The sequence below is a fragment of the Sylvia atricapilla genome, chromosome 3, assembly GCF_009819655.1.
Source record: "Sylvia atricapilla isolate bSylAtr1 chromosome 3, bSylAtr1.pri, whole genome shotgun sequence".
Classification (NCBI taxonomy): domain Eukaryota; kingdom Metazoa; phylum Chordata; class Aves; order Passeriformes; family Sylviidae; genus Sylvia; species Sylvia atricapilla.
The window spans coordinates 856,698-995,600 of NC_089142.1; the positions used below are offsets into that span (position 1 = coordinate 856,698).

The 138,903-nt window shown below is 51.6% G+C and overlaps 7 protein-coding genes across 10 annotated transcripts; 6 read left to right on the top strand and 1 right to left on the bottom strand.

The window, feature by feature from the left end:
• Positions 1-2,864: 2,864 nt before the first annotated feature.
• GAREM2 (GRB2 associated regulator of MAPK1 subtype 2) lies at positions 2,865-9,472 on the top strand. Its single transcript, XM_066314270.1, has 6 exons — positions 2,865-2,987; positions 4,185-4,325; positions 6,087-6,217; positions 6,813-7,919; positions 8,302-8,465; positions 8,597-9,472. Exons 1-6 carry the CDS (start codon positions 2,876-2,878, stop codon positions 9,453-9,455), a joined length of 2,514 nt encoding a protein of 837 aa, XP_066170367.1. The 5' UTR covers positions 2,865-2,875; the 3' UTR covers positions 9,456-9,472.
• Positions 9,473-10,435: 963 nt separating this feature from the next.
• HADHA (hydroxyacyl-CoA dehydrogenase trifunctional multienzyme complex subunit alpha) lies at positions 10,436-37,186 on the bottom strand. Its single transcript, XM_066314568.1, has 20 exons — positions 37,072-37,186; positions 31,424-31,465; positions 31,264-31,334; positions 30,086-30,219; positions 28,064-28,202; positions 27,013-27,132; positions 26,829-26,931; positions 22,640-22,762; positions 21,938-22,056; positions 21,135-21,191; positions 18,777-18,886; positions 18,439-18,573; positions 17,707-17,878; positions 16,610-16,696; positions 15,005-15,145; positions 13,890-13,958; positions 13,487-13,682; positions 12,905-13,019; positions 11,943-12,088; positions 10,436-10,961 (listed from the first exon to the last, which is right to left on the bottom strand). The coding sequence occupies exons 1-20, from the start codon at positions 37,157-37,159 to the stop codon at positions 10,816-10,818; spliced, it is 2,313 nt and encodes a 770-aa protein (XP_066170665.1). The 5' UTR covers positions 37,160-37,186; the 3' UTR covers positions 10,436-10,815.
• A 286-nt stretch (positions 37,187-37,472) lies between these two features.
• On the top strand, positions 37,473-55,627 carry HADHB (hydroxyacyl-CoA dehydrogenase trifunctional multienzyme complex subunit beta). 2 transcript variants are annotated; one of them, XM_066314569.1, is made up of 16 exons: positions 37,473-37,535; positions 39,093-39,167; positions 39,522-39,563; positions 40,433-40,529; positions 41,564-41,608; positions 42,703-42,802; positions 43,938-44,025; positions 47,389-47,576; positions 49,743-49,923; positions 51,189-51,310; positions 52,929-53,008; positions 53,089-53,136; positions 53,423-53,510; positions 53,592-53,666; positions 54,306-54,470; positions 55,068-55,627. In XM_066314569.1, exons 2-16 carry the CDS (start codon positions 39,101-39,103, stop codon positions 55,101-55,103), a joined length of 1,422 nt encoding a protein of 473 aa, XP_066170666.1. In that variant the 5' UTR covers positions 37,473-37,535; positions 39,093-39,100; the 3' UTR covers positions 55,104-55,627. The 2 variants fall into 2 exon arrangements, with proteins under 2 accessions (XP_066170666.1, XP_066170667.1); XM_066314570.1 differs by having other exon boundaries at positions 37,480-37,500.
• A 2,546-nt stretch (positions 55,628-58,173) lies between these two features.
• On the top strand, positions 58,174-81,393 carry LOC136358655 (protein aveugle-like). Its single transcript, XM_066314573.1, has 2 exons — positions 58,174-58,471; positions 78,989-81,393. Exons 1-2 carry the CDS (start codon positions 58,174-58,176, stop codon positions 78,991-78,993), a joined length of 303 nt encoding a protein of 100 aa, XP_066170670.1. The 3' UTR covers positions 78,994-81,393.
• On the top strand, positions 60,211-72,312 carry LOC136358650 (interferon-induced very large GTPase 1-like). 2 transcript variants are annotated; one of them, XM_066314567.1, is made up of 2 exons: positions 60,211-60,242; positions 66,089-72,312. In XM_066314567.1, the coding sequence occupies exon 2, from the start codon at positions 66,091-66,093 to the stop codon at positions 71,722-71,724; it is 5,634 nt and encodes a 1,877-aa protein (XP_066170664.1). In that variant the 5' UTR covers positions 60,211-60,242; positions 66,089-66,090; the 3' UTR covers positions 71,725-72,312. The 2 variants fall into 2 exon arrangements, with proteins under 2 accessions (XP_066170664.1, XP_066170663.1); XM_066314566.1 differs by lacking the exon at positions 60,211-60,242 and adding an exon at positions 61,525-61,675.
• A 7,190-nt stretch (positions 81,394-88,583) lies between the features above and the next one.
• LOC136358648 (interferon-induced very large GTPase 1-like) lies at positions 88,584-105,389 on the top strand. Of its 2 annotated transcripts, none has more exons than XM_066314562.1 (2): positions 88,584-88,659; positions 96,621-105,389. In XM_066314562.1, the coding sequence occupies exon 2, from the start codon at positions 96,623-96,625 to the stop codon at positions 103,928-103,930; it is 7,308 nt and encodes a 2,435-aa protein (XP_066170659.1). In that variant the 5' UTR covers positions 88,584-88,659; positions 96,621-96,622; the 3' UTR covers positions 103,931-105,389. The 2 variants fall into 2 exon arrangements, with proteins under 2 accessions (XP_066170659.1, XP_066170660.1); XM_066314563.1 differs by lacking the exon at positions 88,584-88,659 and adding an exon at positions 91,255-91,283.
• A 24,217-nt stretch (positions 105,390-129,606) lies between these two features.
• On the top strand, positions 129,607-138,718 carry LOC136358649 (interferon-induced very large GTPase 1-like). Its single transcript, XM_066314565.1, has one exon. The coding sequence runs from the start codon at positions 129,611-129,613 to the stop codon at positions 136,913-136,915; it is 7,305 nt and encodes a 2,434-aa protein (XP_066170662.1). The 5' UTR covers positions 129,607-129,610; the 3' UTR covers positions 136,916-138,718.
• The last annotated feature ends 185 nt before the right edge of the window (positions 138,719-138,903 follow it).

The following is a 138,903-nucleotide window of genomic DNA, read 5'->3' on the forward strand; positions in this document are numbered from 1 at the left end:
GCTGCTGGAGATGTTTTCCAGGAGCAGGATGGTGGCTCCATCCCTCCTGGAGTCCCCTGGGGCGGTTTGAGGTGTCCTTTGAGCCTTTGCCAGTGTTTTTTTGGGAAGCAGCTGTCCCCATGTCGTGCACCCGCGGGCCCTGCGGTGGCTGTGTCATTGTCCTTCCCCACCCGGCCTCGGGGCTGTCCCCTCTGTCCCTTCTCCAGGAGCTGCGAGTTCCCGGCTCTCCTCAGCCGCTGGGGACCGGGATGTCCCCTCCCACAGAGCCCAGAGGGGGACGGTGACAGCAGAGGACACATTGCAGCTGCTGCCCTCCCGCTGCCACGGAGTGCCTGTCCTTCAGTGTCCCTGTCCCACGGTGTCCCCACTGCCACAGTGTCCCTGCTACCACAGTGTCCCCACTGCCATGGTGTCCCTGTCACACAATGTCCCCACTGCCACAGTGTCCCCACTGCCATGGGCTGCCACAGTGTCCCCACTGCCATGGTGTCCCTGTCACACAATGTCCCCAATGCCATGGGCTGCCACAGTGTCCCCACTGCCATGGTGTCCCTGTCCCACAGTGTCCCCACTGCCACAGTGTCCCTGCTACCACAGTGTCCCCACTGCCATGGTGTCCCTGTCACACAATGTCCCCAATGCCATGGGCTACCACAGTGTCCTCACTGCCATGGTGTCCCTGTCACACAATGTACCCACTGCCGCAGTGTCCCCAGTGCCATGGGCTGCCACAGTGTCCCCACTGCCATGGTGTCCCTGTCCCTCGGTGTCCCTGGTGTCACTGTGTCCCCACTACTGTGGTGTCCCCAGTGCCATGGTGTCCCTGTCCCACAATGTCCCCACTGCCACAGTGTCCCTGCTATCACAGTGTCCCCAATGCCATGGGCTGCCACAGTGTCCCCAGTACCATGGTGTCCCTGTCCCACAGTGTCCTTGTCACACAATGTCCCCACTACCACAGTGTCCCCAATGCCATGGGCTGCCACAGTGTCCCCAGTGCCATGGTGTCCCTGTCCCACAGTGTCCTTGTCACACAATGTCCCCACTACCACAGTGTCCCCAATGCCATGGGCTGCCACAGTGTCCCCAGTGCCATGGTGTCCCTGTCCCACAGTGTCCTAATGCCACTGTGTCCCCACTGCTGCAATGTCCCTGTCCCACAGTGTCCCTGTCCCTCGGTGTCCCTGGTGACACAGTGTCCCCACTACCGTGGTGTCCCCAGTGCCACGGTGTCCCTGTTCCACGGTGTCCCTGTCCCTCAGTGTCCCCAGTGCTACAATGTCCCCACTGCCATGGTGTCCCTGTCCCGCAGTGTCCCTGTCCCACAGTGTCTGTGTCCCACAGTGTCCCCAAAGCCGTGGCGTCCCCAAAGCCGCGGTGTCCCTGTTCCCGCGGTGTCCCCGTTCCCATGGCTCCGGTATCCGGCTGTTCCTGTGCCCTGGTGGGAATAAAGCTGCGGCTGTGTCACGGCCGGTCCCAAACCCTCCCCATCCCGGTCACCCCACAGAGCCACCCACGGCTGGGGCGTTTTGGGGGGAGCTGTCCCCACGCGGACCCCCTCCAGCAGCCCCCAGTGTCCTGCTGGGATGTGTCACCGCCGGCAGGGACACTTGGGCTTTTCCCCACCATCATCATCCTCCTCCTGCATCCTCCCGCTGTCCCCAGCCCGCCTCCCCTTGTGCCTGGCTTGGGGACAGTGACGGAGCAGGGGACAGCACACGGTGACACGTCCCCAGGGCCGGGCAGTGACCCTGCAGACACTTGCTGCTTCCTCCCCTCCTTCATCCTCCTCAGGCCGGTCTCCGGCGGCTCGGGGAGTGGGGATGCAGCCAGCCAAGGGCTGAGTGACACTGGGTCCCGTGTCCCAGCTCAGGGTGGCCGCGAGTCCCCAGGGTGCGGAGTCCCCGCTCGGGGTGACGGCGATGTCCCTGTCCCCGCTCGGGGTGACGGCGATGTCCCTGTCCCCGCTGTCCCGGTGCCGTTTGCGCTCCGCGGCTGTGCGGCAGCTCCAGAGGATTCCGGCCGGGACATCGGGCTGTGGGGCAGCATCGGGGTGTCCCGGTCCCGCTCGGGTCCCTTGTGTCCCCCGCAGCCCCCGTTTGGGACCCCCGGCAGCCCCCGGCCACCCCGAGCCTCCAGCGGGGACGGGATGGGGGAGAGAGATCCGGAGCCCCGGGACAGCCCCGGAGCGGCCCCGCGGGGGATAACCGGTCCCGGGGAGGGATAATCGGCCCTGGGGGGGGATAAACGGGCAGGAGGGGATTCCAGATCCCGGGGAGGGATGCCCGGTCCTGGAGAGGATGCTCGGTTCTGGGAGGATGCCCGGTCCCGGAGAGGATGCTCGGTTCTGGGAGGATGCCCGGTCCCGGAGAGGGTGCCCGGTCCCTGGGGGGATGCCCGGTCCCGGGGAAGGATAACCGGTCCCGGAGAGGATGCCCGGTCCTGGAGTGGATGCTCGGTTCTGGGAGGATGCCCGGTCCCGGGGAGGATGGCCGGTCCCGGGGGGGGGAGAACAGGTCCCGAAGGGGATGCCCGGTCCCGGGGGAGGGATGCCCGGTCTCGGGGAGGGGGATGCTCGGTCCCGAAGGGGATGCCCGGTCCCGGAGAGGATGCCCGGTCCCGAAGGGGATGCCCGGTCCCGGGGGGCGATAACCGGTCGCGAAGGAGATGCCCGGTCCCGCACGGGGGTCCCGCCCGCCGCCGCCTCCATCGCCGCCCCCGCCGGGGGGGTTCCGCCTGCCGGGGCGGGCGGGCAGGAGGGGCCGGGGGCGGGCGGGGGGCGGCTCCTCCTGCCCCGCTCCCGCCGCCCCCCGGCCCCGGCCCCGGCGGCGGCGGCGATGGAGCCCGGCCCGGGGCCGGCCTGAGCCGCGATGCGATGGAGAAGCTGGCGGCCGGGCTGGCCCGGCTCCGCTGGAGCCCCGCGGCGCTGCCCCTCGACGCCATCGTCAGCCAGTGCCGCCTGCCCACCCTCGTCTGCCTCGGGCAGGGTGAGCCCGGCCCGGGAGGGCGAGAGCGGGGAATGAAGTCTGCAGGGACCAGAAGGAGGAGGAGGGAGGTTGGAGTGATGGGGAGGAGGAGGAGGAGGAGGAGGAGGGTGGAGGAAGGCTGGAGGGAGCAGGGAGTGAGGCTGGAGTGATGAGGAGGAGGAGGAGGAGGGAGAAAGGCTGGAGTGATGAGGAGGAGGGAGGGGTGGAAGGCGGAGGGATGGGGAGGGAGGGAGGAAGGCTGGAGAGTGAGGACGAGGAGCGAGGGAGGTTGGAGTGAGGAGGGAAAGGGAGAGAAGAAGGACGAAGGGACCGGGAAGAGGCAGGGAGGAAGGCTGCGGGGACGAAGAGGAGGGAGAGAGGCTGGAGCCATGAGGAGCAGGGAGCGGTGGAGGGATGGGGAAGGGAGGAAGGCTCCAGAGTGAGGAGGAGGAAGGGAGGAAAGCTTGGAGGGAGGGTTGGAGAGTGGAGGGATGAAGAGGAAGAGAGGAAAGATGGAGAGGTGAGGAGAATGGGGACTGGAGAAGTGAGGAGGAGGTGGAAGGAGAGGCTGAAGGGATGGGGAGGAGAAAGCCCGGAGGCACCAGGAGTCTGGAGTGCTGAAGAGGAGGAGGAGGGAGGGAGGAAGGCTGAGCCCAAGCTGCTGTCCCGGCTCCGGGGCTGCTCTGCTCGGATCCTCCCGGGTGCAGAGGCCGGGGGCTGCCCCTCGGGGGGGATGTGATGGGGGGAAGTTTTGGCTGCTCCCACTGCCCCCAGCCACTGCCCAGCGCTTCTCCCCACCGCCACCAGCCCCGGGGGTGCCCTGGGGAGGTGCTGGCACCAGGCTGGAGCTGCTGGGAGCCACCGTGTCCCCTCCCCAGCCTCGCTGGGACACGGCCTGGCCGGGGGGAGTGGGGTGCAGGGGACCCCCGCCCGGCCGTGTCCCCTCTCAGAGCCCATCCCTGGCACAGGGGGGTGCAGGGGGGACTCGGGTGCCGCTGCTCTGGAGGGTTCCCGGGGGGGAGCTGCGCCGGCCCCGACTCAATAAACTTCTTGTTTGCGGCGGCTGCAGCTTTTCAGGGGGGACAAAGAAATTGTTTCCTGGGCAACTGGAGGCTCTTGGCAGCGGCACCTGCTCATCCCTCGCTCCGGCCGGGGCGGGCAGCGGCGCCGGGCCCGGGCCCGGGGGGTGGCGGCGGTGACAGTCCTGTCCCCCCGCAGGGGAGCGCGTGGAGGGGGTGACAGCCCAGGACGTGCTGCTGGTGCACTCGTGCCGGCAGTGGACCACGGTGACAGCGCACAGCCTGGAGGAGGGACACTACGTCATCGGGCCCAAAATCGACATCCCGCTCCAGTACCCAGGTGGGGGGCTGGGGACGGAAGGGAAAGAGGGGACCGAGGGGACAGAGGGGACAGCGGGGACAGCAGGGACAGTGGGAATGGTGTCCTTGGGCCAGCAGAGCCAGGACCTGCCCGCCCCCGTCAACTGGGGCTGCTCCAGTAAATCCAGTCGGGGATAGGAGAGGCTCTGGTTTGGGGACTGTCCCCACCCCTGGCAGAGCCACAGAGGGATGGGATGGGATGGGATGGGATGGATGGGATGGGATGGGATGGGATGGGGTGGGATCCATGGGATGGGATGGGATGGATGGGATGGGATGGGATGGGATGGGATGGGATGGATGGATGGGATGGGATGGGATGGGATGGATGGATGGATGGGATGGGATGGGATGGGATGGATGGGATGGGATGGGATGGGATGGGATGGATGGGATGGGATGGGATGGATGGGATGGGATGGGATGGGATGGGATGGGATGGATGGATGGGATGGGATGGGATGGGATGGATGGATGGATGGGATGGGATGGGATGGGATGGGATGGGATGGATGGGATGGGATGGGATGGGATGGGATGGGATGGGATGGGATGGGATGGGATGGGATGGGATGGATGGGATGGGATGGGATGGATGGGATGGGATGGGATGGGATGGGATGGGATGGGATGGGATGGATGGGGATGGATGGATGGGATGGGATGGGATGGATGGGGATGGATGGATGGGATGGGATGGGATGGGATGGGATGGGATGGGATGGGATGGGATGGGATGGATGGGATGGGATGGGATGGGATGGGATGGGATGGGATGAGATGGGATGGATGGGATGCAGACAAGGACAGCGATGAGGATGGGACAGGATGGGATAGAGCTGGAAATGGGAGAGAGATGAGAATGGGATGGGAAAAAGGGACAGGGATGAGCTGGGATGGGATGAGGAAGGGGTGGGGACAGGGAGAGTGATGAGAATGGACTGGGCTGGGGAGGAGCTGGGGCTGGGATGAGGATGAGGAAGGGGCTGGGCAGTGCAGATGAAGGTGCTGAGCTGCCTCTGCCGGCAGCCGCCAGAGCCTTAATGACCCCTCTAAGTGCTCCATGGCGGTAATGAGTCCTGCTAATAAATAAATCATGGGAAATGGAGTGGGGGAGGGGCTAATCACCCCTCCCACGGGGGCTGGAGGGGGGCTGGGCACTGTGTTAACAGCGTCCGGGGGCTCGGCCGTGCCCAGCGGTGCCCGGGGACGTGGAGCTGAGCCTGCTCCAGCCTCGGGTGTCCCCGGAGCCAAGCGAGCAGCTCTGGTGTCCCAGGGATTAATATTCCCCTCAGGTCCGTGCCCGGCAGCCGCTGGCGGCTCTGCTGCTGCTCCCGCTCCCTGCCCAGCTCCTGTCCCACCCGGCGTGGGCTCACTGAGCCCTGGCAGGGCTGCGAGGGGATTTTGGGGGGTAATGGGCAATTTGGGCTGCTCTGGCCACCTCCATCCATTCACAGGAGCGGTTTTGGGGGGTCCCTGCAGCTCTGGGGGTGCCGAGGGGTGTTGCTGAGACACCCCCTGTGCCCTGTGCCACCCAGAGACCCCCAGGCGCTGCTGGGGAGAGGCTCTGGGCTCCCCTTGCAGCCCTCGGACACTGGCAAAGCCCAGGGGAGTGTCCCCAAAGATGTGGGGGACACTCAGAGGTGGCTGTCCCCGGGAAGGGCTGTGCTGGCCCTAAGGGGGGTGACAGCAGGTCCCTGTGAGGGGTCGGGCTCCTCTCACCTCGGTGGGCTCCCCGCAGGGAAATTCAAGCTGCTGGACCAGGACCGGGACCTCCGTGAGCCCGTGCAGTATTTCAACAGCGTGGAGGAAGTGGCCAGCATCTTCCCAGACCGCATCTTCGTCATGGAGGCCATCACCTTCAGCGTGAAGGTCCTGGGGGACAGCAGGGGACACCGCGGGGACAGCAGGGATGGTGGTGGTGGGATGTCAGGGGACGCCGAGGACAGGGGTGAGGCGACAGGGACGTGGTGGGACATGAGGAGAGGACGGTGGGACAGCAAAGGTTGGTGGTGGGACAGCAAAGGTTGGTGGTGGGACGCCAGGGCTGAGTGGTGGGATGTCTGGGGGTGTTGGTAGGACACCACTGCGGGGTGATGGGAGTGTGGGAAAGCAAGGATTAGTGCTGGGACATCAGGAGGGGACAGTGGGACAGCAGGAGAGGGTGGTGGAGCATCAGGGATGGTGGTGGGATGTCAGGGATGGTGGTGGGATGACAGGGATGGTGGTGGGACCTCAGGGGATGGTGGTGGGACCTCAGGGGATGGTGGTGGGACATCAGAAACAGTGTTGGGGTGTCGGTGGCCCAGGGGATGTCAGGGATTGTGGTGGAATTTCAGGGACGGTGATGGGATGTCAGGGACGGTGATGGGATGTCAGGGACGGTGATGGGACATCAGGGATGCTGTCGCGGTGCCGGTGGCCCAGGGCACGGCAGCGGGTGCCACCTCGGGGCTGTCGCGGGCAGGTGGTGTCGGGGGAATTCAGCGAGGACAGCGAGGTTTACAACTTCACGCTGAACGCCGGGGACGAGCTGACGCTGATGGGACAAGCGGAGATCCTGTGCGCCAAGACGGTGAAGGAGAAGTCGCGCTTCAACACCCTCCTGCGCAAACTGGGCAAAGCGGCGCCGGCGGCGGGGGCGCGGCAGGTCAAGGGCAAGATGCCGTGCCTGATCTGCATGAACCACCGCACCAACGAGAGCCTGAGCCTGCCCTTCCAGTGCAAGGGCCGCTTCAGCACGCGGAGCCCGCTGGAGCTGCGGCTGCAGGAAGGCGAGCACACCATCCGCAGCATCATCGAGAAGGTGCGGCTGCCCGTGAACGTGGCCGTGCCCAGCCGGCCCGCCCGCAACCCCTACGACCTGCACGCCATCCGCGAGGGTCACTGCTACAAGCTGGTCAGCATCATCTCCAAGACGGTGGTGCTGTGCTGCATCCTGCGCCGGGAGGAGCTGGTGCCTTTCCATTTCTTGCTGCTCACCGACATGCCGCGCTTCCAGCTGCCCGAGGGGCTGCTGGCCGGAGACCCGCAGCTGGAGAAGCTGCTGCGGGACAGCGCGGCGTATTGTCACGATCGCTTCAACCCCGACGAGTACTCGCGGGCAGTGCGGGAAGCCAAGCCGGACTTTCTGGAGGAATGTGCGAGCCCGAGGCGCCTGCGGCTCTGTCTGCCCGCCTGCGGCCGAGACGAGCTCAGCCAGCCCCTGCAGCGCCTGTCGCTGTGTGCCTGCGGCTCCGGGGGTCCCCGGGAGCCCCCCGGCCGCTGCCAGGGACCGCGGGGCTTCGGCGGGGCCACGCAGCGCCCGCCGCTGCCCGACTTCCCCGACCCCGAGCGGGAATACATGACGCCCGACTGGGCCGAGCCCGAGTTCAGGACTCAGGAGCCGCTGGAGATTCCCTACGAGGAGCTGTGGAGCAATCCCAGCCCGGAGGGATGCTGCGAGCCGGGCAGTACCGGCGGCCGGCCCGACCTCGTGTCTTTCGGAGCTGGCACGCCGCTGGGGTCACCGCAGCGCCCCGGGGATGAGCCCCGAGGGGACACCCCGCCCCCGGTGCCACCCAAATCGGAGGCGGTAAGAGCCCGGTGGTGTCCCCAGGGGGATGGCATCGCTGGGCCACGGCGGGACAGCCCGACCCCTTCCCTGTCCCCCGGCCCTGGGGTCCTTCCCCAGCTCCGCTTGGGCACTCAGACCTCCAGACCTCAGTTCCCCAGGGCTGCCCTTCACCAGGGACACCCTCGTATCTCCGGTTCCCCAGGGCTCTGCACCATGGAGCACCCGAAACTCTTGGGCTGCTCGCAACCGCGGGGTCCCCAAAATGTCAAGCCCCCCTTCACCACGGGGCACCCCGATATTTCGGTTTCCTCTCACCACGGGGTAGGAGGGTCCCGAGTCTCCCCGCTCGCACGCAGGGTTTCGTGGCTCCGCGGCCCTGACGGCGCTGTCCCCGTTGCAGGTGAAGGAGGAATGCCGGCTGCTGAACGCGCCGCCGGTGCCGCCCCGGGGCAGCCGCCCCCCGGTTCCCTGCAGCCCCCCGGCCTCTCTGCGCTGCCCCAAGCTGGCGCCAGCTCCCTCGCCTAGCCCCAGCCTCTCCTACTACTCCTCGGGGCTCCACGACGGGTGAGTGGCTCCGGGGAACAGCGGGCTGGGTGGAGGGGATCCACCCCTGGAGCCCGAGGGTGGGGACACCCGGCCGGGGGTGATGGTGTCACCTCGCCGCGGTGACGGTGACCTCGCTCTGCTCCCGGCAGGTCGGTCCCGCGGAGCGGCAGCGCCTCGCCTTCTCCCGACGCCTACTCGCTGTATTGCTACCCCTGCACGTGGGCCGACTGCAAGGCTGCCGAGCCCCCGGGGCGGCCGCTGCCGCCCGCCCAGCCCGTGGCCAGCTCCTGGGCCGAGCCCTGGGCGTTCCCCGAGCCGGGAGCCGGGATGGGCAGCGGCAGCTCCACGCCGCTGTTGGGGTCCGAACCCCCGCTGAAGCCTTTTCGCAGCTGCCCCCGCCTCAAGCCTCCTCACCCCCAAAAGCGCTTTGCACCCTTCGGGGCGCTCAACCCGTTCGCCGGGCCGGCAGAGTGGCCGGAGAATCCCGAGTGGTCCAAAGCGCCTTCTGCCCCGGCCGCTCCTTCCTCCTCCTCCTCCTCCTCGCCGGAGTCCTTCATCCCCGCCGAGGAGCCGGCGGCTCCTCCTCGGCCTCCCAAGGGTTTGGACGGGGATGGCATCGTCATCCGCGGGGCGGCCCCGCTGTCCCCCGCCGTCCTGCGCGGGGCCGAGGGTGTCACCCGCCTGTACCTGGCGCAGGGGGTCATCGAGGTGCCGCCGGCGGCGCGGGGCGATGTCGCGGTCCCCCCGGCCACCCCCCGGCCCAGCGGGGACGGTCCGGCCTGGCTGCCGCCCGCCGACCTCTCGGCGCTGTCGCTGGAGGAGGTGTCCAAGTGCCTGCGGTTCATCGGCCTCTCCGAGGACGTGGTGAGCTTCTTCGCCCGCGAGCGCATCGACGGCAGCATCTTCGTGCAGCTCAGCGAGGAGATCCTGGCCGACGATTTCCGTCTCACCAAGCTCCAGGTGAAGAAGATCATGCAGTTCATCAAGGGCTGGCGCCCCAAGATCTAAGTGCCACGCCGGGGGACGCCCCCGAGTCGCCCGGAGCACGGCTCGGGGTGACCCCGCTCCCGTCCCTCTCTGATGCTGCAGGTTCTCCTCCCTCATTTCCCAGCTCTGCCCCTTTCCCGTTTTAACACTGGACAGTAATTTTGGCCCCAGCGGGCTGGAAAACACTGGATTTTGCGTCGGCTGGTTTAACTTAATCCTTGTGGATTAGCATAATAAATGTACGGGAGAGTAATGAGCCCCCGGAGAAAGGCCTTGCTCGGGGAGGAGGGGAAAGGAGGAGGATGGAGGCTCTGAGGGGTCTCTCCCCTCCTTGCAGACCCTTCCCAAGAGATGGATTCCTGTCCCCCTCCATGGGCAAGATGCTGCTGTCAGAGCTGTTCCTGGGGGATCCCAGGGCCTGCAGTGAAGCTCCCTTGGCCTGAGGGATCCCCAGGCACACCCCTGCAGCAGCAGCACCTCAGGCTGAACTCCCCAGGAGGGCTGAAGGAATATCACCAACCCCCAGCACTCGGCACAGGCAGAGGAGATGATGTCTTGGCCCAATTTTGGTCTGGGAGCTTTGAAAGACAGCGAGAGGTGACATGAAGGGCAGCAGCATTCAGCCCCTGGCCCAAGGCCTGCCAGGGAGCAGGAAAGGAAGGGAGGGGAGGCCAGGCCAGTGACAGGTGCCCGGAGATTTAAAGCCTTTTAGTTTAACTTGATCTCTCCCCACGGGGGGGGGGTCCTTCTGGCCCTTTGGCTGCTCGATCTGCAATTCCAGGCCGGTCCATCTGCCAGGATCACCTGCCAGGATCACCCCGAGGCAGAGGGAGGCTCCTCACAACCCCTGAGTGATGGCACAGGCTCCTCACACCCGAGTGAGGGCAGAGGTGACAGTGCTTTGTGGGACCCAGCACACTAAGGACAGGACCCCAGGGCTCTGCCTGAACCGGTCAATCCCGACTGGAGCCGTTCCCTCAGGGAAATGGGAGAAGCAGGAGTCCAAACCCAGGAGATGGGGCTTTATTTTTGGTGGATGTTCATGGAAAGGCAAGGCCTCGGCTCCAGCCACAAGCTGGATGCTACTGGCCAGACTGGGAGCTCTGGAGGCCACGGCAGCAGGAATTCCCTGCCCCAGCACGGAGCCCCCAGGCCCAGGCTGGCACGGGACGGATGTGCCCAACACACAGTGGCTGATAAGGCACTTGAAATGACTACAAGCCATGAGGCAACCTGCTGCCCCCTGTCTTTCCTTCTTTTCTTCTTTTCCTTCCTTCCCTCCCTCCCCCGGGAGCTGTGGAGATTAACCTAAGGGAGAACGGGGTGTTGCGGGGAGCCGGGGCCCGGCTGGAGGAGCTGTCGGGGTGTCACCAGGGCCACCTCACTGGTGGAATTTCCTGCTGGGGCTGTTGGCATGGTCCAGCAGGAGCTGGCAGGGTGTGAACTGGCTGCCGTACACGGCCTCGTACTTGCGCAGTTTGTCCACCAGCTGCCGGGCGCCGTAGGAGTCTGCGAACCTGAAGGGACCTGTGGGGACAGGGACACAGTAGGGACACAGCAGGGACACAGCAGGGACAGGGAAGGAGAAGCACCAAGCTGCCTGGAAGGGTCCCAGCATCCAGAAGCAATGGTTCTGTCCCATTTGTGTTTCTTCACAAGAGACCTCCCCAGTCTCTGAGCAGGGTGAGGCAGGATTCTGCTCCCTGCTCACCTGAGCAGGGCAGAGGCACTCGAGTGCTGGGGACAAGCTGGGACATGGATAATCACAGAATCATGGATGGTTTGGGTGGGAAGGGATCTCAAAACTCATCCAGTCTCACCCCTGCCATGGGCAGGGACACCTTTCACTATCCCAGGGTGCTCCAAACCCTGTCCAGCCTGGGCCTGGACACTTCCCGGGGTCCAGAGGCATCCACAGCTTCTCTGGGCACCCTGTGCCAGGGCCTGCCCACTCTCACAGCCAAGAATTCCTTCCCAATATCCTGTCTAACCATGGGAAGCCATTCCCCATTGTCCTGTTCCTCCATGCCTTTGTAAGGAAGTCCTTTGGGTGCTCCCTCAGTCTGAATTTGGCTCAAGGAAGGAAAGCACCAGACACGTGCCAGAAGCACAACCTTGGGTCCAAGAGCCCTTGGTGAACTCCAGCAGCAGTTCCATGGAATGCATCAGAACATCATGGTTCTGAGCATCAGAACCATGGAATTATTTAGGGTGGAAAAACCCTTTGAGACTATTGAGTCCAAACATTCCCCAGCAGCGCCGAGACTACCACCAACCCACGTGTCCAAGTGCCGCATGCAGAGGGCTTTTCAACACCTCCAGGCATGGAAATTCAAAACCACAGCTGTGCTAGGGCTGGACAGCTCTTTCCACAAAGGAATTATTCCCAATAACCAACCTACACCCTCTCTGATGCAGCCTGATTTCCTCAGGCCCAAACCTTCACTCCTGCCTTGCCACAGGGCTGCAGGGGAGCTTTGGAACCCTGAGGGCAGTGAGAACACTCACCTCCCAGGCAGGGTGGGAAGCCCAGGCCGAAGACAGCCCCGATGTCCCCCTCCACGGGGTTGCTGAGGATGCCCTCCTGCAGGCACATGGCGGCCTCGTTGACAAACCGCGTCACCAGCCGCATCTGGATGTCCTCGTCGGAGCAGCTGCAGGACACAGCCTGTGTGTGAGGGCTGGGCAGGGACAGCACACAGAGCCAGGCCAGGGCTGGGAGTGGCCCAATCCACGTGAGGATCGGGGCTAAGCTCTGTGATGTATCCTGAAGCAGGCATTAAGAACCGGGGAATGGTGGAGTTTGGAAGGGACCTCTGGGGTTCCTCTAGTCCCCATGCCCAAGCAGGGTTTTCTGGAGTATGGCACTCAGGATTGTGTCCAGATGGATTTGGAATAAAAGCAAGGGTTTGATCAGCCTCTGTGTTCAGCAATGTCATGGAATCACAGAATGGTTTGGGTGGGAAGGGACCTCATAGTTCATCCAGTTCTACCTCCTGCTACAGGTAGGGACACCTCCCACTGTCCCAGGTGCTCCAACCCCAGTGTCCAGCCTGGCCTTGGGCACTGCCAGGGATCCAGGGGCAGCCCCAGCTGCTCTGGGCACCCTGTGCCAGCCCTGCCCACCCTGCCAGGGAACAATTCCTGCCCCAGAGCCCATCCAGCCCTGCCCTGGGCACTGGGAAGCCATTCCTTGTGTCCTGTCCCTGCAGCCCTTGTCCCCAGTCCCTCTGCAGCTCTCCTGGAGCCCCTTTAGGCCCTGGAAGATGCTCTGAGCTCTCCCTGGAGCCTTCTCCTGTCCAGGTGAGCACCCCCAGCTCTCCCAGCCTGGCTTTATGCAGAGGGACTGCAGCCCTTGAAGCTCCATGTCCCTCAACACCACCCACTGCACCTCGTGCTGCTGCTCAGAGCACAGTGAGCTGGGCAGGGCCTGAGCCAGCCCCAGCCTTCCCTCACACACAGGTACTCACACATCAGGATTCGCTGGCACCCTGAACTTTTCCAAGATCTCATCCATGCCAGAATTCACACTCCTGTTCTTCACTCCCTCCTGGTACACATAGAAACCTTTCCCTGCCTTGCGACCTGTGGGGATCAAAGCAGACGAGTCAGCTCCTGCCACGTATCCCGTTTCCTCCTGACACCTTGGATCTTGTTTTGTGCCTGCTGTTCATGCTCAGGGAGCAGATCCTTCCAGCACTGTGCACCTCAAGCAGCACAGATCTGCTGCCTCAGCAGGGGCAGAGGGAAGGGATCCAGCTTCACCTGACTGACCCCTTGGCAAGATGCTGCCACCGAATGCCTTCTCAGATCCAAAGGACCAACAGCACCACTGCTGCTGTGGGAGGGAATCCAGCCCCATTCCCAGGGCTGTTCTCCCACTGCCTGGGGTAGGAGAGGCTGATGGATCCTGGTGCTTACCCCAAGAGTAGAGGAAAGCTCAAAACACCTTTGCTGAAAACCCCTTAGCTGAAAACCCTCAAGCTGGAAATCCCTTTGCTGAAAACCCCTTAGCTGAAAACCCTCAAGCTGGAAACACCTCAGCAGCTCACCTAAGAAGCCTTTCTGCACCATGAGCTTGAAGAGGTCGATGCTGCCCCCTCCGAAGCGAGGGCCAAAAGCCTTGCCCAGGTCCTCGGCCACGTGTGTGGCCACGTCCACGCCCACCTCATCAATCAGCGTGGCCGCTCCCACCGGGAAGCCGAAGGCTGTGGAGATGGCATCCACTTTCTTCGGGTCAACGCCCTCCTGCGGGAAAGGAGGGGAAGCGATTGGATCTCAGCGTGGGGCAGAGAGCCCAGCTCCATGAACTGACTGCAAACACGAGCCAAGAGCTGGCTGGGGACAACCACAAGACCCAGGGCTGGTGACCCACATCCTCTCCTGTTCACACCCAAAGCAGAAGGGATTTTTGAGACTGTTTGGGGGATGCTCAGGAGCTGATGGGACACTCACCTGGAGGACTCGGACCACCTCGGACAGCATTGGCCCCAAGCACCTGGTGGTGTAGAATCCAGGCCCATCCTGGGGAAAAGCAGAGCAGCAGGGAGGCAGGTGAGCTCTTGGCAGCACCACAACTGTGGTTCATAGCCCAGGCTGCAGTTCAGACACCCCAAGCCTCATCTCCTGCACTATGGTACTGACTGCTAGAACAGGTTTGGGTTTTTTTTTTTTTTTCCCTGTAGAGCTCAGCAGTGTTTGCAGGCTTCCATGAACTTACTCCTTGGAAGCTCCCATGCCAGTGTTTTTATTTGAACTAGTGCCTGCAGGCCCAGAGCTGGCTGCTGCTTCACCAAGCCCAACAGGCTGGTGAGGAAAAGGGTGCTCAGCACAAGGGAAATCAGCATAAGCCAGTTGTTCCACCTCTGCTGCACCCCACAAAGTCAGAAAGCCACAGATGAGCTGCAAACTGCCCTTCAGGGAGGCAGCTGAGGTGGGATGAGGCTCAGGGAAGCAGCACTGTGTCCCCACGGGTGTTTGGAGATGCCCAGAGCACTTTCTGACAAGCCAGTTTTCCCAGCACTACAGGAGAGACGTGCTCAGCATTTCTGGCAACCTCAGGAATCAAGAAAAAGACAGAGACACCTTCCTCTGTTTCAGATTGCTCCAAGCCCTTTCCACAGTGGCCTTGGACAATTCCAGGAATGGGGCAGCCATGGCAACCTGTGCCAGGGCCTCCCCACCCTCACAGGGAAGAATTTATCCCTAAAATCCAATCGAAATCTACTTTTCCATGTATTCCTGCCTTTCTCCCACAAGATTTAACCCAGGCAGAGGAGAGCACCTGCTCAGTGACCCTCTGTCCTTGCAGCCTGCCAGGGAGCTGACGTGGTGACAGTCCTGCCCAGACTGCTCTGTCTGTCTGGGATGCCCTGGAAGCTGTGTGGGGCAGGAATGCCAGCTCCTCATGCTGGCCCTGTGCCTGCTGGCTTTCCATGGCTGCTCTGTGGGACATGTGAGGATCATCTGGGCACTTGCCCCTTTCTGACCTTCCTTTTCACTTCTCAGAGGAGCAGCCAATGCTCTTTTTATTTAGCACCCAGCCCCTGCTGTGTGCTGTGTCCCCTCACCTTCACCACGATGACCACTTTGCCCTGTTTGAGGCCAACAGCAACAGCAGAAGCCGCCGTGTCCTGGGAGGTTTTGTCTGTGGTGATGATTTCCAGCAGCTGCATCTTGTCAACAGGGGAGAAGTAGTGCATCCCAATCACCTGGCAGAGAGAAGAGCTGGCTTCAGATGGATTCTGGCTCCCAGAGGAATCAGCTGGGCAAGCTGAGTGCAGAGGGAAGGCCAGCCTGGGCTGCAGGGCCCTGAGCACACTCTGTTCCTCTGTGACAGGAGTGCTCTCCAATTCCCTTCTCCCCTTGGTTTTTCCACGTGCCCAGGAGCTCCTGCCTTTGAGGATTAAGGTGTAATTTTTACAGGACCACTTCATAGTCTGGGAGTCAAACCTGCCTTGGGAATCCCTGAGCTCATCCCCAGGGAAATGATGGGCATGGTGTGACCTGGAGGGGGATCTGAGCTGCTCAAAAGGCAGCCCCACCCAGCTGCTGTGTCTGCTGGGCTCAGACTGGAGCAGCACTCAGGGAGTCCCTGCGTGCTGCCTGTGAATGCCTTTGCTGAGGAAGTGAATTTAAGGATGAAAAGGCTTCTATCCAGAAAGTCATTACAGGGGGAAGTGCAGCCTTCCCCCGGGAGCAGCGTTTAAGTGGAGATTATCCGGCTGTGAGCCTCACTTTCTGAATGTCACCATGCCATCAGCGTGTCACCTTCATGCCTCCTGGCAGCCACACTTGGCACCAAGCCCTGTGTTAAGTCACAGGCACCTTGCTGAGTTGCAGGCTGCAAAACTAATTAAAGAAAATGTGCTAATTAGTTAACTGACTTCCTATGAGTTTCCCCTTAAGAGTCATTGCACAGGCAATTTAAACAGCGAGAGGATGTTATTTGCAAGGATGAACAAATGAGGCTCAGTTGGCAATCTGGGTGCACCAGAGGTCTCACAGCAAATGAGGAAGAGGCTCAGCAGGGTGACAGGAACCTCCAGCAGGTCACCTCACACTCACAGGCACCACAGGTACCCCTGGCAGGGCAGTCCACTGCTGCCTCAGGGCTGTAGGAATGAGTGCTCCTGCTCACACGGACTGAGGCTGGAAAAGCCCTGCAAGATCATGGAGTCCAAGCTGTGCCTCATTCCTCCCTTTTCACCAGCCTAGAACACTGAGAGCCACACCCAGGAATTCCCTGGACACCTCCAGGGATGGGGACTCCCATGGGCAGCCCCTTCCAATGCCTGACTACACTTTCCAGGAAGAAACTCCTCCTGATATCCAAGCTGAATCTGCCCTGGAACAGCTTGAGGCCATTTCTTCTCATCCTGTTCCCTGGGAGCAGAGCCCAAGCCCCACCTGGCTCCAACCTTCTACAGCTTCTCTGCCCCCATGTGCACCAACACTTTCTGATGTGTGCTGACCTGCCCCACCAACACCACCCTTGGCATGAATTCACCTTCCCTACCTTCCCACCTGTCCCCAGATCAGCTCTTTGTTCAAAGCTTGCACTGGGAGCAGAGGATGAGCTGTGCCATGTCCTGAGGAGGGAGCAGAAGGTCTCCAGAGCAAAGCCACCTCACCATGGACAGCTCTGTGCAGGGCACGTGGCCCTGGGGACTCACCTTCTCAGGCCTCTTGCTGGCAGCAGCAATCTGGCTGATGGGGAGGGCAGAGGTGTTACTGGCAAAGATACAGTGAGCAGGGATCACCTGGAGGGGACAAGGGACAGCACACAGTGAGCAGGGATCACCTGGAGGGGACAAGGGACAGGACACAGTGAGCAGAGATCACCTGGAGGGGACAAGGGACAGCACACAGTGAGCAGGGATCACCTGGAGGGGACAAGGGACAGCACACAGTGAGCAGGGATCACCTGGAGGGGACAAGGGATAGGACACACTGAGCAGGGATCACCTGGAGGGGACAAGGGATAGGACACAGTGAGCAAAGATCACTTGGAGGGGACAAGGGATAGGACACAGTGAGCAAAGATCACTTGGAGGGGACAAGGGACAGCACACAGTGAGCAGGGATCAGCTGGAGGGGACAAGGGATAGGACACAGTGAATAGGGATCACCTGGAGGGGACAAGGGACAGCACACAGTGAGCAGGGATCACCTGGAGGGGTGGAAGGGGCTGTGTCAGCACACAGGATCTGCAGTGGGATCCAGAGTGTGACATACAGAGCCCTGGGAGATCAGGGAACCCTGGCAAACAAGGCAAACTGGGTTTGCTCATTAGAAGCTGATTGGGAAGCAGTAGTTCAAGTCAGACATGCCCTGAACTCTCCCCAGGGCTGCAGTATCAATCCCAGAGCTTCCATGTTTCTGCCAGGCCTCTGCAGCCACAGGAGACACTGCAGGGAACACCCCTTCCCCCAGTGTGCCCTTGAACAGAACACAGGGACAGAAGGACTGCAAGGTGTGGAGATGCCACAGCACATCACTGTCACATCAACGTCCTCAGACGAATGGAAACTTTCTCTGGAGCACTCCCAGGAATCAGGGAATGTCAGAATGTCTGTGCATTCAGCTACCAATTCCTAATGGAGCAGGGAATGTCCCCAGTGAACAGAAAGGCTGTCCCTTGATGTCACCCATGTCCTGGTGTAACTGATTTGTACCAAGAACCCAACTGCAGCACAAAGGGGAGGGGACAACCCAGCAGCAGAGCCCAGGACCCTCCACCACCCAGGGGCTGCTCAGGACTGATACTCACAGCCTCCACCTCCTTCAGCACTTTGTGTTTGATGTTGATGTCCTCAAACACGGCCTCAATGACCATGTCTGCCTTCTCAAAGCCCTTGTAGTCCAGCTGGCCCATCAGGTTGCTGAGGATGGAGTCCCTCTCAAAGGATGTCAGGCTCTTCTTTTTCACCTTGCCGTTCAGCCTAGGGAGGGACAGCTCTGTCACAGCTCCTGAGTGGACCAGCCAGGCTGCTGGAGGTGCACTAGAGGAATCCCTCCTCTCTCCCTCCCTGAGCTGGGACCCAAAACTCCATCTCCAACCCTGCAGGACTGTCACTCTGTGCTCTGAACCCTCCCTCCATGTGGAATCAGCAGAGTCCTGCTCCCACAGCTCAGCTGAGGGTCAGCTACTGACATTCCTGATGACACATAGCTGAGTACTATTACTGCAGAGCCAAGAGAACAGGGAAAGAAACCCAGGAAGAAAACCCTGGAATGCCTTCCCTGACATGGGCCTTTAGGCAGCCAGAATCACTCTTTCCTTAGCTCTAGAAGTTACTGCTGAATCTTAGGTCTCTGCCTATCCAAGGAGCTAAGGCTGTGCTACTGGGTCTATCCCACAGCAATATCCCAAAATAAAGCTTTTCCAGTGGCTCCTCCAGCAGAACAGCAGTGTGAGGAGTTCCTGATGCTGACAGCAGAGGAGAACTGTGACTAAAACCAGCCCAGTACCACCAGAACAAACCCCCCTGAACTCACATACCCCTTGTAGACCTGCTGCTGGCCTCTGTCCAGACCCTTCTGTGCAGTGTCCTTCAGAATGGTCTTGATGCCCTTGTCCACGGAAACCTGGGCGATCCCGGCTCCCATGAGCCCTGCTCCCAGCACAGCCAGAGTCCTGCAGGGGACACACAGGGGACACACTCAAAGCTGGACATGGCTGCTCCTGTCACCACCTGGGAGAGGCCTCCAGGATGCAGGGGTCAGCCTCTGGAGGCTGGAAACCTCTGCTCTGATGCACAACTCTCCAGCCCACTCGATCCCAGGAGCCTTCCGGAGGTTCTCCAACTGCTCCTTCAGGCATCCCACACTGGCACTTACTTGACTTCTTTCTGAGGTGTCCCAAACTTGTTCTTCTTGCAGTGCACCTGCCCGTGGTAGAGCCCCATCAGTGCCTTGGATTCCTTGGTCACTGCAAGTTGGCCAAAGCTCTGGAGGAAAGGGAAGAGGGAAGCAGAGTTTGGCATTAAAGAGCTGCCCCAGAGGCAGCGCATCAAAAACAGGGCAAGTGGGGAGACAGGCACCGTGTGACTGCACAGGGGAGCAACCTGGAGAGAAAAGGACAAGGGACCAGGTCACCTCTGAGGGGAGGCACCTTCTGGGCTCAGCACAGCCCACCCTGCACCACCTCCTCCTCCCCAACAGCACAAAGAGCTGGAGGTGCTGCAGAGAGTCCAGAGGAGGCACTGAGGTGATCAGAGGGATGGAGCAGCTCTGCTCTAAGGAAAGGCTGGGAGAGACTTGGGATTGTTCAGCCTGTTCAGCTCTGGGGTGACCTCACTGTGGCCTTGCAGTGCCTGGAGGAGCTGACAGGAAAGATGGAGAGAGACCTGGGACAAGGGCTGGAGGGACAGGACACAGGGAATGGCTTCTGGGATGGGATCTGGGGCAGGAATTGTTCCCTGGCAGGGTGGGCAGGGCTGGCACAGGGTGCCCAGAGCAGCTGGGGCTGCCCCTGGATCCCTGGCAGTGCCCAAGGCCAGGCTGGACACTGGGGTTGGAGCCCCTGGGACAGTGGGAGGTGACCCTGGGACACTGGGAGGTGACCCTGGGACAGTGGGAGGTGTCCCTGCCATGGCAGGAGTGGGATGGGATGAGCTTTGAGGTCCCTTCCAGCCCAAACCACTCTGGGATTTGATGATTCCAGTTCCTCAGTGACAGAGCTGGTTTCCCTGACACGAGAGCCTTCCTCCCCATCACACACCCCACAATAACTGGGGCACTCTTCCCACAGGTCCAGGTGGAAGCACTGTGTCCTCAGGTTTTGACAAAAATCCTTACAAACAGGTCAGTTCTCCCTGACAGCAGCAGCTTGATCCTATTTTTAGAGAATCACAGGCAACAAAATCTAAGGCCTGCATTACCTCCCAGCACTCAGCACGAATGTTCTGAGGAACACAAAGCATAAGCACACACTAAATAAATGTTGTTGGAGCCAAGTCTGCCAAGGAAAAGCAGGGAATGAGGTTTGGAGCAGGTTGTACCTTCCTTCACCACTGCCCTGTGAGTTAAAATACCCAAAACAAAGCCTAGAAAAGAATCTGCAAACTCCTGTCTCCTAGGGGGAAGAGAGGGAGGCAGTAAAATAGCCACAACACTGACACTTATTATTCTTCAGGGGTTCTGGGAAGATCTCCATCCTGCTGCTGTTCTGGGGGAAAAAAAAAAATCCATTCATTCTTTGCTGTAAGGAACAGAGTATCCCAAGGCTTTTATTCAGCACCAGACCAAACGTGGGTGGAATGCACAACCAGCAGGGATGGGGCACAGCCAGGAGGGCACTGGTAAGGTGACAGCTACAGCTACAGGCCTTGGCACCAGAAAGGAACAAAGAGAGTTACAAAGCACATCAGGGAAGCAGGAGATGGATGGATTTCATCAGCATTTAAGGGGCAACGACCTTGGGGATGACCCAAATACAGAGATAATCAGTTGGAAATGTGAGGCTGCTGGGGACTCAATCTTGCAGAGCTGGCAGTGCCCAGGTAACCCCACCTGTGACTCTGTGCACAGCCAGAACTGCCTGTGTGGCACCAGAAAGAACAAATTTGAGCAAAACTGTGGCAAAAACAGGATCAGTGAGGAAAAAGTCATTTGGGGATAGGTTGTTTATTATGGCAGAGAAATGGAGGGATGAGGATGGCTGAGGAGAACAAAGACTCTGTGTGTGTGTGTGTGTGTGTAATAAACAGGTCACACACAAGCTGCTGGGAAGGACACTTGCCTGCTCCAGCCCTGAACCTGCCCACCACGGCTGTTCTACACCCTCAATTAAACTCTATTCCAGTTTCTCCTGTGCCCCAGCAAAGCTCAGGCAGGATTGGATGTGTTTAGGACATGAGGCCAATGTGCCAGCACGGTCAGATGAGTGACAGATGAAACATGGCCAGCCAGCTCCTAGAGGAGGGTGTGGAACCTCAGCTCTGCTCCCTCATCCAGGAGGAGCAGCACCAATCACCCACAGTGGCTCTGCCCGTCAGTGCTTTGTGTTGAGGCTGGAAGTGCCCAAGGCCAGCCTGGATGGGGCTTGGAGCAGCCTGGGGTAGGGGAAGGTGTCCTGCCCGTGACAGGGGGAGGAATGGGATAAGCAGCAGGTTGTGATGAACCCTTTGTGTGGGTAAACACAGATCCCCTGACCACAGCAGTGCCTGATCCCTGCCAGGAATCTCCTCTCCTTACCTGGGATTCAATGAGGTATCCAGCATCATTCCCCTGATCCAGCCCAGTTTTTACGACCTAATCCAAAAGAGTAGATACACACCACAGTTCAGTCATGCTGCAAACACACACTTTAACAGATTCCCTGTTGTTTCCAGTGAGCCCTCCCCAACATTCAAGGCACATTTCAGACTCCCTGAGGCCTGTTCCTGCTGCTCTTAGCAGAGCTGCATCACCCTGTCCTTCTAGTACAGGACAGGTGAGGAGTTTTCCACCAGGTACACTTTTACCATTCCTGATTTTAGGAACTGTGCTCCTGCAATATCACTGCTCTCCGAATCCTGCACAAATTTTAGAGCAGCCTTGGCAACAACTTCAGTACTGAAGTCATTTTACAATAAGGATTCATTCAGAGTGTCTGTAACAGGATGTCTGTGTGACAGAAGGGACTAGCGTAGTTAGTACATTATGTATTTAGTGCTGTGAAAATTAATAGCAATTTCTATTTTTATGGTGTTGAACAGGTTTCCTGATCTCGTCAGAGACTGCACAGAAAACCTGGGAAAGCTGAAGCTGAAAGTCTCATGGGCAAAATATTCCAGCTAAGCCTTCCCTCAGTTGGGAGTCCCTCACTGGTACCAGTACCCATAAACTGGTGATGATATTTTGGGCAGTGATTCTGAATTCTGTCCCACAGCCAGCACTCCTCAGGACTGATCTCTGTGAGGATCAGGATGCTGGCTTGACTCAGAGGAAGGATCACCTTCCCTCTGCCTGTCCCACATTATCCCACAGACCCAGCAGCCCTGCAGCAGGAGGGTTACCTCGATGATCTTCAGAGGAGCAGGGTAGAGACCTTTGGTTTGCTTTTGGACTTTGCTCTCCACTGTCTTGTAAACTTGCTGCCTCACGAAGGGAAGAGCCATGGCATAGTCTGTTAGCCCTGCAAGGTGAGACAGAACAGGGATCAGGGAACACAAATGTGAATATCTGCACTGGAAACGTGCACCTGAAAACCCAGGCACAGGCAGCAGGGGCTGCTCCAAGGGTTTCCATGGATTATCCCATGGATAAGCTTCATTGAGGGCTGAAGTGTGCTCTTAACACAACTGGTGACAGACTGAGCCCCAGGAAGCAGAACTCCCACAGAGATGTTCCCATTTCTGGGCTGTGCTGTGGAGGATCAGCGTGGAGCAGCCCCATGTACCTCTTGCCACTCAAGTCCACAAAACTCGCCACTAAAACTTTGCAGATGGACAGTCCCTGGAGGTACCAGCTCCCTCTCACTCCTTAGGGCCTGGCCCCCTTCCAGCAACCTCAGGAGCCACCACATCCAGCTCTGCCAAAGCCTGGATCTGCAGGGCAATGCTTTCCTCTACCACCACCCCACACTGCTCAAAAGATGATTCCAACATGAAATAACTTGGTTTTGAAACGGAATTAAGTAGGAGCACAAAGACATCCTGGAGAAGCCAAGCTGGATTTCACTCACTGCTGTCCCTTGGGATTTGTCCATGCTGACTTACTCTGCATGAGCCCTCTGGATCTCTTGGCAGACACAGTCTTGTTGGCCAGTCCCCTGGCAAAGCCAATGGCCACCTCCTCCAGGTACTCGATTGTTCTTGCTTCAGGAGTCTTCACTCCTGGCCCTGGCGAGAGCAAAGAGCACAGCACAAGTTATCCCTGAGGAATGAGGCTGCAGGGAAACCAGGACAAGACACAACATGATGGGCCTTTGAACTGCTCCCACTCCATTCCCCACTCCTGTTGGGATTTTCTTGCTTATGACCAAGAGTGGAAAGGCTCAGCAGGGACCACACGAAGGCCCCAAGGGATTTATATCAAGGGCATTGTGCAGAAATGCTGGAAATCCAGCTCCCTCCCTACTCTGCAATCAGATCAGGTGGCTCAGGGATCTTCTACCAGCCTCTGGACATCTCCAAGGACAGAGGTTACATGACCTCTCTGGAGGTATCTTCAGCTCCTGGCCATCTTTTTGTCACTTGTGCTTGTATCCTTCAAACCTTCCACTTCACATAACTGCAGGCACCCAAAATCCTGAGGGAACTGAGGTGTTCTGCCTGCCCTCCCTCTTGCTCCTCTCCTCTCCTACTGTGCCAACAAAGAGCTGTTAAATACACAGAGTGCAGAATCCCTGGAAATCCCTGTACTGGAGCCAATGTCCAACCAAGCCCAACCTTTGAACTCAGTGCAGGAAACCTCTCAATTGATTTGGCTGCTGCAACACCCTGTAACACCTGGCCCAACTTTAAGCTGTCCCACAATGAAGCAAGTCACCACAAAACCAGTTTTAGCAGCCTCTGAGGGGAGTTGCATCATTTCCAAGCACAGGAATCCTCATTTCCAGACAATTGTATCATCAGGACAGGAGGACACAGCACAGGGCTGATCAAGAAGCTGTGAGATGCTGCCAGAGGCAAACTCTGAGTCATTAATGACAGAGCAGTGCCTGGTGAAGCTGCACAGGGCCACAGAGTAGAGCCTGGAGCTAAATGTGCAACTTTGGGCTGAACAAACCTGGTGACATTACAACCCTGCAGCTGGGCAGGACCATTCACCATAGAGCCTGCTCCAAACACACCCACATACTGCAGTCCTCAGAGCTAAGGAAACATCCCCAGACACCCTGACAGAAGAGACAGGTAAAATCCAGTATCAGAAACTCCCTCCTGTTTCATCTCCCATTATTCTCCTCCTCCAAAAGGTCCTTGGCTGCAAGGTTTTATTCACAGAAACTCAGAATTGTTTGGTTGGGAAGGGAATGTTAGAGGTCATATAATTCTCTCCCAGCCATGGCAGGGACAACTCCCACTGTCCCAGGGTCACCTGCCACTGTCCCAGGAGCTCCAACCCCAGTGTCCAGCCTGGCCTTGGGCACTGCCAGGGATCCAGGGGCAGCCCCAGCTGCTCTGGGCACCCTGTGCCAGCCCTGCCCACCCTGCCAGGGAACAATTCCTGCCCAAAATCCCACCCAAATCTTTGAAGCCATTTCCACTTTGAAGCCATTCCCTGTGTCCTGTCCCTGCAGCCCTTGTCCCCAGTCCCTCTGCAGCTCTCCTGGAGCCCCTTTAGGCCCTGGAAGATGCTCTGAGCTCTCCCTGGAGCCTTCTCCTGTCCAGGTGAGCACCCCCAGCCTGGCTCTGTGGCAGAGGGGCTCCAGCCCTTGCAGCATCTCTGTGGCCCCTTTGTTTCACCTCTCTGTTTAACAGCTTGAAGGTTTTCACCCAGCAGACCCCAGAAAGCTGCTCCCTGCTGAGGGAGCCTCTCAGCAAGAAGGAGATAAAGCAGCACAAACACCCTCTGACAGCTCAGGGAAGCTCCCTGTGGAAGTCTTCCTCCTGCCCTGGCAGAATGTCAGCCAGTGCAAGGAAAATGAGGCCAAACACAACAACATAGCTGATTTTACAAGCAGCAGACAAAATACAGCTCAGAGCTGCTGCATAATCTACATTTCAGCAATGCCCAGTGGGTTTTAGAGAATTCACTGGAAACTTGAGAGCATCTGGGAGTTGAGAGCTCAGACTTCACCAGCTTCCAAATTTTCTTCTCACCATACAAGGCTGAGACCTTCAGCCTTATAACTTGATGTGCTACAAGATGTCAATCCCTCATTCCAGCAGCTTGGATATATTACTAAGTGCTGGATTCTGACACTCCAGCTGACAAAACCTGCTTTGTTTCAAACTCTGAGCTGTGAGAACCATCCACAGGAAGTGACTGACCCCACGTGTGTGGGTTGACTTTACCTGCAGTTAATTCCCTGCAGGTTTAATTGACCTGCAGTGTTTTGTTGTGTCCTAACCCAGGAGCTCTGAGCTGTCCATTCCCATCTGCTTTCTTTTATAAATGGCACATGCCAGAACTGGATTCAGGGAATGCTGCAGAGCTCCCTGCTGAGGGAGAACTGACTGCATGCCCTGAAATTGCCTCCTGATTGATGGTGTCTGTCTCCTTCCAAGCTTTCTGTCATTAGTTAAAGCATCACCCCAGGTAGAGCTGCTTTCCCCAGACACAGAGTGAACAGGAGCCCTCCTGGCACTGGCTGCTGTTTGGGTAACAAGGAACACATCCAATGTTTGCATATAATTTGTATTTCTGTGTTCCTCCTACGTGCTTCTCTGGGCTGAGCCAGGATTCCCAGCAGCTCCTCAGAAAGCTCATGTTTCCTTTCAGCAGCTTGGGGTAATTGTGGATAGAAACAGCCACGTTTGCTAGCTCTTAAAAACCAATTCGCTTCTAAACAAGTATCCAGTGGGGAAAGTTTTTCCAAGCAATTTTAACTCCAGCTGAGAACCACAGATCTGTTTTATAGGAGTGACTACAGGTAAAGATAAGCTAAGGGTATCTGTGTATCCTGGGCTGATCACCCCAGTGTGGGCAGCAGGGAAGGGGAGATTCTGCCCCTGTGTTCAGGTGAGAGCCCACCTGCAGAGCTGTCCCAGCCCTGGGGACAGCAGCACAAGGAGCTGGAGCTGCTGGAGAGAGAACAGAGGAGGCACTGAGGTGATCAGAGGGATGGAGCAGCTCTGCTCTAAGGAAAGGCTGGGAGAGACTTGGGATTGTTCAGCCTGTTCAGCTCTGGGGTGACCTCACTGTGGCCTTGCAGTGCCTGGAGGAGCTGACAGGAAAGATGGAGAGAGACCTGGGACAAGGGCTGCAGGGACAGGACACAGGGAATGGCTTCTGGGATGGGCTCTGGGGCAGGAATTGTTCCCTGGCAGGGTGGGCAGGGCTGGCACAGGGTGCCCAGAGCAGCTGGGGCTGCCCCTGGATCCCTGGCAGTGCCCAAGGCCAGGCTGGACACTGGGGTTGGAGCCCCTGGGACAGTGGGAGGTGTCCCTGGGACAGTGGGAGGTGTCCCATAGGAAGGGACTGGATGAGCTTTAAGGTCCCTTCCAACCCAGCCATTCCATGATCCTGTGATCCATGGGACACACTGTGGGACAGCACGGACACCAGGGCTTCCCTGGCACTGCTCAGGGTGGGGAGCAGCAGCTTTTTATTAATTTTATTTTCTTCAGCACCCCTAGTGTGTCCTGCCTGTGCTCTGCCTGGGGAAACCATGCTCAGCACCCTCCAGCTCCATGGCAGTGCCAGCTGGAGCAGTGGCTTCCATTCCAGCTCCTGAGTGAGGCTGATGACACCTCTCAGGAAGCTCTGGAGGGTTTAATCCTCAAACTCCTCATTTAGTCACCTCCCAAGAAAGCTTTCCTAGTGAAAGAACTTTAGGAGCAAGACATGATTCAGCAGGCTGCTCAGCACTTGGAATCCTGCAGTTTGCAGGGAATTTCTCCACCCAGCTGGCAATTCTGAGTGCCTAAGCCATGGGGGCTGCCTGCTCCAGCTCCTGTCAGGGGTTACCATCTGCAGGCTGCAGAAACACAGACATCAGTCATCTATTGTCCTTCCATTAGGGGCTGCAATCTGTCCTCTGACATGATGAATGAGCAATGTGGGCTCTTATCTGGGTAATTAGCTGAAGGAGGAGAGCCAGCAGGCCTGCCCTCCATGCTGACCTCTCCTGTTCACTCTGCTGCTGCTGCAGCCTCACATTTCAAGGTTCCTGTACTTGTAAGGAAGGAACAGGGATTCCCCTGAAGAGCAGGATGAGACCTCTCCACACATTTTGGGGAGGGGAGAGGTTCCCTGACAGGCAGCAGAACATCAAGGAACTGAGGGGACACCGTGTCTGACCTAGTGGGTCCACCAGTTGGTCAACCAGCCCCATCTTCTTGGCTCTGTCTGCACGGATGTTCCTCCCAGTCAGCATCATATCAAAGGCAGCAGGAAGTCCCACCTAGAAGGGCACAAAGAGGATTCCAGAGTGGGAGTCTGCCAAGCAGAAGGGGCTGTGGGGTCAAGTTTTCCTCTTACTCACCATCTTTGGCAGCCTTTGAGTACCCCCTGCTCCGGGCAGGAGACCCAGCAACACTTCAGGTGTTCCCAAGACTGTTTTCCTGTCCTTTGTTGCTACTCTGTAGTGACAGGCAATGGCAACCTTAAAATGGAAGAGAAAAGGAAAGGTTTCCTTGTGAAAGAAAACAAAAGAACTGGGCAGCTCACACAGCTCTCTCCCACACACTGCCTCAGCTTTCCTCATGACCCTGCTGTAATTTCTCAATCCAACTGCCCAAATTCCCTCTGTGCCCCGATGGGATTCTTCTGGGGGATGGCAGCAAGTAGGTGTGAGATGAACATCAAACCTCCAAGCTGATTTTAAATCTCACCTAGACCATCAAGGGCTTAATTAATTCCTTACACCAAGAGAGTCCCATCTACGGATCAGCCATGATTCCTGGTTTACCCCTGGACTGCCAAGTCCAGATGAGTCAACAGAGTGGGTGTAAAAAGCCTGAGAAATCAGTACAAACTGAAGAGACTCCATCCCAAGATTACACTGTCTCAGTAACAACTCTGCTCCAGGAATTAGCAGAGCCTTGCAGTTTACAAAATCCTGGATGGAGATGACAAGGCAGAAGATCCAGCAAAAGTGCCAGAGGGGTGGAGCTGCCTGTGTCCCCACACTCACCCCTCTCACAGCAGCCCTACAAAGAATGGAAGTTGCTGGGATACAAGGCTCACTTCATCTGAAAAGCAACACTTCCCAGGCTGAACTCTGCCAGCAGCATTGATACAGACCCAATGCCTGCTGGAAACAGCCACTTTTCCCTTGGACATTCATCTAAATATTAGCCTGGCCCACACAGGTTTGGATTTGATTTGCTCTCTCTTTCCACAGCAGCAGCAGCAGAGCCCTGAAGCACAACCAAGCCATTAACTTGCCACAAACTCATTTACATGGTGTAATGAGCCCTCATCAGCTCCCAAATTCCTCTCACAATACCAGTCCTGCCAGCATCATTTGGGGAACCAGAGAAGCAGCAGAGTCAGCTCAAACTCCTGCCGTGAGCCTCAGCATTGTCCAGTACCTCCAGCCCTCCTCCCAGGCAGCTGCCACTGATGGCAGCCACCACGGGCTTGGGAGAGTGCTCAATCTTTTCCAGCATCTTCTGTCCATCCTGAGAGAGCTGAGTCACTTCCTGAGCAGTCTTGCAGGCTTCAAGCATGCTGAGGGGAGGAGAGAGGTGGATCAGGATGGGAAAAGCACCGACAAAACAACAGGAAAATGAGAGTTTTTCATGGGTTTGTCCCTGTTCTACAATCTCCAGTGCCTGACAGGCAGGCAAGAGCTGTTTAGGCCCAAGTTTTGGATCAGACAACACAAGGAGACTAAACCCAGCAGGGTCAGGGCCTGCAGGCTGACAGGGGCTGTGCATGAGGCACTGAATGGGATCCCTTGTGCCAGGGCTCTGGAAGCCTTTGGGAGAGGAGGAAGGGTCACAGGAAACCTCAAAGCACTTGCCAGGAAGGGTGGAGGAAAGAGCCCAGAATCACTCTTTAGAGGAGCAGATGGCCAGTGCTCTGATGCCACACTGCCAATTAGAGACTCCTTGTGCCAATTATTCTCCTGGAGGCTCGTGGCCTTTGGCAGGTAGGAGAAATTTGGGATGCTGAAGGTGCTGAGGCCAGGAGACACCTCTTAACCACAGCCTGGCCTTTGCTCTGCTCACCTCCTTCCTTCCTGAACAGGGAGTGAGTCTCTGACGCTGGACAAAGCCAGCCAAAAACGTAACACGGTTTTGGAGGGTTTATTTTTAATTTACCTTCTTTCCTCAGAGCTTTCTGGCTTTTAATGTCTTTAAGCAACTATTCTGTCCTGTCAGTGTCAGTAGTAGGAGCCAGTGACATTCCAGGTCCCAGGGGCCACCCACAGGATCATCCCACAGCCTGGAAAAGTTACCCAGGGAGCCTGGAGGCTGCTCAGCACAGGGGCAGAGTGCCAAACCCTGCCCAAACGAGGGGCCAGGCTGGAAGGCTGCCAGGCACTTCAACCCAGCTTAAACGAGTCCTGCATGTGAATTACCCACTCTTGTTTTACCCCAGGCCAAAGGACAATGCCCACCCCAGAGCCAGGATGGGTCTCCTTGGCTGCAGGAAGGAGTGACCAAGTGTCACAGCCAGGAGGGGTTTAAGGATCTGCCACGTCCCTCTTTGCCAAGATCCTCCCTTCATTCCAGCGACTCTGAAATCCTGAGCATTTCACTCCCAGCCTGTGCCTCACCCCAGGGAGATATCAGGGACAAACTGCTGGATTTCAGGGACAGTTCCATGAGCTCCTGAAGCCCTGTGCTGCCTTGAGTTCAATGCAAGATGTATTCTATTTTCCATCTGTTGAAACCAGTTGGGGAGGTGTTTTTTTTTTTTTCTTTATGTGCTCTATGACCCTTTCCTCATGGCTCCAGAGTGGGGAGGGAATGGGTGTCTTCTGTTACTGGGCCAGCTGTTAAACCAGCTGGGGCAGTGTTTCTTTATCCCTTCCAGGACCCACCCAAGGGATATCTGCTGTTCATGGGCCATCCAGGCTCACTGCATGACGGATAAAATTCCATCACCCCACTGGGAGATGCTCCACACAATGGGAGGAGCCCAGCATTCCTACCTGGATAAAAATCTGAGATTCAGACCACCAGCACAGCCTGTTTGCACTGGATTCTCAGAGGAAGACTGGACCCATCTACACCACCACTGGACCATCAGAGGAAAACTACACCCTTCTACAGGATCAATTCTGCTCCCACAGAACCACATCTGTCACTGCAGGAGGACTTCATTGGACTGCTCCCAACACACTGGGTGTCAAGTTATATTCTGACTCTGTCAGTGTTCTTCTTTTTTGTTCATTTGGGGTTTTTTTGTACTAGCACAATTTTAATATTCCCACAAAGAACTGCTGAAGGTGAATCCCTATTCCTATATCTTTGCCTGAAAGCCCCTCAATTTCAAAACCACAATAATTTCAGAGGGAGGGGGTTTACACTCCCCATTCCAAGGCAAGCCCTGGCTGTTCCCTGGCTTTTCCCTGGCTGTCCAAACCATGACACTGTGCTTACTTGAGGTCAGCTCCAGCGATGAAGGAGCCAGGCTTGGAGGAGATGAGCACAGCACTCTTCACGGCCTCGTTGGCCCAGATCTCGTTCATCACCTCGGTGAACTCGGCGCTCAGCTGCTTGGACAGTGTGTTCACCTGGGGGCAAAATCAGCAGCAGCTCAACTGGAGCCCAAACCTGCTGCAAGTTCCTTCAGCCTTGGCCTAGCACAAAGCCCACTTCAGGATAAAACCCTGCAGCAGGGCATCTGTAATTAGGAAATTCCTCTTTGTGGGTTTGTGGCTGCGAACGTTGATTTTATGAACTTGTAAACTGGTTTATTTTTTCCCCCAATATAATGATTTGGGATGGAAAGGATCTTTCATGGTGATCTCATCCAGACCCCTGCAATGAGCAGGGACACCTTCCCCACACATCTTCCCACCAGCTTTACTGAATGGCTGCAACAAGCAGGACAAATCCAGCTTGGGTTCTTTAGCTACCATCAAATCCTCATATAAAATAGAGTATTTCAAATCTGAGACTGCTGCTGCTCTTCAAAGGAAAGAAGTGTATAAAAAAAAACCCCTTCTGGTCTGCTACAATTAATACAAGATTTTTCATAGCAGTAGTAGTTCAATCTTTATATCTTGTATTGTATCAGAGCAGTTCAGCTGCTTTGCTTTAAAAAACCAGGTTTTTATTGTAAGCTCTACCACTGTTCCTAAAGAGCATTTCCATCTGTGAGATGACATCTGAAATTCACTACTGCTTATGAGACTCCAAAATGCGTTTTTAGATGTATTCCTCAGATGTCATTTACAGAGTTCCTGCCTCCTGATACCTGAAGAACAACTGCAGCTGCATTGACCTAAAAAATGAGAATTAGCTTCTATTTATACTGTATTCATGATAATAGAAACAAAAGCATTTATGGATTCAAAGTTACTGAAGTATGGACACATTCTTCAACTAATACAAGAACTAAGCAAGATTTAATTTTTTAAACTTTTCCTTAAGATTTGGAACTTAAGACCTTGTGCCTGGGAGAGAGACAAATTAGCTTAGAACACACAGTGTACTCCAGAGGTCTCATTAAAATCCCCAAATCTTCTTTTTCCTCCTTTCCTTTTCCTTTGCTCCCAGCTCTGTCAGGCTGCAGGTTAGGAAAGCTCTCAGCCTTCCACGGGAATTTTTAATACCTTGGAATTTGGCGTGTTGAAGCGCACGACAGCAACATCCCCTTTGATATCACAGCTGACGTGGGTTCTGCCTGCAAACAAACACAAGGCTGGGGTCAGCTCCTGCTCCAGGGATTTTAAAGAAAAAAAAAATGGACTTACAGAAAAGCTTCACACTTACTCTGGAGGGCACTGGAGGTGGAGATGTTACGGCAGGCATAACCTAAGGGAAAGATGTGACAGGCGTTAAAGGGATTCTCAGCAGTGTCAGCTTCACTCTTACAACTCTTCTTGCCTGCCAAGGGCAGATTTTGGAAACCTTGGGCACGAGCCAGTCCCTCCCCTGACAGCCTGACCTGTGTCCCCACCAGGGTCCAGCAGGTCCCACAGCACTGCAGGGCCCTTCTCAGCACAGATCCCACACCGCAGTGCCCAACCCAGAGCGGCAAAAATGAAATCCTTCTTGCCAGCCAGCTGACAAGGGATGGAGCAGCTGGCACAGGGAGTTTGGCCTTTATCATCCTCATTCCAACCTCTTCACGTGCTAAACCAGGGACCTTCTTGCACTTTGGGGAGCTTCAAGGTGAATCCCCAGCAAAGCAAACACAAGTGTCCAGGGGATTTCTGTAAAAACACACTCTGCTGCCAGCAAACGGGGCCAGTCCAAGTGTGACCACACAGATCTCAGGGGACACAACTGGAAGGCCACAAAGGGCTCACAAAATATTTATTCTTGCCTCCATCTATCAGCAAAATACTCAGAATCACAGACTGCTTTGGGTGGGAAGGGACCTTAAAGCCCACCCAGTGTCACCCCTCTGCCATGGCAGGGACACCTCCCACTGTCCCAGGGTCACCTCCCACTATCCCAGGGTCACCTCCCACTGTCCCAGGTGCTCCAACCCCAGTGTCCAGCCTGGCCTTGGGCACTGCCAGGGATCCAGGGGCAGCCCCAGCTGCTCTGGGCACCCTGTGCCAGCCCTGCCCACCCTGCCAGGGAACAATTCCTGCCCCAGAGCCCATCCAGCCCTGCCCTGGGCACTGGGAAGCCATTCCCTGTGTCCTGTCCCTGCAGCCCTTGTCCCCAGTCCCTCTGCAGCTCTTGGATCCACCTCTACTAATGACATACAAAACACACAAACATGTGAAGACATTCCAGAGCCCTCAGAAAACTCCAACTGCAAGATTAACAAATTGTACCCACAAGATTCTGACTCACAAATCTCCTTTTCCTGCCCAGAAATCGTGTTTGAGCCCACGATCTCTCAGTACATGAATGAACCCCAGCTCCATTCAAGCAACCTTGATCTTGACCCCGAGGATCCCCTAACTCAGATCCAGGCTGAATCCCTGCCAAATCTGCTTTAACCCTGAATTCCAATAAAAGTGTCACTTCCACATGTATCTACCAACCCACACACACAGGCAATTAGCCAGGGGAGGGGCTCTGCTTAACACTGATAAAACCTCCAGGGATGAAACATTCCCATTCCCAGCAGCAAGAAGGGAGAATAATCCAACACCAGGAGAATAACCAACAGGTTTTTCCCCCCTCCTCAGCCCCGTGACACGGGCTCAGGGCTGGGGCCCTGCTGCACTTTGGCCTCCTTTCCACCTTGTCTGGGCTGCTGGCAGCAGGGGCTGACCTTTGCTCCCATTCCTGAGCCCAGGATATGCAGCGTGATGCCGTGGAGATGGAAATTCAGCGCCAGGCTGTCCCAGCAAACAGGTCTGGGGTGCCTGTGTCATGTGCCCACAGCAGCATTTCATAAACAAAGAGTGAACCAGTTCCCACCCCAAAGCTCCTCAGCAATATTTAATACCCACAACGTGATTGCTCCAATTTCCCTAAACTCTCTGTGTGCTCATGGCAGGTACTCCTGAAAATAAAATTCGATTCCCACAAACCAAGTGTGGGCTGACAGCAATTCCTCTGGTGAGAGATGCTGCCCAGCAGAACATCATGCACCTTTGATCAGCAATAAAAGCCATGCAACCTCTTTAAAGAGAAGGCAAGGGCTGAACTGTCTCCCTGAATTCATTCATTCAATCCTTGCAGCAAGTTGGGACAGTGCAAGGTGTCCCTGCCCACGGCAGGGGTGTGGAACAAGATGAGCTTTATGATCCCTCCCAACCAAACCAGTCTGGGATTCCGTGTTTTTTGCTCTTTACACAGCTTTCCTTTTCCTTATCAGTTCTCAAACAGATTCCTTCCATGAAAACCTTCAGACTTCCATTCCACTCTGCCTTTTCATTCTCACAAAAAACAAAGGGATGAAGCAGGAAAAAAATAAATCAAGGGGATGACTGGACAAATCTCACTCCACTCGAACATCAACTCTTTTGGGAGAGGTGCTGTCAGCAGTGTACCAGCTGGTTAACACTGGAGTGAATCTTCTGTAGCCTGGCAGTGGTTTATTTTAAATCCAGCATACTTGTGGAAAACATCTTTTGCCAGGAAGTGAAAGCAGCTCCTTGGTCTTGGTGCCTGCTTTCGGTGCTGATCCCTTCAGCACTGCAATAGGAACGTGCCAAGACCAGAGCCACAAAAATCATCCAAACTGCTGCAGGAAGCAGAAGCCCAGCTTCAGACTTCCACCATGTCCCATCATTCATTCCAGAGTCAAAGCCCTGAAAATGAGTTCCAGTCTCACTCCTCCACTCACTCCAGCTCAAACACTGCCCAACACCAGGACACCAACGCTTCAGGTGCCCTCAGGACTTTGCCAAGGACTTGGATGCACCAGGGAATGGACAACACCCCTCCCACTGCTCAGCCTGCTCCTTCCCACTTTCTCTTTTCCCTGTTGCTGCCTCAGCTGCTTCCCTGCCCAACACTTCCCCTTCCCTCCCTTCCACTCACCCGGCCGTGGCACACCACTGGAACTGGGAACTGCCTCCATGGCTGATGGCTCAGGGAAAAAGCCTTTTTCCAGTCCTGGAGCACCCCAAGGCCCAGTAGGATGGATGGGATGAAGCTCAGGCCCCCTGAGCTGTCCCTGTGAGCTGAGCACGGAGCTGTGACCCGTGAGATGGGCAACTCCAGGCAGACTGAGCTTCCCAATCCACTCTGGGAATCTAGCAGCTCACGGATGTGGCCCAGCAGGTACAGCCAGCCCCAGAGCTCACCTGGCTCCTGACTGCTCCCTGCCTTTGGGCTGCCCTGGAGAGCTTTGCATCCACTTCCCAATCGCTTTGCAAGGCAGAACGGGGGCATTAATTAATTATGAACAGCGACAGCGTCCTCGGAGCGGCTCCAGGGCTGTTTGTTGTGAAGAGCTTCACCAGTTACAACCAGAATTCCAACCAGCAACAGCCTGGGAGCTCCCTGGAGCTGCCACAAGTCTGTTCATCAGCGATTGCAGCACCCTGTCACGTACAAACTTGCTCCAAGGCTGCAGAACCGTGGAATTGCTCACGTTGGAAAAGAGCTCTCAGAGCGCCGAGCTCAGCTTTGAGTTTAAATGGAACACGGCTGGACTTTGGCTCAATATCAACACCAGGCTCAGGGGCCCTTCAGAGTGCTCAAAGATGAGGATTCCAGAGCTTCCCAGCCAGGCCCTTCAGCCTACCCAGGGCTCCTGGGGGTTTGGCAGCCAGGAAGCACCAAACCAGCTCTGTGAACAGGCAGCAGAGAGCCACAGCCCTGCCCGGGCTGGCAAGGGAGATGCCTCACACAAAATCATGGAATGCCAGGATGGTTTAACCGGGAAGGAACATTAAAGCCCATCCCATCCCATCCCATGGCAGGGACACCTGCCACTGTCCCAGGGTCACCTCCCACTGTCCCAGGTGCTCCAACCCCAGTGTCCAGCCTGGCCTTGGGCACTGCCAGGGATCCAGGGGCAGCCCCAGCTGCTCTGGGCACCCTGTGCCAGCCCTGCCCACCCTGCCAGGGAACAATTCCTGCCCAACATCTCATCTAAATCTTCCCTTTTGCAGTTTAAAGCCATTCCCTGTGTGCTGGCCCAATTCCTTCTCCAGCTCTCCTGGAGCCCCGTTAGGCCCTGCAAGGGGCTCTAAGTTCTCCTCCTCTTCTCCAAGCTGAACAATCCCAATTCCATCAGCTGAGAGATCATGGAGCACCTGGAGACAGGGCACACCCTCCCCCTCTGTGGGATGCCAAGGATGTCCCTTCCCATGGATATCCCTGCGTGCCTGGAGGGCAGTCACAGGATCTGGACACCCAAGGGCACTGGGGACAGGCACATGTCTCAGGGCACAAGGACACTGTCCCCCTGTGGCTCAGCTCACGTGCAGGGACCACGCTGACTGGAGGGTATGTCCCCTCTCAGTGCCAGGTCTCAGGGACTCCCCAGAAGGGCACAGAGAATCCTACAGTGTGTCCCCCTGCACACAACCCCCAGAAACACCAGGACAGACCTTGGCGGGGATGTTGGGGACCTGCCAGGGACCTCCCCAGGTAACTCACAGGCCACGGGGACAAACCCCTCACACGGGGCACAGACACACGTGGGGACACCTCCCACCCCACAGCTCCCCTGGGGATCCCCCGGTCCTCACAGCCCCTTCCTTGGGAACATTTCTCACAGTCCCCACGGTCACACCACCTGAAAAACCCTTCGGGACACCCCCTAATCCCTGCCACAGCACCAGGAAATCCTCTCTGTGACAGCCTGTCCCTCATCCCCTCAGTGCCACCCCAGGCCTCGCCCACTTAGTGCCCTGTCGGTGCTTCCCCACCTCTGAGTGTCCCCTCCCCAAACCTTCAGTGTTTTCCTCCTGCACCCTCAGTGTCCCCCTTCTGCACCCTCAGTGTCCCCCTTTTGCACCCTCAGTGTCCCTTCTGCCCTCACCTCTCAGTGTCCCCCTCCTGCACCCTCAGTGTCCCCTCCCTGCACCCTCAGTGTCCCCCTTCTGCACCCTCAGTGTTCCCCTTCTGCACCCTCAGTGTCCCCTCCCTGCACCCTCAGTGTCCCCCTTCTGCACCCTCAGTGTCCCCCCCTGCACCCTCAGTGTCCCCCCCTTGCACCCTCAGTGTCCCCCTTCTGCACCCTCAGTGTCCCCTCTGCCCTCACCTCTCAGTGTCCCCCTTCTGCACCCTCAGTGTCCCCCTTCTGCACCCTCAGTGTCCCCCTTCTGCACCCTCAGTGTCCCCTCCCTGCACCCTCAGTGTCCTCCCTCCTTCACCCTCAGTGTCCTCCTTCTGCACCCTCAGTGTCCCCCTTCTGCACCCTCAGTGTCCCCTCCCTGCACCCTCAGTGTCCTCCTCCTGCACCCTCAGTGTCCCCCTTTCGCACCCTTAGTGTCCCCCCCTGCACCCTCAGTGTCCCCCCCTTGCACCCTCAGTGTCCCCCTTCTGCACCCTCAGTGTCCCCTCTGCCCTCACCTCTCAGTGTCCCCCTTCTGCACCCTCAGTGTCCCCCTTCTGCACCCTCAGTGTCCCCCTTCTGCACCCTCAGTGTCCCCTCCCTGCACCCTCAGTGTCCTCCCTCCTTCACCCTCAGTGTCCTCCTTCTGCACCCTCAGTGTCCCCCTCCTGCACCCTCAGTGTCCTCCTTCTGCACCCTCAGTGTCCCCCTCCTGCACCTTCAGTGTCCCCCCTGTCCCCTAAAACTCACTCCTCAGCGTGCCCCATCCCAGCGCAGTCCTCGCTCTCTCGGTGCTCCCCCAACCCTTCACTGCCCCCTCGCTGTCCCCCTGCTCGTCAGTCCTCCCCTTCCCTCAATGTCCCCTCAATATCCCCTCAATGTCCCCTCCAATATCTCCGTCCGTCACCGCTCAGTGTCCCCACCCCTCGGCGCTCCCCTCACGCCGGGAACCACCGCCCTCCCGCCGCCTCCCGCTCCCCGCCGTCCCCTCGCTCACCTCGGGGCGGGGTGCGCCTCGTGGGGCCGGCCCTGGCGGCGGCCGGCAGCCGGCCGAGACTGCCGATAGCCCTCACCGCCGCCGCCATCTTCGCCGAGGTCGAATGAGGGAGAGGCCGCCGGGGGCCTGAGCGCTCCCGCCCCGCCCACAGCGTCCCGCCCGCGGCCGCGGCCGCCCGCCGCGCCGCCTGCTCCTTTCTCCGCCGCCACCACCCTGCTGCCTCCTCTGCTCCGCTCTCCGCGGCGTCTCGGGTGTTTTTAATCGGCGCCGAGCGGGAGCGGATTGCGGGAGAGGCCGGGGAAGGGCTGCGGAGAGGCTGTGGTGGGGCGGTGTGGGTCAGGCGCGCCGAGGGCAGCCCGGAGGGTGGAGGGGGAGCGGGGTCCTTGGTGAGAGGCGGCGCGGCGGCGGCACAACGGGGTGAGGGCCGAGGTGAGCGGCGGTGTCGGGACGGGGCGGACAGTGAGGTTAGGGCTCTATCCTACATGGACAGGAGTGCAGGAAGGCTGAGAGGAGTCCCGAGTGGGTCCCGGGGAAAGAGGTGGGGGTTAGGGATAGGGGGCTCGGTCCGGATCGGGGGTCGGCCCTCAGTGGGCGGGGAATTGTGAGGGGAGTCAGGGCCTCGTTCGGGGAGAGTGAAGGGAACCCGGGGGTTCGTTCCCGATGGACGGGAGGCTCTGGGAAAAGGGTGAAAAGGACCCGAGGAGTCATTCCCCGATGGATGAAGGGCTCAGGAGTCGGCCCTGGATGGACGAGAAGGTTTGGGGAGGGCTGAGAGAAGCGCGTGTGTGTGTTTGGGGTGCAGCGGCTGCAGATGATGGTGCTGAGGGTCAGGGCCGTGTGGAGACAAGAAGGGAAAGGAGTAGAGGCTGTTCATGGAGTTGTGGATTATCCTGAGTTGGAAGAGATCCATGAGCATCAGAGAATCCAGCTCAGCTGTGGAATCCAGGCAAATCCTGCAGGCTCTGGAAGGAGCTTTGCCCTGGTGATTTGTGCGGGCACGGCTGAGCCTTTGGGGAGCCGGGAGAGCACTGGCTGCCGAAAATGAGGGGGCTGGGGGCGTTTTTGGGGGGCAGGAATGGGGGTGCATCGGGAGGAGACGGCTGTGTAATGCGGGAGGGAGGAGGAGGAGGTTACACCTGGGAGAAAGTTCTGTCAGCTGGGCAGAGAAAATTCCGGGAAAAAGCTCAGTCAGGTATGGGGATGGAGGTCGGCACAAGTGGAGGAGGAGCAGGATGCCTTGGAAAGGTCTGGTTTGGGGATCTTTGTTGGCAGGAGGAGCCTGGTTTGTGGGGTAGGAAGGGAGGAATTCCGCAGGGCACTTTCCAGGTGTGGAGCTGCACAGGGCTGGGTTTGGGACTGGGGTGTTCCTGTGCCACTCCATGGAAAAAACTTGGTGCTTGGGAGAGGAAGTTCTGGGATTTGAACCCCCAAAATGTGACAGAGGGTGATGAATGTTGGCATGGATCAACTAAAAACCTGGAGCTGCGTGCCCATGAGCCCTGGGCAGTAAAACCTGCAGATGAGGGTTTGCTTATAGGGAAACCCGATTTTGGAATGAGCTTCGGGGAAGCTGCAGAGGGATTTTTGAGGGGTGGAGGGCATGAACTTGCTCTGTTTTCCACAGGGAGGCACAGCACAAGCTCCTCAGCCTGGCACCAGGGGTGGACAAGGGGCAGGGGTGCCAAGGACACTGCGTCAGGAGGTGCTGCTGGCAGCAGGGCTGCCTGGGCACTGGGACAGTTTTCCAGTGGGAAGCGGTGGAGCAGTTTTTGGGAAGGAATTGAGAAGCTCACTGGGCAGTATTTATTCACAGGCAGATTTGTTTGTTCGCAAGCCAGGCTCCTCCTGGTCTGACCCTGCTCAGGGAGCGTGGTGGGAGGTGATTCCCTGTGCTGCTGCTGCTGCTGCTGCCCTTGGAGTGTCTGCCCCTCACCTTTCTGGCTCTGTGTGAGGCAGGCAGGTCTCTTCCCTTGGGATTGTTCTGGACACAGCAGCTTGGACTGACCCCAGCCTTTCCCTAGATTCCAAAATGAGTTCCATGCTGAGCTCTGCCCTGCGGAACCTCCCCGTGTCCTCAGCGTGGGCTGCCGGGGCCTGTGAGTATCTTCAGCTTTCATTGCTGGGCCATAAACTTCTGCTTGAAGTGTTGGGTTTGGAGGGGACCCTGGGATCTCAATCTGCCCCCTTCTCACCTTTAAAAGGCTGACAATGTTTAATTTTTAATTCCTGAGTACATTGTTGCCTTGGTTGTCCCTTCCCCTGTCAGATGGGGAGGAGTCTTGAGTTGACAGAAAGTGTGTCAAGTTTCTGAACAGAGTAAACTGCCCTACACCCCTCACACGGTCAGGTGTCTTACAGTGACATCATTTGCCTTTTTAACCCTTCTTGCAGAGACCAGAACTGTTTCTGACATTTTTTGGGGCATTTTTTCCCCCTTTCTTGTTTTCCAGTTGCTCGCTCGTTCAGCTGCTCCTCGCAGTTCCAAGCCTCAGGTAAGGGGAAAACACCAGGGATCTCAGTGGGTCTGTGCTAGACAAGGCTCTTTTGGAAGCTGCTTCCCTTTCCCGGGGTCTTTTTTCCACTTAAATCTTAGAAATGGAGCAGAGTGGTTCAGGTGTTCCTGAAAAGCTGCAAGCAAGGAAAACTTCAGCAGAGTCTTCTCATGCTCTGAGTGCCCTGGCTCCCAGCAGCCGTTCCCAGTCTGTCTCTGGCTCCCAGCAGCCATTCCCAGTCTGTCTCTGGCTCCCAGCAGCCATTCCCAGTCTGTCTCTGGCTCCCAGCAGCCATTCCCAGTCTGTAGTCACAGTCCACAGTGAATGGTTGGGATGCTCCATGCTCTGGGTTCATTGTGGGGGTTGCTCAAGCTTTGGGATTTGGGGAACAGGCTTGGACAGCAGCTCCCCATCATCCCCTGGGCTTTGGGAAGAGCCTGAGGGAATCTCCAGACAGTGCTGGAGTTTCAGCCTGGCACTGGCCTGTGGAATGATGCTGGATCATGACATCCCTTGTTTTGAACCTCTCCCACTAGTAAGAGAATTTCTTCCCATTATTCCCAAGAAATTCTTGGCTACGAGGGTGATGAGGCACAGGTTCCATCCCTGGAAATGTTCCAGGCCTGCTTGGATGGAGTTTGGAGCACCCTGGCTCTCCCAGGTGGAAGATGTCCCTGCCTGTGGCAGGGGTGGCACTGGATGAGCTTTAAGGGACCTTCCTACCCAAACCATTCAAAGATTCCAGCTCAGGTGTCCTGCTTTCCACTTATGCACCAAAAGGGGACAATTTTCTTTGTTTTCTAGAAGTTTCTGCGGGATCTGCATTAAAATTGCTGATGTTCTTGTCATCATTACTTCTCTCTTCACAGTCCAGCCCAAGACTAAGAAGACCTTGGGCAAAACTGGGGTGAAGAATGTGGTGGTGGTGGAGGGTGTCCGCATTCCCTTTCTGCAGTCTGGCACCTCGTGAGTATCTAAGGGGAGTAAAGCACACAAAACACCCTTTTAGCTTGGTTAACACTCAACTCTTTCTGGGAAAAAACCTCACTTGTTCATTTTAATGTAGTTATTCTTGGGCCTAAAGGCTCAGGAGGTGCCCTGAGTTGGGCTGCTGCAGTTATTCCAGCTTATTGAGTGCAGAAATGTGGTTTGAAGAAGGTTGGCTGTGTGCATGAATCCTGGGAAGGGTAAGGATTTATGGAGTGTAACTAGAAAAAGCAGTTGGAGAATGTATAGCACATGAAGCAGCAACTTTAACAAAACTGGCAGGACAGGGACCAAGAATCTGCTGTAGGCTCTTCTTCCTTCATTGCTGTGCCACCAAATCCACAGTTTAATTAGAACCACACCTGACTGCTGGGATGGAAAAGGGATTTCTTTATGGGATCACTGCTGCTTTTCTCTGGGTTTAGTGCAGTGATTGGAGCCCCTCTGCTTGGGAGCCAGGCTGGGGGTGCTCACCTGGAGAGGAGAAACTCCAAGGAGAGCTCAGAGCCTCTGGCAGGGCCTAAAGGGGCTCCAGGAGAGCTGCAGAGGGACTGGGGACAAGGGCTGCAGGGACAGGACACAGGGAATGGCTTCCCAGTGCCCAGGGCAGGGCTGGATGGGATTTTGGGCAGGAATTATTCCCTGGCAGGGTGGGCAGGGCTGGCACAGGGTGCCCAGAGCAGCTGGGGCTGCCCCTGGATCCCTGGCAGTGCCCAAGGCCAGGCTGGACACTGGGGTTGGAGCACCTGGGACAGTGGGAGGTGACCCTGGGACAGTGGGAGGTGTCCCTGGGACACTGGGAGGTGTCCCTGCCATGGCAGAGATGAGATGGGATGAGCTTCAGTGTCTCTTCCAACCCAAACCAATCTATGATTCCTTGAAATGTTTATTCAGAAGCACAGTGGTGCATTTCTGGTCCATCCCCACTTCTTGCTGCTGCTCAGTGCTCACAGGAGAGTTGTGTCCTGATTTCTCACACCTCTGAGTTTCTTCCTCTCTCCTTCACCTTCCAGGTATGCTGATCTGATGCCACATGACTTAGCCAGAGCAGCACTGCAGTAAGTAAATGGAACACTGGAAGGGCTCAGAATTCTTGTTAAACTGCTGAGGTTTCAGGAACAGCTTAGGTGCTTTATTTTTCCTGGCCTCCCTCCACAGTAGTGGGTGGCTTAAGCAGTGGGGTTTGTGTTGTTGTTGGTGTTGATGAAAAGAGATGGTGGTGGTGACAAATTTTAGTGAGTTTGATGCCCAGCTGTAGTTTTCCAGACACAGAGATCAGAGCTGCTGTTGAGCTGTGCTCACATCTGGTGGGCAAAACAACCTGGGCACCACAGGAAATTAAGTGACAACAAGGTTATTGAGCTAATTCTGTAACTCTCCTGTCCTTTCTGTCCTGAGGGTCATTAGAAGGGTTTGTTCTGTTGAGAGGCAGAGCAAAGTGCTGTGGAGAAGAGAGAAGGCTTGGAGAAGCCTGGAGATGGCTGCCCCATCCCTGGCAGTGTCCAAGACCAGGATAGAACTGGTTTGAAGCACCCTGAGATAGTGGAAGGTGTCCCTGCCCATAGCAGGGATTCCATGTTTTTTGCTCTTTACTTGGCTTTTCCTTTTCCTTATCAGTTCCCAAACAGATTCCTTCCATGAAAACCTTCAGACTTCCATTCCACTCTGCCTTTCCATTCTCACAAAAAAAAAAGGAGATGAAGTAGGAAAAAAAAAAAAAGAAAAAAATCAAGGGCATGACTTGATTTTAAGGACAAATCTCACTCCACTTGAACATCAACTCTTTTGGGAGAGGTGCTGTCAGCAGTGCACCAGCTGGTTAACACTGGATGGGCTTTGAGGTCCCTTCCCACCCAAACCACTCTGGGAACCATTTGATGATTCTGCCAGCCATTTTGTGGAAAGAGGGATGAAAGGGCTATAAAGCAGTTGCTTTAATAAAGGTCTGTAATGATTTATAGTGAAATTATCACCATGATTGTTTGCAGCCCATAATCAGCTCCACTTCCTACAGGCACATGAGATTTCTTCTGAGGGGAGGCCAGAAGCTGTGGCTCTGTTGTTGCCTTGTTCTCCAGCCAAGCTGGGCAGGAAGAGGATGTTGGAGAGGTTATAATTGATGTGATGCAAATTGTTTTGATCCTCTCCTTAGGGGCCTGCTGACCCGGACCAGTGTCCCAAGGGATGTTGTTGATTACATTGTTTATGGCACAGTTATCCAGGAGGTGAAAACCAGTAATGTTGCCAGAGAGGTGAGTTCTGTGCATGATTTCCCTCGGAGTCTGACCTCTGCAACTGCTCTGGAGATGACAAATCCTTGCTAAAAATGATTTCCCACTCCTATTGCTTGTTTCTATATGATTTGAGAGTATGAAGTAGTTGTGTAGTGCTGTCTGTTAAATGAGTTCCTGGGACTACAAGGAAAATGATTTTGTGATTCTCTGCCTCCTGTTGAAATAATCGGCCACAGATTTTCATATTTCAATGTTGTGAAGCTTCTGCTTGTCTCTTCCCTGCAAGGGAAGGTTTTGTTGAGGATTGTTGATCCCTCAGCTCCTAAATACCACTTGGACTTGAAGGCTGCCTTGCCCAATGTCCTGGGGAGGAGCAGAGGGTGCTCTGAGGCTTTGCTTTGTTGTGGTATTTATTTATTTCCTCGAGTTGGCTGCTCAAGACACAGCATTCACAGCATTTGAAGTGGAGCAGCTTTGCTGCCCTTTGTTCCAACAGCCAGAAAACACAATTCCTGTATTGTCCTCAGAGTCATGGGACAGGCAGCCTGATCTTTGCTAACCTGGAGCCTCTGCTGTGCTCTGCACCTGGATAAATCCATGATGTAACCCTGTGCAGCCTCAGCCTCGGGAATGCAAGGCCTGGCTTTGGTCACCTGCCAGTCAGATGGGGCTGCAGGGTAATTTTAACTTGGGAACAACTGCTGAACTTTCAACCAGTTGGCCACATCCCAAGTAGGGAAGGGCTCTGGGAGCTGCTCTGGGCTGCTCAGATGAGTCACTGCTCTGCACTTTGCTGCTCTCTGTGAAGACACAGTGCCTTGTGCTGAGTGGTCTAAATCACCCTTTTCACGTGTTGCCTTTGCCAATAAGGTGAAGCAGAGATAATGCTGAGTAGTTGGAGGCTATCCTGATGTGATTTTTTTTTTTAAATGTGAGGGGTGTGATTAGTTTGTCTCTTTATTAAAAAACGTGGAGGGGCAATGACTGTTCCTAGTGCTGCTGAGAGCCTCATAATTAGCTCATGCTGCCATAATTAACTAGGTGAAAACTCGATGTCTTTGTCTTCAAAGACAAAGGCAAGGTGTGCTGGGCAGGGGCAGCTCTGGCCTGGGAGCAGCAGCTGTAGGTTTAACAGCCACTCTTCTTGTTGTAGGCTGCCTTGGGAGCGGGATTCTCCGACAAAACTCCGGCCCACACCGTCACCATGGCCTGCATTTCCTCCAACCAGGCCATGACCACAGGTATGTGGGCTGGAGGGACGAGCTGTGGGGTTGAAAGGGAGTTTGGGAATTCTTTTTACAGCCCTTATTCAACTTGTACTATGTGTGAGTGTAAAAAGCCAACTGAAGAAATGCTGGAATGGAAGGAAAAAATGCAGTTATTTAGGGAAAAAGGAAGCTCAGGGGGACTTTGTGGCTCTGCACAACTCCCTGACAGGAGGGGACAGCCAGGGGTTTTTGGGCTCTGCTCCCAGGGAATAGGAACAGGATGAGAGGGAATGGCCTCAAGCTGTGCCAGGGGAGGTTCAGACTGGACATCAGCAGGAATTTCTCCCTGGAAAGGGTGATCAGGCATTGGAAGGGACTGTCCAGGGAATGGTGGAGTCCCCATCCCTGGAAGTGTCCAAGGAATTCCTGGACATGACACTCAGTGCTCTGGGCTGGTGACAAGGTGGGGATCAGTCACAGGTTGGATTTGTTACTCTGGGAGGTCTTTCCCAGCCTCAGTGATTCTGTGGAAGTTTTTTAGCCAACAAAATACAACGTGAACTGAGTGCCTGCTGTAGGCCTCCAGCAGCATCTCTGCCCAGAATCCGTGTTTATTTGAGAGGTCAAGACTGACCATGGTGAGAAAGTTGCTCCTTTCAGGCTCCTTTTATCTTTGGCTTGGCCTAAACAGGGCTAAGAAATGAAGCTGCAGCTCAAACTGCTGGGGCTGTCCTTCCCCTCCCTGTTCTGTGTGACAAGGACAAGTGGGAGACAAGTGACAGAAGCTCATGTTGTGTGAGCTTCCAGCCTCCTCCAGGGGCTGGAGGAGGAATGCAGGAGCAGCCAGAGCTCTGTCAGGGTGTGTATCCCTGCTCTGGAGCGTTTCTGGCAGTGCCTCCCCACTGAATTTCTCCAAGAGCCAGATGTATTTAGCTTTGTGAGGGTTCAACACCTCTGAGGGTGTCCAGCACCTCACAGATAATGGCTTAAAAGAACCAGTGAGGTGGCATGGTCGAGTGTGTCTTGAAAAAGCAAAAAGGTTTTACTAAAAGAAGAAAATAACACAAAAGCAAAGAGCAAAGGTGAGCACAGTGTAGGGACAGGTCCCACACACCTGCTACAACACCCTGAAAATGCTCTGAGAAGCCTCGTGCTCTCCCTTAAGTACTGAATGATTTAGGTGGGTTTTTTTGACAAACAGCCCAATAGAGAATGGCTACTTTTCTGAGGAACAGCTAAAGAGACCTATCAGTGTTTTTGTCTTGTCATTGAGCCAATTGCTGGGGATGTCTTGGTTTTGGACAGCCAGGTGTCTGCTAGAGAAAGCTGGAGCTTCCCTTGGAATGGTGAATGTAACCCCCTCCCTCCAAATTATTATAATTTTGCAATTAAGGGGGCTTTCAGGCAAAGAGATGGGAATAGGAATAACAGTTCCTTACTAGGAATATTAAAAATACAAATGTAGTAGTACAGAAGAAAAACCAAGCAAACAAGAAAAAAAAAAAAATCCTACAAACCCTGCCAGAGTCAGAGCACAACCTGCTCAGGCTGTTGGTGTGAGCCCAGCCCAAGCCTCCTGCAGTGACAGATGTGGTTCTGTGGCAGCAGAGATGATCCTGGAGAAGGTGCAGTGGTGCTGAGCTGGGGCTGCTCTCCCTCTGGGAATCCAGAGCACACAGGCTGTGCTGGGCTTCTGAATGCCAGGGCTGATCCAGGGGGGAATGCTGGGCTCCTGGCCCTGGGTGGAGCCTCTCCCAGTGGCTGCTGGAATTGTCTGAGCCCTGCAGTGAGCCTGGCTGGCCCATGGACAGCAGAGAGCCCTGGGATTGTGAGGGCTGGCTCCTAGAAGGGGTAAAGAAACACTGCCACAGATGGTTTTACAGCTGTCCAGTAACAGAAGACACCCACCCCCTCGCCCCTGGGGTTATGAGGAATGGGTTATACAAGAGATAAAGAAAAAAAAAACAAAAAAAACCCCAAACAAAACTCCCAACTGCTTTCAACAGATAGGAAATAGAAAACATATTTTTGGTTACAAATTGCAACCCAAGACACAGGAAAGCAAAGAAGTTTCTGGCTCCTTTTACCTTATAAAGAACAGCAAGGGGTGAGTCTTAAACCTTTCCCTGTATGGAAACATCTGCTGGGGTGTGGGGTGCTGAAACCAATCCCCCGCAGCCCCCCAGGGCTGGCTCAGTTTCTTGGGAGGCTTTGGGGGAATATTTCAGGGATAGGGCAAAGATCCAAAAGAGGCTCTTACCCCCAGGGTTGATCCAAGGCGTTTATTCCAGGAGAGGAAATGAGGGCAGGAGGCCCAGAGGGCAAGGGAGGTCCAGAAGGAGGGAAAGAGGGCTGGAGCCTTGGAGGGCCAGAGGGCAAGAGCAAGAAAAAGGAAGAACAGACCCTTATCAAGGTTTCTGTCCAGGGGGGATGGCTGGATCTCAGCCAATTAGGTCAAGAAAGGAAGGAAGGGTAAAACTACATGGTTACAGGCTTCAGGGGTTCTAGGGAAAAACCATTCCCCAGAGAAATACAACATTCCTTCACATAGAATCACAGAGAATCATGAGGTTGGAAGAGACCTACAAAATCATCCAGTCCATCCCAACACCAACACCTCAACTAAACCGTGGCACCAAAGTGCCACATCCAGTCTTCTCTTAAACACATCCAGGGATGGTGAATCCACCACCACATCCAGTCTTCTCTTAAACACATCCAGGGATGGTGAACCCACCACTGTGGGGGTGGGCAGAGCCCTGGCTGCTTTGCCCTGGAGAGAGCCAAGCTGAGGAGTTAAGAAAGAATTTTGCAACTTCACCCAGAGCCCCTAAGGCAAAAGACAAACTTTTTAGTCACGGCGACCTGTCCGGAGACCCACAAGCCCCCTCGGGATCTTATGTAGATCTGTTACAATTGATTGGTTTTGTACTCTTTTCCTCCCACCCTGGTGTCCCATAAAAACCCCTGGGTTTCCTCTGGTTGGCAGAGGTACCTCGTCCCTGGACCCCTTTCGCTGGTACCTTTGCAATAAAGTTACCACCTGCGGAAATTCCACACGAGACCTCTCTCTCTCTCATCATGGCCGGCTAAAAGAGGGGCAAACTTAAAAGGGCAAAGAGCTGAAATCCTTGAGCTGAAATCACTGAGCTGAAATCACTGAGCTGAAAATCACTGCTCTGCTTTTTTGCTGAGAAGCTCCTCTGCCAGCTGAAGAGCGCCCTGACCCCCCAAGAAGCTGTCTTTAGCGAGACATCTTTTGGGGGTGGTTGTGGCTCTCTGGGTCCCAAGCAGCTGGGGCTCTGCCCACCCCCACACACCACCTCCCCAGGTAGACCATTCCAGTGCTTTTTTACCCTTTATTTAAGAAATCTTTTCCTCCACCTGTCCTGGCAGGCGTGGGGATGATCGCGGCCGGGCAGTGTGACGTGGTGGTGGCCGGCGGCGTGGAGCTCATGTCTGACGTCCCCATCCGCCACAGCAGGAAGATGAGGAAGACCATGCTGACCCTCAACCGAGCCAAGAGCCTGGGCCAGAAGCTCTCTCTCATTTCCAAAATCCGCCCTGACTACTTCGCTCCTGAGGTATTTTATGGTTTTCGGGTATTTAGGTATTTGTAGGCGAATCCGCGGACGGCTGGGACAAGGAATTCTGCCAGCCTGGATATTCTAGAACGTGTGGGGTTATTGCAAGGGTTGTGGGTAAAAAAGGGCCTTGCCTTCAGCCACCAGCCTGGGCTGGAGGGGAGTCCCAAAGAGAGAGGGAGAAAGAACAGCAGGTGAGAGCTGAGAGAGAAGGAAGAGAGAGCAAGAGCAGGGGGAAGAGGAAGGGTGAGAGTTAAGAGGAGAGGTAAGAGAGGTAAGAGAACAAGGTCCTTGTTACAATCCATTATATCTCCTTTTGTGATGAATATTCTAATTTACAGTGACCAACCAACACAAGACATCAAATCCTATAGAATCTACACCCAGCCTGTAAGAACTGCTCTATCACCATACTGTGTTCTATTTTAAACTCTAAAAACTACTCTTTAAACTTTTCTGTTTTGCTGCATTGACCTTTGGATCCCTGAGCCAGCAGAAAGGGATTGTTCAATCCAAAGGGATTCTCCTGCAGCCAGACCATTGTTTTCAGGTTCTATAGTAACTAAGACTCAGTATCCTACAACTCAGCTTTCATTTCTATCCCCATTATAGGTTTCATATTTTCAGAATCTTTTGATAAGCAATCATATTGATAAGGTTTCCCTGATTCATCTTCCCCAACAGGTATTCAGTAAATCAGTTTAGAAAATGTGAACAGGGAATTTTTTGGCCTTGATGGAGAGGATCTAAGATGAGTGAGGTGGCTGCTGAGGTTCACCATGATTGATTTCTATCCTCTGCTTTGGGTTAAAACATTGATTAATGCATCTCACACCATTTGAGACTCTGCTTCTTCTTCCCACATGTTCATCTTTGGTAAACCCAACTTAGTGCAAAACCTCCATCTGCAACTCTTGGACAGACTGCTGCAGATGACAGAAAAAGCAGGGTTTTTTTGCCATAAATAAAAAGGTTATTCTGAAGTGTCAGAAGAATTCTGGAGTTGCAGGAATTTTACTAGATAACAGAAGCAACCCCCTTAGTATTAGACAGGAATATCCTCAGTATTTGAATTTTATTAATGCATCTTAAATAGGCTTTATAATTCTTGTTCCTGGCCAAATCCTGCCAGGGGCTGGATGTGTTCAGAATCCACAGGGCCATGTCAGGAGCAGAATAAGCCACTGCTCTGTCCTGGGGGTCACTGCAGGGTGAGTTGCAGTGTGGTGAGGATGGAAAGGGGCAGCACTTCCCTCCTTCCCATCCTGAGCTCTTCACAAGGAAACTGCATCTGTGTCATTCCCTTTTGTGTGAGGGCAGCAAGGCCCAGGTGAAGTGTGGCAGAGCTGAGGTAAGCATAAGGTGTGAAAAAAATTCCAGGCTTGAATGCATGCAGGGATTTCCTGAGTGCTGCTGGAAGAACTGAAACTAAGCCAAAATCACCTCTGGGCTCTGCTTTTGGGCGAGGAGGTATTTGGCAAGGAGTTTTGAGGTCCCAGGATGTGGTGTTTGAGCTGAATCTAAAAGGTTTGGTCACCCTTTGTCATGTCACCCTGTTAAATGCACAGGCAGCTGCTCTCAGCACAGTTCTGGAACCTCTGGAGTAATTTCTTACACAAATTTTACATATGTAGTTCTGTCTTTTCTATCTTAGAGTGCTAGCAATGATACATTACATTTTCTTTATGTCTAAGGCTCAATTACCTTTGCTACTGAACTTCAAACTAAGCTTTAGAGCTTTTTTTATTAACTAAATAAAAGGCTCTTTATTTGCTTAAGGCACTTAAAATATTCTTTACTTATTTAAAATGAAAACTTACATTTGTGCTTCATGTTAGCACAGATTTATGTATTTTACTTTCTCTGAAGGTTTTAGTTCTGCCCTTACATTTCTGAGTACTTTGTAAATATCACCCAGAGGGATTTTACATCCCAACAAGCAGCAGCCTGGACCTTGGGGGTTTTTATTCCAAATTTTTGGAAAGGGAGATGGTTTCTCTGACACATTTGGCAGAGTCCGTTGTGACCTGGTCGCCGTGCGTTAATCGCGCCGCTCTGAATTAACAAAGGGACGCGCCTCTCTCTGACCACACAGCTCTGTGTGCTCTCTCAGGAGGTTTTTTTTCTTCTTTAACCTGTGCTTTAACTTTCCCTGCTTGCCTGCAGCTGCCAGCTGTGGCAGAGTTCTCCACCAGTGAGACCATGGGACACTCTGCTGACCGCCTGGCCGCCGCCTTCGGCGTCTCCCGCCTGGAGCAGGACGAGTACGCCCTCCGCTCCCACACCTTGGCCAAGAAAGCCCAGGATGAGGGGCTGCTGCAGGACGTGGTGCCCTTCAAAGTGCCAGGTGACAGTGCCCGTGTGCCAAGGCCACCACTGCTCAGTGATCCAGGGAGTTTTAGAGGGTTTGGGCAGGTTTTAGCGGGATCTGTTTGTGCCTGGAAAGCTGCTGGCGTTGGCAGTGTGTTTGTAAAGGGGATGTCTGAGTGTGTCAACGCAGAACCGTGGGGTGGTTTGGGTGGGAAGGGACATTAAAGGTCACCCAGTCCCACCCCTGACACCTTCTACTGTCCCAGGGTGTTCCAAGCTCCATCCAGCCTGGCCTTGGACACTTCCAGGAATCCAGGGGCAGCCTCAGCTTCTCTGGGAATTCCATCCCAGCCCCTCCTTGCCCTCACAACGAAGAGTTCCCTCCCAATATCTCATCTAACCCTGAGGTTATCTATCTAACCCTGCCCTCTGTCATACCTTCACATATTTAATTTTTTTTTCTTGCCAACGCCTCATCTGTGCTAATGAGGTGACAGAGCAAGGAAAATCAGGACAGTTGGACATGGAATAATCCCCCTGCTCTTCCACCAGGCAAGAGAAACCACCTTTATAGCCCAGAATACCAACAACAAACACAGGCCCAACAAAATCCCACTCTGCTAACTCAGGTGCTGGCTGGGAAGAGCTGGAATGTGGCAGGGTCCATTTCACAAGGCCTCACACTCCTTGCTGGGAGGTGAAACAAGTCTGGGGAGACCTTTAAACTGTCCCCCTCACCCCCCAGGAGCCAGGGGACACACCTTGCTGCCATACCTGTTCATTTGGGAACTCTAATTGGTATCCTGGAGAAATTTTCCTTGTAGATCCACAGTTCCATGTGCTTTTTTTTTTTATATACAGTTAATACTTTTTCTTAACAGGCTTATTTAGCAGTTCACATAGTTACAGATGGATGTATTTGGGTTTTCCCAGTGCTCTTTATTCCTCCAACTCAGCATGTGGATGCAAACTGATTTAAGCTCTCCATTTAGGCTTTTTTACCTAAATTTAAATTCTTTTCTCAATTGCATTTCCCATGTAGTATTTTTTCCTTCCAGTAAACAGATGGCAGCACTTTGTTTTTGCTGTCTTTTGAGGAAAAGTGAGGTAGCTTCAATTTTTATTTTTAGCTATCTTAAGTATCTGATGCCACCAACAGATTTTCCTTTTTTTCCCTCCTTGCGTTTGTCCTGAACCCCAGAATTTTCTGATTTTTTTTTCCCTCCCTGCAGTCCAGATAATGAAATTCTTGTGCTTTGCTGATTTTCTGTAGTTTAAATGTACTTTTTTTTCCTTCACCAGGCAAAGACACAGTCACCAAAGATAACGGGATCCGGCCGTCCTCCATGGAGCAGATGGGAAAACTGAAGCCAGCCTTTGTCAAACCCTATGGAACAGTCACAGCAGCCAACTCCTCCTTCCTGGTAATTCCTGTTCCCAGCACTGTCAGCCAGAGGGGAGAGCTGTCCACCTGACCCTCTGCCCTCCCTTAGCTGCCATCACCTGGGAATGAGCTTTTTGAAATCAACTTTCTGGATTTTCCGGGTGTAACTTGGAGCTCCGTTGTAATCTGGTGAATTTGGCTATTGGATCGTTTCATTTTAAAGTCCATCACAAAGCCCCTGAAGTTTTGGGAATCTGTTGGCTTCTCTGTAGCTGCTTCACAAGGGTCAGTCCCTTCAAGGGCCCCTGGAGGGATTCTGTCCCAGGATGGGGTTGGTCACATTGTACAACTGAAGTCTGTAGGTCTGGTCTGAACTTCACACAATCATGGAATGGTTTGGGTTGGAAGGGACCTTAAATCTCATCCAGGGACACCTTCCACTATCCTAAGTTGCTCCAAGCCCTGTCCAACCTGGCTGTGGACACTTCAGGGATCCAGGGGCAGCCACAGCTCTGAAGGGACAGGACACAGAGAATGGCTTCCCACTGCCAGGGTTAGATGGGATATTGGGAAGGAATTCCTCCCTTTGAGGGTGGGCAGGGCTGGCACAGGGTGCCCAGAGCAGCTGGGGCTGCCCCTGGATCCCTGGAAGTGATCCCTGGCAGTGCCCAAGGCCAGGCTGGATGGGGTTTGTGATGCCTGGAAACAGAACACAAACTTTTCCAGACAACGTTAGAATGACAATATAAAAGCAAACCTTTCCTTGAAAGCCTTCAGGTACAGAATACGGTACAAATCCACATCCTGAATTAGATTTGTACCATTTAATACGAGATTGGGCAATTAGAACATCCAGCCAGTATTATCCAATTCGAGGAGCAGTTGGTTCAGGAATTCCCCCATGGCATCTCTCCTCCTCATCTCCTACACTACCTTTATCATGTCTGTGATTACATGCTGCAAAATAAAATGTCCTGGGACAAGTAACAGGCAAGACTAAACAATATTTTAGGAATGCATGGATAAGAGTTTGTTCACTGTGGGAAAAAAAAGCTGGAAAAGCACTGGAAGCTATACCTAAGCTTTTAACAGTTTACAAAGTTACAAATATGTGAAGAATAGATAAAAGCTAAAAACTTTGAGCACTTGGAGCAGCCTGGAGTAGTGGGAGGTGTCCAATGGCAGGGAGTGGAACTGGTTGTGGTTTAAGGTCTCCTCCAACCCAAATGATTTAATCACTCCATGATTTGATGTGCCAAACCCACAGCGCTCATTTTTGTCACGTGGTGAGCCTGTGGCTTATGTCATCCCGGAATTATTCTCATGTTTTGGGGATGGAAGCAGGAGGACAGCTGAATGTTTTGGGATAACCAACTTGTCCCAGGCCTGGCAGGGCTTTTAGGCACCTCTGTCCTGGGTGAAACCAGGGAGCATTGTGCCTATGAGCTGTGAGGAAATCCTTCAGCAGTTCGTGTGCTGGCATCACTAGCGATCATCCAGCCCTCCATCCACTCAATGCAGCAGCCTTGTCTTTTGGCCCCTGTCGTGGTGGGGTGTCCTGGAGGCTCTGGTGGTGTTCAGCTCCTCTCCTGGTGAAGGCTGTGGGGCTCAGGGTGTGCAGATCCTTCACTCCTCACCCTTCTCCCTGCCCGTTCCAGACCGACGGAGCGTCGGCGATGCTCATCATGTCTGAGGAGAAGGCCCTGGCCATGGGATACAAACCAAAGGCCTACCTAAGGTAGGAGGGGCTGCTCCAATGACCTCTGCTCCCTCTTCCTTCTCCTCTCCCTGGCACTGACAGCCCTTTTTCCTGCACAGGGATTTCGTCTACGTGTCCCAGGATCCCAAGGACCAGCTGCTCCTGGGGTAGGTGGAGATGGAGAGCATCCCCCCCACAGCCCCTGCTCCCCCAACAGCCAGGTTGTGTTTTTTGGGAGGTGCCTCAGGAGATGTTGCATCTCTTCAGGCCTTCATGAGGTGGGAGAGCAGCTGTGGCAGGAACAGCCCAGGATTGCTGGGGCACCTCAGCAGGAGTTGTGGGGACGGGCAGAGCTGGGCCATGAGCCCAGAGAGAAGGATGTGACTCTGGAAAAAGAGGGATGGTGCTGACAGGGAACACAGATACAAGACTTGTGTTTCTTCCTTCCTCCAGCCCTACCTATGCCACTCCCAAAGTGCTGGAGAAGGCCGGGCTCTCCCTGAGTGACATCGATGTGTTTGAGTTCCACGAGGCCTTTGCTGTAAGTGCTGGAAATCTGGGATGGCTCCCTGCAGCCATCAGCTTTGGGATATCACCAATGTCACCCTCTCCTCCCTTGCAGGGACAGATCCTGGCTAACCTGAAAGCCATGGATTCGGATTGGTTTGCACAGAACTACATGGGCAGGAAGTCAAAGGTAAGGCACATTCAGGACATTCTCCTCTTTGTCCTGCCCCTCCAGGTCCTTGTCCCCTCTCCAGCTCTCCTGGAGCCCCTTTAGGCCCTGGAAGGGGCTCTGAGGTCTCCTTGGAGCCTTCTCCAGGTGAGCACCCCCAGCTCTCCCAGCCTTTTCTCCAGAGCAGAGGGGCTCCAGCCCCAGGAGCAGCTCTGTGGCCTCCTCTGGACCCACTTTCCTGTAAAGTTCAGTTCAACTTTGGGCTTACTGGGCTCTCCCCTGGCAGCTGCTGCTGCTGCACAGCCAGGCTCTGGTTGTGTCCTGTGAGGAGCAGTGATGCTCCTTGAGCACAGGTTAGCAAATCCCAATTTTAGGCGATTTCTTTGGGAAATGAACTTTCTTCGGGATGCTATTCCCATTGTCGGCAGGAGGTGGAGATCCAGAGCCACAATCCTTGTAGAGGAGGGTGTTAAGAACAGTGCAGGGCTTCCCTGAGGTGAAGCAGGAACTCCTTTGGGGTGGTTTTATCCCCTCATCGGCCACCTGGATGTGCCATTCTGAACTGCTGTAGGCTTGGGGTTGGCATTAGGTGGGATGACCCCCTTCCAGCCAGGTGATGATGGGATGTGTCCCTCAGCATGTCCCTCTGTGTGCCCACAGGTTGGAGCTCCTCCCCTGGACAAGTTCAACACCTGGGGGGGCTCCTTGTCCCTGGGACACCCCTTTGGGGCCACGGGCTGCCGCCTGGTCATCACTGCTGCCCACAGGCTGAAGAAGGAGGGGGGACAGTACGGCCTGGTCGCTGCCTGTGCTGCAGGAGGGCAGGTAATGGTGCTGTGCTCCAGCCTGGGCCCTTGGGAGAGGGCAGGAATGGCAGGGCTGATCCTGCAGGGACTCTGCAGTCCTGTCTGGTTACCCCAGCTCTGAGTGCTGGGTGTTCAGAGCTCCCTCTGGCTGCCCCCCATCACCACTCAGTCCTGTCCCTGTGCCCTGGGAGCAGAGCCCGACCCCCCCTGGCTGTCCCCTCCTGGCAGGGAGTTGTGCAGAGCCACAAGGTCCCTCCTGAGCTCCTTTTCTCCAGCCTCAGCCCCTCTCCCAGCTCCTCAGCCTCTCCTGGGGCTCCAGTCCCTTCCCAGCCCCTGCAGGTGTCTCTTGTCAGGAGGGGCCTAGAGCTGTCCCCCGCACTGGAGGTGTCCCAGCAGTGCCAGCACAGGGGACAGGTGGCCCTGCTGCCACCCCAGAGCTGGCACAGCCCAGGGGACAGTGGCCTCTTGCCCACCTTGCCACCCCTGGACTCATGTCCAGCTGCTGTGGCTCACGTTCTTGGTGCTGTGCCTTGCAGCCTGGGTGTGTGTCTGTAATAATTAGTCTGGTCTGTGTTAATGAGCCATCTCTGTGATGTTTTGTCTCTCTCTGTTGCAGGGACACGCCATGATCGTGGAGCTTTACCCCCAGTAACAGCCCTGGGAGTGTGGCCCCTCCGTCCTGTGCCTGGCGATGCCATTTCAATGCACTAATAAATCCTACCCCCAATCCTTCTGGGAGAGGGGATTTGTGGCCTTTGTCAATCCCTTTTATCTACTCAGCCAGTAATTTTTCTCTAATGAGCACGCTCTATTCCACTTCCAGGAGAGGAACAGTTAATGTGGCTCTGAGTCTCTGCAGGCTCCTTGTAACTGTCTGATCCCTCTGGTAACTCGTCAGGATTTCTCCCACTGGGGAACAAAAATTATTCCAAAGCTCTCTGTGGAGAATTGTGTTTGGAGATCAGGAGAACGTGAAGCAGTGGAGGTGGGTGGGCTGAGAGGGGAGGTAATGCTGTGGGGAGGAGCAGTTCTTTGGGGCAGCAGGTTCAGTCCCAGGGCTGAGCTGGCCTCTGAGGGGGGCAGTTTGCTCCGTGCTGTCCAAATGTTGGAATGAGCAAATTGCATCTGATGAATAAATGTCGCTGATGGAACTGCAATAAATCAGGACAAAACCCAGTTCTGGCTGTTTTCTTTCTGTAGCCTTCACCTGAAATCCTTTGGGGACTGTTCCTGTGGTGGTGGCTCTCTGAAATCATGGAATCACAGCTGCTGTGAGTGGGCAGGGGCTTTTAAAGGTCACCAAATGCAACCCCTGCCATGGCAGGGACACCTCCCACTGTCCCAGGGTCACCTCCCACTGTCCCAGGAGCTCCAACCCCAGTGTCCAGCCTGGCCTTGGGCACTGCCAGGGATCCAGGGGCAGCCCCAGCTGCTCTGGGCACCCTGTGCCAGCCCTGCCCACCCTGCCAGGGAACAATTCCTGCCCCAGAGCCCATCCAGCCCTGCCCTGGGCACTGGGAAGCCATTCCCTGTGTCCTGTCCCTGCAGCCCTTGTCCCCAGTCCCTCTGCAGCTCTCCTGGAGCCCCTTTAGGCCCTGCCAGAGGCTCTGAGGTATTGATAAACAAGTGCAGACCTGTCTTTCTCCCACACATTAGGAAAGGTGAGACAGTTGTTCTTTTGTTTCATATCCTCGTTATTTTCTTCCTTTCCTTCTCATGGCTTCACGATGCTGAGGGAGGCTGCTGTTACCTGGCAGGGAGCAGAGTTTCTCCTAAAGCTCCTCGCAAACACTTTGGAGTCGTTTTTATGACAGGAGCAGTTTCTGCCGCCCACCAGCTGCTGCCCGGCCCCGCTCCGGGGCTCGGCTGAGATAAGGGATGGTGAAACCTCTGCGCTGCTCCTGTTTATTCTTCCTTAGAAATCTTGCGCCACAGCATTGCTCCAGGGGAAGAGGGTAACTGCCAAGGCCAGAGAAGGGCCGGGATTGGTTTAGAATCACAGAACCGTTCCGGGTGGAAAAGAAAACTGAGATCGTCATCGAGTCCAGCCACACCTCCAGCGCAGCCGCTGAACCCATGTGCTCAAGTTCCACATCCACGCGGCTGTTAAATCCTCCCGGGATGTGCGCTCCAGCCCTGCCCTCGGCAGCTGCTTTTTGGGGGGTTTATCCCCCTCCAGGCTGCGGGGGCAGAGCAGAGCCCTGCGGAGCTGCAGGCCGGAGCTGGTCCGCACACGCTGCGCCGGGCAGGGCTGCAGCCCGTCGGATGTGACTCATCCTGGAGGCTCATCCCGCTCCTCCCCTGCTCCTCCCGTGCCCCCATCACCTGTGGGACCCTCGCTGCCATCGGCACCATCGCGGCTGAAGCCGCTCTGGTGAGTCCCGCGTGGCGTGGAAGGGGCTCAGGGTGGCGGGGTGGGTGCGTGGCAGCGATCCGGGAGGGGCTGGGGGAGCTCGGCGGAGCTCCTGCGCTGCTCCCGGTGGGGATGGAGCCCACCCGACCCCGTGCCTCGGGTCCCCGGTGTGCCCAGGGGGGTCCCTTGTGCCCGGCAGGGCCATTTGTGGGGCAGCACTCGGCGCTGTCGGGGCACGCCCGGGGCTGTGCCCGTGCAGCCAGAGCCGGGGCAAAGGTTCCCTTCGCTCTCCTGGGGCCGGGCACGGACCGGAGCGAGGTAGGAGGAAGGGGGATAAGAAGGAGAGGGTCAGAGGTAGGAGGAAGGGGGATAAGAAGGAGAGGGTCAGAGGTAGGAGGAAGGGGGATAAGAAGGACGGAGTCAGAGGTAGGAGGAAGGGGGATAAGAAAGAGGGGATCAGAAGTAGGAGGAGGGGGAACCGGGCGGTGCCTGTGTCCCTTGCGGGCTCAGGACACGGGCAAGCCGGGGCTGGTGTCACCGGCGTGTCACAGCGGGACGGGCGGTGTGGAGCCGCGACCCCCGGGAGCAGCTCCTTGTGCTGGAGGAGCACGGGGTGGGTGACATCGAGGAGCGCGACAGCCCCCGACTGTGTGTCCCCAGGAGGGACCGTGGGCTGGGGGTTTGCCAGGGTGGGGGGCTGGGGGGCTCTGTGGCAGATAGGATATGGGGGGCTGGTCTGGGGCATCCCCCCGATAATGGAGCGCTGTTTGCAGAGAGCCAGAACTGCCCCCGTGCCCTGTGCCCGGCCCCACATGGACCTCCCGGAGCAGGATGGGGCTGAAGCAGCCCTGGAAAAGAGCCCCGAGGCTGAGGTGAGAGTGGGTGGGGGCTGGAGACCCCCCGGACAACTGCAGTGGGGGGAACTCCCAGGGAACCCCAGCAGTGGAGGAGGGGGGATATCCATGGATGGGGATGTGAGACCCCCACGGGGGGAGGTTTGGGGACCCCCACGCATGAAGGATGTGGGATACCCACAAGTGAAGGACGGGAGACCCCCTGGGTGGGTGTTTGGGTGGAGGATGTGTAACCCCACAGGAGGAGGTTTGGGGACCCCCATGGGTGAGGATTTAAGGGATCCCCATGGGCAGGGGTTGGGGGATCCCCACGGACGAAGAACGAAGGATTCCTATGAGTGGTTATTTGTGGATCCCCAGGGGTGGAGCATGGGGGACCCACACCAGCAGGGATTTTGGAACCCCCATGGACCGAAGACAGGGACAAAGGTGCAGCCACCAGCACCAGCGCAGAGCTGCGACCCTGGCTGTGCCCGGGCTGGGCACAGAGGTGGCAGCTTGACCCTGTGGCTTCCATGGGGTTCCCCCGGGACAGCCTCTCCCCTTGTCCTCCCGCACAGGGGTCCGAGGACCAGCGGCACCCGGCGGGGCGGTGGTCGGGGCCCGAGGTGGGCTCCTGGCTGGCGGCTCACGGCGGGACCGCGGAGCTGGCTCGGGAACACGCCCTGACGGGCCGAACGCTGCTGCGCCTCACCGAGGGGTCCCTGCGGCGCATGGGGGTCACCCCACGGAGCCGGCGCCGGGAGCTGCTGCGGGAGCTGCTGCGGCTGCGGCTGCAGCAGGAGATGCAGGAGCTGCGGAGCATCGCTGGGGGTGAGCATCCCCCGCGCCGGGGGCTGGGCTGAGCACGGGAAGGGGCTGCACTCCCAGGGTATTGTGAGAAATGAAGGTCACTCTCTAAAAGTTTTAAAAGTTTAATAAGGGATAATAAACGATAAAACAAAAGTTGCAGTTCTGGATGCACAGCTGTAGGCCGATGCACATAATTCATTATAACAACTCTTCTTAAAATACTTTTTCATTGCAATGGTCAAAGGCATATTCATGAAGATTATACATATTCAAACATTCCTTTGAGTTTACATTTTCCGGGAATTCTTTATCTTAGTTTGACCCTTGACCTCATCTTCTTACAGTACCTGCCACAATGCAGATGTGATTTTGAGAGTCTCGTGTTTTATTTCCTCATGAGGTCTGTGGTTTGACAGTTGTTGATAGCTGAAGAGTTGGTGATGGTTTCCTCTTGCTCTTTCAGTATTATTAGCCTGGTTCTTTTCAATGTTATTTTATCATACAGATGTCCTGACCATTTTTACAATCACTTTCAATCAACATTAGCTACTTCACTATTTTTAGTTAGTCACAAAAAACAAAAGCATCGGTTATTGTTTCACAACTACCATTACTTCTGCAAAAGTTAATGTCGTAATATACAGGACATAGTCTCTATTTTAACATTCTGCAAAAGCCTAAACTAGAATATCTTTATAACACTAACATACAATCGATACAGGGATTAGGGTTGTAGGCATAAAAGGCTGACAAATTACACTATATTAAAAGCAGTTCACAGGTGATTACAAACTGTACTCTATCAAGATAATTTGCAGAAGCCAATACAATAGTGAAAGCCAAGAACTGCATAGTTATTTATAACAGTGTCACCTTCCCCCCTCTCTGCAGAGTGAAGATAATGTCCCCGTGGATGTCCCAGAGCCTGTGGGGGCAGAAGAGATGGTATGTAAGGACAAAGCAGCTGGGACTGAGTAACACATGCAGGAATAGTGTTGGAGGAGCCCTGAGATCACTGTGACCCCCCAAAAAACCCAGAGCCTGCCTGGTGCAGGAGCTGATAGGGACAGCAGAAGCTTAGCAGGAAAATTTGATCCAAGAGGCTGTGCAGTTACCCCAGCCAGGCAGAAAGTAGTTCTGGAACTGATCTTGTGTGAAATAGGGGATCACAAACACCGAGACACTCATTGGACTGCTGAAAAACTTTGGAAATGTTTGCAAAAATCTCTAATTGGGTCTAAAATGGCTCAGATTGTGCAATCAAGAATCCAAGCATTTTCTGAGATCCCACTGCAGCCTGGAAAGGAGGGAGGTGGGGGAATGCACCACCACAATCACCACAGTTTTATCAGTGCTGAAGCAAACTTCTGCATGATGTAACAGTAAAGAAACTTATGGAAGATGAATTGATGCATAAATACATCTATAACAATGCTGCTGTGCTCCCCCTTGTCCTTTTCCTGATGGAGCCCCAGCCCCAGGAAGGGCTGAGAGCCTCAGCTGCCCTCCAGGTACCAGCACAGCAGTTCAGGGACAGAGGTCTGTGTAAGAGCAGAGGGCTGTCTGTGAGAAAACTCAGTGGCTGTGGACGAAATTTGGCTCTCGTTCAAATAAACTGGTTCCAAAAGAGTTTCACTTTCACACTGTGCTACAGTAAAAAGCCTGATTTACAGGAATTACCCCCCTGCACCTGTTCGTGGGGAAGACACACCCAGTTAAGAGTCAGGACTGTATAAAGAGGGGCTGTGCTGGGCTTCTCCTGTCCCAGGAGCTGCGGGCACGGAGGGAGAAGGTAGGGCCCTGGGGATGAGCTGTGGGGCCGGGAGCAGCAGGCAGCGGGATCTTGTCGGTCTCCTGCCTCCTGTTGCCGGTGTTTGGCCAGGGCTGGGGAGACGGCGGGGCAGGAGCAGAGGGGTGTGAGGGCAGCGGGCGGGCGCTGTGTGCTCCTCCGTGGGCTGCAGGAAGCCGCCTTTGCTGGCAGCCGCTTTGGGGGAGCTCGGGGGAGCCGTGTGCGCTGCGGGGCTGAGCTGGGAGCGGGGCCGGGCTCAGAGGTGGGGCCGGATGGCTGCGCTGCCCTGAAGGCAGGAGCCGTGGCACTGATGCTGGGGGTTCCTGGCCCCCGAGCCGCTCCTTCGGGAGCAGGGCAGCTCCGTGCTGCTGAGGGGCAGGCACGGCACATCCTGCTCTGTCCGCAGGCCCAGGGGCTCCTTTCTTCCTCGCCGTGCAGGGAGGGTGGGATTCTCCTCTCTTACAGTCTAAGAGTCTACAGCCAGAGCGCTCTGGTCCCTGCGACAGCCCCACAAAGGGAGCAGTGTTCCCAGAGCCTCTTTCCCTGGGGCAGGGCTGGGGAAAACACTCTCGGGGGGCTGTTCCCATGAAATGGGGTGCAGGCATTCCCATGGCAGGTTCTGCTGCTGGCCTTGCTGCTTCTTCCCTCATTTTCTTCCAAGGAGGAGCTCGATCCCGAGTTATGCTCCTCTGTGGGCACTGACACAGTCACATGTGGCTTTTTCCCTATTCCTATTTCCCTATTCCTTCTTTCCCTATTGCAGCAATGGGAAGCCGTGGGGGGACTGCCAAGGGTGCCTGGGGGCAGGTTCAGGGTTTGGATGGGCTGGAGTGAATGTTGTCCAGGGCAGCCTCTGGCCCATGAACCAGCCCTGCCAGTGCTCCATTAAAGGAGAATTTGGGAGGGGACAGGGTTGGGACAAGTGGCTCAATGGACAAGCTCCAGCCGTGACCCTGAGCCAGCAGTTCCTTTCCCAAGCAGTTGTCCTGCACTGAGGCTCTGCTGCCCAGGGAGCAGCTGGACATGTGCCCAAATAAAACAATTGGTGTCTGAAGTCCCTCCTGTGCTCTGCCAGCACACACAGCTTTCCTCTGTTGCTGAACCGCCCTTATCTTGAGCCAGTGGCTTTTCCTGCTTCTGCTTTCCTCAGTGGAGAAGAAGGGTTGGCCTCCAGTGCTCCCTGGAATGAATCCTCACGGCTCATGGGTTGCCTTCTCCTGACTGTCTGCTCTTCTCCTTTAGGATTTGGGGCCTTTCCTTCCTGCTGCTCTTTCTTCTGAGTTCTTGAGGTGGTTCCCATCTTCTTCTGCTCCACACCCTGCCATGTGTCCCAGGCCTGCCACTGCTGCTGTGCTGTGTCCCCTGAGCTGGGGCCCTCGGCTGCTGGTGTCTGCTGGGGAGCCAAGGCTGGGAGCAACAGGAGTATCTGCTGTGAGGTGGAATCAGAGCCCACAGCCCTTGCACAGATTGCCAGATCTGAAGGGATTCCCAAGGGAAAGCTGTCCTTGTAGGCTCTGGAAGGGTGCAGGAGCCCTTGGATCTCTGAGTCCAAGCCCCTGAGATCGATACTTGTGCTGGTAAGAGTACTGTGGCCTTGCTGGGATGGAAGCTGAATGCCCAAAAAGATTTTTATGCAAGGAATTAATGTCTCAAGTACTGAAGGGAACTGAGACTGGGACAATTTTCAGGGTTGTGTGACAGTGTCACAACCCCCAAAGATTTAAAGACAGATGTCCAGTGAAAGCGCCAGGTCTGTTATGGTGAGAATTGTGGAATGATGGAATGGCCTGAGTTGGAGGGGACACAGCAGGGTCCTGGGAGAGGCTGGATCAAACACTTTGCTGAAATCCAAAAGGCTCAGATTAACTGGCTGTCCTTGATCAACTCCATGGGTTAATGTGTTGCGAAAAGAAATTTATGATGATGAGCAGAACTTTCCTTGTTGAGTCCATAGTGGCTATGACCCCTGACTGCCTTGTCCTTCAGGGTTTTTCAATGAAAAAGTAACCAGCAGTGATGCACCAGTCCTGTTTTAAAAGATAGGTGTCTGACAGGAAAGACGGGAATCTTCCTGGAATGGAGAATATGATCCCCTTCTCTCCATATTATTATAGCTTCGAAATTATGGGGCTTTCAGTCAAAGATACAGAAAAAGGAATAACAGGTATTTACTAGAATATATATATATATATATACCAGGAGAAAGAAGCAACAGCAGCAGCAGCAACAGACAAGGCCAGAAACCCAGTGGCAGCCTTGTCTCACCTGTCAGGCGCCGCCCCTTCGGTGCAGTTCCGGGCACAGCCAGCAGGGGCGCTGGTGGCTCCCGGCCGGGCAGGGTGGGTGCGATGATTCCTCCAAGGCTGCAGGGGGCGCTGTGGCGCGAGCTCGGCCACCTCTGGGCCGGCAATGGCGGCTCGGGGACAGGGAGAGGAGAGTTGTCTTCCCTGCACAGCCCATGGGGAGCAGCCGCTCCCAGCGCCGCTGCAGAGTTGGGGTGGGGAATCCACGTGTAGGAAAAAACCCCAAAGCGGTGACAGAAAGAGCGGGGGCTGAGCTGGGGATTGGTCCTTTATATAGCATGAGAAACAACGCTCACTCTTTAAAATTTTTAAAATTAATAATGGATAAAAGGGATAGTGCCCATCACTGCGATGTATGGCAAACTGCCAGAAAGCACACAGTTAACTATATTAACTCCTCTTATTTACTTTCTCATTGCATTGGTCAAATGCATATTTGTACAGATTATACATATTTAAACTTTCCTTCGTGTTTAAATTTTCTAGTAATAGTCTGTCTTAGTTCAAACCCTGACCTCATCTTCTTACAGTACCTGTCACAATGTAGGATTAATTTTGAGAGTCTTGTATTTTATTTCCTCACAAGGCCCCTTGGTCTGTGGTTTGACAGATTTTGATAGCTGAAGGGTCAGCAGTACATTCCTATTTGCTCTTTTGGCGTTCTTTGCCTGTTTTTTTTCTTTTCAATGTTATCATACAGATGTTCTAGCCATTTTTACAAGCACTTTCAATCAACATTAGCTGTTTCACTATTGTCAGTTAGTTACAGAAGTAAAGGCATCCAGTATTTCACAACTACTATTACTTCTGCAGTAATAAAAAGTTAATGTTTTAATACATGGTACATATCCTCTATTTTAATATTTTGCAAAAGCTTAACCTATAATATATATTTATCACACTAAGATATACAATCTACACAGGGATTAGGGTATTAAATGTTATAAATAGTGAGTTCAATTTCATCAAAATGCCAATTCATTGATAAATTTTGTGAAATAGAATTTATGGAAAAAGCCAAAATCAATCGGACAGCAACGATCCCGGGATCGATGCTGGGTGTACCCTAGAACCAGCAGCATGCTGTGTCCTCCCTGGTGTTTCAAATTTATATTTCTTTTCTCTTCTTCTGCTGGTCTGGTGAATGGTTTTCTGGGCAGTGTTGGGGCTTCTGATTAGGTTTGGGGGAACTTGGCATTCTGTTGTGGTTTGAAAACAAACCGAGTGAGAGGCTCTAAGTCAAAAATACAATTTAATGAGAAGAAAAGGAATAAAATAAAATAAAATGAAAGCAATAATACAAAAAGAAAACAAACAAACAACAACAAAACCACCACTGACAGAGTCAGAATACAACCTGATCAGGGCGGTGGAAGCAGTCCAGGTGAGGTGGTCTTCCTGAAGCAATGATCCCGTAGAAAGGTCTGGTAGGTACGGTCCTCTGAGAATCCAGTGGGTGAGGTCTGCTTCTACTGTCCCAAATCTCAGCTTATATCCAGGTGAGAATGCTTGGCTCCTCCCCGTGGGCGGAGCATCTCACAATGGGATGATGAGTCATCCAGGAGGTCCTTGATGGCCCATTAAAGAGAGATAACACCCGGAGGGAGTTATCTATGAGTCATGCACAAGGCATTGATGGGCCATTAACTGAAGATGGTGAGAGAATACTTCCTAAACTACAACCCAGGACACATTCACATGCCCACCCAGTCTGATGTAGATAAGATCCCAATCAGGTGTTGATTACTAGGTCGTTGACAGTCCCATCTCTGAAGAGGACCCATCTCCTGGTGGGGACACCTTCCTTTGTACTGCAGATGGGGGGTTCTCTTATTCCTGGAAGTCGTTTGTAGTTGCACCACACTTTTTATTTTGTGGAGGTGGAGGCATTTGATACAGTATATTTTTACACTGGATATCTTTCTAAAAAACATGAATTATTTCCTCAGTATTTATAATATTAACTGTAAAAGGCTGACAAATTATAGTATGTCAAAAGCAGTTAAAAAGAAATTACCAACTGTACTGTATCAAAATAATTTACAAAAGTCAATAATAGGAAAAGAAAATAACTACAATGTTATTTATAACAACAGCTCACTTGCAATTGTGGGGTCTCAGGTTGGGCCTGGTGGGGCCAGGGCTGCTCCCAGGTCTCAGCACAGCACGCACTGGTTCTGGGCTCCCAAGCAGCAGAGGAGCAGGGAAGCAAGCTGGCAAGCCCTGGTCACAGTGCTGAGGCAAGAAAATACCAGAAGAGTAAAGAAAGGAAAAAACCCTAGGGCAGCAGGATCTCAGGTCAGACCCACTGTGATCCATGGCCCCTGTGTTGGTCACCCCTGCTGGAAGGAAGAGCAGCCCCTGGCCCCCAACCCCACACAGAATCCTGGGACACACTTCACTCGTCATGATATTCCTGAGTCCCAGGGGAACAGTGACAACTCCAGACACAAACCAAAACCAAATCCAGTCTGGCTCTGAGGTAAGAACCATCCCCAAGACGGGACCCCAGCACCTTCTGGAGCCATTTCCCAGGGGCCCTGTCTAAGTCATGCCTGAGCAGCCTGAACTCTGCTCCCCACCAGGCCAGGCTTGAAGGTTTGCTGGCGCTTTTCCTCCTGTAACCAGAGATTTTAAGCTCAGTGACTCTGTGGTGTCTGTGTGGCCACCAATGGGCACCTGGCGGATGAGACCCTCTGTGCTAACAAGCAGCAGATCACAGAGGACACCTCTCCAGCTGGGCTCCCAAAGTCTCCAGTGTCTCCTGATGGGCCACCAGGATGCCCCAGGTGCAGCTGTGGGCAGGGACGAGGTGGATTTTGCCCCGGCACTGGGCTGGGCCCCCTGAGTGTGCCAGGAAGCAGCTCCTGACAAGAGGCGTGAGTGGGGCGAGGGAGGGGCTGCTGTGGCAGCTGGAGCAGGAGCAGAGCTCAGAGCCTTGTGGCCGTGCTGGGCGTGTGGGGAGTGTGTCTGGGGAGTGTGGGGTGCCCCTGGGGGGAGCGTGTGAGCGCTGCCTGCGGGTGCTGGGAGCGGCAGGCTGGGCCAGGCAGCAAGCAGGGCAGGCGTGGGGCTGGGCAGAGGGTGCAGGATGCAGGCAGGGCTGTTGGATGGGCACAGGGAGAGTGGGCACAGTGCTCCAGGGAGCCAGGAATGCCGCAGGCTGTCTGCACTTGTGAACTGGGGAGTTCTGATGGGAGGATGTGAGCGATGGGGAAGGCAGCACCTTGTCCAGGGCAGGTTGTGTTGCTGACTGAGTCCATGTGTGTGTCTGTGTGTGTGTCTCTGTGTCTGCCTGTGTGTCTGTATCTCTGTCTGTGTTTGTGTCTCTGTATGCCTCTGCTCTCTCTGGGATACCCACTCAGCTTCAGGGTTGATCCTGCACACCGGAAAGCAACAGGCACATCCAGTGGCTCTTGTGCCATCCCAGGCTGGGCTCCAGCAGCCGGCTGGGAGCAATCCCCAGGGCTGCAGCTGCTGCAGAGCCTCTGCCAGGAGGCTGGGACCTCTGCCAGCACCTTAGGGAAAATCTCTTTTCTTCCTCCACAGACATGGCATTGCAGGACAAAACACGAAAGGGAGATGCAAATGCACAGCCCCAGGCAGAGGAATTAGAGAAAGAAGGACTGGGTGCTGGACACTGTCTGGCCAAACTCCGTAAAATAAAAGACAAAGTGTCCTCTATCAGTGTGGAATGGATCCAACAAGCTATGCTTCCACTTCCCAGACCTCCCAAAGTCTCTGAGCTTGGAGAGCTCATCAAAACACTGCAGCAAATGAAGGAGCACATCCATGCTGTCACCTATGCACCAGGAAGCTCTGATTCTGATCTTCATGAAGCAAAGAAAAAAGCAACCCAGACCAGCAGCCTGGCCATTTATTCCTTACTCCGGTCTCTGAAGCAACAGGCCCAGAAGGACATGGAACTGTTGGTGCTCTTGATTGCCACCAGCACAGGGTACCAGGTGGAAAGCAGCACTTTCCAGCACCTCCTTGGACACCCAGAAATTCAGTACATGGCCAAGGAAATGGAAGTGGCACATGAGGAGTACGTGAACCTGAAGGAGCAAGATGCCGACAGAGCTGAGGCCTTCGTGCTGCTGACGGGTCTGACTGTGACAATTGAAAGTCAAGAGCTGTCCCTTTGGCAGAAGAGGGATCGTTTAGATTTCATGGAAGACCACATGAAAGGCTCGTGGTCTCCACGGATAAAGAATCTCCTCCAAAAGCACAGTGGAGACGGAGACTGGGAGAGGCTGGAACAGGACTTGAGTTCCTTGATCAGTGGGTGCTTGGATGAGAAATGGGATGAACAGAGGATGCAGAACATACTCACAGACCTGGAAGACACTTTTCCAACACCTGAGCCCTCCAGTGAGTCCCAATCCAAGACAGGCAGCAGGCAATCTAAAGTAAATGAAGCCACTAGCAAATCCAGGAAGTTTCTCCAGTTGCTCAAGCGCCTTGGACTGGAAAGTCACTATCCAAGAAAAATGGGGGTGGGAGATTTCCACACCATCAACAAGACATCACTGCAGGACAGCCAGCCCAGCAAGGACACAGAACTGCCATGTTACTTCTTGCAAAAGCTGTTAACTGTGGATTACCAGGTGAGGTACCTGACTTGCTGGGATGACAGCAACCCAGGCTTTGCATTCCTGTCACAAACCAGAGAGCAAGAGGACCAACACTCAGATTCCTTTAAAAACTTTCTTGATGATTTGAAGGAAGCAGCCCCTGAACATGCAAGCAGGCACAGCCATGTGCACCCCATGGACCTTCAGATGGCCATTTTCCATTGTGCTGATGACTTCCTGAGACAGACCCTTGCAACCAAGCTGGCCTTCTGCCAACTGGCGCTGCCTCTGCTGGTGCCCAACCCATGCACTTCACACATCGAGTTCCCGCTCTACGCCCTCAGCCAAATCCAAAGGAGCTGGAAAGAGGCGGGGAAGTCAGGAAATCTTTCGGGAGCAAAGAGTTACAACAACAAACTCATCTTTCAGGCCCAGACACCCATCGTGTCCTTCATCCGCATTGGCAGCTCGGCCTCCTCTTCCAAGTCTCAGCTCCTGAACGCTCTGCTGAGCAGACGCAAACACGAGACTTTCTTCCACCGCCACTGCAGGGGCAGCACCAGGGATCATTTGCTGATGGAAGGGGTGGTGGAGATTGCCTGGTACTGCCCCCGCGGGAGCCCCGATGACACCTTTGAGTGCTGCGTGGCTTTCTGTAACCTGCATGGAGACGCCAGGGATCATGGAGCACAGCTGCAGTTCCTGCAGGAGATATCTGCTGTCAACGTGGCTCTTGTGTCTGACTTGGAGCACATGGACAGCAGGGGGGAAAAGCTTCTGCAGGGGCTGTGGGAGTCACAAAGGCCTTTGGTTTGTCTTCTCACAGAAAAAGAGAATGTTGCAGCTGGACGATCCAGCAAAAACATAACAATAGGGATGAAGAACAGAAATGAAGCAGAACTGATGGACCAGCTAACCAAAATTCTCAGTAATCTTTTGGAAGGGTCGAATCCACATTTCAGCTTAGTAGCCTGTGTGGACAAAGCTCGTCAGCACGGATTCGTAGTGGATGTAGATCAGCCGACGTGTGCGATAGCCAAAGCAAAGGCAAAGGAGCTGGTGAACTTTCTGAAGAAAGAGAAACTGTCTGAGATCAAATCCCAGCTGCTGCCACTTCAAGGAAAACTGTGGTACCAGTGGTGCAAAAAGGACAAAGAACTCACTCGCTTGCAGGAGAAGAGGAACAAGAGCATTGAGCATCATTGCAGCCAAATTGAATATGAGAAGAAATCAATAAGAAGGAAGCAACTTGAACAAGCTTTTCCTCTCAACCCACTGATGAAATCATTCCTATTCTTTCTCCATACCCAGCCAGCAGATACCAAGAAATACTTCCTGCAGTGGATGAAGGTCTTTATGGATGAGCTGTCTTGCAGCCGCCTTGAGGAACTGAGGAGAGACTATCATGAGTTATGGTCTCAAATCCTGGCACAAAAGAAAAGCCAGGAAAAAACTAGGGTGAAATCTGATTTGCTGAGTCCATTGTATGACCTTTCTGATGAAATCAACAATTCATCCATAGGCCTGGAGCACCTTCTGAGAGAAGTAGGGCAGATTTATGAAGCCCTGCAATTAATGAAGACAAAGAATGACAAGTTTTCCAAACTGCCAGAAATTGCAGCAGAGCTGATGGTTTTGGGATATCCTGTGGAGCTGATGGATGGGGACGCTTCTTACCTGCCCTTGCGCTGGGTGGGAGCAATCTTTGACAGCTTAATTGAGAGGCTGGGGGACAAACGAGTGTTTGTGCTCTCGGTGCTGGGCATCCAGAGCACGGGCAAGTCCACCCTGCTGAATGCCATGTTTGGTCTGCAGTTCAACGTCAGCGCGGGGAGATGCACCCGCGGAGCCTTTATGCAGCTGATCCCAGTGGGCCAGGAGCTGCAGCAAGACCTGGGCTTTGATTTTGTGCTGGTGGTTGACACAGAGGGACTTCATGCCATCAAGACAACGAATAAACAGTCCCTGAACCATGACAACGAGCTGGCCACCTTTGTCATTGGTGTTGGCAACATGACCGTGATCAATATCTTTGGAGAAAATCCATCAGAAATGCAAGATGTTCTCCAGATTGCTGTGCAGGCTTTCCTGAGGATGAAGAAAGTCAATCTTTCCCCAAGCTGCCTCTTTGTCCACCAAAATGTGGGAGAAGCAACTGCCAAGGAGCAGAACATGGAAGGACGAAGGCTTTTACAGGAAAAGTTGGATGAAATGACCGTGGTAGCTGCTCAGCAGGAATTCTGTGACATCTCCTCCTTCAGCAATGTCATTGGCTTTGACGTGAGGACCCACATTCACTACTTTTCTCACCTGTGGGAAGGAAACCCCCCAATGGCACCACCCAACCCCACCTACAGCCAGAACGTCCAGCAACTCAAGAGCAAAATCCTCCAGGCTGTCCAGAAACAGTCGCACCGCAGCATTTTGAGGCTCTCGAGCCTGAAAGATCGGATTGGTGACCTCTGGAATGCTTTGCTGAATGAAAACTTTGTTTTCAGCTTCAAGAATTCCCTGGAGATTGCTGTATACAGAAAACTGGAAAGTGCCTTTAGTCAGTGGACCTGGAGGCTGAGAAGTCACATATTAGACATCCAGATGAGACTGGACAACAAAATTCGGAATGGGGACTTGCAGAATGTCACCAGAAAACAGCTTGAAGGGCTGGTGCAAGAGACAAGTGATGCCATTGAGAAAGATGTGGAAAAGTACTTTGGAGAAGATAAAGACTGTGAGATACTGGTGCAGTGGAAATCAAGCACAGAGCTGAAGCTGAAAGAACTAAAAGAGTCTCTTCTTAATGAAATGAAAAAGAAATGTGAGAATCTTATTGAGCTACAGAAGGAGCAGAGGAAACTGGATACAAGGAAGTTGCAGTATGAAGATGAGCTCTTGAGAAGGAGTAAGGAGCTGGCTGTGACTCTGAAAGGGAAGAGCCTCAGTGAGAGAGAACTGAAGGACAAGTTTACATTTGTCTGGAACAAGTGGATTGCCAATGTCTCCCGTGCTGCTCCTCCTCCAGAACGGGTGGATATCAATGCAGACATCGAAGATGTCCTTCTAGAGTACTTCAGGGAGCCAGGTTTCCATGAACGGATCAGGTCATTTCCCAAAGGCAGACAATTTTCTCTTGACATAGAGAAACACATCATGAAGAAAAAGTATTTTGTCATTATCTCCGATCCCAGGAGCATTTCCAATGCTGATGTGATCAACTTGCAGCACATCACAGACAATATCATAGCAAGTGTGATGGCAAGCATTGAAAAGAAAGAACAGGAGAAACGTGATTACAGTCGAAGTTTTATTCATGAAATACTCAATGAAGTACAGGAAGGTGTGAACTCTGTCCCAAGCAATGCAAAATGTACTTTTAACAGAGAGTACAGCATCGATTTGTCTCTGTATCTGTGCAAAATGGCAGCAGAGAGGTTTAAGGCCATGCATGAAGCATTTCTAAAGGCAAATGACCCAGTCGTGTACCTGAGCAGCAAGAGAGAAGATTTCTTCCAATGTTTCCAGATTTCCTGCCAAGGAGCCACTTCAATCACAACTTTTGCTGTTTTCCTTTGTGACAAGATTGAAGCAGCTCTTCACCGGGCAGTCTATGAGAGGACAGCTAAAGACATTGCTGAGGACATGCAGGGAAAATTCCCAGATTTCCAGGGCAACAGAGCCAATCTGGAAGTTTGCATCCTGAGATACCTGGCAGAAGAAGAAAATTTTGAGTATTTCAAAAGTTACCTTATGCGTCCAAAGGAATTTTTTTACAAATACATTGCTAAACAAGTTCAGAGTTACTGTTTAGATGGAAGCAGGAGGCTGGAGAATTTTTTGTCTTCCTCCCTTAATCTTCTCTATGGAAACATCCTGTCAGCTGTTTCTTTATCAACCCAAATTGTCAAAGACAGAAAGGACCGAGAAGACAAAATCTCTCTTTGGCTGGATGAATTTTGCAGGCAGCTGACAGAGGTGATCAACTTGCCCAGAAGTGACCTGAAGGGCATCGAGCACCAGGAGGTCACAGACATTGAGTTCCTGAGCAGTGCCATGGCAGAAGTTCTAGATGATCTGAGGGACAGGCTGAAGAAAGAATTTGCTGATGCTGACATGAGCTCATTTTCAAGGCAGCCTCACACCATCCTGGCAGAGCATTTTTCGGGCTGTTGGGAACAGTGTCCCTTTTGTGGGGCTGTCTGCACAAACACCATGCAGGGACACGATGGAGACCATCAGCTGATCATCCATCGCCCACGAGCTTTGATGGGAACCATGTGGGATGGGACAGACCACCTGGTCATTGATATTTGTTCCAGCCTTGTTACAACTAATCTCAAATTCAAGTTTGATAACAGTAAATGGATTCGCTACAAGAGATACAGGGATGCAGGACCTCCTTTTTCCACTTGGAAAATTCTTCCAGATCCATCCATGAGGGTGTACTGGAAATGGTTTGTGTCTCACTTCAGGACACAGCTGGAAGCTTTGTACAATGGGAAATTTAAGGAAAAAGGAGAAATCCCTGAAGTGTGGCGAAGAGTTACCAAGAAGGAAGCACTGTCCGAGTGTCACGATCCGCTAACGCAAGCGGGAATCGTGATGCTTCGTTAATGGATCTCAGAGTGCATAAATCAACACAGAGGGGATTTCATTGTTCATCAAAACAAATGCATTTTTATTAGTGCCAACATCAAATGTGATAGAAGGATTTGAAGGGAAACAAAGGATAGCGAGAAAAGAGACAGAGAGGGTGGTTATAGCTATCAATGGAGAAATGAAATCCTCGTGGTCTGGCTAATAGATCCGTCTTCTTCCATGGGGTGATCTCAAACTCTTTAGTTAACTTAGGGTTCTTTATAGTCCTTTCCAAAGTAACAGGCAGTTGGCCAAGAGGTGGGGAAATCGTTACGGTGTGTTCGTTTCCAGAACTCAGAACAGCATAGCCGTTCAGCAAGTGCAGTCAATTCACTGTGACTTGCCCATTGTTTCTGCTCAGGTTCTGATGTTCTGATAGAAATGCGTGCTAGGTTTTTTTCCATTGAACACACCTGCAGGCAACAGTTGGCAAACATCCCACCTCAACCAGGCCAGCACTCCTGTGTTTTAGAGTCCTTTTAGGGGTTCCAGTCTCTGTCCTTGACGATGGTCATGAGGCAGATGAGGGATCTTTGGACCGTCTCTTACACCGAGCTCGACAGGCATTAGGCCACATCCACGGGAAGGAAGAACCACAGTGGCTTTGCAGTTTAGGAGAACCTTTGTGCCAGGTTCTCCACAAAATGCAGTTCCAATGATGATGCTCTCAAGTTTAATGAAGACAATAGTATCCAATTGCTCCCAAATTTCATGAAATAAGGCCCGTTACTGCAGTCTTTGCTCATTAAGTCTTTTATTCATTATAAAGCGAAAATCCTCTTGCCCTCTTGCCATAAACATTTCATTCTGTTTTGTCCTAGAGTGTGGCAGTTCGTGATAGGTAGGGACAGGCGATCGGAAGATGTCGTGATTGTACGGGCAGGCAGAACCCCCCTTTCCTCCTCAGCTAAGGTCGCTTGACCCCTAATTAGCCAATAACACCTAGTTTATAACGTAAGCAGAAGGAAGTGATGCAGTTAACACAAGTTATATAGACCCATGTAATGCACTAATAAACGCCATTTGCTGTCCACCACACTGGTGTCTGTGAGCTGATGGCCTGAGCGGTCTGGGGTTGGCCACCGTGCTGTTCCTGAACCAGGTCGCCACGCCTCGGAGGAGCCAACAAGTGGTGCCAAAACCCGGGAACATCATCCTGGAGACGGGAGTCACCTGGACGGGTGAACAGCGGCTGAGGAGCTGGACCAGCTCTGTGAGGGGGACGCCCCTGGAGCAGCGAGGAGGATGGAAGCTCTCGCGAAGATCATATCTCAGATTCATAAGCAATGGGGAATTGTGTGCAAACTAAAAGATTTTACTCTCACTATTGCGAGGTTGATGCAAATTGGGGTCATTGATTGTCCGGTGGAGATACTCCGCCCAGAAATATGGGATAAATGTACTAAGGCTCTGGCCGAGGAAACAATGTCTTCAGGCTCGGAAAAGAATCTGAAAGCATGGGGAAAAGTTGTGCAGGCTTTGCAAAAGGCTCTGCAAGAGCAAGAGACTTGGATAGCTCCACAGAACTGTCTGATGGTCACACCCCAGCTGGGAGTTGGGGTGGCCACACAGACAGCAGATGAAAGTGATTTTATTGCGTGTGAAAACTCGCAGGGGCAAAAGCCCCTTTTACAGCCTCAGAGCTCGGATCAAACTACAGAGGGAAAGGAGCAGACACAAGTATGTTGGGGAGGGTTGGCGAAGGAGGCCAGGAGCACCGCTCTTAAGTCAGAGTCCGAGGGGGCCTGGGAGAGACCCCCACCCTATGCACTGCAAAATGGCGTTGAACTACAGAGGGATGAGAAGGGCGCAGCCGTGGCTAGAGGGAACAAAGAAGGTCTGTTAGATAATGTGGATACTTGCAAGCAAAGTTCAGGGGAGAACCCAGAGAAGTACAAGGTCAGCTCAAATTCTTATCAGGAAACATCCTGCAAGGCAAGAGCCTCCCCTAGCAGGAGGCGGGGTGAGCCGGGGGGAGGGAGTGGCCCGACTCTAAGAGAAAGGGGAGGGTCGAAGCCTGACAAAAAGGTACCGGAGCCCAGAAGCCTCTGGTCAGGCGACTTCTAGCTCTGAGTCAGACAACAGCTGGGATGAGTGGTTTCAGGAGTGTTCAATAGCTGACTCGGGCTCCAACTCTGACAAAGAGATAGTGAAGGTAGATAATAACCTTAATGTCCCTGCTTGGGTCAAAGGGAAGGAGCAAACCCCACTCACGGACTGGAGGAAAATAACAGTAGCGTGTGCCGGCTGGGCCCCTTCAGCCAAGTTGGCCTTTCCGGTCCGAGTGGGGGGGCAAGGCAGAAATCAGAGGACTTATTCACCAATAAATCCTAAAGATGTACAGGGCTGGATCTTTGGATGCCTCTGTGATTTGTTCACCATGGTGCCCGGAAAAAGCAGCAAATCTTTGAGCAGCCTGACAACGCCCAAGAGTCGCACATCATTGAAGTCCAAGCAGCAACTACATCTCTGTATAATCTTGCTTTTAGGATTCGTTAGCAAAGGGCAAGCCGATGTAAACCATTACCCTCATCAACCATTCAGGTGGGTCCTACGCCATCTTTCGAGTGAAAAGGTAATCAAAGAAACCATCACACCAGACAGCCCATCTTTTGAGTTTAAACTGAAAGACCTATTTCCCCCACAATTAGGATTTCCCAGTCTTGGTGATTTCATGCTGAAAGAAACTTACTGGTGTCCTGCTTCTAACCCAGGTAAAAGCTACTGTAATTACCCAGGGTATGGATACTGTGGGTATTGGGGGCGTGAGACAATTGTCACAAGCGATAGATGGCAACCGCAAGGATCTGATGAGTTCCTGCAAGTCAGGTATGCTCCCCAAAACAGTTGCGAACCGAAATTTAGAGCAAACAAGCAAATATATACACCCTTATACGGAATGAAACACACTTGTGAAAACTACACAATGACGGTTTTGCAGCCAACCCATAAAGCCTGACCAGGCTTTGGGGGGAAACCAAGAGGAGAATGAAACCAGATATTCCTGCACTAGAAGTGGTGTCACCGTGTTTACTGAACAATATAAGAACAGGACGCTCTCACCATGAAGGCAGAAGCCTCGTTGCCTGCAGGTGGACACACAGTTACTGTAATTCCCAGTTCCTGAGAGGGGCTCTCCAGTCCTTCACTGTGCCAGGGGCTCCACAGCTGATCTGGAGGATAGTCAAGTCTTGGGGTAACTGGTGATGTATCTTTCCTAATCACTGTCTGCAATCTTTGTAGTAATGATTATGTGCATTGCTGAGCTCATTCTTTTGTGATTCTTGGGAGTTTGGCATTATAGTAAATGACACATATTCTTTGAGCTGGTGCCTGTTTCTTTTGTGCTGACCCTGCTGAGTGGCAAAACACTGGGCAAGGGTCTGGGAGATGGGCTGTGGCAGCAGAGGCTCTGCTCCATTCAGGGTCTCTGCTCCAGGAGGGGCTTCACTGTCTGCAGGGACAGCAGAGAGGGCAGGGAGCCCCAAACCACAACATCCAGGGAAACCAGTGTCGGTGGCAGGTGCTGAGGGAGGCAGCACTGGGAACCAAGGCTGGCCTGTCACACACACAGAGGGCTGAGAAGGTTGATCCCAGCCAGGTTCTGTGCTCTGGAGCTGCTCAGGTGGGGACCTGTGGGACAAATGGGAATGGGCCCAAACTGTGCCCAGCCCAGCCCTGGCCAAGCAGAGCCAGAGGCAGTGACAGGAGCCAGAGCTGGGCCGTGTGAGCTTGTGCTGCAAGGGCTGAGTGCCAGGGACTGGGGACAGCTGGGCTGGGAGGGGATTTGGGCTGGCTCCTGGAGCCACACTGGGAGTGGAGGTGCCCCTGGCCGTGGTGTCACCTCCTGGGCTGTGTGGGGAATGTCCCAGTGCAGCTACTGGAGTGAGTGGGGGGACCCAGTGCCACAACTGGGTGCAGTGGAGAGGACCCAGTGCAGCAAGGGTGGATGGCCTCAGGCCTGGGCTGGGGTATCAGGAGGGTGCAGGGTCCCTCTCCTGCCACCCTCCCCTGTGCCAGCGCTCCCAGCTCCCTCTGCAGTACAGCCAGACTGTTCCCTGCACCTTTCCCTGTCTCTGCCAGGACCCCTTGGCCAAAGTCCCCCTCATTGGGATCATCTGGCACCTCCTTCCTTGCAGGCCTTGCTGTGGGGAGGAGCACAAACCGCTAAAAGGTCATCTCCAACCTTAACAATTCCTGGTTGTGGTGCCTTCCAGTGACACCAGGATGCTGCAGCTCTCCCAGGCTCCATCAGCTGGGACTAAGGGTGTGGTGACCCTGTGTAACACCCCAGAACATTTATTTACATGTAAGGGGCTAAAGTGAGGTTCCTTTACTCTGGCTTGACACACAGGAGAAATACCGAGCAGACCTTCTGAAGAGGTCAGTATTACACATAACTTTGATGGCAAGAGTCAAAAAATGAAGGAATTTGATGAACCTTTTCCAGTCTCTGACACCCTGCAGGGTCCCGAGGAGAGCTGCTGGTGTTGGGGTGTGACTGTAAAGCGGAGCAGGAACTGTCCAGTGGGGTCTGTCTGCTGCACTCACTGGAGAAGACAATATCCATATTTTTTTAACAAATCAATGGGGCTGGCAAAGGAGGGGACAGGGCTGGGGTGCCTGGCTGGGAGGAGCTGGGATGGGGATGGAAGGGCAGGTGAGGAGCTCTGAGTAGACCAATATTGCTCTTAGTTTCCCTTCCTCCTTTTGCTCTCTTCCTTCTCCCCTTCTTCTCTCTCCCTCCCCAGAGAAGCTGTTGCTGCCCCATTCCTGGAAGTGTCCAAGGCCAGGTTTGACGGGACTTGGAACAACTCGGGATAGTGGAAGGTGTCCCTGCCCATGGGAAGGGGTGGAACTGGATGGGCTTTAGGGTCTCTTCCCACACGGAATCCATGAGGATTGAGGGAGATGAGAACGGTACAGGGATACCTTGAGTACTTTTCTGGTACCTAAATGAGATCCAAGAGGGCCGGAGAGAGACTTCTTAGCAGTCTCTGTGTTGCCAGGACACGGAGAATCGCTGCCCGCTGACCCCGGGCAGGGCCAGTTGTGTTTTTGGGGCTCTTTTTTCCCGCTTTTCCGGCTCCCCTCATGCGCGCGGCCCTCCCGGCCGCCAGGCGGCGCCATGCCGGCGGGGCGGGGCGTGGTGACGTCACGGCCACGCCGGGTGGGCCGATGCGGCGGCAGCGGGAGCGGCGCCGGGAACAGCCCCGGGAACAGCGGGAGCGGCACCGGCACAGGGAGCGCCGGGAGCGCTGCCAACGGCGGGAACAGCGGGAGCGCCGCCATGGAGTACGTGAGCCCAGAGCAGCTGGCCGGCTGCAGCAAGTACAAGGTAGCGGCGCTGACGGGGGCCGGGCTCGGGGCCTGGCGCCGTGAGGGGGGCGCTGAGGGGCGGCCGGGGGAGGTTGGGGTGCATGGAGGAGGGAAGGCTCCAGGGGGACCTGGGGGCCGGGCTGGGATCCTCGGAGGGGCTGTAGGGAGAGCCGGGCTGTGGAGGGAGTCCCGGGCTTTGTGGCGGAGGGAGGGGCCGCAGTGAGCCCCGAGATTTAAAGGGAGCGAAGGGGAACTGTAGGGCAGTCCGAGTTTTGGGAGGATCTATGGGATCTGGGGCTTTGGGGTAGGGAGGTTTGCAGCCATGTGCAGGGTTTTGGGGGACTGCGGTGAGACCCTAAACCCGGGTTGGGAAGGGGTGGGAGGTGCAGGGAGCCCCCGGGTTTGGTGGGTTTGCACTGACACAGGGGTTTGGGGACGGGGGTTTGGTGCTGCAGTGAGACCTGGGATGGTGAACGGAGGGCTGCAGGGGAACCTGGAGGTCGGGAAGGGGAGATTGTTGTTTTAACACAGCCTGGCTTTTAGTGGGGACGGGAGAAGCCACAGTGGCAGCTTCTGAGAAAGAAGCTGCTGGAAGCCTCTACTATGGCCAGCAGAGCAAATCCCTGAAGGCTCTGACAATAGAGATATTGCTAGCCCAACTAGAGATGTTGGTAACACCTCTGTGATGACATATTTAAAAAGGAAAAAAAATAATGCGCACCATCTTTCTTTGCTTCCAAGGTGTAGGCGAATCCGCGGACGGCTGGGACAAGGAATTTTGCTAATTTGTATATTCTAAAACATGGGTTTATTGCAAGGGTCGTGGGTAAAAAGGCCTTGCGTTCAGGTACCAGCCTGGGCTGAAGGGAAGTCCCAAAGAGAGAGGGAGAAAGAACAGGAGGGTGTGGGCTAAGTGAGAAGGGAGCGAGAGAGCAAAGTGGCAGGGAGAAGAGAGCAGGAGAGAGGGAGAGTAAGGGGAAGAGGAAGGGTAAGAGAGAGCTCAGAGCAGCGGGAAGGAGAGGAGGAAGAGGTAAGAGAGCGAGGTCCTTGTTACAATCCATTATATCTCCTTTTCTGATGAATATTCTGATTTTCAGTGACCAACAAGACACAAAATCCTATAGAATCTACCTACAGCCTATAAGAACTACTATATTACCATACTGTGTTATATTTTAAACTCTAAAAACTAGTCTTTAGACTTTTCTGTTTTGCTACATTGACCTTTAGATCCCTTAGCCAGCAGAAAGAGTTCCGCTCAATCCAAAGGGATTCTCCTTCAGCTAGACCATTGTTTTCAGGTTCTATAGTAACTAAGACTCGTATCCTACAACTCAAAGTAAGCTTTCATTTCTATTTCGATTACAGGTTTCATATTTTCAGAATCTTTGCTAAGCAATCATATTTATATCTTCACGAGGTCCACTGGTCTGTGGTTTGACAGTTATTGATAGCTGAAGGGTCAGGGGGGGATTCCTTCTCTCCGTTTTGGTGGTGTTTGCCTGGCTCTTTTCAATGTTATCTTATCAGACGTCCTAGCCATTTTTACAGTTTCTTTCAATCAGTATCAGTTATTTCAATATTGCCAGTTAGTTACAAAAATAAAGGCATCAGTTATTATTTCACAACTACCATTCCTTCTGTAAAAGTTATAGAATGTTATAATACACAGGACATAGTAACTGTTTTAGTATTCTGCAAAAGCCTGAACTAGAATATATTTATCATACTAAAATATATAATCTGTATAGGGATTAGGGAATTAATTATAAAAGGCTGACAAATTACACTGTATCAGAAGCAGTTCAAAGGTGATTATAAACTGTACAATATCAAAATAATTTGCAGAAGCCAATACAGTAGTGAAAGCCAAGAACTGCCTAGTTATTTATAACAGTGTCACCTTCCCCCCTCTCCCCAGAGTGAAGATGATGTCCCCGTGGATGTCCCAGAGCCTGTGGGGGCAGAAGAGATGGTATGTAAGGACAAAGCAGCAGGGACTGAGTAACACATGCAGGAATAGTGCTGGAGGAGCCCTGAGATCACTGTGACCCCCCCAAAAAACCCAGAGCCTGCCTGGTGCAGGAGCTGATAGGGACAGCAGAAGCTTAGAAGGAAAATTTGATCCAAGAGGCTGGGCATTTACCCCAGCCAGGCAGAAAGTAGTTCTGGAACTGATCTTGTGTGAAATAGGGGATCACAAACACCAAGGCACTCACTGGAGTGCTGAAAAAGTTCAGAAATGTTTGCAAAAATCTGTAATTTGGTCTAAAGTGGCTCAGATTGTGCAATCAAGAATCCAAGGAATTGTAGTTTGTTAAAGAAACAACCAAGGCTGACCAAATAATTCTGGGAGCCATAAAAACTGGGAATGTTCTGGGTGAGCACTGGTAGATTGATTTTACTGATTTGCCCAGACGAGGGGAGTATAAATCCCTCCTGGTTCTGGGTGGCCAAAAGCCTTCCTTTGTCACACCGAGCAGGTTAGGGAAGTGATTAAAGTACTGCTGAATCAAATAATACCTGGATTGGGGGTACCTTTGGGAATGTCATCACACAGAAATTCCCACGTTATTCCAGAAGTGGTACAACAGCTTAGGACTCTTGGGAATAGCTTGGGATCTTCACATTCCATGTAGGACCCAAACCAGTGGCCAAGTGGAATGAGTGAATTGTACAATCAAATTGCAGTTGGGTAAAATAAGTCAGGAAACCTCCTTGACCTGGGTCCAAGCCTTCCCTGTTGCTCCATTTCAAAGCAGAATTTCAAAGCAGTGGGGCACCAGCAGAATCAACCCCTGTGAGCTGCTCTGTGGTCGACCCTACCAAGTGCCACACTCCAGGAAACACACACGTTCAAAGGAGGGGTCGATTTGAATAATTACCTCATTTCTCTCAGTAAATAAAACCTTACAGGATTTGCAGTGAGCAGTGGTGATCTCCAGACCAACGGACTGGACACACCAGGGCCTGAATTCCAGCCAGGAGATTGGGTCTGCTTGAATGGCTGGGGAACTGCTCCACTGCAGCCAAAGTGGAAAGGACCTTTCCAGGTACTGCTGACAACTTTTACTGCCTTGAAACTGGACACAGCACAGTCATGGCTACCTTGTTCCAGAATTAAAACAGAATTAAAAGGGCCAGAGCCCCTTGGGAAGAAGTCAAGAGCTTGTCACAAGCTGGTTTACAAAACCAAATGGCCCTAGACCTTGTTTCAGCATCCCAAAGAGGAATATGCACTGTCATTAACTCCAGTTGCTGTGTATCCATTGATCAAAGTGGGAGAGTGTCTACAGATGTCCAGGAAATGTAAAAACAAACCCAAATTTTACAACCCACAGCTCAAGATGCCACATCCTGGGGATTTGAAGAAATCTGGAAACAAACTTCCCTCACAGGTACCCAGCTGTATTTGGATAATTGAGTGATGGGACCACTGAAAGACGTGTTAAAAGGATGATTTATTGTTCTTATTTTCTCATTCTTTCATGAGAGGGTGAGAACATCTTCATATCAGAAGCCACAATTTTCTTCTAGCATGGTTCAGAATGTGTATGAGTTGATTGTGCTATTTTATCAACTACTCTTCAGTCTTTTACTTTGAATGTTCCCTTCCTGAAACTTGATCTCTTCATCCAATTTTTCCAGTGACTTGCCTCCTAATAAAGGTTTTGGAGAGTTAAGCAGGCACAAAAATTGATGGGCTGCCCGTCGTTTTCCCAGTTAGAACTTAACCAGCTTGAAGAAGGAGAGTGTTTAATGAGTCCTGGTGAAACTGCTGGCACTGACAAGTGTGATGGCATCATCCCTTACCTTCCCTTGCAGGGAATTTAATACTGAATAACAGCTCCTCTCTCTACCAAAAACTCTCATTCGTCATTTCCCAGTATGGCTATTACAAGAAACTGCTGAGGAGGAAGCCTTTGATCCCCTTCACAAGTCCTCTGCAATTGCCAGGAGAGGGATCAGAGAATTCCTGGGGTTTAGCTGAGGACACTCCCACTTCAAATGTCCATTCTTATTGCAATATGTAACTTTATCCTTCCTCCTGAACTTTCTCTTACATTTATTACTTTCTTATCCATGGCTGCAGCTGTCCTTCTGTGAGAGTTTCAGTTTGTAACTGGGCAGAAACACCAATTGGTGTAGTGGTTTCGTTTGCCCATTTCTGTTATCCAAAATTGATGTAGTGGTTTTTGAGTGCCTACTAGAATCATTTACTCTTTTCTTGCTGTGAGATAGGATTGGGAGAGAAGCAAAGCAGGCTCAAAACTTTAAAGGGTATAAAGACATGTTTATTAACAAAACTACAAGAGAGAAAAGAAATTAATAAGAATCAGAATAAAACTTTCAGAACACTTTCCCTCTTTCACAAACTTTGTCTTTTCATGGACAACGTATAGAGACAGAACTTGGAATTCTAGGTCGGTTTACCACTTACAAACTAGTCTTTCATCAGTTCATTTAGAGAGAGAAATCTCTATTGGTCTGCCATGGACTTTCCACAAGACAAGAACAGTCCTCTTGTGCCTTTAACTCTCACAAAAGCAGCTGCCCAGGTACCTGCAGTTGTGGAGTCCCTCCCATATTACACAGCCTCCCCCAGCTGCATCTGGGCCATGGACACTCCTTGGGTATCATTTTTAAGATGAACGGTTCCAAAACCAAAGGATTTTCTTCATCTCTAGGAACAGAGATCTTTTCTCTCTCTAGGGGCACGTTTTCATCTTCATCTCATCTCTCTCTCTCTGTTCAAGCTCCTCATAAGACCACAGCGACTTCAATATTTACTAAGTCCACCACAAATGCCTTTGCTTATATCTGCAATCTAAATACTCTTATCAACTCCCCAATACATATTTCCCTGATTTAAAGGGATATTCTAGAATAGTATCTCTTCTAGATATTCTGTATTGCAGTGCATTGCCATAGCTTGCAAAAGACTTTCAGCCTAAAGCCAAGGCATCTTCTCATCCTCTTCCATCTAAGATCTAACTCTTCCTTCACTGACTTTGATGCCTTCATATTGTCTCTCTGCATGTCTCCACTCTGTCTCTCTTCCCTCACTCAGAGAGGATTTAATGTTTTGCAGTGTTTCATCTGTGCAAGGGAAGAGTTAACATTCTCCCAGGTCTGCAGAGGGCATGGTGGTTCTTTCTGGGCAGTGGCTGAAGGTGTTAAAATCAGGCCATGCTGGGGCCAGGATCTCTCACTTGGCTGCATCCCTCCCTTGTGGGAGGATGAATTCCCCCTTGGCCAAATCCATACAGGCCCAGGAGTGCCCAGAGGTGGTAGAACTGAATTAGAACCTACAGAAAATCTAAAATACATAAATCCACACAGACATGAAATTGAAATGCAAGTTTAGTTTCTAATAAATAGAGGATTTTAAGTGCCTGTATTAGCTAGTAAGAGAAGCTCTAAGATCTAGTTTAAAGTTTAGTGGCGTTGCATTTTGGAAAGATAGATAAAATCTAGACTCTCTAGACATTATGAAAATAATGTAACCTTGCTATGCATTCTTAGATAGAACAGATAGAGCTACATGTGTAGAATTAGTGTAAGAATTTGCATTTGCCTTCAAACATCGATTTTAGTTTAGGATAGGTCCAGCAAGGATATAGAAAATTCATGTATGTAACTAATTGGCTAAAAATAGAATTAAAACGCACTACTTTGAGAACACAGACACACAGGACTCACAAAAACACCAATGCTGCTGTTGTTGCTACTGCTTCTTCGACTGCTGCTGATAAGAGTCTCACGGGACACAGACTACTGAGGCCTCTGCTGCTGCTGTGGCTGCTGCTTTTGTTGGGGAGTTGGAGACTTTATGTTACCAGGCTTCTGCATACTGCTACAGACTCTAATAATTTTACCTTCATGGGACTGACCTAACAGTGCAACAAAAGACTTTGCTTTTACAACTACCCATCACCTTTGTCTTCAGCGAGGACACTCCAGAAATTTGACTCTGTCAGCAAGTGGTCTTGGTAGCATTTCTCAGGGCGTTTCTAGCTCTCAAATTGGTCCCACAGGTCGTCAATATTCAAGGCTAGTCACTAATTGTTTTATTTCCACAGCTTTCTTCAATCAATGCAAAACCAGCACACCTTCTTAGTTCTCCATGCCCTGGACTTGCAGCTAAATTTACACCTCCTTTCTCTCGACAGTCTAAATGCTTGGAGCAAATGTGTCCCATGCTACACGTTGAACAACAACGTTGAATCCTTTTCTTCTCATTTTCCTTCTCTAAAGCCAAACCCAAAGTGTCTGAAGGTGCAGAATTAACTCTACAATCCTTTGGCTATTCAGGGTGATTTCTCAAAGGGAAAAGCATTTCAGGTAACATCACTTCATCCCATTTTTGCTCTCAAGGCAAGAATAACATCAGATTTAACAGTGTTACAGTCCAAGGTACTACTTTGTAGCCACTTTTCTCAATGAAGGAAAGAAGTTTCTTTTCAAAGGACTGTTTGATCACTCAAGGCCTGATGAGCTTAACATCTCAACAACCTGGGAGTAGCACAGAAGATACAGAAGAGAGTTCTAGTCTGGGGAAAGAGAGATAAAAGAAGGAAGAACGAGAGCCTAATTAACATGGAAGGGAAAGGGATCAATAACCAATAGGAAACCAAATACTAAAAACTCTGTAACTTTGTAATATGATGAACATTGAATCAATGATTTTCTCTGAGTTTTCTGTACACTGTATTTCTGTATTTTCTCTCTGTTTTCTTATACGCTGTACAAGTATGGGGAAAATCTAGTGAAGTTCATGTGTGATGGAATGAGTTTCTCTGCACAAGTCAGGCAATGTGTGGCTGACGAGATTCCTGTTGCACATCTGGCCAGAGCAGCATCCTGGCCATAATAAAGGAATGCTCTGATTCTCTAACACTAAAAAGGTCTTGTTGGAGAGTTTTTGTCTCTCCTGCAGTTTTGCTGACAACAGGACATTGGGGAAAGGGCCTTTCCTGTTTTTGAGCACAAGTGTGTGAGCACCTCAGTGTCTGTGTGTGCTTTCACATGTGCACGTGTGTGTGAGTGTGCAAGGAGGCTGTGCCCTGCCCCACTGCTGGCTGTGTGCTCAGAGTGCTGCAACTCCTGGGAACATCACTGACACTGCGGGAAAAACAAAAGCTCTCCAACAACATTCTTAGTTTTTGAGAATGAAGACATGACTTTATTATGCCTAGGATGCTGTTCTGGCCAGGATTTGCAACAGAAATTTTTTCATCCACACATAGCATATTTTTTTTTGTGCACAAAAAAATCATACCATCACACGTGATATTTACTAGATTTCCCCCAAACTTTATACAGTCAAAACCCACAGAAATTCATTGGTTCAATGTTTGCTCGTATTTCCTATTGCTTACAGATTTCTTAGCCTCAATGCTAATTTGTTCCTCATTCCTTAGTTCTCTTATTGGTCTTTTCTGGACCAGGTGTATCTGGCCATGCCAGGGGTGATGTGTGGAGTTGATGTCCTGTGCTGGTCCTTATCTTTTGTGTATCTTCTGAGCTACTCCCAGTTTGTTGAGATGTTCAGCTCCTCAGGCCTCCAGGGCTAAAACTATCCTTTGAAAAGAACCTTCAGCTCTTTATCCCACAGGGCAGAGGTGAACAAAACCCCTGACTGAAGTTACACAAAATGTTGTATCATTTCCAACAAGAACACCCCATTCCTGGTGTTCCTTTTATCCCCCTTCACCCCAAACCCAGGGCATTTCCCTCCTGCCCTGTGGCTTCCTGCTCCAGGGGGTCCCACAGCCTTGTGCCAGTGCTGAGGGAGAAAACCACCCCCCAGAGCATCAGTGTTTCTTCTGTGCCAAAAGCAGAGGGAGATTTTGGGAGCAGCCTGGCACCCCAGATCCTGGCTGCTGGCACCATCTGTGCCCTCTCCCTGTGCTGGAAAATGTGATGGGAGCTGCAGGTGGCAACCCCTGAGCCAAGGGACTGGACCTTGTTGGTATTATGAATGGATACTCTGTGGGTTTGCCAGGATGGCTGTGGCTGCAGGAGCTGTGCTGGGGGTCCCTGTTTCCCATCTTCCATCTTTTGGCCTTGCTGCAGCCCAGGGAATCTCCCCAGCCTGCACGAGCTCAGGGGCTGAAGGCTTTGGAGGTTGTCTCTGGTGTCCCTGGGTTGTTCAGAGCACAGAGCTGATGTGATGGCACCAACAAACATCGTTCCCCATCCCTCCTCTCCTCAGGGCTGGGGGTGCTCACCTGGAGAAGAGAAGGCTCCAGGGAGAGCTGAGAGCCCCTTTGCAGGGCCTGAAGGGGCTCCAGGAGAGCTGGAGAGGGACTGGGGACAAGGGCTGGAGGGTCAGGGCCCAGGGAATGGCTTCCCACTTCCAGAGGACAGGGATGGATGGGATCTTGGGATCTTCCTCCCTGTAAGGGTGGACAGGCCTTGGCACAGGATGTGCAGTTCAGGGATTCCATGATCCAGGATTAGGGGAGCAGGGTGGGTGGTTTCCAGCCAGGAGCCCCAGGCTCTGCCCAGCTCCTGCTGCCTTTCGTGGGAAAGTAGAATCATTAAAGTTGGAAAAGACCTGCATTAAAGTTGGAAAAGACCTGCAACATCCTCAAGTCCACCTCTCACCAAAAACATTTTTCACCCTGGATCAGGCAGCAGTAGTTTCACCTTTGCACTGCTGCAGGAAAACATATGATGTACAGGAGAGCAGTGCTTGCTCCCCCACTGCCCCCATAAAAGATGAAACAGGTCCCTCCAAAAGAGCTGGGGCTGGGTGAGCTCGGCTGGATTTCTCCCATCCCAGGAGCTGGGGACATGGAGAGAGAAGGTAGGGCCCTGGGGATGAGCTGTGGGGCCGGGAGCAGGCTGGTGAAAGCCCACTGTGGTCCCAGGAGAGCTCAAAACGGTCTGATTTTGCTGTTGATAGTGTCGCAAGAGAGCAGGCTTCAGTCATAACAATGTTTCATCCTGGCCAGAGTTTGGGTTGGCACTTTCTCTAAAAGTGTGAGAACAGGGATGCTTTGCCATTCAGGCCAGAGGAATATTTCCCAAGGCTGGTCATAAGAAAAGCAGGAACTTGTTAGCAGTTCCTGGGAGCAGAGACTGTTTCTGCTAAGCTCAGGAAGAGCTGAGCCCAGGTTCTGTTCTCAAGGCCAAGGCCCAACAAGCATTTTCTGAGATCCCACTGCAGCCTGGAAAGGAGGGAGGTGGGGGAATGCACCACCACAATCACCACAGTTTTATCACTGCTAAAAGCAAACTTCTGCATGATGTAAAGTAATGAAAAGTAAAGAAAACTTAAGCATCTTTATAACAACGATGCTGTGCCCCCCCTTGTCCTTTTCCTGATGGAGCACCAGCCCCAGGAAGGGCTGAGAGCCTCAGCTGCCCTCCAGGTAGCAGCACAGCAGTTCAAGGACAAAGGTCTGTGCAAAGAGCTGAGAGTTGTCTGTGAGCCAGCTCAAACCACCTGGGAGGAGCCGACACAAACTGGCTGGGAAGGAAATTTGGCTCTCGTTCAAATAAACTGATTCCAAAAGAGCGGTTTCACTTTTACCCTGTGCTGCAGTAAAAAGCCTGATTTCCTGGAATTTCCCCGCTGCCTGTGGAGCAGGGGAAGCCGCACCCAGTTAAGCGCCATAGTTGCATAAATCGGGGCCGTGCCGGGCTTGTCCCGTCCCAGGAGCTGCGGGCACGGAGGGAGAAGGTAGGGCCCTGGGGATGAGCTGTGGGGCCGGGAGCAGCAGGCAGCGGGATCTTGGCGGTCTCCTGCCTCCTGTTGCCGGTGTTTGGCCAGGGCTGGGGAGACGGCGGGGCAGGAGCAGAGGGGTGTGAGGGCAGCGGGCGGGCGCTGTGTGCTCCTCCGTGGGCTGCAGGAAGCCGCCTTTGCTGGCAGCCGCTTTGGGGGAGCTCGGGGGAGCCGTGTGCGCTGCGGGGCTGAGCTGGGAGCGGGGCCGGGCTCAGAGGTGGGGCCGGATGGCTGCGCTGCCCTGAAGGCAGGAGCCGTGGCACTGATGCTGGGGGTTCCTGGCCCCCGAGCCGCTCCTTCGGGAGCAGGGCAGCTCCGTGCTGCTGAGGGGCAGGCACGGCACATCCTGCTCTGTCCGCAGGCCCAGGGGCTCCGTTCTTCCTCTTCCTGCCCGTGCAGGAAGGGCGGGATTCTCTTCTCTTACACTCTAAGCGTCAGCACCCAGAGCGCTCTGGTCCCTGTGACAGCCCCACAAAGGTAACAGTGTTCCCAGAGCCCCTTTCCCTGGGGCAGGGCTGGGGAAAACATTCTCGGGGGGCTATTCCCATGAAACGGGGTGCAGGCATTCCCAGGTTCTGCTGCCGGCCTTGCTGCTTCCCTTGTTTGCTTTCAAGGAGGAGCTCGATCCCGAGTTATGCCCTGAATGTGCTTAGTGCCCCTCTGCGGGCACTGACACAGTCACATGGGGCTTCTTCCCTATTCCTGCAGCAATGGGAAGCCGTGGGGGGACTGCCAGGGGTGCCTGGGGGCAGGTTCAGGGTGTGTCTGGGCTGGAGTGAATGTTGTCCAGGGCAGCCTCTGACTCCTGAGTCTGAACCAGCGCTTGGAGTGCTCTGGTGGGAGAGAATTTGGGAGGGGACAGGGCTGGGACCAGTGGCTCAATGGACAAGCTCCAGCCATGACCCTGAGCCAGCAGTTCCCTTCCCAAGCAGTTGTCCTGCACTGAGGCTCTGCTGCCCAGGGAGGAGCTGGACATGTGCCCAAAGAAAACAATTGGTGTCTGAAGTCCCTCCTGTGCTCTGCCAGCACACACAGCCTTCCTCTGTTGCTGAACCGCCCTTATCTCGAGCCAGTGGCTTTTCCTGCTTCTGCTTTCCCCAGTGGGGAAGAAGGGTTGGCCTCCAGTGCTCCCTGGAATGAATCCTCACTGCTCAAGGGTTGCCTTCTGCTGCCTGTCTGCTCTTCTCCTTTAGGATTTTGGGCCTTTCCTTCCTGGTGCTCCTCCTCCTGAGTTCTCAAGGGGTTCTTGTCGGTTATACCCTTTTGACCCAGAGATGGGGCAACTGAGAGGAGTTTTAAAAACTTTTATTCAATTTTCAGTCTCATGAGAAGGGTGAGATAGTACAGATTTTATAATTCACGCTATAAGATTTAGAAGCCAAACTATTTCCTAATAACAATGCATTTGAAGTGTTTCTTGGCCTAACAGGTTTTGCCACACAATGCTGTTAATGCCTTAAAGCCAGTAATCTAAAATTACCCGTCGTGAGTCCTACTACAATGCATCTTTCATAGTTCTATTTCTCTAAAGTATCCAGTCTTATTTACAAGGCCATCCTTTAAAATTTGTTTCTAGTTCCATTTTTCTCTCAACAATGTCTGTCCTATTCTGTGGCATTTTGAAGTCAGCATTTCTTATCTCCAGGTTTGCATACAGATGCACATTATGTGAGCCTTCTGTCCGGCTTTGAGAATTCTCTACAAATCCATTTCCCACAGGTTCCCATCTTCTCCACACCCTGCCATGTGTCCCAGGACTGGCACTGCTGCTCTGTGGTGTCCCTGAGCTGGGGCCCTCGGCTGCTGCTGTCTGCTGGGAAGCCAAGGCTGGGAGCAACGGGAGCATCTGCTGTGAGGTGGAATCAGAGCCCACAGCCCTTGTACAGATTGCCCAGATCTGCAGGGATTCCCGAGGGAAAGCTGCCCCTGAAGGCTCTGGAAGGATGCAGGAACCCTTGGATCTATACCTGATTCCAAGCCCCTGAGATCGATACCTGTTCTGGTAAGAGTGTTGTGGCCTTGATAGGATGGAAGCTGAATGCCCAAAAAGATTTTTGTGCAAGGAATAAATCTCTGCAATATTCAAGTGAACTGAGACTGGGACAATTTTCAGGGTTGTGTGACAGTGTCAAAAACCCCAAAGGTTCAAAGACAGATGTCCAGTGAAAGTGCCAGGTCTGTTAGGGTGAGAATTGTGGAATGACCTGAGTTGGAAAGGACACAGCAAGGTCCTGGGAGATGGAGGATGAAAAGCTTTGCTGAAATCCAAAAAGCTCAGATTAACTGGCTGTCTATGATCAACTCCATGGGTTAATGTGTTGTGAAAAGAAGTTTAGGGTGATGAGCAGGACTTTTCCTCTTGAGTCCATAGTGGCTGTAACCCATGATTGTCTTGTTCTTCAGGAGTTTTTAAGTAAAAACTGACCAGCAGTGATGGACCAGTACTGGTTTAAAAGACAGGTGTCTGCCAAGAAAGGCAAGAAGCTTCCTGGAATGGAGAATATGACCCCCTTCTCTCCATATCATTATAACTTCAAAATTATGGGGCTTTCAGTCAAATATACGGGAAAAGGAATAACTAGTATTTACTAGAATATGTATATATATATGTACACCAGGAGAAAGAAACACTAGCAGCAGTAACACACAAGGCCAGAAACCCAGTGGCAGCCTTGTCTCACCTGTCAGGCACCGCCCCTTCGGTGCAGTTCCGGGCACAGCCAGCAGGGGCGCTGGTGGCTCCCGGCCGGGCAGGGCGAGTGCGATGATTCCTCCAAGGCTGCAGGGGGCGCTGTGGCGCGAGCTCTGCCGCCTCTGGGCCGGCAATGGCGGCTCGGGGACAGGGAGAGGAGAGTTGTCTTCCCTGCACAGCCCACGGGGAGCAGCCTTACTTATTCTTTCCCCCAGGTCCACAGACAGATTTTTCCCCAGTCTCAAGATCTCCCTTTCTAGTTGCTGGTCCAGTTTTGTACACAAATCTTGAAGTGAAATTTGCTCGGAGTTAGATTGCTGTGCTGGCTTTGCCTTTTTGCTTCCCAGTTGTTCTTTTACTATGTCTTGGACTTTACTCCCAATAGCATCTGTGAAACAAATCCATCTCTCCCCTTTTGGACATTCACTTCCCAACCTGTTACTACTTGTTCCTAAGTTTTCCACAATCCACTCTTTTTTCCCATTTTGTATACATGTACCTAATATGGATGGGTTATAACAGTGACTGTTGACATGGGTATGTGTAATAAAAACAGAACCTCAGTTTCTTTCCATATACTGTGTTCTGTAACACCTGTGACATGACTTTGCCGGTATCCCAAGCGGGAAAAGACAAAAGATGAGTGACAGAAAAAGGGATAACAGAGGTCCGATATGGCTTATACCTCCACCTCCCATGCCTATGGGGTTGCAACCCATAGCAGGTGTATATGATCTTCTTGGTGGAAAGTACAGTGGCCAACCCGGTCTTGCCCTCTATTTCCTTGTCACTTCCTTTTTGCTAATTTCCAGGCAAATTGTCTTTGACACTTCTTAACTGTAGTTTCCTACTGATCCTCAGGTTATTTCCCACTCAACAGGCACTAGTAATTCCCATCCACAGAGCCAAGTTGCTCTTTCAGCTGTTCTTAAATCTACTGGGATGGGGAATAGATTGGTCACTAGACACTTCATACAAGGAGCGTGTCAATTTTGTGAACTACAATACCAATTCTTCCCACAATTTAAACGTTTCCATTTGACCCAGCTAGCACGTCCGGTACTGGGATGAATCAGGTATGGTACATGGTATGGCACTGATGGAAGTTGTAATTCCTCCTCCTCTTTGTATTAGTCACAGGCTAAGGCCAGAATATGAGAATGCTCTGACCGAAACAGTCCTGATCCTCCTGTTTGGAGTGGAAGCATTCCTCCCCAAGGAGGGTATCAGAAGTGTCCTAGAACTTGTCCAGGTGGCACTTGAAACCACTGATATGAGCTTGGTCTTATTTCCCAATTAGGTGTGATTCTTTGTACATTTCTTGGATCATTTGGGTCCTCCCAGTTCATTACCACCCAGTCAGTTTGGTATCTCCTGGTTTAGGTGTTATTGACCACTCCTCAGGTTCTTCCACAGGTCCTTTGATCCTGCTGACATGCATCCACCCTTGTTCCCTGATCTGGGTTGCTGTCTCAATCATCATTAGTACCTGGAAAGGACCTTCCTATTGTGGAGTTAAAGATTGTTCTTTCCATGTTTTCACTAGTTCCCATTCCCCTGGATGGATATTATGGGTTTTACAGTCTAAAGGTTTGGTTTGAGGGATTATCTGTTTCAACAGCAAATTTTTAAGAGTTTTTGCATTGTGTTGACATATTTTTAACACTCGTTTCCCCTACTTCGGAGGTAGCAGTTTCATGTTGGGTGGTCAGGAAGTCCATATCATGGCTGAATATCATCTCATAAGGTGGGACCTGGGTTGTGTTCAGACCCTCATTAGAGCCAAAGGTAGACATTTTACCCACAACATTTGGGTTTCAGTTATTAATTTTGATGAAATTCTCTTTAAAGTCTGGTTCATTCTCTCTACCCAGCCTGAACTCTGTGGATGTCATGGGTATGTAATTCCCATTTTATTCCCAAGGCTTGAGTTGTGTGCTGCCAGACTTTGGATGTAAAATGTGTTTCTCTATCCATGTCTATCCTATTAACCATTCCATACCTGGGAATGATTTGTTCCAGAAGGGTTTTACATACCACATTGGCTGTGGCTCTGACAGCAGGAGCAGTTTCCACCCAATGAGTTAGATGATCTGTTATCACTAATAAAAATTTCCACCTCTGTACTTGGGGAAGTTCAGTAGAGTCCACTTGGACTTGAAAAGGTTGAAGAGCTAACTCATGTCCTCCTAATGTTGTTTTTCTCATTACCTTTTTATTTACCTTTGGACAAATTATACATCTTTCAGTTACTTGTTTTGCTAACCCCAAATTCCCAATACACACATAATTCCTTAGAAAGTAATCACACAAAGCTTGGGTGCCCCAATGAGTTTTTTGATGCATGTCTTCTATTTTCCTTTTAAGTGGCTTATTAAGTAACTGCCTCTCATCAGGAAGTTTCTATTTCCCAGATTCATCTGGCTTTCTCCCTGTCTTACTGAATTCCTTTTCTTCTGCCTCACTGAACTTAGGAGTTTCCAATTCTTCCTCATTTGAGGTGAAAATTATTTGAGGTCAAACATAACTCTTTTGATCCCATTTTCTACTGTGTCCTTAGCTTCTTGATCTGCCCAATTATTTCCTCTTATTTCTGAGGTCATTTCCCTTCTGGTGTCCTTTAATCTGTATTGCAGCTATCTCTTCAGGCAATTTTAATGCCTCTAAAACCTCTAGAATGAGACCCTCCTGTATCAATCCCTTTCCCTCTGAATTAAGTAATCCCCTTCCCAAATTTTTCCAGAGGTATGTACTACCCCAAAAGCATACCTTGGATCGGTATATATAGTTCCTTTCTTGTGTGCTAAGTATTCCAGTGCTCTTTTTAGAGCATACAATTCACAACTTTCAGCTGACCAGTTTGAAGGTAATTTTCCTTTTTCAATGGTTTGCATATCTTTCCCATCAACCAAAGCATACCCTGACATTGTTTTTCCTTGTAAACATCTGGTAGAACCATCCACATATTTTGTTTCTCCTTCTGAGAGGGCTTACTCTGCAAGATCTTCCTGAACTTTAGTTTGGTATTGGATAATTTCTAAGCAATTATGTGCTAGGTTACTTTTTGGTTCTTCATATAAAAATTGAGCTGGATTTAAACTTTTACTTGTTTCTAGTGTCAAGTCATCACTGTCTATCAGAATCGCTTCATATTTTAGCATCTTAGAAGCTGTTACCATTTTTCAGCTTTCTGGTTTAACACATTTTGGACTGCATGAAGTGTACACACAATTAGTTTACTTCCAAAAGTAAGCTTATGGCTCTTTTCCACCAGAACTGCAGTAGCTGCTATAGCTTGAATACACACTGGCCAGCCATGGCTCGCTGGGTCCAACATTTTGGACAAATAAGCTACTCTTCTCTTCACTCCTCCCCACTCCTGAACCAGGACTCCATGAGCTACTCCACTTTCCACATTCACATGTAGATGAAAGAGTTTTTCTAATGAGGATATGCTTAAAGCTGGTACCGAGGCTAGTTTTAACTTCAATTCTTGTAATTTACTATCATCTTCCTTGGGCCACTTTATATCATCTCCCTCTGTCAATTTTCCCTGCAAAAATTTTACTGCCTGTGTATACCCTTTGATCCATAGTCTACAATATCCCAATAATCCGAGCAGCCTTCTAACTTCCTTCTTTGAAGTGGGAGAGGGAAGAGATAAAATCCCTGCAATCCTCTTGGGGTTTAACTTTCACATACCTTTGCTTATTAAGTGTCCAAGATGTTTTACTTCTGATTCTACAAATTGCAGTTTCCCTTTTGATAATCTTAATCCTTTATCCCTGAAAAAATTCAGAAGTTTTATAGTAGCCTTCCTAACTTCAGCTTCAGCTTCCCCTGATAATAAAACATCATCCACATATTGGGTAATTTATATTTCAGGCGGAGTGGGGAAAGTTTGTAATATTGCTTTTAAATCTTGTCCAAATAGGTTTGGAGACTCAGTAAACCCCTGTGGTAATTTTGTCCATCTTAGTTGCTGCTTTCTCCCAGTATTTGGATCTTCCCATTGAAAGGCAAAGATATTCTGGCTTTCCTCGGCTAATGGGCAAGCCCAAAAGGCATCTTTAAGATCCACCACACTAAACTACTGATGCTGGGGTGGGACCTTACTTAGGAGAGTATAAGGATTGGGTACCATTGGGTACGGGGTCTGAGTCCTCTTGTTAACCTCCTGTAAGTCTTGTACTAATCTGTAATTCCCATCAGGCTTCTTTACTGTCAGAATAGTGGTATTATGAGGAGACATACAAGGTTCCAATGTCTCATCCTTTATTAGTCCTTCTATCACCAGCTTCAAGCCTTCTTGACCTTCTAAGGATATAGGGTACTGGCATACACGTATGGGACGTTCTTCTTTCTCAGTTGTGACCCTTATGGTGTCAATATCCAGCCCTCCCCTATTTCCTTCCCCAGCCCAAACTTCTTTGTTAATCTTTTCCTCATCTTCTTGGCATAGTTTTAAAACTTGAGCTGTCATCTTTCCTTCTTCTGGTAAAGCCCCTATTCCCAGCTTTACCTGTAAGTCTCTCCCTAAAAAGTTGCTACTTGCCCCAGGAACCAATATGACAGCCCCCATCCAAATTTTGGTCTCTCCTTCAATTACTAATTCAATTAATGGCTGGGGCTGGGACAGGCTGGACCCCCAGTGTGGCAGGATCTGGGACAGGTGGGAATTCTGGCTCTGAGGAAAGCAGCACAGCCACGAATGGTGTGGGAACAAATGGGAATGGGGCAGGCAACATTTCTAAGGGGTCCCAACCCTTTTCTTTCTTTTTCTCTTCTTGCTCTGTCTCTGGGGTTTCTGATAGTTTAAAAACTCTTATTACCATAGGTTCTGTGTCTCCTATCCAGCACGCAGCATATTCTTTTTCTTTCAGATCAAACAGTTCTTTTGAATTTACAAATATGTTTAGAGCCTGACAAATCCACACTTCAGAAGAGCTATATCTAGGCCAGTAAACATGATCAGATAATTTTTCCTTTTTTGCCCATTCTGTCATATAATACTGAATCATCTTCACTTTGTCCTTTTTTCTTGCACAAGGATCAATATCTCAGTTAACAAACATAACTCCCAAAGGGCTATCTTAGGGTATCTGTGCTGGCACTCTTTTACTCCCTTTTCCCCCTGAACCCAACTTAATGGTTTTCTGTCCCATTTCTCAGGATTTTATCTATTTGTTCTTGGCCTCTGTTTCCCACTTTCCCTATCAACCTGAACACCACCTTGCCACCCTCCCCAAGGCACAGAAGACTCTTTCTCTCAACAATACAGGACAATACACCTCCTTCCAGAAAATAAAGTTAGATTTTAAAACCAACAATCTATATCGCATATACATTGATCCATTCCCACTCACTCAATTTTATTTCTTCACTATGTCTTTCTCACTCTCCCCCACTCACAACTGGACAACACAAAAAATGGTATCTTTTTCTTTCAAGTTACTTGTTCATATTTACCCTTGGCAATTATAAAATCTCAAATGTTGTTGGCCAATCCCAGCTGCTCTTGGATTGTCGCACTTTTAAGGCTCTAGTGTTTTTCACTCTTAACCAGGCAGCTTTTTCAGCACAGGTGCTCTTGAGCTTTACACTTTCTCTTTTGTGTGGTTTTAATCCTCAACCTGGAAAAATGTTAGCACCCCCTGCCCTTTTTAATCCTGTTTCCCAGTGGGTTGTGCTAGAAAACCCTTGGCCCCATTCCTACAAAGGAGTCCAACCCCTCCCTGGGACCCTGTCCCAACCACGCCAGGGGGGTGTCTCTCACTCCTTTCATCTTTTGCTTTGTTGCTTTACTGGCCGTTTTTCTTGGAAAGAACAGGAATGCAGCTTGGGAGACTTCCACACTCACTTTGCTGGTCTTGGGATACCCAGCCAGCATCTCCTTCACACATTCTCACAAACTCCCCACACCGTATCTGCCCTCCCCCTGAAAAAATACTCACAATCATTCTTTTCTTTTTCTGGGTCTTTGTGCACAATATTTTTACAGAGCTAAATACTGCAGTTTCTTAGGGAGCCTTTTCTTCCCTTTTTTCATTTTGCTTTGCTGTCTCCTTTCTTTCCCTCCAATTTTTTGACCTGCAAACTCCCCCTGACCCATGCCAGAAGGAGCAGAGCAAGGCTGCTGAACTTGGCGGGGTGTGCCCACCCACTCTGGGTCCACTGGGGTCTTGGAGGCGAGGTGTATATCCCAGAACGAGCCACCCAATTGTGAAAAACAAGGTTCAGTTTCTTTGGTAAAATTTGTAAGTTTAATAATAAGACAATTAGGAGACAGAATCAAGCAAATAGTTAAATCAATAGACAATTATGGCTGGGTGTATTGGCATTCAGCCAAGAGCACACCCTACTAACAATGGCTCTTTCCTTAAAAGCAACAGCTTGTTGCGTATTCATAAATCCCCATGCATGATTCAAACACTGCACTTGAGTTTAGGTGTTCCTCTGCTTAGTTTCAACTTCCCCCCGGCCATTTTATCTTTCATATCAATCTTCTTGTGGCTCCATCCAGTCTCACACTCCCTGATAACAGAAGTTCAATAAATTCCTCCCCTGAAGCTCTGGTCACCACCATCTTCATCTGGATAAGATAATCCAGGAATGCGGGGGATGTTTCTGATGATGTTTTCTATTCTCTGGGTTATATGACCAAAAGCAGTCTTTATTTTGATACCATGCTATAGCCTAGGAAATCTCTATATAATCCTCACACTATTATTTCTAAGTTTCATTAATAGCAGAAATAAAAGAAACTATATTAATATAGCACAGGTTTTCAACATTATACATATAGTAATAATACATATAGTAATAATTTAATATTTGCAAGAAGCTAATAATATAATATGTACTTACAACATGTCTGTGTTTTGTCTCTGTGTGTCTGCTGTGTCGGGCTAACACACTGAGCTTCAGGGTTGATCCTGCACACAGGAAAGCCACAGGCACAATCCAGTGTGCTGGGAAGGAGAGCCTGGCTCTTGTGCCATCCCAGGCTGGGCTCCAGCAGCCGGCTGGGAGCAATCCCCAGGGCTGCAGCTGCTGCAGAGCCTCTGCCAGGAGGCTGGGGCCTCTGCCAGCACCTTAGGGAAAGTCTCTTTTCTTCCTCCACAGCCATGGCTTCACAGGAGGACACACAGGAGGGAGATGCAAAGGCACAGCTCCTGGCAGAGGAATTGGAAAAGGAAGGATTGGATGCTGGATACTGGCTGCCCAAAGTGTCACAGATCCTGGGAATCAAGTGCAGAGAAGCCCTGCAACATCTGGAATATAAAGACTACCTAAGGTTGGAGTGTGAGGTACAGCACCCCTGGGAGAAAAAGGCACTCCAGAAGCTTCTGAAAATACCAGATGAGAAAACAACTGCTAAGGAGGTGCAGAAGGAGCACTTGGAGAAGACAAAGGAGAGACAAGAAGTGGCCAAACGAGCCCTGAAGGATCTGACAGAAATGCTCAAAAGCCAAAGCCACAGCCAGGATGCTGTGAGGGAGAAAGCAGAGACTCTGTGGCAAGCCATGGAGATTCCCAAAGAGTTCTGGCCACCACCAGAGAAACGCTTGTTGGATACGCTGGAGAGCATGCAGAAGCAGCTGGAGCAGCAGGAGTTGTCAGCAGTCAGGAGGGAGAACATCCCTGACACGGAGGTGCTGAGGCGGGCGTCAGGGGGACTGGCCCTGCAGGGCATCTACAGAACCAGCAGAGCTGAAGATGTGCTGGGAAAGCGAGAGCAGCTCCTCAAGGTTCCTGAGGGATTCCAGCTCACTGGTCCAGAGCAAGGATCGCTGCTTGAGAAGAAGGAGTTCTCCTCCTCTGCAGCAGAATCCACTTTCACCAAGTCCATGGAGCAGCTGGGGTTCAGCATGAGCGTTTCTCCCAAAGCCGACTTGTGGAAGGTCCTTCTAAGAGGAAGTGTAGATTACAGCAGCTCCTCACAGTCACAGGACACCCACCAGTCCCGCTCTGAGCAGAGCTACTTTTGCAGCACCAAGTACCAGTACATCCCTCTGGCCTCCTACTACTTCCAAAGGCATCAGCTTCTCCTCTCGGATGCGGCTCTGCAGGAGCTGCAAGACATGGAGCAGCTCTTGAGCTTCACTCAGGAAGAAGAGAAGGCCATTGTGCTGAATAGCCTGTGTGAGAGGTTCTTCTGCAGGTTTGGGTCCCACGTAAACCAGGGTCCCCTCCACTTTGGGGGGATATTCTGGTGGAAGGCATCCACAAAAGGATTCCGAGATGAGCAGAGGGAAGAGATGAAGAAACAAACGTGTGAAGCCCTGAACAGCTTTGTCAGAGCCAGCTGGGGTGGCTTCAGGGCCAGTGCTGTAAGAGCCCTGGATGTTTCTAAATCCAGCTCAAACGCTTCTGTCCTGGAGAGAGCTGGAGAGAGTTCCCATACAGCAATTCAGCTCTATGTGGTCAACACAGGGGGCCCCCCAGACACAGCTTCTCTTCCTCAGTGGAGAACAGGGCTCATGTCTGATAACACAACGTGGTGCGTTATCGACCGTGGCTTTGAGCTGATCCCAGTGTGGGAGATCATCCTGTGTAATCATAGCAGGGATTTTAAGTCCGTGGGTCAGATGAGCAGATCCCTCATGACTGCATACAAAGAGCTGACCAATCAGAGTGTTGGCACTATTTTTGGGAAGGAAATAGAAATTGCAGTGCAAGAGGCCAGAGATTTCATGGGGACTCTGAAAAACTGGGAGGTGACAGTGGATAAAAAGAAGCTGCTCATGCTGATGAAAGTAAAAGATGATCTGAATGCAAAAACCAGGAACCCCAGTGTGTGGATCAACGTGTGCCTGTCAGACAAAACCCTGCAGGACTTCCTGGTGAACACAGTGCGCAGCTGCCAGGAGTCACCTCCAGAAAACACCAGCTCTATCAAGGTAATATTGAGAAGCCTCCTGGATCCTCATATCTACTCTGTCAAGGACTTCCCTGAGGCTTCCTCCATTATGCAGTGGGTCTTCCAGACTGAGCACCCACTTCCCAAATCTCCCAAAGTCTCTGAGCTTGGAGAGCTCATCAAAACACTGCAGCAAATGAAGGAGCACATCCATGCTGTCACCTATGCACCAGGAAGCTCTGCTTCTGCCATTCATGAAGCAAAGATAGAAGCCACCATGACCAGCAGCCTGGCCATTTATTCCTTACTCCAGTCTCTCCAGGAACGGGCCCAGAAGGACCTGGAACTGTTGGTGCTCTTGATTGCCACCAGCACAGGGTACCAGGTGGAAAGCAGCAGTTTCCAGCACCTCCTTGGACACCCAGAAATTCAGTACATGGCCAAGGAAATGGAAGCGGCACATGAGGAGTACGTGAACCTGAAGGAGCAAGATGCGGACAGAGCTGAGGCCTCCCTTCTGCTGACGGGTCTGACTGTGACACCCGAAAGTCAAGAGCTGTCCCTTGGGCAGAAGAGGGATCGTTTAGTTTTCATGGAAGGTCACATGAAAGGCTTGTGGTCCCCACGGATAAAGAATCTCCTCCAAAAGCACAGTGGAGACGGAGACTGGGAGAGGCTGGAACGGGACTTGCGTTCCTTGATCAGTGGGCGCTTGGATGACAGATGGGATAAGCAGAGGATGCAAAACATACTCACAGACCTGGAAGACACTTTTCCAACACCTGAGCCTCTGAGTCACTCCCAATCCAAGACAGGCAGCAGGCAATCTAAAGTAAATGAAGCCACTGCAAACCAGAAGTTTTTCCAGTTGCTCAAGCGCCTTGGACTGGAAAGTCACTATCCAAGAAAAATGGGGATGGGAGATTTCCACACCATCAACAAGGCATCACTGTGGGACAGCCAGCCCAGCAAGGACACAGAACTGCCATGTTACTTCTTGCAAAAGCTCTTAACCGTGGATTACCAGGTGAGGTACCTGACATGCTGGGATGAGAGCAACCCAGGCCTTGCCCCTGTGCCAAAAGCTAGAGAGCAAGAGGACCAACAATCTGATTCCTTTGAAAACTTTCTTGATAATCTGCTGGAAGCAGCTCCTGAACATGCAAGCAGGCACAGCCATGTGCACCCCATGGACCTGCAGATGGCCATTTTCCATTGTGCTAATGACTTCCTGAGACAGACCCTTGCAACCAAGCTGGCCTTCTGCCAACTGGCGCTGCCTCTGCTGGTGCCCAACCCGTGCATTTCACACATTGAGTTCCCGCTCTATGCCCTCAGCCAAATCCAAAGGAGCTGGAAAGAGGTGGAGAAATCAGGAAATCAGTCTGGAACAAAGAATTACAACAACAAATTCATCTTTCAGGCCCAGACACCCATCGTGTCCTTCATCCGCATTGGCAGCTCGGCCTCCTCTTCCAAGTCTCAGCTCCTGAACGCTCTGCTGAGCCGACGCAAACACGAGACTTTCTTCCACCGCCACTGCAGGGGCAGCACCAGGGATCATTTGCTGATGGAAGGGGTGGTGGAGATTGCCTGGTACTGCCCCCGCGGGAGCCCCGATGACACCTTTGAGTGCTGCGTGGCTTTCTGTAACCTGCATGGAGACGCCAGGGATCACGGAGCACAGCTGCAGTTCCTGCAGGAGATATCTGCTGTCAACGTGACTCTTGTGTCTGACTTGGAGCACATGGACAGCAGGGGGAAAGAGGTTCTGCAGGGCTTGTGGCAGTCACAAAGGCCTTTGGTTTGTCTTCTCACGGAAAAAGAGAATGTTGCAGCTGGACGATCCAGCAAAAACATAACAATAGGGATCAAGAACAGAAACGAAGCAGAACTGGTCATCCAGCTGACCAAAATTATCAGGGATCTCTTGGAAGGGTCTAATCCATGTTTGAGCCTAGATGCCTGTGTGGACAAAGCTCTCCAGCACGGATTTGTAGTGGATGCAGATCACCCTTTATGTGCGACAGCCAAAGCAAAGGCCAAGGAGCTGGTGGACCTTCTGAAGAACGAGAAACTGTCTGAGATCAAATCCCAGCTGCTGCCACTTCAAGGAAAACTGTGGTACCAGTGGTGCAAAAAAGACAAAGAACTCACTCGCTTGCAGGAGAAGGGAGACAAGAGCATTGAGCATCATCGCAGCCAAATTGAATATGAGAAGAAAGCAATAAGAAGGAAGCAACTTGAACAAGCTTTCCCTCTCAACCCACTGATGAAATTATTTCTTGTCTTTCTCCAGACCCAGCCAGCAGATACCAAGAAATACTTCCTGCATTGGATGAAGGTCTTTATGAGTGAGATGTCCTATGGTTGCCTTGAAGAATTGAGGAGAGACTATCACAAGTTATGGTCTGAAATCTGGACACGAAAGAAAAGCAAGGAAAAAAGCAGGGTGAACTGTGATTTGCTGAGTCACTTGGATGCCCTCTCTGATAAAATCAACAATTCATCCATTGGCCTGGAGCACCTTTTGAGAGAGGTAGGACAGATCTATGAAGCTGTGGAAGTAATGACTTCCAAGAATAAGAGTTTTCCCAAACTCCCAGAAATTGCAGCAGAGCTGATGGTTTCAGGGTATCCTGTGGAGCTGATGGATGGGGACGCTTCTTACCTGCCCTTGTGCTGGGTGGGAGCAATCTTTGACAGCTTAATTGAGAGGCTGGGGGACAAACGAGTGTTTGTGCTCTCGGTGCTGGGCATCCAGAGCAGCGGCAAGTCCACCCTGCTGAATGCCATGTTTGGTCTGCAGTTCAACGTCGGCGCGGGGAGATGCACCCGCGGAGCCTTTATGCAGCTGATCCCAGTGGGCCAGGAGCTGCAGCAAGACCTGGGCTTTGATTTTGTGCTGGTGGTTGACACAGAGGGACTTCATGCCATCGAGATGGCCAATAAACAGTCCCTGAACCATGACAACGAGCTGGCCACCTTTGCCATTGGTGTTGGCAACTTGACCGTGATCAATGTCTTTGGAGAAAATCCATCAGAAATGCAAGATGTTCTCCAGATTGCTGTGCAGGCTTTCCTGAGGATGAAGAAAGTCAATCTTTCCCCAAGCTGCTTCTTTGTCCACCAAAACGTGGGGGAAGCAACTGCCAATGAGCAGAACATGGAAGGACGAAGGCGTTTGCAGGAAAAGCTGGATGAAATGACAGTGGTAGCTGCTCAGCAGGAATTCTGTGACATCTCCTCCTTCAGTGATGTCATTGGCTTTGACATGAAGACCCACATTCACTACTTTTCTCACCTGTGGGAAGGAAACCCCCCTATGGCACCACCCAACCCCACCTACAGCCAGAACGTCCAGCAACTCAAGAGCAAAATCCTCCAGACTGCCCAGAAACAGTCGCACCGCAGCATTTTGAGGCTCTCGAGCCTGAAAGATCGGATTGGTGACCTCTGGAATGCTTTGCTGAATGAAAGCTTTGCTTTCAGCTTCAAGAATTCCCTGGAGATTGCTGCCTACAGGAAACTTGAATGTGCCTTTAGTCAGTGGACCTGGAAGCTGAGGAGTCACGTCTTAGACATCCAGATGAGACTGGACAACCAAATTCGGAATGGGGACTTGCAGAATGTTACCAGAGAACACCTGGAAAGGCTGGTGCAAGAGAAAAGTGATGCCATTGAGAAAGACGTGTGGAAGTACTTTAGGGAAGATAATGAGTATGAGACACTGGTGCAGTGGAAGTCAAGTACAGAGCTGAAGCTGAAAGAGCTAAAAGAGACTCTTCTTCATGAAATGAAAAAGAAATGTGAGAATCTTATTGAGCTACAGAAGGAGCAGAGGAAACTGGATACAAGGAAGTTGGATTATGAAGATGAGCTCCTGAGAAGGAGTAGGGAGTTGGCTGCGGCTCTGAAAGGGAAGAGCCTCAGTGAGAGAGAACTGAAGGACAAGTTTACTCCTGTCTGGAACAAGTGGATTGCTGAAGTCTCCCATGCTGCTCCTCCTCCAGAACGGGTGGATATTGATGCAGACATCGAAGATGTCCTTCTAGAGTACTTCAGGGAGCCAGGTTTCCCTGAACGGATCAGGTCATTTCCCAAAAACAGAGAATTTTCTTTTGACAAGGAGAAACACATCATGAAGAAAAAGTATTTTGTCATTATCTCCGATCCCAGGAGCATTTCCAATGCTGATGTGATCAACTTGCAGCACATCACAGAAAATATTATAGCAAGTGTGAAGGCAAATATTGATAAGAAAGAACAGGAGAAACGTGATTACAGTCGAAGTTTTATTCATGAAATACTCAATGAAGTACAGGAAGGTGTGAACTCTGTCCCAAGCAATGCAAAATGTACTTTTAACAGAGAGTACAGCATAGATTTGTCTCTGTATCTGTGCAAAATGGCAGCAGAGAGGTTTAAAGCCATGCATGAAGCATTCCAAAGGGCAAATGACCCAGTCGTGTACCTGAACAGCAAGAGAGAAGATTTCCTCCAATGTTTCCAGATTTCCTGCCAAGGAGCCACTTCAATCACAGCTTTTGCTGTTTTCCTTTGTGACAAGATTGAAGCAGCTCTTCGCAGGGCAGTCTATGAGAGGACAGCTAAAGACATTGCTGAGGATATGCAGGGAAAATTCCCAGATTTCAGAGGCAGCAGAGCCAATCTGGAAGTTTGCATCCTGAGATACCTGGCAGAACAAGAAAATTTTGAGTATTTCAGAAGTTACCTTATGCGTCCAAAGGAATTTTTTCACAAATACATTGCTATACAAGTTCAGAGTTACTGTTCAAATAGTAACAGGAGGCTGGAGAATTTTTTGTCTTCCTCCCTTAATCTTCTCTATGGAAACATCCTGTCAGCTGTTTCTTTATCAACCCAAATTGTCAAAGACAGAAAGGACCGAGAAGACAAAATCTCTCTTTGGCTGGATGAATTTTGCAGGGAGCTGGCAGAGGTCATCAGCTTGCCCAGAAGTGACCTGAAGGGCATCGAGCACCAGGAGGTCACAGACATTGAGTTCCTGAGCAGTGCCATGGCAGAAGTTCTAGATGATCTGAGAGAAAGGCTCAAGAAAGAATTTGCTGATCCTGACATCAGCTTGTTTTCAACACAGCCTCACACCATTCTGGCAGAGCAGTTTTTGGGGTGTTTGGAACAGTGTCCCTTTTGTGGGGCTGTCTGCACAAACACCATGCAGGGACACGATGGAGACCATCAGCTCATCTTCCATCGCCCACGGGCTTTGATGGGAACCAAGTGGGATGGGACAGACCACCTGGTCATTGATATTTGTTCCAGCCTTGTTACAACTAATCTCAAATTCAGGTTTGATAGCGGCAAATGGTTCCCGTACAAGACATACCGTGATGCTGGACCTCCTGTTTCCACTTGGAACATTGTTCCAGATTCATCCATGCAGGCGTACTGGAAATGGTTTTTGTCTCATTTCCGGACAGAGCTGGAAGCTTTGTACAATGGGAAATTTCAGGGCAAAGGAGAAATCCCTGAGGCATGGCAAAGAGTTACCAAGCAGGAAGCACTGTCCGAGCTGGACAGGCGTTAGGCCACATCCATGGGAAGGAAGAACCGCAACAGCTTTGCAGTTTTGGAGGCTCATTACTGCAGCCTTTGCTCATTAATTCCCTTATTCATTATAAACCCAGAATCCTCTTCCCTTCTTGCCATAAACATTTCCCTCTGCTTTGTCCTGGAGCCAAACCAAACCCCCTCCATGGGGTGACCAGCCTCGTGGCCAAGCCTGAGCCCAAGGGCCAGGGCCAAGGCAGCACTCCAAGCACCCCTTGGATCAGCTGCTGTGGGACAAGAAGGGACAGTGCCCCAAAGGCAGTTTTCCTGCAGCAAGGAGGTGTCCTGCTTGGAGAAAGGGCTGCAGGACCTGAGGCCAGCTCCATGCTGGCTGCAAGCTGGGCTGCTTGGCTTTTGGGCACCATCCTTCCTTCTCTCCCTGATTGCAGCCTCCTGGATCAGCTGAGGCCGTTCTGCCAGCAGGAGCTGTTGTGCCCCTGGGCTCAGGAAAGCAGTGACAGGACTGCCCTGGGGCTCAGGCAGTGCTTTCACTCCCTGTCTGGGAGGTGCTGTGTCTCTGTCCAGGGCAGCCGCTCCTGCTCAGGTGCCTGGGGCTGCTGCCCTTCCCTCCAGCCCTCAGCCCTGGCAGGAGCTGCTCCTGCCCTTGGCCTCTCTGCTGAGCAAAAGCCTTTGGAATGCCCCATGTAGAGAATCCAGTCTGCTGTGTCTTCTTTGTGTTCAGGGGAGCCACAGCTGGGCATGACCTGAGCTCTGTGTGCTGCAGACAGGCAGGGGACAGGGGGGTGGCACTGGGTGAATTACCAAGGCCTGAACAACAGGCCGTGCCTGAGGCCTGAACATTAGGGCCTGAGCCAAAGTTGACCTAATCTTATATGTTTCAACCAAATGTTATATGTATCTGCTTATTAGGGAAGTATTATTTGTCATATTATAAGTGTGTCAGCTCATTAAAGAAGCATCATTAGAAATATAATCTATGAATGTGCCCATTAGTGAAACATGCACTTTTCTCCCCGTATTTAGAAATCAGATAAGACCATGAAATTCAATGTCTGGCCTTGTTTGGGGGTGTAGGATCAATGATCAGCTCCCTGTGTTCCCCTTTGAGCCCTGACCAGGGTTTGGGAGGAACCCAAGAGGAGAATGAAAACAGATATTCCAGCACTAGAAGTGATGTCACCGTGTTTACTGAACAATATAAGAACAGGACGCTCTCACCATGAAGGCAGAAGCCTCGTTGCCTGCAGGTGGACACACCACAGAAATTCCCAGTTCCTGAGAGGGGCTCTCCAGTCCTTCACTGTGCCAGGGGCTCCACAGCTGATCTGGAGGATGGTCAAGTCTTGGGGTAACTGGTGATGTATCTTTCTTAATCACTGTCTGCAATCTTTGTAGTAATGATTATGTGCATTGCTGAGCTCATCCTTTTGTGATTCTTGGGAGTTTGGCATTATAGTAAATGACACGTATTCTTTGAGCTGGTGCCTGTTTCTTTTGTGCTGACCCTGCTGAGTGGCGAAACACTGGGCAAGGGTCTGGGAGATGGGATGTGGCAGCAGAAACTCTGCTCCATTCAGGGTCTCTGCTCCAGGAGGGGCTTCACTGTCTGCAGGGACAGCAGAGAGGGCAGGGAGCCCCAAACCACAACATCCAGGGAAACCAGTGTCAGTGGCAGGTGCTGAGGGAGGCAGCACTGGGAACCAAGGCTGGCCTGTCACACACACAGAGGGCTGAGAAGGTTGATCCCAGCCAGGTTCTGTGCTCTGGAGCTGCTCAGCTGGGCACCTGTGGGACAAATGGGAATGGGCCCAAACTGTGCCCAGCCCAGCCCTGGCCAAGCAGAGCCAGAGGCAGTGAGAGGAGCCAGAGCTGGGCCGTGTGAGCTTGTGCTGCAAGGGCTGAGTGCCAGGGACTGGGGACAGCTGGGCTGGGAGGGGATTTGGGCTGGCTCCTGGAGCCACACTGGGAGTGGAGGTGCCCCTGGCCCTGGTGTCACCTCCTGGGCTGTGTGGGGAATGTCCCAGTGCAGCTACTGGAGTGAGTGAGGGGAACCCAGTGCCACAACTGGGTGCAATGGAGAGGACCCAGTGCAGCAAGTGTGGATGGCCTCAGGCCTGGGCTGGGGTATCAGGAGGGTGCAGGGTCCCTCTCCTGCCACCCTCCCCTGTGCCAGCGCTCCCAGCTCCCTCTGCAGTACAGCCAGACTGTTCCCTGCACCTTTCCCTGTCTCTGCCAGGCCCCCTTGGCCAAAGTCCCCCTCACTGGGATTGTCTGGAATCTCCTTCCTTGCAGGCCTTGCTGTGGGGAGGAGCACAAACAGCTTTAAGATCTTCTCCAGCCCAAACTGTTCTTGGATGTGGTGCCTTCCTGTGACACTGGGATTCTACAGCTCTCCCAGGCTGCACCAGCTGGGACTAAGAGTGTGGTGACCCTGTGTAACACCCAGAACATTTATTTACATGTAAGGGGCTAAAGTGAGTTTCCTTTACTTTGGCTTGGCACACAGGAAAACTCCCCACCAGGCATTCTCAATTGGTCAGAATTACACATAACTTTGATGGCAAGAGATAAAAAATGAAGGAATTTGATGAACCTTTTCCAGTCTCTGACACCCTGCAGGGTCCCAAGGAGAGCTGCTGGTGTTGGGGTGTGACTGTAAAGCGGAGCAGGAACTGTCCAGTGGGGTCTGTCTGCTGCACTCATTGGAGAAGAGGGGGCTGGCAAAGGAGGGGGACAGGGCTGGGGTGCCTGGCTGGGAGGAGCTGAGATGGGGATGGAAGGGCAGGTGAGGAGCACTTAGAACACCAATTTTGCTCTTAAGTTTCCCTTCCTCCTCTTCTTCTCTGCTGAGATTCAAATGGAGTGAGGGGGAACTCTATGTGAGTCTGAATTTTGGGAAGATCTGCAGTGAGATCTAGGGATTTTGGGGTAGGGAGGTTTGCAGCGATGTGCAGGGTTTTGGGGGACTGCGGTGAGACCCTAAACCCGGGTTAGGAAGTGGTGGGAGGTGCAGGGAGCCCCCGGGTTTGGTGGGTTTGCGCTGACACAGGGGTTTGGGGACGGGGGTGTGGTGCTGCAGTGAGACCTGGGATGGTGAACGGAGGGCTGCAGGGGAACCTGGAGGTCAGGAAGGGGAGATTGTTGCTTTAACACAGTCTGGCTTTTAGTGGGGACAGGAGAAGCCATAGTGGCAGCTTCTGAGAAAGAAGCTTCTAATATGTCCAGCAGACGCAACCCTGACAGCTTTGATGGTAAAGAAATTGGAAGCCCAGTTCGAGAAGTTAGTAATGGCCTCTGTGGAGGTGGGCGGAGCCCCGGCTGCTCTGCCCTGGAGGGAGCCAAGCTGAGGAGTCAAGGAAGAATTTTGCAACTTCAGCCAGAGCACCTAAAACAAAGGCAAACCTCCTAGCTACGGTAACCTAGCTGAAGACCCACAAGCCCCCTCGAAATTTTATGTAGATCTGTTACAATTGATTAGTTCTGTACCCTTTTCCTCCCACCCTAGTATCCCATAAAAACCCCTTAGTTTTCTCTGGTCGAAAGAGGTTCCTCGTCCCTAAATCCCTTTCGCTGGTACCCTCTCAATAAAGTACCACTTGCGAAAATTCCATACGAAACCTCTCTCTCTCTCACCACGACCGAATAAAAGAGGGGCTAACTCACAAAGGCATAAGCTAAGAGCACTGAACTGAAATCACTGAAAGCTGAAATCACTGAGCTGAAAAATCACTGCTCTGCCCGATGCTAAGAAGCCCCTCTGTCCAACTGAAGAGCGCCCTGACCCCCCAAAGAGCTGTTTCTAGCGAAACATCCTTTGGGGTGGCTGTGGCTCTCTGAGTCCCAAGCAGCAAACCCCATCCACCAACTGGCATATCTGGCGCCCGAACCGCCTCTGTCATGACATATTTGAAAAGGAGATCAAACATGCATGCCGTGTTTCTTCTCTTCCGAGGGGCGGCGAGGCAGCCAGCAGGGCCCATCCTGGTGCAGCTGTCGGGGCCCATGTGGCCGTGGCTGCCCGGGGACCATCTCAGCACGGCCTCCGGGATCATCCCAGTGCCACGAGTGGCCGCACAGCTGGGACCATGCAGCCGGGGTCAGTGCCCAGAGCGCCCATGCAGCCGGGGCTGTCTGGGCACGGTCTGCAGTGAACTGTGCCTGCTTGACCACTTCTGACCAGCTGTGCTGTGGGCAGAAGGGCAGGCGTGGTGGCAGCAGCTTCTCCTTTTCGGTGCCCTGCATGAAGAGAGGCGCTGAACGGAGCCAGCGCTGGCACTGCCAGTGTGGCAGTAGTGGGGACAATTTGGCCAACGGCAAGGGGCATGGCCAGCAATTCCTCAGGATGGATCCCAGACGAGATCAACCTTTCAGTGCTGCAAAGCCCTCTAAGAACTTTTCAATTAATACAACTTGAGAAGAAAGCAACTTATGGACAACAATTTTCTTTGAAGTCACAGAAAAGGAAGAGGTGAAGACATGAAGAGAAGAACATGGAGACACTAAGGTCAGTGAAAAGGGAGGAGGGGGAGGTGGTGCTCCACATGTCAGAGCTAAGATTCTTCTGCTAGCCATGGTGAGGACTATAATACCACAAACTGTTTTTCTCTGTAATTCATGAAATGCATGGGGGAGATGCAGAGATCCACTCGCAGCCCAAGAGAAAAGGTGCTCACACTAGAACAAGTGGATGCTGAGAAACTGTAATCTAGTGGGAAACTCAAGGAGAGAAGACCCTTGCTTCCATGGATAGAGAAAGACGACCCTTGCTTCCAAACTTGAACAGCTCATCCTTAAAAACGACACCCCTTTGAGCCAAGAGGGTTAAGAGTTTAGAGGTGATTGATTAAGGGTAGCAGTCTAGACAACGTATCTTGCTTAACATTTACAGTGCTTGCAAAAGCAGGCAAGGAAGAATGCCTGCAAAAGCAAGATGAAAGAATGAAAGGCCGTGATAAGGAAGACTGTTTGGACCCCTAGACTGTCCTTGAGTCTTGGACTGAAGCAACGAGAGCAGGGAGCATGCTTAAGGAGGCAAGGTAAAAGGTTCAGCTCTGAGGAAGACGCCTTACTTCATCTTGTAAGATCACCACACAACCACCAGAGAGCCCTGCGCCAGCACAGAAGGACTTTTAAGGTCATTATAATACAAAGCAAGGCTAGGTGGGGCTAGGTGATGAATATGTATAGGTGTTTTGTGAAACTTTATGCATATGCAAGAATTTAGAGAGTAAATAGAAGCATGGGTATTGCTGGAGACGTGCATGTCTTATGAGGAGCTATCCCCCATGTGTCTCAGTGCTGAACAAAAACATACCTACTTTACAACTGTCAGGGCCCGCAAACATATGTGGGGAACCTGATGGTTCATTTTAGGATCTCAGAGCGCAAAAGACACAGTGGGAGACAACTCAGTTTATACGACAAAAAATGCACCTTTATTTAGTGCCACCAAAATGCGATAGTGGGGAGAGAAAACAGAGAATAGTAAGAAAGATAGAAAAGAGGGTAAGGGGATTATAGCTACCAATGTGGAGGGACGAGTCCTCGAGGCCGAGATGCCTCTAGACGCGATCTTCTCCAGTGGGGTGATCACGAAGGTGAGCAGGGGTCTCCAGGGTTTTATAGGTTGGTCAAGGTGGGGACCAAAGTGAGTGGCACAAAGCCAAAGCGGGAGCCACCTGTGTTGAGGCAGAGCAAGGGGCCCAGAGCCAAAGCAGGAGCCACCTGCATCAAGGTTGGGACAAAACCGGAGCCACCTGCATCAAGGTTGGGACAAAACTGGAGCCGCCTGCATCGAGGTTGGGTCCTCGGGGACAAGCTGCACACCGTACGTGCCGTGCTCTGGTACGGGTGGACCAGTTTGGGCAAGTAGCCTTGGCTCAGTCCACTGTGACCAGTTCCATTGTTCTTGCATTCCACTCTCATGGAGATGCATATCAGTCCTCTGAGACTTGGCAAACATTCCACCTCAGCCAGGCCAGGGGCTCCTTTCAGAGTCTGGGGTCTCAGTCCTCAATCATTGGAGACGGTCGTGAGGCATATCACATCCTTGGAAGGACTCTGACAACAACCTTCACGACTTGTGGAGTTTTTCCACGTATCATTTGGTGAGCCAGCCAGGCGACTCTCTGTTGGGCTGCAGGAATGGCAGAGAAGGGGACGTCTGTGGAATCCCTGGAGCCACTCGGGGTATTACCCAGGGTGTGGCCTTGGAAAGATTCACCATAAAGACTCCCCACCTAGACTAGAGAGAAGACTTCCCCATAGTGCCTTGTGACACTCTGTAACACTAACCCCAGTCTTGCTTTCCCTGGTTATCCTTTGGCTCTGGAACACCGGTGACCAGCCGTGTCTTTCCTATAGGTCACTGATTCTGCCTGCCCATTGTACTGCCCTTGTGCCATCAGGTCATTGGCTGCTGTACCCCTTACTTAAGCTGCTACACAGCACATGGCCTGGTCAATTTGTTCCTGATATCCTTTGGCGATTGAAATAAACCTCTCTGGAACTTTATCATACAAAAAGCCCTTCTGTGTCTTCTTGCTGAACTAGCCTTGTAGCATGTGTGGATGTGTGAGCTTGACTGCTTTGCCTGAATTTCCTCCAAGTGGCTTTTCCACTGGAGAGGCATATTAGGATCTAGGCTTCAGCTCCACTTCTAAGAGACACATTGCTAGCAGTGGCACACCATGTGATGGTCTGAATGTGGTAGCCTCTTTGTAGCTCCTTTGGAAGCATTCTCCTGCTCCTCCAGTGTGGGGGTGGGCGGAGCCCCAGCTGCTTTGCCCTGGAGAGAGCCAAGCTGAGGAGTTAAGAAAGAATTTTGCAACTTCACCTAGAGCCCGTAAGACAAAAGACAAACTTTCTAGTCATGGCGACCTGTCCGGAGACCCACAAGCCCCCTCGGGATCTTATGTAGATCTGTTATAATTGATTGGTTTTGTACTCTTTTCCTCCCACCCTGGTGTCCCATAAAAACCCCTGGGTTTCCTCTGGTTGGCAGAGGTACTTCGTCCCTGGACCCCTTTCGCTGGTACCTTTGCAATAAAGTTACCACCTGCGGGAATTCCACACGAGGCCTCTCTCTCTCTCATCACGGCCGGCTAAAAGAGGGGCAAACTCACAAGGGCAGGAACTGAGAGCACTGAGCTGAAATCACTGAGCTGAAATCACTGAGCTGAAATCACTGAGCTGAAAAATCACTGCTCTGCCCTCCCGCTGAGAAGCCCCTCTGCCAGCTGAGGAGCGCCCTGACCCCCCAAGAAGCTGTTTCTAGCGAGACATCTTTTGGAGGTGGTTGTGGCTCTCTGGGTCCCAAGCGGCGGACCCCTCTACCAGCTGGACTCCAGGACTGGATTTCTAAGTCTCTTTCAGCTATCCACTTCCCCAAGAGAAGAAACCCAGTTTTCTGGAGGACTTCTCTGGAGGGGCCAACAACTCGCTGGACGTGAGGCCTGGTCGTTTCAGCTAAACTTCCATGAGATTATATCCTTTGCCTCACTGGAGTGGTGAGTATACTCTTGTGATGGTTACCTTTCTATATATTTTTGCTTTCTTGTTTTAAATCTTGTGAGAGGGACAGGGCTCCATGGGTGGAAAACTAACCATCAAGCAGAAAGAAGTATATTCCCCTGTATACAGTGGCCTTGTTAGAAATAATATTAGCTTCTCTAAGGAGGATTTAAAAGTTCTTTTTCATTGGATTTTCAAATATTCTCTGAGTGTTACACCTGAGTCTGTCCTGTCTCTAGAATTCCAGGATAAGGCTGGGAAGAGCCTGTATAGTCTGCAAATACAGGGAGATTTTCTGGTTGGGAAATTCTGTCCTCTTTTTCATTCCATCTATGCCATGATTGTTACTCTGGGAGAGGGTTCTAAAAATATTAGAGGTTCTGTACTCCAGTTAGCTTGCCCTTACCCCCCTGTCCCTGCACCCCCGACCCCTCAGGACAGGTCTGGAGATGGAACCCGCCAAATAAAGGCGCAGGAGTGCCACCAACCTTCTGCCATTTCCAGTCCTCTTGCGTCCCCTTTCCAGCCTGATAGTGGCCATATCAGCCTGAATTCTACCCAGACTCTCTTTCCTAATCCCATTTCCCCTAGATCCCCGTTCACTTCTATGGACCAAGGCCACATTGACTGGATCAGCAACTTTGAATGATTTGGCGCAAATTTTTCCCACCTCGGGCACTCAAAGTGATGTCTGGGATCCTCCTCCTCCCTTCCCTTGCTCCTCCCCACCTCGGGGCCCCACCCACATGGCAGGTCACACCTCTGCATTGGGTGTTCCCCCCAGGCAGGCGCTGCCCCTGTCACCGCCTCTGCGCCGAGTTTCCCCACCCCTGCCGTAGCCCCTCCCCCTGTGGTGGCCCCTCCTCCTGTGCCCGCCCTCTCCATGGGGGGCACCGCCCCTGGTCCCACCCGTGTCTTGGGTTTCCCTGTTCCCATGGCTGCCCCGCCTCCTGCGGCCACCTCCCCTCCTGGCCCCGCCCCTGCCACAGGTTTCCCTACCCCTATACCCCACCCCACCCCGCCCACAGCCCACCTGGGTGCTGTGCCAGGTGTTTCAGCTATCTCAGCCCCAGTCAGTCCATTCCCTACTGCCTCGTCCCCTGTACCTTGCTTTTCTACTGTGCTGGATTTTTCTGATGTGCCGTTTTTTGCGGCAGCGACACCTGTTACACCTGCAGCCCCGCCACCCCATCCCTTCTAGCACTCTAGCGCCCCTCCCCCATTGGCCTACCTTCACACCACCCCACCCCCTCCCTGCTGGGGCAGACCCCACACCAGCCACTCCACCTGTCCTTACTCCAGTGCTGGGTACCCCATGGCTTCCCTCCCATGCCGGTGTTGGCTTTCACTGTGGGGTCTGTGGATCTCCCTACAGCAGCCCTGTGTCTCCCTGCTGTGCGTCCCCATGGCTCCGGTGCCCCTGGGTCCCCCTGCAGCTCTGGCAGCCCCCCACCTGTGAGTGGCAGGGTTCCCCGTGCCAGCTCTGGGTGTTCCTGCCACAACACCGAGCCTCCTTACAGGGGCAGCAGCTCCTGTGCTCAGCTATCTGCCTGACTGGCTGCTCCTGCTGGGGTAACCTCCTTCCCAGGGGTTTTCCCCCCACTGCCTCCTGCAGTCCCTCTGACAACAGGTCCCCTCTGCCCCCGCCAAATGTCGCGGTTCCCCTCCCCTCCCTGGGTCCCGCGACTGCTCTTTCAGGTCCTGCCCAACAGCACCCACCTCCTCCCCTGGACGGGGCTCCCTACTCCTTTGGGACCTCAACCTCCCCTTATCCAGTCAGTCACAGTTCTCATGCTTCCAGCATGGAAGCTGGGATTCACTGGGATCACAGACTATCCAATTCAAAAACCAAAGGCTCCAAGCTCTGGAGCAGGCAGAAGCTCTCGTGCTTCTGTTAGCAGACTCTCCTCCTCTACAGAGGACAGTGATTTTTCCGACTCAGACAATGAACCTCCTGATCACTGGAAAAAGGTTCAAATGGAAGCAGCTCTGGATAGTAATTGGGGTTTTGCTCAAAAAATTACAAATTCTGGCAGTTCTAGTTATATATAAAAGAGGGAGAAACCCGAAATGGGAGTCTATCCCTTATGGGGAACTCAAGGAGTTATATAAGAGTTCTAAAGACTATGGTAGAAAGTCACCATATTTAAAAAATCTATTACAAGTGACAATCTCAGCTCATGTGCTTGTCCCTTATGACGTTTGGCATGCCATGTCCCTTTTCCTATATCCTACAGAGCTTATTCTAGGGAAGTCTATCTGGAAAAAACAACTAAAAGCATTAGTAAAGAGTTACAAAAGTGAAGATAGCTGAGCCCATTTCACAGTTGAGTACCTGAACAGAGAAGGACAATTTGAAAAAACACAGGAGCAAGACCAACATCTACCCAGAACTGTTTTAGAAGACATTAAAAATGCTGCTCAAAGCGCCCTTTTCCAAATACCAGGTGGTACTACGCCACAATGAAGTTTTTTCTGACATTTGGCAAGGGGTAGATGAAACATTTATCAAATTTACAGATAGATTAAAAGACACTATTGACAAACAAGTTGATAGCCCAAAGGCTAGAGAGGAACTGCTCAACAAGCTAGCAGTTTCCAATGAAAATACTGAGTATAAGAGAATCATCAGAGGACTGCCCCTAGAACTGGAACTTACCATACTGTAAACAGTAGAAGCCTGTACCCATCCTACAACCACAGTACATGCGATAGCCATGGCAGTCAGTAAAGGGGTAGCTGAAGCCTTTGTAGCACAAAACAAACAAAATATGAGACGTTATAAGTGTAGTGTGCTGGGCCACCTCAAGATGGAATGTACTAAGGACTTTTTGCAGAATCCCCCCTCCTCTGACTGTCACTGCCCTCCATGTTTGGACTGTGGAGAACATTCTAAACACTGTCCCCTGTTGCAGTATCATCAGCAGGTACAGAATCAATCTTCTCAGCCACAGCAGCAAAAAAACTTCCAGCCAAGCGCAGGACAGCCCCGTGCGAGGACACCAAATGCCAAGCTATTTCGTCCCTTTTTCCCCACAATGCTGGGGCATCGAGGCAACAATTATCCTTGATGACACCTACTATGAGGAAGGGCACCAACTCTCCAAGGCCTACCAACGCATTCAGGCAGGGACAAGGAGAATGCTGGTAAGTGCCCTTTCTGTAGATTTCAACGATGAAGCAGACTACCGAATTCCAGCTGGTAAATATGGACCTCCTGATGGGCCAATAGATGCTTTAATCATAGGAGATGCTATTAATGAACCAGATGGGTTACATGTACTCCCAGTAGTACTGACTGTGGGGCCAAGGCATGAGATGACTGTGATTGTAATGTGTATAGACCCACCCTGGCGTTTGACTAAGGGCACACCTATTGCCCAAGCCTTCCTTGTACCCACATGGACTGATGTGTTGCCAGAAAATCCTGGGATTTTTCTGGCAGAAATGTTAGGCCAAGACAGACCTATTCTAGAGTGTGGCTTGTCTAACAAAGGTATCAAAATTTTTCTTCCAGGGGTGGCTGACACAGGGTCACATGTCACCATCATGTCACACTCCAAGGGGCCGTAGGGCTGGGAACTAGTACCAGTCAATGGAGTCATCTCTGGGATTGAAGGACCTGCCACATCTGTGTGGAGCAAAAGGTCAGTTGTTATTGAAGGCCCACATGGTCAGATTGGCACCGTAAGACCTTTCGTGGTAAAAACACCTTTCAATTTATGGGGCAGAGATCTATTATCCCAGTGGGGAGCTAGACTAGAAATCCCTTCACTACCATGGGATTTTTAGCTGGGGTGACTGTTGAGCACCTCACTCCACCACTCAAATGGAAATCTGATGATCCCATTTATACAGAACAGTGGCCCTTATCAGAGATCAAATTAAAGGCACTTGAATCCCCAGTGGAGGAGCAATTAGCCAAGGGTCACATAGTACCATCCACTAGCCCTTGGAACACTCCTGTCTTTGTCATTTGCAAACCAGGGAAAGACAAGTGGAGGCTCCTACAAGACCTAAGGAAAGTCAGTGAAATCCTGGAGGACATGGGCTCCCTACAGTCGGGCTGACCCTCACCTTCAGTGCTCCCGAGATTACTGGAAATTGGCTGTTGTGAAAAGTGAATTCTTAGAAAAATTCATAAGTTTAATAAAAAATAAAAATAGACAACTGGGAGACAGAAAAGCAAAAGTTTCTCAGCCGAGGGTGCCTGGCATAAAGTCGGCCAGCAGCACACCTTCACTCCTTCAGATTTCTATTTTTAAGGATCGCTGTGTGTCGTGGTTTGACATTCGTCAAATTTCGTTTATCAGCTGGGAGATAGGATTTCTGGGAGAAAAAGGCAAACCAGGCACAACTTAAAAGTAAGAACAGATAGATTTTATTAATATACACTAAAGAAAAAAAAAAGGAAAGACAAAAAATGAGACCTGCTGAGACATTCAAACACCTCCACGTCCCCCCACCTCTCTCAATTGTTTACTTTTTCACACACTACAGAGAGAAAACTATGATTTTCAGTCAGTTTCTACTATTTAAACACGATTCTACATCACTTTGGGAGAGGAGCCTCTCTAGGGTTATGGGGAACACGCCACAAGAAAAAAAATCGAGTGGCTTTCAGAGATCTGCAACCGCCTTGAATTTTTGCAGATTCTGTGCAGTCTCACCCATATAACAGCTTTTCATGCTGTTCATGGGCTTCTACATGTTAGGGGTATTATTTTAAGAATGCTTTTCTAGTACAAAACAGGGATTCTTTTCAATTTCTAAATTCACTTCTCTCTCAAAAGAAATAGAGACCTCCTTATTCTTTCCCAGGAGCTGGGGATATATTCTAATCAAAATTCTTAATTAAAACCCATGTATATCAATACACACAACCCTTTGGCTAGAACTTGCATTCCCCCAAGCAGCATTAGGATATTACAAAAACAGTCTATTTCCCCATAATTCACATCTAGAGAAGTACGGTCAGAAATGTTCACTTCCTCTATCCCATCCTCAAAATAGTCTTTGTCAGTTCTTTTACTGACTTTTTCTCAATGCTCTCTCTCTCTACATTTCAAATGTCTTCCACGGAGGAGGGAAAAGAGTTGTAGTCTTTCTTAGAGTTTTTCTTCTTCAGCAGACTCAAGGCTACAGATGATGGTCAGGAGAGAAAAAGAGAAAGCGCAGGCTTAAAAACATTAATAGACGAAATCTTCTCCACCCCTGGTCAGACTTCAAGTGATTTAAACTCAGATCAGCTTCCTGGGGCTCCCCAGAAAAGTTCTTAAAAGTCTCTCCTCTTTCAGACCAGCGGCTCTGGCAACCAAGGCCCAGAGCACGGTCACCGTGGTCCTGGCGCAGGGCCAGACTGCTGGTTTGCAGTCTTCTTCCTCCTCTCCCCATCGGAGGAGCTGGGAGGGGACAGAGGGGACATGGCCAGCCTCAATTGCTCTCCCACAGGCAGGGCACCACCCAAGGCCCGGCAGGCCTGGCCCTGGGGGGACCAGCCCAAACCCCGACCCACGAAATGATGTTACCTTCTCGATGACCAGAAAAGAAAAGAGGCTGAGTCACCTGAAAAGTTCGGATTTAAGGCTGTGTTTCCAGAGGTGTAGAAACACTCCCGTTCGTCAGCCAACCTGTCAATCACAATCCCTTCTAAACCACCAGACTGTGTTACATATGCAATAAACCTTAGTGCATGATTCAAATATTCTTTTTGGGTTTTATCTGTTTTAAATCTCCTCAATAATTTTATTAGGTATATTCACTTGTGGGTGGTTCCACTCTGTCTGGCAACAGGGGTCTCATAAATCTTTTTCCTGAGGTTTCTGGTTATTTTCATTTAGATAAGGAAACAGAAAGCAGCCTTTATGCAGGGATACAAGGTGACTCCCCATACCTTCTGGTTTGGTCAGTTTAGATGTTACAAAGAGAAAAAAACTTAGTCTTTTTACTATTAACACTATGTCTCAATCAGAAAATATATTCATCACTTTTCTAAACTCAATTAATAAAACATAATACAGTACCATTATACCTATAGTATTCATTCTAATATTTGTGAAAAGCCAACTTTGTAATATGCACTTGTAACAGCAGTCATTGATACTAAGGATTGTTTTTTTAATATCCCCTTCCATCCTGGAGATGCTCCAAGATCTGCATTTTCAGTGTCATCAATTAAGAGACAAGCTCTCTATAAAGGTATCAATGGCAAGTCCCTCCCCCATGGCTAAAATGCTTGCCAGCTATTTGCCAAATTTATGTTGCACGTATTCTCTCACCCATTTGAGAAAAATTCCCTGATGCCATAATTTTCTACTACATGGATGATATTCTAATTTGCTCTGAGACTGACTATTATCTAGAGACTATCCTTGAAAAGACTATCAAAGCCATTGAAGGAGCAGGATTTGAAATTGCTATGGAGAAGATTCAGCGCACCTGCCCTTGGAATCCGGATGGGCGAACTGTCATAGGTTAACAAAGTTTGGTTTTTTAGTTGAAGAGGAATATGGAATAGTGCCCTGCCAGGACCTTAGACTTCTTTGGAAAGGACAGGGACCTATCAGAAGCCAGTTCTTAGCTGTTGGCGGCATGTGGTTTGACCATTGAGAAAATAGAATGTGTCTTTTGGTAATACCCATATAAAGCTGAGATTGTGTTTGAGTCTCTCTCTTCCTCCCTGCTTTGAGCCCCAGGGTGGAACTCCAAGTGGGCCCATGCCATGAGATCAAGGGGTGGAGAAGAAGGCATCTACCAGCCCCTCCTTTAGGCAGGGCTTTGTGTTTCTACAGCCAGCAGAGATCACAGGACCACTGCAGGCCTGGGCAGATTTGACCCCTTCCTGGCCACCTCAAGCTTAAAACACTTAACTCTTCCCAGAGAGAGAGAGAGAGAGAGAAAAAAGAGAGACAGAATGAACATACAAATGACTCAGCATAACAGTCAGATGGAGAGAGTAAGTGGAAGACTAATTAGAGGAAAGATGGAGGAGTTGTCTTCTGGCTGGACTTCTTACTGAGCCATGGAAATGAACTCTAAATGTAGATTATGCTTTAAATCACTGCAAAAAAAATATGCTTTTGGGGAGATGACTATTTATGTATTTTTGAGCAAAGGTGTTTGTGATAGACAGAGTAATACTGCATTAGAATCTTTGATTCTTGTGGTCCCATGAGATGCCTGAACCGAGAGAGATGAGAAGCGCCCCTGTGCCAATGAAAGAAGTGAGAAGACATCTCTGTTCCTTGAGATGAATAATTTTTTTGCCTTTGAACTTTCTTATTTTTAAAAGGTGACACTCCAGATGCCTGAGTTCTTATGACCCATGAGCAGCTTGGGAAACTGCTAATGGGAGGAGACCACATGGAAGCAGGTTTCCCCAGGCGGCTTTTTCTGTGAGATTTCTGACCCACAAGAGAACTGTTCTAGGTTGTCAGTGGGGGACATTCCATGATAAACTAAGAGAGACTCCTCTTCTAAAGAATTGATGAGAGACTATCTTCAAATGGTGAAACTGACTGAAAATCACAGGTTTTGTCTCAATGTTGTTTGTGGAAAAGTGAACACTTGTTGGGGGGAAGAGAAGGGTTTTGAAGGTTTCATTTGTTCCCCTCTCATTTTCTTCTTTTAGTGTGTGTGTTAATAAAATCTATCTGTTTACTTTTACATAGGGCTTGTTTTGCCTTTTTCTCCCAAATCCTACCTCCCAGAGGGAAAAGAGAATAGACACTCAAACCACTACACTAAATTTGTCAAAACAGAAATTTTGCAAACGTGAAACCACTACATGAATGGAGAACCGCACCCCAGCAGCTCACCATGAAGGACAATCCAAGGACCCTGAGAGACCACCAACAGCTCTGTGGCAGCATAAACTGGGTGAGTAACCCGATAGGGATCACAACTGAGGATGTCACACCCCTTTTCAACCTCCTGAGAGGCCCTGATGACCTCGACTCCCCATGGACCATCACACCAGAGGGCCAGGAAGTGATCCGAAAGGTATGGGAGGTGCTGTCCACGAGACAAGCCCACTGCATTGATCCTGCCCTGTCTTTCCAGTTCATCGTTTTGGGTAAGACACCCAAATTTCATGGGCTCGTTTTTCATTGGGACGCCACTCTAAAAGATCAGCTCTTAATCATAGAGTGGATGTTCCAATCACACAAACAAAACAAGACCATCACAACACCTCAGGGGCTTATGGCTCAGCTTATCATAAAGGCCAGAGCTCACCTCAAGACCTTAACAGAGTGTGAATTAACATTCATACATCTTCCAGTAACATTAAACAGTCTAGAACCTGTGCTCCAAACCAATGAACACCTCCTGTTCACCCTTGAGACTACCCAGGTCAAATCTCCATTCACCCACAATAAAACATAAACTATTTAAGACTTGTTTTAATTTGGTCCCAAATTCATTGAAAAGTAGAACTCCGCTAAAGGCACTGGGTGTGTTTACTGATGGTTCAGGGAGATCCCACAAGTCACTTATGACTTGGAAAAATCCTGATGCTCAGGAGTGGGAATCTGATATCGAAATTGTTCAGGGATCTCCACAAATAGCAGATTTAGCAGCTGTTCTCCTCCTTTGAGAAGTTAAAATGACCTCTAAATTTAGTCACCAATTCAGACTATGTTGCTGGGATAGTCGAGAGGGCAGAACATTCCTTATTAAAGGAAGTGTCAAATCCAGATGTATACAGCTTGCTCTTGAAGTTAGTATACCTCCTTTCCTACCAGGAACAACCGTACCACATTATGCATCACACACTGACCTCCCTGGACCCATTACAGAAGGCAACCAGAGAGCTGCCACTTTAGCAATGGCAGTACAAGTTACCCTACCAGACATCTTTATCAGGCGAAATTGAGCCATCAGTTCTTTCATCAAGATGTACCAGCCCAAGTCTGGATATCTAAAATCACAACTGAACAAGCAAGAGCGATAGTGGGTTCATGTCCCAGCTGCCAGGATTTTGCCTTACCATCTATGGGTGCTGGGGTTAACCCCTGAGGCCTCAAGAGTTTACAATTGTGGCAGACAGATCTCACATATTATGCACCCTTTGGGAGACTGAAATACGTTCACGTGTCCATAGATACATTTTCTGGGGTTATATTTGCATCAGCACACTCGGGAGAAAAGACAAAAGATATCATCTGAGAAGTCCTCTTAGCATTTTCCACCCTGGGCATTCCCCAAGCCATCAAAACAGATAATGGTCCTGCTTACGGCTCAAAAATTTTCAAATGGTTCCTAAGTCAGTGGGGAGTGAAACATGAATACCTCAGTCCCAACAGGGCAATCCATTGTAGAAAGGGCTCACTGCATTCTCTAAAGAGTCCTTGCTCCACAGCATGGGGGTGTTGAAACGCTATCAAATGTAGAAAGATTATGCAAGACTCTTTAGGTTATCAATTTTCTTAATAATTCATTCATGGAGCCAAACTGCGCCATTCTCTGGCCCTTCTCTAACACAAACAGAGCTCAGCTCTTGGAGAAACCCCCTGTGCTGATCAAAGACCCTGATTCCAAGCAAATAATGGGCCCATTCCAATTAATAACTTAGGGGAGAGGATATCTTTGTGTGTCTAGAGATTCTGGGCCAAGATCTATTCCAGGCAAGAATGTCAAGCTGTACATTGAACTACTAAAGGCAGCACCCAGAGACACTTCTCCAGAACTTCAGGCATAGCAAAGACATCAAGCCCGGGAGGCATGGAGGAGAAGGAAAAGGAGTATGAGTAGATGTTCGTCTCAGAAAAAGATGACCCTCCAGCACCTCAAGAGACTGTAAGACTCTCTGATGAACTTCATCCCCAATTTGTGTTGTACTGTTACCTTTTTTTAGTTAATCTTACAGCTGCCTCTCTTTTGGTTGTTGTACTGCTATCCCCTTGTGTTTTCCCATGCCCTTTCTACTCACTATAAACTGAGGGGTTAGGATGGAAGATACAAGGGTCTGTAAGAATTATCTAAGTCAAAAATTCCATTTTTTCAAACTCACAGATCAACTCATCATCTACAGGACTCCTGCCATGTCTCCTGCAGCAGAGAATCCCTGACTGCTCCAAGTAGGATTTTGATTCCTCATCCTTCCATCAGCTAGTGGTTGGATTGTCCCTCAGGCCAACCAGAACATCTGGGTCACACTAGCCAAGACTTTACAGCAAGACAATCTATGCCTGTCCATGGGCAGTGTGGACAACCTGCTGTCAACGTGCCTGGTAGGGGTTCCCTTAGCAGCAAATAAATACCCATATGCAGATAAGAAACCCAATCTGGTAGACACTTGGGACGAGTAGACCAGAAGAATCAGAGGAACCAGAGGAACCCCAAGGATTAGAGCTGTTAGGGTCCTCTAAAGCTTACTACTGTATTCAATTTCAATATCAACCTCCCAATGAACTCTTAACCTGCCTTGAACTTATTAGGTCTGCCCATAGCAAAGATGTAATCTCATTTAACAAAAATTATACCCCTCTAAGTTGGTGCAATTACACAGCCCTAAATTTTCTTTGTCCTCACTCCATCCCAAAGTAGTGCCTTGGAGAGAGTTTCTTTTCTGTGGAGACCAAGTATGGGACAAGATCCCTTCTCGCCTTCAAGGGGGTCCCTGTAGCCTTGGCCAGCTTACTACCCTCACCCCAAAGATCACCTTACTCCAGAATTGGAAACACCAAAAGAGATCATATACTGAATTTGATGAAAATTGTGATAGCCAAGTTCATAACTGGAACAAAGGAAAGTGTCATGGTCTCACTATTTTTACCTTGGTTGGCCACAGCTAAGGCTCTCAATGAGCTTTCTCACCTGGAATGTTGGCTTAATAAGCAGGCAAATGCTACCTCCTTTGCACTCAGTGACCCACTTAGTGACACTGAGATTACCAGGCACGGGACACTGCAAAATCGGGCAGCCATTGACCATTTGCTGCTTGCTCATGGACATGGCTGCCAAGACTTTAAAGGAATGTGCTGCTTCAACCTCTCCTCACACTCAGAATCCATCCATGCAAACATCCAGAGGCTGAGGGAGCAAGTGAAGGAATTGAAGGTTGAGAACTCAGACTGGATCCATGGACTTTTCAGACAATAGAGATTGACAGGATGGGTTTCATCCCTTCTTAAAGGGATATTTTGGGTTTTAGTCATTGTTTTTTACAGTTTTGCCCATGTTTTCCTGCTAAGTCAAGTGTCTGCAAAACTCCATTGGGGAGGTCTTCTTAGCAAGAAAAAACAGGGGAGTTGTGGAGTCCCTCGAGCCCCTGGGGGTGTTACCCAGGGTCCGGCCTTGGCAGGACAGATCATAGATTCACCTGCCCAGCCTGAGAGAGAGGACATCCCAGTGGTGCTCTGTACACGTGGTTTGCCCTGGTTTCTCCCCTCCTCAATGCCCCTTTGGCCCTTTGGTTTCTCCTTTCCTCTCTGTCTCCATCGGTTGTGGGACCCTGGTGACCATCTTCCCTATAGGACACTGACCTTACCTGCCCTTTGCACCGTCCCCATGCCTCAACGTCACTGACTGCTGAACCCCATACTGAAGCTGGTACTCAGCACATGGTTTGATCTTTGTCCAGGATTTCCCTTTGGCTCCTGGAATAAAATACTGCTGGAAGTGATCTCACACAAGGACGCTTCTGCCTCTCCTCCCTGAGCTAGACTTGTGGCCTGTGTGGATCTGCGAACTCGACTGCCTTGCCAGAGTTTCCCCAAGCAGCCTTTCCACTGGGGAGGTTTATTGGGATCTAGATTTCAGCTCCACTCCTTAAAGACACACTGCTACAGACAAGGGTACGAGTAGATAAGATTGAAGATTAACTGACAAAGCACAACAGGTTCGTTGGCAAGATTCTCTACTTACAAAGGACAGCTAAGGCACAAGGGAAAACAAGCAAAAAGAAAACCAAAGAAAATGCAGACAATCAAAACAGAAATTGAGAACTATCTGGGTGTGTGTGGGGATAAAGACAGTGCAGACGAGGATAAAAAGGAGTAAGGCCCAAAAGCTTAACAACACTCAAACCTAACAGTACTTTAACTAAACGTATACCTTAAGTTTAGTCATTTAACATAGGGAAACATTTAACTTAGACCAAACTTAACTTACAGTTCAATTTATAGCTTAAAGTTAATAATCTAACAGAGGAATAACACTAACCATTTAATCTAACCTGTAACTTCAATGTCAAATTTAGCGACTTAACAAAAGCACACTTAGCAACACTTAGCTTATGTTCAACAACTTAGCAAAAGAATCACACTCAGTAGCTTGTAAGTAAGCTTCTACATATAACTTAACCTTACTTATAGAGCTAACTTACTTATATATCTGAGGTACTTCAACACCTGAGAAAGCCACATTGCTCCCAGATTTGCTAGAGCATATGGGCATCTTTATGCACCCAGACAGAAACAGTCAGTGCAAGCAAGGTACCTGTGAAAAATTCACCCCCGAGGTCAGTGAAATCCTGTCTTTGGAGGCCTTTGCATCTCCAGATGGGTGAAGGATCAGACCTGGAGGAGTGAGGGTATCAGCCCAGGACACGTTGCGTTTTGGTGATCCTCCAAGAATAGCAATTCTGAGGGTTTGCTGGGTCTGAGAGGTGTTCCTCCCCCAGAGGGAGATTGCTGCTCACAGCCCACTGTGGTCCCAGGAGAGCACAAAAGGGTCTCATTTTGGACTGCTGTTTATAGGGTCACAAGAGAGCAGGCTTCAGTCATAACAATGTTTCATCCTGGCCAGAGTTTGGGTTGGCACTTTCTCTAAAAGTGTGAGAACAGGGATGCTTTGCCATTCAGGCCAAAGGAATATATTCCCAAGGCTGGTCATAAGAAAAGCAGGAACTTGTTAGCAGCTCCAGGGAGCAGACAGTGTTTGTGCTAAGGTCAGGAAGAGCTGAGCCCAGGTGCTGTTCTCAAGGCCAAGGCCCAACAAGCATTTTCTGAGATCCCACTGCAGCCTGGAAAGGAGGGAGGTGGGGGAAAGCACCACCACAATCACTGTAATTTTATCACTGCTGAAGCAAACTTCTGCATGATGTAACTGTAAAGAAACTCATAGAAGATGAATTTGTGCATAAATACATTTATAACAAAGATGCTGTGCCCCCCCTTGTCCTTTTCCTGATGGAGCACCAGCCCCAGGAAGGGCTGAGAGCCTCAGCTGCCCTCCAAGGTACTAGCACAGCAGTTCAGGGACAGAGGTCTCTGCAAAGAGCTGAGAGCTGTCTATGAAGCAACTCAGACCACGGCTGGGGAGGAAATTAGGTTCTCGTTCAAATAAACTGGTTCCAAGAGAGTAGTTTCACTTTTACCCTGTGCTGCAGTAAAAAGCCTGATTTCCTGGAATTTCCCCGCTGCCTGTGGAGCAGGGGAAGCCGCACCCAGTTAAGAGTCAGAGTTGCATAAATCGGGGCCGTGCCGGGCTTGTCCCGTCCCAGGAGCTGCGGGCACGGAGGGAGAAGGTAGGGCCCTGGGGATGAGCTGTGGGGCCGGGAGCAGCAGACAGCGGGATCTTGTCGGTCTCCTGCCTCCTGTTGCCGGTGTTTGGCCAGGGCTGGGGAGACGGCGGGGCAGGAGCAGAGGGGTGTGAGGGCAGCGGGCGGGCGCTGTGTGCTCCTCCGTGGGCTGCAGGAAGCCGCCTTTGCTGGCAGCCGCTTTGGGGGAGCTCGGGGGAGCCGTGTGCGCTGCGGGGCTGAGCTGGGAGCGGGGCCGGGCTCAGAGGTGGGGCCGGATGGCTGCGCTGCCCTGAAGGCAGGAGCCGTGGCACTGATGCTGGGGGTTCCTGGCCCCCGAGCCGCTCCTTCGGGAGCAGGGCAGCTCCGTGCTGCTGAGGGGCAGGCACGGCACATCCTGCTCTGTCCGCAGGCCCAGGGGCTCCGTTCTTCCTCTTCCTGCCCGTGCAGGGAGGGTGGGATTCTCCTCTCTTACAGTCTGAGCGTCAGCACCCAGAGCGCTCTGGTCCCTGCGACAGCCCCACAAAGGGAGCAGTGTTCCCAGAGCCCCTTTCCCTGGGGCAGGGCTGGGGAAAACACTCTCGGGGGGCTGTTCCCATGAAACGGGGTGCAGGCATTCCCAGGTTCTGCTGCCGGCCTTGCTGCTTCCCTTGTTTGCTTTCAAGGAAGAGCTCGATCCCGAGTTATGCCGTGAGTGTGCTTAGTGCCTCGGTTCAGGGTGTGTCTGGGCTGGAGTTAATGTTGCCCAGGGCAGCCTCTGGCTCCTGAAACTGAAGCAGCACCGGCAGTGCTCCACTGGGAGAGAATTGAGGAGGGGACAGGACTGGGACAATTGGCTAAACCTCCAGCACTGACCCTGAGCCAGCAGTTCCCTTCCCAAGCAGCTGTCCCGCTCTGAGGCTCTGCTGCCCACGGAGCAGCTGGACATGTGCCCAAATAAAACAATTGGTGTCTGAAGTCCCTCCTGTGCTCTGTCAGCACACCCAGCTTTCCTCTGCTGCTGAACTGCCCTTATCTCGAGCCAGTGGCTTTTCCTGCTTCTGCTTTCCCCAGTGGGGAAGAAGGGTTGGCCTCCAGTGCTCCCTGGAATGAGTCCTCACTGTTCATGTGTTACCTTCTCCTGACTCTCTGCTTTTCTTTAGGATTTTGGGCCTTTCCTTCTTGCTGCTCTTCCTCCAGACTTCTCAAGGTGGTTCCCATCTTCTTCTCCACACCCTGCCGTGTGTCCCAGGGCTGGCACTGCTGCTGTGCTGTGTCCCCTGAGCTGGGGCCCTCGGCTGCTGGTGTCTGCTGGGGAGCCAAGGCTGGGAGCAACGAGAGCATCTGCTGTGAGGTGGGTGAGGGGAATCAGAGTCCACAGCCCTTGCACAGATTGCCCAAATCTGCAGAGATTCCTGAGGGAAAGCTGTCCCTGAAGGCTCTGGATGGGTGCAGGAGTCCTCAAATCTCTACCTGAGTCCAAGCCTCTGAGATCGATACTTGTGCTGGTAAGGGTGTTGTGGCCTTGGTGGGACGGAAGCTGAATGCCCAGAAAGAGTTTTGTGCAAGGAAAAAGTCTCTGCAGTATTGAAGTGAACTGAGACTGGGACAATTTTCAGGGTTGTGTGGTAGTGTCAAAACCCCCAAAGGTTCAAAGGCAGATGACCAGTGAAAGTACCAGGTCCATTAGTATGGAGTCATGGAATGATGGAATGGCCTGAGTCGGAAGGGACAGGCCTGTGTCCTGGGAGAGGGAGGAAGAAAAGCTTTGCTGAAATCCAAAAAGCTCAGATTAACTGGCTGTCTATGATCAACTCCATGGGTTAATGTGTTGCAAAAAGAAATTTAGGGTGATGGGCAGGACTTTCCCTCTTTAGTCCGTAGTGGCTGTGACCCATGACTGCCGTGTCCTTCAGGGGCTTTTCAATAAAAAGTGACCAGCAGTGATGGACCAGTACTGGTTTAAAAGACAGGCGTCTGCTAAGGAAGATTGAAACCTCTACGGAATGCAGAATATGACCCTCTTCTCTCCATAGTATTATCACTTTGAAATTATGGGGCTTTCACGCAAAGATACAGGAAAAGAAGTAACAGGTATTTACTGGAACGTATACATATATGGCAGGAGAAAAAAATACCAGCAGCAGGAGCAACAAAGAAAGCCAGAAACCCAGTGGCAGCGTTGTCTCACCTGTCAGGCACCGCCCCTTCGGTGCAGTTCCGGGCACAGCCAGCAGGGGCGCTGGTGGCTCCCGGCCGGGCAGGGCGGGTGCGATGATTCCTCCAGGGCTGCAGGGGGCGCTGTGGCGCGAGCTCGGCTGCCTCTGGGCCGGCAATGGCAGCTCGGGGACAGGGAGAGGAGAGTTGTCTTCCCTGCACAGCCCACGGGGAGCAGCCGCTCCCAGCGCCACTGCAGAGCCAGGGTGGGGAATCCACGTGCAGCAAAAAACTCAGAAGCAGTGGCAGAAGCAGAGGGGGTTGGGCTGGGGACTGGTCCTTTTCCCAGTGCGAGAAACAAGGCTCACTCTTTAAATACAAGTTTAATAAGGAGTAAAAGGGACAGTGTTCAGCGCTGGGGTGTCTGGCAAACTGCCAGAAAGCACACAGCCATAACAGCTCTTCCTGTAGTGCTTTCTCATTGCGTTGGTCAAATGCATATTAATGAAGATTGTACATATTGAAACATTCCTCTGAATTTACATCTTTGGGAATTCTGTAGCTTAGTTCAAACCCTGACCTCATCTTCTTGCAGTACCTGCCACAATGCAGATGTGATTTTGAGAGTCTTGGACTTTGTATCTTCGTGAGGCCTCTTGTTCTATGGTTTGACAGTTATTGATAGTGAAAGGGTTGGTGGTAGATTCCTCCTTGCTCTGTCGGTGTTATTTGTGTGGTTCTTTTCAATGTTATCTTGCTGATGTTCTAGCCATTTTTACAAGCACTTTCAATCAACATTCGCTATTTCACTATGGTCAGTTAGATACAGAAATAAAGCCATCAGTTATTATTTCACAAATACAATTACTTCTGCAAAAGCTAATGTTACATTACAGAGTACATATCTTCTATTTAAATATTTTGCTAAAGCTTAAACTAGAATATATGTTTATCACATTAAGATATACAATCTATTCAGGGATTTGGGTATTAACCATAAACGGCTGACAAACCATTGTAGTGGTTTGAAAGTAAAATGAGTGAGAGGCTCCAAGTCTGAAATACAATTTAATGAGAAGAAAAGGGAAAAAAAAGGTAAAATAAATGCAATATTACAAAAAGACCACTGACAGAGTCAGAATACAGCCTGAGCAGGGTAATGGAAGCAGTCCAGGTGAGGTGGTCTTCCTGAAGCAGTGATCTTGTAGAAAAAGTCTAGTCCTCTGGGAATCCAGTAGGAAGGGCTGCCTGTACTGTCCCAAATCCCAGCTTATATCCAGGTGAGAATGCTTAGCTCCTCCCCCAGGGCGGGGCATCTCACAATGGGATGAGTCATCCAGGAGGTCCTTGATGGCCCATTAAAGAGAGATAACTCCCGGAGGGAGTTATCTATGAGTCATGCACAAGGCATTGATGGGCCATTAACTGAAGGCACCCCAGAGGGAGGGGGACCTGGGAAGAGCACTGCTCCAACAACTGGATTCATCAGTTCATAAAGATGGTGACAGAATACATCCTATACTACAACCCAGGACAATCACACTATTTCAAAAGCAGTTAAAAAGAGATTACAAACTGTACTATATCAAAATAGTTTGCAGAAGTCAATAATAGTAAAAGACAATAACTACGTAAGTGTTTATGGCAACAGATCACTAGCAGTGGCTGGGCCTGAGGTCAGGCCTGGTGAAGACAGGGCTGCTCCCAGGTCTCAGCACAGCACACACTGGCTCTAGGCTCCCAAGCAGCAGAGGAGCAGGGAAGCAAGCTGGCAAGCCCAGTCCTTCACTGGTCACAGTGCTGAGGCAAGGAAATACCAGGAGGGGAAAAAAAAAGAAAAAACCCTAGGGCAGCAGGATCTCAGGTCAGACCCACTGTGGCCCATGGCCCCTGTGTTGGTCACCCCTGCTGGAAGGAAGAGCAGCCCCTGGCCCCCAACCCCACACAGAATCCTGGGACATTTTTCACCCACTGTGATATTCCTGAGTCCAAGGGGGGACAGAGACAACTCCAGACACAAACCAAAACCAAATCCAACCTGGCTCTGGGATAAGAACCATCCCCAAGAGGGGACCCCAGAGCCGTTTCTGACAGACACTCTGTAAGTCACCTCTGAGCAGCCTGCTCCCCTCCAGGCCAGAGTTGCACTTGCAAACTGAGGAGTTCTGCTGGGAGGATGTGGGGGACAGTGAAGGTAGTACCTTGTCCAGGGGAGGCTGTGTGTCTGTGTGTATGTGTCTGTGCGTGTGTTTTTCTCTGTGTGTCTGTGTCTGTTTGTCTGTGTCTTTGTGTGCCTGTGTGTGTCTCCGTGTGTGGCTGTGTTTCTGTATCTGTGTTTGTGTCTCTGCGTGTCTGTGCAGTCTCTGGGATACACACTCATCTTCAAGGTTGATCCTGCACACAGGAAAGCCACAGGCACAATCCAGTGTGCTGGGAAGGAGAGCCTGGCCCTTGTGCCATCCCAGGCTGGGCTCCAGCAGCCGGCTGGGAGCAATCCCCAGGGCTGCAGCTGCTGCAGAGCCTCTTCCAGGAGGCTGGGGCCTCTGCCAGCACCTTAGGGAAAGTCTCTTTTCTTCTTTCAGAGACATGGCTTCACAGGAGGACACACAAGAGGGAGATGCAAAGGCACAGCTCCTGGCAGAGGCATTTCAGGAGGAAGGATTGGATGCTGGATACTGGCTGCCCAAGTTGTCACAGATCCTGGGTATCGAGTGCAGAGAAGCCCTGCAACATCTAGAATATAAAGACTACCTCAAGCTGGAGTGTGAAATACGGCACCCCTGGGAGAAAAAGGCACTTCAGAAACTCCTGAAAATACCAGATGAGAAAACAACTGCTAAGGAGGTGCAGAAGGAGCACTCAGAGAAGACAAAGGAGAGACAAGAAGTGGCCAAACGAGCCCTGAAAGATCTGACAGAAATGCTCAAAAGCCAAAGCCACAGCCAGGACGCTGTGAGGCACAAAGCAGAGACTCTGTGGCAAGCCACGGAGATTCCCAAGGAGTTCTGGGCCTCAACAAAGAAATGCTTGCTGGATATGCTGGAGAGCATGCAGAAGCAGCTGGAGCAGCAGGAGTTGTCAGCAGTCAGGAGGGAGAACATCCCTGACACGGAGGTGCTGAGGTGGGCGTCAGGGGGACTGGCCCTGCAGGGCATCTACAGAACCAGCAGACCTGAAGATGTGCTGGCAAAGCGAGAGCAGCTCCTCAAGGTTCCTGAGGGATTCCAGCTCACTGGTCTGAAGCAAGGATTGCTGCTTGAGGGGAAGGAGTTCTCGTCCTCTTCCGCAGAATCCACTTTCACCAAGTCCATGGAGCAGCTGGGGTTCAGCATGAGCGGTTCTGCCAAAGCCGACTTGTGGAGCGTCCTTCTGAGAGGAAGTGTAGATTACAGCAGCTCCTCACAGTCACAGGACACCCACCAGTCCCGCTTTGAGCAGAGCTACTTTTGCAAAACCATATACTTGTACTTCCCTCTGGCCTCCTGCTACTTCCAAAGGCATCAGCTTCTCCTCTCGGATGCGGCTCTGCAGGAGCTGCAAGACATGGAGCAGCTCTTGAGCTTCACTCAGGAAGAAGAGAAGGCGACCTTGCTGAATAGCATGTGTGAGAGGTTCTTCAGGAGGTTTGGGTCCCACATAAACCAGGGTCCCCTCCACTTTGGGGGCATATTCTGGTGGAAGGCATCGACAGAAGGGTTCCGAACTGAGCTGAGGGAAGAGATGAAGCAGCAAACGTGTGAAGCACTGAACAGCTTTTTCAGTGCCAGCTGGGATGGCTTCGAAACCAGTGCTGCAGGGGCCCTGGATGCTTCTAAATCCAACTCAAAGACTTCTGTCCTGGGAAGAGCCAGAGAGAGTTCCCATACAGCAATTCAACTCTCCATGGTCAACACAGGGGGCCCACCAGACACAGCTTCTCTTCCTCAGTGGAGAACAGGGCTCGTGTCTGATAACACAACGTGGTGCGTTATCGACCGTGGCTTTGAGCTGATCCCAGTGTGGGATGTCATCCTGAAAAATCACAGCAGAGATTTTACATCTGTGGGTCAGATGAGCAGAGCCCTCAGGGCTGCTTACAAAGAGCTGACCAATCAGAGCATTGGCACCACTTTTGGAGAGGAAATAGAAATTGCAGTGCAAGAGGCCAGAGATTTCATAGGGACCGTAAAGGCCTGGGAGGTGACAGTGGATAAAAAGAAGCTGCTCATGCTGATGAAAGTAAAAGATGATCTGAATGCAAAAACCAGGAACCCCAGTGTGTGGATCAACGTGTGCCTGTCAGACAAAGCCCTGCAGGACTTCCTGGTGAACACAGTGCGCAGCTGCCAGGAGTCACCTCCAGAAAACACCAGCTCTATCAAGGTGATGTTGAGAAGCCTCCTGGATCCTCATATCTACTCTGTCAAGGACTTCCCTGAGGCTTCCTCCATTATGCAGTGGATCTTCCAGGCTGAGCATGTGCTTCCCAGACCTCCCAAAGTCTCTGAGCTTGGAGAGCTCATCAAAACACTGCAGCAAATGAAGGAGCACATCCATGCTGTCACCTATGCACCAGGAAGCTCTGCTTCTGCTGTTCATGAAACAAAGATAGAAGCCACCCAGACCAGCAGCCTGGCCATTTATTCCTTACTCCAGTCTCTCCAGGAACGGGCCCAGAAGGACCTGGAACTGTTGGTGCTCTTGATTGCCACCAGCACAGGGTACCAGGTGGAAAGCAACACTTTCCAGCACCTCCTTGGACACCCAGAAATTCAGTACATGGCCAAGGAAATGGAAGCGGCACATGAGGAGTACGTGAACCTGAAGGAGCAAGATGCCGACAGAGCTGAGGCCTCCCTTTTGCTGACGGGTCTGACTGTGACACCTGAAAGTCAAGAGCTGTCACTTGTACAGAAGAGAGAGCGTTTAGTTTTCATGGAAGGTCACATGAAAGGCTTGTGGTCCCCACGGATAAAGAATCTTCTCCAAAAGCACAGTGAAGATGAACACTGGGAGAGGCTGGAACGGGACTTGCGTTCCTTGATCAGTGGGTGCTTGGATGACAGATGGGATGAACAGAGGATGCAGAACATCGTCAGAGATCTGGAAGACACTTTTCCAACACCTGAGCCTCTGAGTCACTACCAATCCAAGACAGACAGCAGCCAATCCAAAGCCAATGAAGCCCCTACAAAGGATATATTCCTCCAGTTGCTCAAGCGCCTTGGCCTGGAAAGTCACTATCCAAGAAAAATGGGGATGGGAGATTTCCACACCATCAACAAGACATCTCTGCAGGACAGCCAGCCCAGCCAGGACACAGAACTGCCATGTTACTTCTTGCAAAAGCTGTTAACGGTGGATTGCCAGGTGAGGTACCTGACTTGCTGGGATGACATCAGCCCACAACTTGCCCCCGTGCCAAAAACTACAGAGCAAGAGGACCAACACTCAGACTCCTTTGAAACGTTTCTTGACATTCTGACGGAAGCAGCCCCTGAACCTGTAAGCAGGGATGGCCATGTGCACCCCATGGACCTGCAGATGGCCATTTTCCATTGTGCTGATGACTTCCTGAGACAGACCCTTGCAACCAAGCTGGCCTTCTGCCAACTGGCGCTGCCTCTGCTGGTGCCCAACCCATGCACTTCACACATTGAGTTCCCACTCTACGCCTTCAGCCAAATCCAAAGGAGCTGGAAAGAGACAGAGAAGTCAGGAAATCAGTCTGGAACAAAGAGTTACATCAACAAACTCATCTTTCAGGCCCAGACACCCATCGTGTCCTTCATCCGCATTGGCAGCTCGGCCTCCTCTTCCAAGTCTCAGCTCCTGAACGCTCTGCTGAGCCGACGCAAACACGACACTTTCTTCCACCGCCACTGCAGGGGCAGCACTAGAGAGCCTTTGCTGATGAAAGGGGTGGTGGAGATCGCCTGGTACTGCCCCCGCGGGAGTCCGGATGACACCTTTGAGTGCTGTGTGGCTTTCTGTAACCTGCACGGAGACGCCAGGGATCATGGAGCACAGCTGAAGTTCCTGCAGGAGATATCTGCTGTCAACGTGGCTCTTGTGTCTGACTTGGAGCACATGGACAGAAAGAAGAAAGAGATTCTGCAGGGCTTGTGGAAGTCACAAAGGCCTTTGGTTTGTCTTCTCACGGAAAAAGAGAATGTTGCAGCTGGACGATCCGGAAAAACCTTAACAATAGGGATCAAGAACAGAAACGAGGCAGAACTGGTCATCCAGCTGACCAAAATTATCAGGGACCTCCTAGAATTGTCTAATCTACATGTCAGTCTGCACACCTGTGTGGACAAAGCTCGCCAGCAAGGATTTGTGGTGGATACAGATCAACCTGCATGTGTGACAGCCAAAGCAAAGGCCAAGGAGCTGGTGGACCTTCTGAAGAAAGAGAAACTGTCTGAGATCAAATCCAAGCTGCTGCCACTACAAGGAAAGCTGTGGAACGAGTGGTGCAAAAAGGACAAAGAACTCACTCGCTTGCAGGAGAAGAGGAATAAGAGCATTGAGCATCATAGGAGCCAAACTGAATATGATAAGAAATCAATAAGAAGGAAGCAACTTGATCAAGCTTTTCCCCTCAACCCACTGATGAAATTATTCCTTGGCTTTCTCCAGACCCAGCCAGCAGATACCAAGAAATACTTCCTTCAGTGGATGAAGGTCTTTATGGACAAGCTGTCCTGTGGCCCCCTTGAAAAACTGAGGAGTGACTATCACGAGGTATGGTTTGAAATCCAGTCAAGAAAGAAAAGCAAGGAAAAATGCAGGGCGAATTCTGATTTGGTGAGTCGCTTGGATGCCCTCTCTGATGAAATCAACAATTCATCCATTGGCCTGGAGCACCTTCTGAGAGAGGCAGGGCAGATTTATGAAGCTCTGCAATTAATGAAGACAAAGAATTACAATTTTTCCAAATTGCCGGAAATCGCAGCAGAGCTGATGGTTTTGGGATATCCTTTGGAGCTGATGGATGGGGACGCTTCTTACCTGCCCTTGTGCTGGGTGGGAGCAATCTTTGACAGCTTAATTGAGAGGCTGGGGGACAAACGAGTGTTTGTGCTCTCGGTGCTGGGCATCCAGAGCAGCGGCAAGTCCACCCTGCTGAATGCCATGTTTGGTCTGCAGTTCAACGTCAGCGCGGGGAGATGCACCCGCGGAGCCTTTATGCAGCTGATCCCAGTGGGCCAGGAGCTGCAGCAAGACCTGGGCTTTGATTTTGTGCTGGTGGTTGACACAGAGGGACTTCGTGCCATCGAGGTGGACAATAAACAGTCCCTGAACCATGACAACGAGCTGGCCACCTTTGTCATTGGTGTTGGCAACTTGACCGTGATCAATGTCTTTGGAGAAAATCCATCAGAAATGCAAGATGTTCTCCAGATTGCTGTGCAGGCTTTCCTGAGGATGAAGAAAGTCAATCTTTCCCCAAGCTGCCTCTTTGTCCACCAAAACGTGGGAGAAGCAACTGCCAAGGAGCAGAACATGGAAGGACGAAGGCGTTTGCAGGAAAAGCTGGATGAAATGACTGTGGTAGCTGCTCAGCAGGAATTCTGTGACATCTCCTCCTTCAGCGATGTCATTGGCTTTGACATGAAGACCAATATTGACTACTTTTCTCACCTGTGGGAAGGAAACCCCCCAATGGCACCACCCAACCTCACCTACAGCCAGAACGTCCAGCAACTCAAGAGCAAAATCCTCCAGACTGCCCAGAAACAGTTGCAGCACAGCATTTTGAGGCTCTCAAGCCTGAAAGATCGGATTGGTGACCTCTGGAATGCTTTGCTGAATGAAAACTTTGTTTTCAGCTTCAAGAATTCCCTGGAGATTGCTGCCTACAGGAAACTGGAAAGTGCCTTTAGTCAGTGGACCTGGAGGCTGAGAAGTCATGTCTTAGACATCCAGATGAGACTGGACAACAGAATTCGGAATGGGGACTTGCAGAATGTCACCAGAAAACAGCTTGAAGGGCTGGTGCAAGAGACAAGTGATGCCATTGAGAAAGATGTGGAAAAGTACTTTGGAGAAGATAAAGACTGTGAGATACTGGTGCAGTGGAAATCAAGCACAGAGCTGAAGCTGAAAGAACTAAAAGAGTCTCTTCTTAATGAAATGAAAAAGAAATGTGAGAATCTTATTGAGCTACAGAAGGAGCAGAGGAAACTGGATGCCAGGAAGTTGCAATATGAAGATGAGCTCCTGAGGAGTAGTAGGGAGCTGGCTGCGGCTCTGAAAGGGAAGAACCTCAGTGAGAGAGAACTGAATGATAAGTTTACTCCTCTCTGGAAGAAGTGGATTGCTGGATTCTCCCATGCTGCTCCTCCTCCAGAACGGGTGGATATCGATGCAGACATCGAAGATGTCCTTTTAGAGCACTTCAGGGAGCCAGGTTTCCCTGAACGTATCAGGTCATTTTCCAAAGGCAGAGGATTTTCTTTTGACAAGGAGAAACACATCATGAAGAACAAGTATTTAGGTTTTATCCCAGACCGTCATGTGATCAAATTTCAGCACATCACAGACAACATCATAGCAAGTGTGATGGCAAGCATTGAAAAGAAAGAACAGGAGAAACGTGATTACAGTCGAAGTTTTATTCATGAAATACTCAATGAAGTACAGGAAGGTGTGAACTCTGTCCCCAGTGATATAAAATACACTTTTAACAGAGAGTACAGCATCGATTTGTCTCTGTATCTGTGCAAAATGGCAGCAGAAAGGTTTAAAGCCATGCACAAAGCATTCCAAAATGCAAATAAGCCTGACAAGTACCTGAACAGCAAGAGAGAATATTTCTTCCAATGTTTCCAGATTTCCTGCCAAGGAGCCACTGCGACCACAGCTTTTGCTGTTTTCCTTTGTGATAAGATTAAACCAGCTCTTCGCAGGGCAGTCTATGAGAGGACAGCTAAAGCCATTGCTGAGGACATGCAGGGAAAATTCCCAGATTTCAGGGGCAGCAGAGCCAATCTGGAAGTTTGCATCCTGAGATACCTGGCAGAAGAAGAAAATTTTGAGTATTTCAGAAGTTACCTTATGCGTCCAAAGGAATTTTTTCACAAATACATTGCTAAACAAGTTCAGAGTTACTGTTTAGATGGAAGCAGGAGGCTGGAGAATTTTTTATCTTCCTCCCTTAATCTTCTCTATGGAAACATCCTGTCAGCTGTTTCTTTATCAACCCAAATTGTCAAAGACAGAACGGACCGAGAAGACAAAATCTCTCTTTGGCTGGATGAATTTTGCAGGGAACTGGCAGAGGTCATCAGCTTGCCCAGAAGTGACCTGAAGGGCATCGAGCACCAGGAGGTCACAGACATTGAATTCCTGAGCAATGCCATGGCAGAAACTGTGGAAGACCTGAAGGACAGGCTGCAGAAAGAATTTGTTGGTGCTGACATGAGCTTGTTTTCAACACAGCCTCACACCATCCTGGCAGAGCATTTTTCGGGCTGCTGGGAACAGTGTCCCTTTTGTGGGGCTGTCTGCACAAACACCATCCAGGGACACGATGGAGACCATCAGCTGATCATCCATCGCCCACGGGCTTTGATGGGAACCAGATGGGATGGGACAGACCACCTGGTCATTGATATTTGTTCCAGCCTTGTTACAACTAATCTCAAATTCAGGTTTGATAGCGGCAAATGGTTCCCATACAAGACATACCGTGATGCTGGACCTCCTGTTTCCAATTGGAACATTCTTCCTGATTCCTCCATGCAGGCGTACTGGAAATGGTTTGTGTCTCATTTCCGGACAGAGCTGGAAGCTTTGTACAATGGGAAATTTCAGGGCAAAGGAGAAATCCCTGAGGCATGGCGAAGAGTTACCAAGCAGGAAGCACTGTCCGAGCTGGACAGGCGTAAGGCCACATCCATGTGAAGGAAGAACCTCAGAGGCTTTGCAGTTTAGGAGAACTTTGTACCAGATTCTCCACAAAATGCAGTTCCTATGATGATGCTCTCAAGTTTAATAAAGAAAATAGTATGCAATTGCTCCCAAATTTCATGAAATAAGGCTCGTTACAGCAGCCTTGCCTCACTAATTCCCTTATTCATGACAAAGCCAGGATCTTCTTGCCTTCTTGCCATAAACATTTCCCTCTGCTTTGTCCTGGAGCCAAACCAAACCCCCTCCTTGGGGTGATCAGCCTCGTGGCCAAGCCTGAGCCCAAGGGCCAGGGCCAAGGCAGCACTCCAAGCACCCCTTGGGTCAGCTGCTGTGGGACAAGAAGGGACAGTGCCCCAAAGGCAGTTTTCCTGCAGCAAGGAGGTGTCCTGCTTGGAGAAAGGGCAGTGGGACCTGAGGCCAGCTCCATGCTGGCTGCAAGCTGGGCTGTTTGGCTTTTGGGCACCATCCTTCCTTCTCTCCCTGATTGCAGCCTCCTGGATCAACTGAGGCCGTTCTCCCAGCAGGAGCTGTTGTTCCCCTGGGCTCAGGAAAGCAGTGACAGGACTGCCCTGGGGCTCAGGCAGTGCTTTCACTCCCTGTCTGGGAGGTGCTGTGTCTCTGTCCAGGGCAGCCACTCCTGCTCAGGTGCCTGGGGCTGCTGCCCTTCCCTCCAGCCCTCAGCCCCGGCAGGAGCTGCTCCTGTCCTTGGCCTCTCTGCTGAGCAAAAGCCTTTGGAGTGTCCCACGTGGAGAATCCTGTCTGCCAGCACCTTGTGCAGCAGCCCTCGGGGCAGTGCTGGTGCTGTCCAGGCAGGCTGGTGGCACCGGAGCCGTGCTCTGGAGAAGGTGGCACCAGCTGGCTCTGCCCAGGGAGCTGTGGGGGCTTTTGCTGTGCAGGTGCTGCAGCCCTGCTGGCAATGTGAGGGCCAAGGCCTCGTGGAGAGCTGGCTGAAGGGCTGCTCCAGCCTCATCCCCTGCAGACTCTGCTATTACAGGAGTTGATTTGGACTGTGCTGCTGTGTCTGCTTTGTGGTCAGGGGAGCCACAGCTGGGGGTGACCTGAGCTCTGTGTGCTGCAGACAGGCAGGGGACAGGGGGGTGGCACTGGGTGAATTACCAAGGCCTGAACAACAGGCCGTGCCTGAGGCCTGAACATTAGGGCCTGAGCCAAAGTTGACCTAATGTAATATGTTTCAACCAAATGTTATATGTATCTGCTCATTAAGGAAATATTATTAGCCATATTATAAATGTATCTGCTTATTAATGAAGCATCATTAGCAATATGATCTATGAGAATGCTCAGTAGTGAAACATGTATTTACCTCTCCATATTTTGAAATCATATAATACCATGAAATTCAATGTCTGGCCTTGTTTGGGTGTGTAGGATCAAAGATCAACTCCCTTGGTCCCCCTTGAGCCCTGGCCAGGCTTTGAGAGCAACCCAAGTGGAGAATGAAACCAGATATTCCAGCACTAGAAGTGGTGTCCCCTTGTTTATTGAACAATATAAGAACAGGACGCTCTCACCATGAAGGCAGAAGCCTCGTTGCCTGCAGGTGGACACACAGTTACTGTAATTCCCAGTTCCCAAGAGGGGCTCTCCAGTCCTTCACTGTGCCAGGGGCTCCACAGCTGATCTGGAGGATGGTCAAGTCTTGGGGTAACTGCTGATGTATCTTTCTTAATCACTGTCTGCAATCTTTGGAGTAATGATTATGTGCATTGCTGAGCTCATCCTTTTGTGATTCTTGGGAGTTTGGCATTATAGTAAATGACACGTATTCTTTGAGCTGGTGCCTGTTTCTTTAGTGCTGACCCTGCTGAGGGGCAAAACACTGGGCAAGGGTCTGGGAGATGGGCTGTGGCAGCAGAGGCTCTGCTCCATTCAGGGTCTCTGCTCCAGGAGGGGCTTCACTGTCTGCAGGGACAGCAGAGAGGGCAGGGAGCCCCAAACCACAACATCCAGGGAAACCA

What these genes read in the sequence shown, in the direction of transcription:
- LOC136358648 (XM_066314562.1), top strand. Translation starts at nt 96,623, where the DNA reads ATGGCTTCACAGGAGGACACACAGGAGGGAGATGCAAAGGCACAGCTC.
- HADHB (XM_066314569.1), top strand. Translation starts at nt 39,101, where the DNA reads ATGAGTTCCATGCTGAGCTCTGCCCTGCGGAACCTCCCCGTGTCCTCA. An exon ending in AGCGTGGGCTGCCGGGGCCT is followed by an intron (nt 39,168 to 39,521) that starts GTGAGTATCTTC and finishes CTTGTTTTCCAG; the next exon opens with TTGCTCGCTCGTTCAGCTGC. An exon ending in CTGACTACTTCGCTCCTGAG is followed by an intron (nt 47,577 to 49,742) that starts GTATTTTATGGT and finishes GCTTGCCTGCAG; the next exon opens with CTGCCAGCTGTGGCAGAGTT.
- GAREM2 (XM_066314270.1), top strand. Translation starts at nt 2,876, where the DNA reads ATGGAGAAGCTGGCGGCCGGGCTGGCCCGGCTCCGCTGGAGCCCCGCG. An exon ending in CCATCACCTTCAGCGTGAAG is followed by an intron (nt 6,218 to 6,812) that starts GTCCTGGGGGAC and finishes TGTCGCGGGCAG; the next exon opens with GTGGTGTCGGGGGAATTCAG. An exon ending in TGCCACCCAAATCGGAGGCG is followed by an intron (nt 7,920 to 8,301) that starts GTAAGAGCCCGG and finishes TCCCCGTTGCAG; the next exon opens with GTGAAGGAGGAATGCCGGCT.
- LOC136358649 (XM_066314565.1), top strand. Translation starts at nt 129,611, where the DNA reads ATGGCTTCACAGGAGGACACACAAGAGGGAGATGCAAAGGCACAGCTC.
- LOC136358650 (XM_066314567.1), top strand. Translation starts at nt 66,091, where the DNA reads ATGGCATTGCAGGACAAAACACGAAAGGGAGATGCAAATGCACAGCCC.
- LOC136358655 (XM_066314573.1), top strand. Translation starts at nt 58,174, where the DNA reads ATGGGGTTCCCCCGGGACAGCCTCTCCCCTTGTCCTCCCGCACAGGGG.
- HADHA (XM_066314568.1), bottom strand. Translation starts at nt 37,159, where the DNA reads ATGGCGGCGGCGGTGAGGGCTATCGGCAGTCTCGGCCGGCTGCCGGCC. An exon ending in TCAACACGCCAAATTCCAAG is followed by an intron (nt 30,220 to 31,263) that starts GTATTAAAAATT and finishes TTTTGCCCCCAG; the next exon opens with GTGAACACACTGTCCAAGCA. An exon ending in CTCAAAGGCTGCCAAAGATG is followed by an intron (nt 26,932 to 27,012) that starts GTGAGTAAGAGG and finishes GTGCCCTTCTAG; the next exon opens with GTGGGACTTCCTGCTGCCTT.